Raw genomic sequence first — 140794 nt, forward strand, 5'->3', positions numbered from 1 at the left:
ACTATGGTCGCATCCTCTCTGGGAAGGCCTAATCTAATCTTCAACAAAAGTTTCTAATCATTCGTAAGGCCTTCACTAAGTCTGCGATGAAAAGAACACCCAGGATAACAAACATAGAGAGAGGAATTGTTATGTAAGTTAAGCATCCAAGAAATGTAATTTTTAAATGAATACTTCAATACAAGTTTTTTTAGTCACTAAGGATGGACCAGGATCCTCATAAACATTGGGGATTCGAGAAGAACCAGGTTTTTTTAACTAGTAAAACAACGAATATTTTAACCGAGAAAATAACAAAGATATTATACTGAGTTTAAGGAAGCACTGGCTGGACAGAAAAAAAAGTAGTCAAGTGTTATTTGTTGTTACTTCTCAAGTAGTATACAATGAATAATATATCAAGGGATGACGATTCTTCATATAGTTGTGAGTTAAAGGTATAATTATTTCAAGCACACAGAGTACTTAGCGATACATGTATGTTATAGCCATTCACCACCACTGGGTGGTTCTTCTGGACAATTTGATCGATTATCGCTTGTGCCTCTTTAGACTACTTAACCACTCGTGACTTCTGAAGAAGTATAAAGAACTGATACATCATGTTGTGTAATCCTTTCTGAACGAATCTCTGTCAATGGTGGCACGCGACCAAATCAGTACCACACTGCCAATTGGATAGAGTTTTAAATCCATTCTAAGCTGCATTTACAAAATGACACCCATTTTATTTTCATACATTTTCATACGGGATTTTCTAAACCCCGTCAAGAATCTGCCTGTTCACCGGGTCATACAGAGAATAAGTGGTTCCCTCGAATTCAGATCACTCAGAATCTCGCAAAATGATTATGAATCGGGAAATAATTAATTTCACACTGACTTCAGATTTTTATGAATTATTGCAGAATGTATGCATAAATGAAAATTACATTTTGTTATTACAACAATATCATGAAAGACGCAAGTTTTCACTTACTTAATAATAATATGAGAGGAAAACTTGAAATGACAAAACGACCACTTGCACGGCAACTTGTAATCGTGTGAGTCTTAAATCGTCAGCACTTAACTGAAATGCACCATTCTAAAAATAAAAAAAAAGGGTAGAAATCGGCATTAAAAAAATATTGATAATTTCGAGTATATTTAAAAACTGTTTTATGTTGTTGATAAGCACACTCTTATGATAATAATTTTAATCGTGAAATTGTTTTTTGCATACTGCGCAAAATATAATTTGTTCAATGGTATAAGGAACCACACAAATGCGCTACTGCGCGTTGAATAAATAGTACGTACGGGTAATTCATGACGCGTGCGTATTCCCGTAGTTGAATATAGTATATATAATACACATAGACCAGATAGGTTTTTAGGTGAGTATGACGCGACAAGCGTTATATAACTGTGAAAATAGAAATGTATACTCTTTCCTTTTTACATGCATGCCATGTAAGTTGTATCGTTCATTTTCGAATGTGTCTTCTGCATGGCAACCCCACAACTCAGGGACTCAATCCAAATTCGGTAATATGAGAAATAGAGATGCCATATATTAGACCTTAGATACCATAAAAACTCTCATGTTCAAAACACAGTTAATTATTGTAGTTTAATATCTGCCTTGACCAGGGCGAACATAACAAATTGGAAACGTATGATGATAGTCGGATTGGATTTTAAACTTGACGACTGAACTAAAAATATTAGTCGCTATATGCAGCTTTGCCACAGTGGATCGTGAAATGAAGATCCTAAATTATAAATTATCTGTCATTAATTCAAGTGTAATAGTCATAATAATTTACGAGATATTTCTTGTGACATGTAGATTTTTAGGATCAATATTCTGCGAATGTTGTCAAAATTGCACACTTTCCTCAAATAAAACTGGCATTCTTCAAATTATACGTCGTGCGATGTCTTACATGTGAGATAACATTTTTTGTACAGTGGCCATTATTTTGTGATGAAGATTTTCAAGAATTTCAAGATCATTAATAATTTATTTTATTATTAAGAAATTATAACCCACATCACATCAAAGGGAATACTTCAGCTTCTCTAGGATCTATAAAAACAACGAAATATGAATTTGAATGAAGTACATCCGATATATTATATAGAAAGTGTGTGTGTAATGGGACATATCGGAATAATTAATTGAATAATTAATTAGCATGTTTCATTAAAGCGCACTGTTTTCCTCATATATAAAATAAAAGAACACTATATCAAATATCTGAGAATTGATGTCAATTTCACATCAGGGGACTGTGGCAATAAGCAAAAATCTAAAGCAGTAATTGTGATTATTTGACGTTCTGATTGCTATTAATGCCACATCCTCGAGGTGAAATGCAATGATAATGTAGTTTCTTTAGTGGTTTTGGTAAATTGTAATGGTATCGTTACAGGAGGGCACGTCGCGTCGATATGTCATGACCTTGTTTTCAATTGTACTCACTCACTTCCTGTATATATACACCCAACGGCAACATCTCTTGCCACTGTATGATAACACAAAACCAAATTGAAGGTATCTCTCGTATTAGCAGCGTCAGAGCAGTGGGTTTCAAAAAGAACAAAGGTGATATATGAATGAATGAATGAATGAATGAATGAATGAATGAATGAAAATTGTAATCGTGTATGTAAAGAAACATACAAACATTTTTTAATGACTTGGACCGTTTAAAAGTGACATTAAGCTACCTCTACGAAAATGTTACATTTTCAAATCATCCAAGAGAAATTGGTGTGTTGAATATGACGGCATTATTTTACAGAAAGTTATTTTAATTTATATTACTGGTCATGATTGTATGCACACTTGAAGTGTGTTAGGGTTCGTGATTGGACAGGAATAAATTGATTCACCATTAAATAAAAAAAAAAATCAGACTAACTTTTATCCATTTGGTCGAAATAGAGAGGATAACAACGGTCTTATTTAAAATGAATCAAGTTTTCAATTTATGTAATCTTGACGTTTACAATAATTCAATGTGAAGTAAAACACGGCATTACTTTTAGAATTATTTTTCTGTCTCTGTCTATACGTATATCTTTTGATAATACATTTAAGAGTTCAGTTACCATTCATAACTCATTAATTACGCCATATGGGCAAAATTGAAAATGTAATGATGCTTGTGCATGGTTTCCATGGATTAAGACGCCAGTGGGAGGAAATCGAATAGAATCAGTTTTTAATCAAGTCAATTACTTAAAATTAATGATTCTCATTAATAAAAAACATCTACGCAAACAATTATATAAGCAGTATGTTACTGTGACGGGCAAACAAAATTAGCACGTCGTCGCAGCATAATTATAAATCTATGATTATAAAATAAATTTCAATTGATAATAGTGTCAACATAATATCATGATGAATGCACACCATAACATGATACTCGTTGCCGTAAGACAGATGTGGCTTTTCATAGAGATATCGCAAATCAGAGGAATATATTATGAATATACGTCGTGCATTCATTGTTTCTTAGAATTGCGGCCTTAGTCGTACGTAGTCAGGGCGCAAGTTATTTTTGACCGCATTTCCAGGATGCGTAGATCTGATTCGTGATCATAATAAACACATATTGAATTTGTCTATATTGTCAAAGTATGGGAAGATCAGTGGTTGAGGATGAATTCCATTTTATTCTATTTTGTCCGTTGTATGAGCATTGTAGAGCTGACTAGATTCCTCGCCGTTTCAGAGTCTATCGATCCACAGAACAGTGGCGGATCCAGAGGGGGCCAAAGGGCCCCTCCAAACGCATGAAAATGTATCTGGATTACGCATAGCATCGCCCGAATCGCACGGTCCCGTGTATTCGACCTATAGGCCTGGACCCCCCCAATACATTTTGCTGGATCCGCCCCTGCCACAGAAATGTGTTGCTCTATTAAAATCACAGAAATGTGTTGCTCTATTAAAATAAAAAAAAAAAAAAAAAACTGTTCGATGAGTGTGCAATAAATATTTACACAATGGATGTGAATTCCATATTTAAAAAGATTATGGAGAATAATATAGCTTTAGCAAAATACTTAAAGAGCACAATTTTTAAAACCACAGAAAGTAATTAATTTATTTTTTTCTTTTATTTTACTAACATTTTATTTTTATCTCTTATGTATTGTATGTATTTATGTTCCTTACCATACAAAAACCCTCTGAAGGTTTTTAGTAGTGTAATAAAGTTATTATTAAAATCACTAACCCCGGAAACACAAAATAAACTTTCAGTGTAAGTACATAAGTCTTTCAAAATCCTTGACAACTTTCTGTAAATTTTTAACTTATAGTAATGTATTTTTTTAATTTTGTATTATAATGATAGATGTGATGGGCGGAGGCCCTGACATTTGAATACATTATTATTATAATTATAAACAAATATTGCTAACTACATAGTATAATAAATCTAAATATATATTGTAACTGTTGCGTAATGCGCAATATGTTTACTATACACTTTGTCAAGAAACGAGGTCATTTGAGCAAACAAAATGTTAAGACAATTAGAGAAAATAATATTACCCCTGTACTGACTAATTATCCCATTTCACACTCTCAGTTAATAGCATTAGAGAGGCTATTAGTGTCCTTGATAATAATAAATCTGGGGGGTCATGATGGTATTTCTGCTCGTGTTATTAAGCCGTGTATTGACGTTATTACTATACCCCTTTATATAATATTTCAAAAGTCTTTATATTTGGGTCATTTCCCTTCTCAGTTGCCAATATTGGCCCAATTTTTAAATCTGGCTGCTCACTATCGTCCAATTTCTTTGTTACCGCTTTTTGGCGGAATTTTTGAGACCGTTATTTTTCCTTCATTTGTATAATCATATTAGCCTCAATATTACTGTCAATCAAATGGCTTTATTAAAAACAGATCAGCCTCCACTAATCTGGTTGAATACACTAACTTTTTTATCTGTTGCTATTAACAACAAGCTACAGGTGGATTCTATATATACTGATTTCAGTAAGACTTTCGACACTGTGTGCCACCCACTGCTACTCCACAAGGCCTTTAAACTTGGTATTTGTGGTAGTTTATATTATTGATTATCATCTTACCTAAGTCATAGGCAGCAGAGAGTTGCATTGCCTGGTGTACCACTGTAACAAGGGTCACTCCTGGGGCCTTTGTTATTTGTTATGTATATTAATGACATCACCCACCTTGATATCTCTGCCAATCTTAGTCTTTACGCTGATGATACCAAGCTTTATAGGTCTATCACATCTCCAACTGACAGTCACACTTTGCAAACTGATCTTAATATAGTTTGTAGAGTGGTGCGACCTTTGGAAATAATCACTCAATTTAGAGAAGTGTAAAGTTATTACCTTCACCTTTAAGAACAAACCTATTTCAAGCTATAAATAGTATATCAAAGGTATACTCTTGCAGCAAGTTTCCATCATTAAAGACTTGGGTATCCATTTAACTTCTAAACTGTCATACAATCATCATATCAATTCTATTGTTTCTAGGGCCTTAAAATCTCCGGGTTTTATTAAACGTTCTTGTTATAGCTTTAATGATTATTTCTGCAATTATTTTTTTGTATCTTGTTTATGTCAGATCTATTTTTGAATATGGCTCTGTGGTGTGGTCCCTTCACCAAAACAAAATTGTAAATGTGCAATTTAAATTTGTTAAATATATGTTTAGAAAGTTACGTGTGCACTGTAGCATTTCATGTTATCCTATTTATTGCAAACTTTTTAACATTCCTCTTTTATCCAACAGGAGAACTATTCTTGATCTTCTCTTTTTATATAAAATTGTTAATTCTTCTTATGACTGCCCTGTTATTCTTGCCAATATTGACTTTTATGTTCCAAATCGGTGTTTGAGACGCAAATCATTTTTTAAACCTGACTGTGGACCAGTCAACTGCAGAAAGCATTCATCACTTTTAAGGTGTATCACATTATATAATGACATTTCATTTAATAAATGTAATATTGGTATTTTTTCATCTTTATATAGTTTTAAATCTGTACTGTATAATTTAATTTCAGTTTGTTACTTTGTCATTTTGATGTATATCTGTTTATTCTTGTACTTGTATGTGTTTTCTTTATGTATTTTTTATTTTTGTTTCAGTTCTGTTAATGGGTTTGCCCGTTGAACTGTGTATTGAATAAACAAATAAATTGAATAAATAAATATATTATTATATATGATTGCAGGAACGATGTTTACTAAACAAAGTATACATTCACATGCTCCAACTATATGCAAAACAAACAAGGCAACAAATACAAAACAATTAAATAATAACGTCAAAAACAATACTTTCCTGGTAGAATGTCTATTAAAATAGTACTTCTCTTGTTTCATATGAGGACACATACTTTCCGATGGTCAAATATTTTCGAAGGTTGATACGACTGCCCTCATTCTAAGGATATGCAAATTTCATAGTTATCCATTTGGTATGTTCAAACACAATTTTCTGAGTTAAATTGAGCAGTCAGTTAGAAAAAAACACAATTGTTATTGTATAAATATAACATACATAAAAAAGACACTAGGATTTTAGAGTTAGCAAGTTAAGATGATCACAGTGATAAGTGATTGTTAAATATTATTAAGATAGGGAACCTTTGTCATATTACATAAATATTTAAAGAAGAAAATGCTCAATCCTTGGGGGCGGAGCTACGTCACAAGACGTTCCACGTTGCTAAGACGCGCACCACTGTACCATGCATTTCTATGGGCTCTGTGCGCGCTGCTGTGGAACGCCGGTCGAGCCGGTGAAAATTCGAGAAAACAACACAAACTCATCTTTGAAGTAATCCCCAACAACCAAATTTATATATGTTACACACGCAGGGCTAATCGTGTTACACTGTTCAGGGGAGTTTCAACAACCATCCAAAAGTACCGTTTTCTGCGAGTTTTTGGCCTTTGTTTTCACCGCGATGGTTGCCAGGCGATGAAAATGCCCGGATGTCCACCCCCGAGGATACTTACCTGAAAAGACAGCACATAAATCCAAACATATATCGGAAATGTTAGAGTTGCAGGTTGATAACAAAGAGAAATACTAGTAGTTACAAAGATCATTGACACTTGAAGACGTCGAAGGGGGTTCATGGAAAGTAATTTATTCTTGTTTGTGGAAGATTGCGACCTTTATTCACCAGTGTTCTACTAGTACTTTAAATTACTAAGATTACAGGTTTCACACCACTGGAATGACTGAAAGGGGTGCAGTCTGATACTGGTGTAATTACCACTCTAAAATTTGGCTTCATCGGAATACGTTCAGCAAAACTACTAAAGATAAATTATGTAACATATAGCACAAATACTAAGGGACCAAGAAAGAGAGCTGTGGGGCTCAATGCCGAACTCGGCATGATGGCGATGCGTTGTCAATGATGACGTGACGCTAGAATATGTGACGGAATTATAAACGACATCTGGACAACATGAAACTATGGCAACGAAGCTGATGAATAACACATAAAGGCTTACATATAATTGAACTGGATATGTTCTGATAAGGCTGTGCTGTGAATAATTACATACAATATATATCGTACTTACTGCAAATCAAGCAGGGTTAACCCCGATCGTTTTCTACAGTCTTCATTGTGAAGTTTTTAGTTCATCTTATCCCCTCTGCTAGTTTATAGGATGTATAACAATTTGATACATTTAATAATAACACGAGTGTAGTAGAAAGTGTCCCACTAATATTGTACCAGTGATAATTTAGACCGATCAGCAAAGATATAGAGTATACACTGACTGGGCCATAGCCACGACAAACAGTGCAGCCAGGAAGTTTAGTTTTCAAAACATTGCCAGGCAATCACTAAAACGCTCATTTTGATATTATATTAGGTAATTCGAATATCAAAACGGGGAATGTTGAATTTCATTTTATGACAGTAAGCGAATTGCACCATTACTAATGCCCTGCGATTATTATTGAATTATCGTGCATGTCCATGCTTCATATGATCGGTCAATACATCAAAATTCAACGTTAGAAGCAATTTCATGTGTTTAATTTTGTGCGCGAGTGTAACGCGAGGTTTAATATTTCTATCACTGATATAAAATTAAAGAGAATAATAATGGAAACAAATCAACCGAATTTCACATCACATAGTTGTCTAATAATATACAAGTTTAACTAACATGAACTTGTCCATAGAACGTGAATGATGTACATAATAACCAGTATTTGAAATTTCCAACAAAAATTGCATACAGAACACCAGGGCAGGTAAGTTTCAAATGCCACAAGCCTTGTAAGAATTTCGCCATTCCTGCATTAACTTAATGGTATGTACTTCTGTTCGAATTTCAAGTGAACACGCATAGACAATGTATATAACACAAGGGTCTGAAATAATAAATATATCTCTTTGGTCTTTACTTTCATTTTGATCTTTGAAATCAGATATTTTTATGGCGAATTTAAAACATCAACTACTAATTGAGCATCTTGTGCTTCAAAATCATACCAGACAATTGTACATCGGAGGTGTGTTAAAATGGTCATCATTAGTATGCGTAACTTTGGGAATAGATGTTGATTTGTGCCTGTGTTTGGCGAACCCCCAGAAGAACCAATTGGGTTTAGTAGGTACCTGTCTTCAGTGATGTATATTTCTTTTTTCATAGCTGCTATAACTACACCTATTTTACGCGAGGCACGCAAATCAGTGTCAAACCATATAGAGTATATTTCTAATGATTAAAGGGAGACTGTCGTCACGCAGCGCGTGTTCGAATTCCATGTAAACCAACAATATATTTTACACGCGTTGTGTACGTCGATATGTGTTCCATTTCGATCGGGACGCGGCGTGACGACTACCGCCATTTAATTTGAATTTTATAAACACCTTCGTCTATGGTTGAAAATAGCAAATGGAAGAAATAGTTGACCACATTCATTAGGAATCTAAATGTCGTTCAAGATACACCATGGTAAAACAGAAAGAGACTGCTCAAGTTATTCAAATTCATGCTTCCTATATATATATGTCATGAGTTAGACATCACATGCAACTGATGAGTGAATTGAATACAGACTCGGCGCAGAGAGTCCGCACTGAATAGAATAGAATTGTCCACAAAAATTATGAAAGAGAATGTGCCCATGAATTCACAATTAAGTTGTTTCTACTCATAATACGAAATATCTGTTATTAGATCACAAAAAAAAATACTTGAAAAAACCAACATCACCGAACTTGCGATAACAAAATCCGAGCCAATCCTAACATATAATTTACAAAATGTTTTTAAATCAAATGTATATAAATGATGATATGTCTAGATATTCCTAGACTACACAGTCATTATACGTTGTCCATTAACAAATCGTTTCCGTGGGCATTTACACTTACCTAGCCTGGCAGGAAGTGACGTCATTGAGAAACCCCCCCCCAGCGTAACATTTCGTTAAAACTGCTGCTATCAGTTTGTTTAAAGAATAGTTACCCAATTGCAGCATTTGTCTGGATGATCTTGTGTGAACGATATGTCATTTTACCTCGGGCCTCGCCTTTTCCATGCCTTCTTTCTTTTCTCCAGATTGCACGTTAAATTACGTTATTATTCTTGCCTAAAGAAAATAATGGTTTTCCGTAAATGTATAAATAATTGTGCAAATCTCTACTAATGAGATTCCATGTTCTATTCTATTTACAATCAATCATTGCAAAATGAGGTAACGAGTTTAGTCAATCATCTCTATTGTTTACGTACGTCATCGGTCACAACAAAACTACATTTGTACATCTGGTATTTTTAAAACATTGAAGCAATTTTAATATTTTTTGAAATAATTTATAAGTGGAAATAATATATCTAACCATAAGTCGTATGATGAAATCTAAGAACACACGAACACGACCTGTTTGGCTGATTGGATATAATCATTGATAATGAGGTGATCGTTTCCGACATCGTAAATCGACATTCGTCGACTTTATCACCCGGGAAACTCAAGTTCACAGCAGATAGAACTGAATAAAAGTCACCAGACTTGAGAGTTCTGTTCTGGTCTGCATCAACCTCAGTGATTTGACTGATACACCTTGCAATTGTGTAATTATTGTAAGACCTCTCATTATCGACAGACGGCAATCAAAAGGTAAGCATTCGAGGACGCATCAAGCGCAATGACTGACATGTTCATGTTTATATATGCATACAACTACTTCTATTTCCGGTCGACATGTTTTTAGAACGCACTTTTCCAGTCGATGATTCAAACTGCGGACGATTGCAAGTGAAACAGGTTAATATCACAAAGCAACAGTTACAAGTCAGATAAGTTGCATTTGTTTGGCGTCTTTGCATTTAATCCACGAGACAGAGACCGTGCGTTTAATAACTCAACCTCGAACGAGGCAACAACAAGTTGCTGACGTAACCGGACAGAATGTCACGTGCACCAGACGCCGGCAAGCCGAAAACGCTGGTTAGAAAAGAAAGATGGTGGCACCAAAAATGGTCATGGTGAGCAACAGTAAAAAAAGATACATTTGATTAGATTTGGTGGACTTGTTTAAAACCAAGTATCACGTTTATAAGACTGCGTTGTCCATAATCAGATGGCGTACAAGTGATGATTTAATTCCCGGGCGGATTCAAGATGGCCGCCCTCATATAGTAAATATATTGTAAATTAATCGCATTTATTATCAATTGCACGCTAGTTGACTGTGGCATGGTCATGGCTTCCTCAAAATTTCTTTGTCAACAAAGGTATGATATTGACGAACTGACACAGATTTCCATGATGTAACCACTCCACTATTCTACGCTAGACCATGTTCATACTTTGACAGTGGTTGCTTTCTTAGGTTAACTCCAAATAGTCCGATACGCGCTATCATCATTTCACAAGGCGGATTTGCATACTACCCACTTGCACCCTGTTGGTTAACACAGTTATGTCCAAGTTCAATAACACTATTCACAATGCTGCGAAACTTTAACAGTCTATAGCCAAGACTGTTTGGATAATAAAAAGCCCAAAAAAATCACTCCCAAGTGCCCACGAACCTGCATCTATACCTTAATTATACAAGATTTGCTTTAGAAATGTGCAGACTTCTCAATGTTGTCAAGGCATTATATTATACAATAAATGACTAACTTTATAAACTGGTCTTATCAGCTTTATGTTCGATGGCCGTTAGACGCCGGTGGCAAATCGAATCCGTCCGTTCAAGCCAGAATTAGTATAGCAATATTCACCAGAAAACAAGACTGATAGAGATGTTAAGAAGTTCTTTTGATTTGGTTTGTTTATTACGCACACTGCAGCAGTAACATTACCTCGCACAATGTGGACCCCGATAAAACTGGTCGTATTTAGGTTTCTACAGAAGTTAGATGAATTAATGAGTGGTTAGGTTATCACGTGTATTTTTTTTAAGTTTGTATTACGTTTTCAGATCAAATAAATGCAGACAAATTACTGTGCGTAGTGAGTTGAATGACCACAAAATTGAAGGTTGCCTGTGGTAGGGGTATTATTGCGTAAAGCATAAACAGATTTCTGCTCAGTCACATATAGTACGCCAGTAAAGGGTGCCGTGAAATCAAAGAATAGTTCGATCTGACATGTAATTAATGTCTCTTTCCCAGATGAATTTCCAATGATTCCCATATTTAACATAGTTTTTTTTTATTCGGTCACGGCCTCATCAAGAAATGTTTCAACCGGTTCAGCTCTGTGACACAAGCCACCTCTACCATGAATGGAATGTCAACGTGTTATGCGCGGTAGCTCGCGTAGCGTGTGGGTCATAATGTGGAAATATATATAAAATATTCGGATCTCGCTCGTACGGACTAATTTCTATCAAACTTGGTATATGCATTTCACGTATTATAGGACGTTCATGCACGTCGCTTTGTTTTGCAGAGTTGATTAAAAGATGACCGACTGGTAGCCATTTAGTTTTAATGAATTTAATTGTGAAGCAGCATCTCCGACATACCTTGACCGAAGACGTTCAAACTTCACGCGTACATACCTCTTCGGATAATTTACAAGCGCATCAATTTCATAATTCAATTCAAGGTGGCCGAATGGCGACCATTTTAGTGTGAAAAAAATCAAGCGTTTCTGTCATTCCGAATGCTGTTCCAGGGCTATATCAGGCAGTAACAGTTAAAAATTGGTCTGTGATTCAGTTAATGACCAAAACTGAGTCTTGTCAGTATCTCGTAGATTTTTTTTCATTTCAACTGAACTCATCTAAAGATTACTTTTTGCAATAAATTTCTGGTGAGCGTCATAATATAATTGATTACGTCAGCGACTTGCAGATTCGTTCGCAGTTGACTCGTGGTGACGCACAGAGCCACCGGTTTATCCACGCACAAGTGTTCAACATTTTAAAAGGATTTATCGGCATTTTATTTACCTGTTAAATCGTGGTGTTATAGATAGATATGTTGCAGGACTATTTCACGGATTATTGCACGACTGGCCACGAACGAGGCTGATTAAAATGACAAATCTGATGACGTACTCAGACAAACAAATCACGTGGCGCTGAAATATGTAAATAGTCTAAAACATGCAAGGGTAAGCACGTTGATAGCTCGAATCAGCATCAATGTGCGCCCTACACACAGAGACGCGCACTGTGGCCTCCTAAAGTTTATTCACAGATGCGTGGGAAGCCTTGTACACTGCAATTATTAAAGGGACAGTTAGCGCTGCAATGACGTTACCTCGTGTGCGTAGGTGATTGCATATCTAACGTATAATTGAAGGAAGAAATGATACAACATGATGGCTCTCCCATGATGCACCAGACGTCCTGTTGTGATAGACAACACAATCTTGTACTGTTACGTGACTTTCTTTCTAATCATAGAGATATTCCATCGTGAGAATTCGAGTTCATTTTTATATTTGACGTAATTCATTGAGTCATAGCATCAATTATTGTCGTTGTCGCCTTACTCCACATCTCAAATATCTCATTCCTCAAAATAAGTTTTTTTTTTTTTAGACCCGCTTGTATGCCTTCATATGCAGAGCATGTTATATTATCGGGTGGGTTTGGGGTGACCCTCCAATAAATGTAATGATCAAATATTAGCTAATTTAAAAAATGAACTAAATGTGATTTTTTTCCCGAAGATTTGTAATATTTGTATGATTCATAACAATAACAAAATAAAACGTCTGTATTCAAGTTGATAGAACATATTACCTCCGTATAGAAACCACATATTATTATAAAGAAAGTGTTGCTATTTTCAAAGCGAACTCAGATTTTTGTTTCTTGGTAAAGCAATGTTTTATTTTTTTCAGTATCTCATTTTGTAAAATTGAAATTATAATAAAAATGTAATTTATTTTTAAAATTCAGTGCTAAGCTCCTAAATGTTTTCCTTAAAACGAGTATGTTCGAACAGAACCAGTCAAGTGCATGCTTTAACCGTTGTACAGGTCGCGGGATATACGAAAAAAAAGCGTTTAAATGGAGTGATGGGGATGCGTATATTTACTATTTTTCATATTTGCTGTGTCAAATACAAAAATATTACATTGTTGTGATGTTCATGCTACGACTATGTAAATAGTCGAACAATCAGGGTCGACCAAATATTTAGTCTCATGTTCTTTGCATGCTGTTATCATTAAATAAGTGTTACGTCACATGACATGCCAAAATGAAACTCATCTGGTACATATATTGACGTATATGATTGATAAATTATGATCTTAAATTAATTATGTGTCAGTTTCAAATCGCTATGACTACCGGAATAAAATGTGAACAAATAGAAATGTGTTCATCGACAATTATCAGCCGAGTGTACCAGAGAGGGCGCACCAACTTAGTTATTGGCATGAACTGGTATTTCAACAACTTGCGGACACATTTCGACTAATCTCGTTAAGGCTTGCTTATAGTACGTTATAACTAGATAATATAATTAGGTATTTGCTCCAAACTATGAATTTCAAAGAGAAGTGTGTAAGTTAGAGGTGTAATTATGGTGGGTGTCACATGTAATGTGAATAATATACCTAACGGCATGTTTAATAATCCTCCACGGGGCATACATTATACTAAAATATTATCTCAGTGAGCTGAGGCAATGTGGGATACTTATGAACATGACCTCTATCGGTTCAGTTTCGAATATATGTACTATGCATTGAGGGTCGGCAAGGTGCATTTTCATAAGCTGTAATCTATTGTTTTTATTTTCGTATTAATGTAATTATTAATGTTATTTTTTGGAAGCGTATAAAACATTTTCCACATTAAATGTCGTAATTCGTACACAATTTCCAATTTTGATTCTTAAACACAAATTATCAAATATATTATAAAAATGTAAAATGTAATTAGGAAGTTGCTTTATCTGTGAAGTGTAAAAACCTATTTTGTTTACTGTAAATGGAACTTTCATTTTATTTTCTGTAAAAACGTAAAATGCCTTGTTTATTTCCTGTAACCTCTGCCTTGGCTTGTTCGAACAACGAACGTGTTTTTTTACTTGTCGTTTGAGGCGTCCTACATGCGACCAACTTGTGTGTTCCGTTTACAGCAGTTATATGGTGCCGGGATGGGGTGACAACGGAGAGACGAATTAACTCAGTAGATATTTTTTACCAAATTGAAGGCTTTATTCATAATTTATTGATATTTGTTTCAGGCATGATGATGTGACTGTATTTATTTCGATGTATATTTAAAGTTTGGTGATGTGTAGTCAAGAGACCCGCTCTTTGAGATCTCTTCAAACCAGACCAGGGCGTCGTTGGATACTAGTATTCACGTGTATGTCTTCTCTATATTACCACTGTTACTTCTAGTAACCGTGACATTGCGTTGAATACGCGTTCTGACAAGGCAATATATTTGTTGTACCGACAGGACTGAACAGTGTATTACGATATATTTGGGCATACGATTACATACTATACTCTGTTTGGGTGATTTTATAGGTACACTGTAAATCAGAGTGTTTTTGAAATTAGACAGATTATTCAAGTTGTTTCTGCTTTGTCATCACTTTCTGTATTTTTTGTTAAACACGTAAAATCACAAATGGTTTCACCAGAGTTTAAAAGCGCGGTGGTCGTCGCGCAGCGCGTGTTCGAATTTCATGTAAATAAACAATGTATTTTACACACGTTGTATACGTCGCTATGAGTCCCATATCGAACAGGACGCGGCGCGACGACTGTCGCCCTTTAAAATGAATCCTTTTCTTTCACTGTTTCGCGGTAAAATATTTAAAGTTTCATAAGTTTGTTGGGTCCGTGGCTATACCGGCCAAGTGAATTTCTAATATTTTCTGGAATCTAACATTTTGGTTTTTGACGTAATTTCTGTTGATGAATTGGCGGCACAGTAAATACTCACAATTTAGATTTTAGCTGTGATGCTCGAAGTTATGTCTGTGGTGGCGACATTTAGTTTTCAACAATAGGATTTTAAAATGAACAGAGAAAATCAAAACTCTATTTACATTTTGGGACGTTTCTGTTTATTGAATCCCAGTGTCGATCCAGGCTAGTTTAGTTCGACTCAGATTGTTGGGGTTAGCCGAATTCCCAATACACAAACATAGTGTGAAAGTTACGCAGTAAAACATTTACTAGTATTTAAATTCGAACTTAACTGACCAACTGATAAACACGTGCAAGTACAAGCAGAGAGACTAATTGGCTGCGATATTAAATTGTAGAACTCCCTAACAATGGACATGAAAATACCAAATACAATTCGTAATAAACATCATATGCATTTATGAACACACTTTTATCATTCTTGTCTGTAATCCTACTGTAGCAACGGAACACTTCAAACAACCTTCTCACTATCTCATTGTAAAGTGGAAACTATTATTACGTTTTTACTTTTTTTCATCTACCAGCGAGCTTTTATACTGCTCTATATCAAGGTACCCGTTGGTGATATTATTTTTCAATTTTTCAGTGACGTCTGTTTAAATTCAGCATTCAGTTTGGTTCTATTCTATTACTTTTGTCTGTTTTTCGTCATGTATGTGGAGTTTATGTAACCACTCAAGCTTACAAGAACAATCAATGAAAATTTAGTACATGTATAACTGGAATCTTCTTTTTGCTGAATATTTACTGTGTTTTTACGCTGTTGTGTGCAAATTTCTTTAGCTGTAAATTCAAGTCCATAAAAAGGCGAATGTCTCTGGTCGTCCAAGAAGCTACATGGGTCGTCCCAGTCTCTGTCATCGCGTCACTAACAGCAACAAGGCTAATGAATGGATACATTAATTAATTAGCGAAACAAATAAAATCCGAATGCAAATATAAGTTAAAGTGAGTCTATATTTATAGCCATGGCAACACTTTGAACACGACAAGTTTCCATGCCAGCTGGTAATACGAACTCCGTAACTCGCAGCAGGTAGTTTGATTATACACAGCAGTGGTGGATCACAACTCAGTGTTGGCCTGTTGCTGTCTAGGCAGAATGTTTACCTCCATGGTAGGACAAAGTTTTAAAACAAATCGTGGATTTAAATCGCTAATACTGCTAGCTTGCTACAAAAACCCAAAATAATTTACTGGACCAAACAACACACACCTTCTGAAATATCGATAATGAATAATCAAACAATATTCACAATACAGAAAATAACAAAATGTAAAATCATGGAGATAAAAGACACCACATGGTAAAATCAACTAGAGAATCAGGGATATTTCCTAGGTATAACTTCTTACTGATGAAATGTCTCAGCTAAAATTCAATTTCATTCAACTTTCAACAATAATGTAATGTATTTTAGGTCAGTGTTGCTGTTAAAATAAACATTTTGTTTATGTTTGGGCATCCTCAAAAACAAGTGACAAGACATTTTACATTTATGTTTTTTGGGGGGGGGGATAACTCACTGTTTTATGTGACTTGTTTTTATTTTTATTCTTAAACATACTAGTATCAGCTTGTTCGTATGTGTGTATATTTTATATATAGATAGAAAGTCAGTTTTGATAAACATTTCGTGCATTGCCTCTATTTCACCTACATGCTACGATACGCCCTCATCGGCAATGAATTGAAATTTCACTTGACGTCACTTGCGCCCGGGGTATGCGCAGGGAGTAGGTCCATTAAGTTCAAGATGGCGGCAAACCTGCCATCGGAGTTCAGCAAGTTTGAGCGATATCGGCGGCAGATAGGGGATATATTTGATGAAACCAAGACTGCCTTTGGAGAAATTATAGCGTCGGGACAATTTGAACCAGGTAAAATTGCACGATTCACACCAAGTGTTTTTCTTATTTCTAAATGACTCAATCAGTAACTACCTCACTCTCAATCGATGTGTTGTTTTTAAATTTATAATGTTTATCGAGTTTCACCACAGCGATCGATGGATATGGAATTCGTTTTCCCCTGAAATTCATAAGTATGCGTATACATTGCTCAATTGAGAGTGCGATACGAGCTCAAATACGTTATGAGACACTGAGTCACGCCGCGTTCTTTCACATTGAATACGATGCAACAATGATATTAAACGAGGAGACTGAATGAACCGAAACATAAACTGAACAATAATAACAAACGTTTTGACTAAACTTAAGTGCGATAATATCGGAATCCAACTCACCCATGTTCCATTTCGTATATTGGCTACCTTTATCGTTTTAAAATTGTCATAATAAACAATATATATCATGAAAGTGAAAGTTAGACAACTGCGTTTAAAGTCGTGATACCTTTTGTAGGTATTAAAGTATGACAAGAATAGGGTCTCTGTGAATTCTGTGTAATTAATAATATTGATAATATTGAACATTATAAACTTGTGTTACGTTTACTAATATAATATAGTACAGTACTGGAAATGTAAATATTCATGTGTTAACAATCAGTAAATGTGATTGTCAATCAGACTATGTATCTGAGTATGTCAATAATGACCTTGATGTTGGCATTATCTGAAATGATGATGAAGTTAGTTTCATATTCAGGTTCATTTTTTTTTCGTATTCGTATTTGGTTTGGTTACTACCACTGGTGCACATGCTTGTATTCAGCTGTCACGTGATATTTTGTCTGATGATAAGACTGAATCAAAGTTCATTTGAGGTTCACCAGGCAATCAGAAAGCTGCGTAATATGTTTGTATGACACATAGCATAAACAGTCTGGTTTTATTACTGCGATGATGCAGTATTTTGCTGTTATTATTTTCTGAGCAAACTTTCATGTAGTAGAATAACTGTATTATTGACAAAAACAGTGAACCGATTTAATTTCATGATTCAATTCAGGGATTGCATTAACCCCATATTTTGCTTCCCGAATTATTGAAGAGGACCCTGTTGCTCCAATGTAGTACATATATATATATATAATCCGCAAATGCACACATGAAATTAAAACAAAGTTATCAAGGATTTTAAAAAAAGCGTGGAGGAATTCCCCCATCATCATTCTAAAATAGTTTTTTTTTTTTAAATGAGAGAGAATTTCTACCTTCATTTCTGAAAACCAGAAGGGATTAAATCATGACTCATTCGTAATCGCAATTTCACCTTATTAACCTTTATTTGTTCCGGATAGATAGGAAGGAATAAACTTTATTTTTAAGAATATAGGTAAATAATGATAACAATTCTAAAAAAAAAAAAATCCTTTGTAATTTATGACAAATCTGTAAAATAAATTACTTGTGTCAAATTTTGTTTTTCAGTAAAAATTACTTTCTGCTAAGTTTGCTTTAAGGATGTTTCATTTCTTGTGCATCAACTTTCAATATGTATAATTTTTAAAAATTATCTTACAGTTCACAGGTTCTTTGATAACAAAATCCAGAATAACATGGGTGAAACAAAAACTATTGAAGCCTAATATTTTATCTTGCCATAAAAAAAATGTAATAATGCATGAAGGGTTCTGTTATAGCTTTTTTAATACCAAAAATATATACGACCTGTTTTAATACACATCAAAACATTAATGATGGTCTGAAAGTCATTATATTATTTCATTTATTACACTGTAGCTCCTGTGTGTGTGTGAAGCACACAAGGGGGTAGTGAGTTTGGTTTGTCTGTCTGTCTGTCTGTGTTAGCACAATTTCAAAAACTTCTGAGCAGACTTAGATCAAAATTAGTACGTAGGTACCTTGAGGTAATATGCAACATAATTAGTTTTGGAGCCATGACTGTGCATATTAAGTAGCTAATTTACATATTGTCTCATTTCAACCAGTGTAAGCAACATTTTGATTATATTTGCTATTGCTGCTGAACATCTGTTGGCTGATGATCCTAACCTCTGATGCCATTGCTCCCTCACTGACTGTGGAGAATTTTCATTTCTTAGAATTTTTTTTTTATTAAACAACAATGATTGCATATATTTTGCATTCACATGGGAGCTTTGCAGAGTTTAATTTTGTTTTTGGTTGTAATAAATCTTTGTCTAAAATATGAATATATTACTGTTTTTGTGTTAGTTTAATCAAAAACGCTTTTAATATATTTGAATGTTTTAAGTCCCTGTGACGCACAACTACATGTAAATGCTACTGGTACTGATTCGGATACTGGATATTAGGCTATGACGTACATGGTACGGAGGTTTTGTTGATTGAGTAGTCAGCCAGAGTTATACACAGTGTGTTCCTGTATATGCATGTCAGATTGTCTGATTTATTTTTCCATGGACACCAGTATAAATTAATCTACAATGTTGGTGTATATATAATATTTGTTTCAAAATAGGTAGCATACAAATATCATAGTTGGTGTAGTCTGCTGTCAGATAAATACCCTGTTATGTGTGTTCTATTTATGACCAAATTACTCCCCGTAATAAAACAACTGACGTTGACGACAACATGCTAACCCAAATTACCATATTACTGTGAAATACTTTATTTTCGCTGAAAAAACTTTTTGAGTGTTTTGTATTGATTTTATTTTCACTGATTTTTGAAGAGTTGAATGTAAAATATACGATAAAAAGTATATTTGCTGGATTTTATTTTTCACTGAGTCATTCCTTCAGCGAAAATTATTTCCAAGCGAAAATAAAGTATTTTACAGTGCTCTAATTAGATTTGTATTTACGGTATTCATTTTAATTTTTTTACGGTGGGCGATGTTTCAGATAAATACAGTAGAAGGATTTTGGGCCTCTATGTTTGCCATTTGGTGGATCACAAAACTTCACCTGGTGTGATGAAATAATAAGTGATATCATCTCCATATAATAATAATAATAAAAATTATAATAATCATTTAGAACATAAAAAGAAAAGATGGTTAAAGAGATACATGCATATTACTATGTACATCAGTATTCTGAAGTCACTCAAGGCCAAAATTTCTAAAAATATTTTAGATTAATTGAGAATATGAAGAAAATGTATGGCCATGTATTAATTTTTAATTGCATCTATTCTCAGCATTCTAGTGCAGCATCCAGATCTAAGACCCCCTAACCTTCACGTGAATATCAAACCCTGTTATTTATGTCATTCATTTGTGATTGTGCAATTAGTTCAGCCATTAGAAAGTAAGTTAAAACCATTAGTATCAACTGTACTTCCCATATATTATGCTGTATTGATGTAGTTCAGCTATAGGTATGAATCTCCATAATTCACTTCATGTGCTTGTCCCCTTTTTGTGTCTACTTTCAGACAGGTCATCTGGGGTCATTACAAAAAAAAAGTCGCACAATGATTTTACAGACCTTTACACGTTTGATATGGATCCCATAGCCACATATACACTACATTGTATGTTTACACAAAATAACCACCGCTCTTTAAATTACTGTAGTCTTTACATATGTGTAATTTATTCACAAGTTTGTCATGACTTTCTTGTAAACTATTAGAGAAAGGTAGTTTTATCAGATTGTAATATAGTTTATTTACCACTACAGTAACAATAGGGAAAAATAAATTGCATGCAAATGAAAATGTCGACATCGTTGTAATACCGTAATACCATGAAATTTTATCTTTGCAAGCCCATCTAATTATTAAAAGCATTGTATAATAGACGTTATTATAAGATCCTACTGTACTGTCTATGGTTGTATGTACCATATTTATTCTATTAGAATCACTCAGTACATATACATCTCCAATCGAAGCACCCATTCATTTATTGTATGGTGTGTTGTTTAATAAAGCGATAACTGTTGGTCTTTTTTATTTTTAATAAATCGCTTTTTATGTCATTAGTGCCAATTGGTAATGACCTTCGCCAAAATGTGACCACTGAAACTATAGCATACTGTCAAACACTTTGAAATAGCTACATGCCTTTTTAGCGAATTTGACTCAATGCATGAATTACCTAAATCTTAATTTAGCTAAAATACCAATAATCTCACTGTGAGAATATACTTTATTTTAAATTAGCGACAATGCGGATTAGCTAAATTAGCTAAAATAACGTGCTAGCTAAAAAGACATGTTTTAACAGTATACTCTATATACCGACGTTGTACATTAAATCACTTGCAAGTGAAAACAGATAACAGCAGTGTTGCATCTAGGTCTCCAAAGGATGCCATACATTGAAATCTATTTTTGCCAAGCGAACAACATGATTACAATACTTCCTTTGTCAGAAGGGTTCTCACTGATGATTTTATGTGTTCTGTTTCATACGGTCCCCATCACATGACTGATTTCAACGAAACAGCGACTACCGAGTACTCAACCCTTAGTTTTCACATTGCATTAATGATTTTTTATGTGACATTAGCCTTGTGTATAGTCATTTTTCTCCAGTAATTGTGTCTGAAACAATATTTCAGTAGATCTGGACATCTTTATGTGGTTTATATTTAAAAAAAATTTTGACCTGACTCATCCCTGCTATAAAGCCGATGTATGAGACACTTGTGCGATAAATCTCACACTCACTGCACTCAAAAACATTTATTATGGTAGGTTAAGTAAAAATAGATCTATTAAATGTGTACAAGGAAGTAAACTATTGAATTGAGATACACCCATACTTTAATAAATATAGAGTAGTGGGGGTAGCCTTTGATTGGTCCATGAATCCATTTCCCCTCTATGGGGTATTGTCATGTAACTATGGAGTAGGAATGCAAGGTAGAACATACCAAAAAGTAATAATAAAGCACTCTGTTGACATGAACTGTTTTTGAGACTGACAAAATATATATTCTCAAAAAACAGACCAGAATAGGAAGTAAAGAGAGGATTATTTTAATAGTGTGAAGGGATGCTGGTCAAGCATTAGGGGTGGGGCAGAGTAAAAGTACAAATGCATTGTGTGATCTTGCTCATAATTGGTGCTTGGGAGAAAGAGACATAGCATGGTTTGAGATTGCCATGACTTCTCTTTTGTGTTCTTGTTAATATAATCAGACTGAATGGCTCTGTTGATTAATTCCCAGGTTGTAAAGCGTACCTAGTACCTGTATTTACATCAGTTGTTGTTTACAGTTTATTCTATGACACATGTTACAAGGATGACTAATTTGCATATTCAATTTTCCCCATTGTGTACTGGTATGACAGTGTATTTATAGTAACACAGTTCAACATGTGTTGACTAATTGATTGGTACAAGTAGACGAACTAATTTGTACTTATTGTTATAACGTATGTTTATTAACATTTGTGTTTTAATTGAAGGTCCATGTGTGCATTTCACGCATAATTCCTATTGTCTGCTTTGTGTGTGCATTTATCTTGGGTTATTTCATTGTGAAAGTTGAGTTAAAGAGCTCTGACGCATCATGTTTTATATGCGCCCTTTGTGAAAAATGGCTTTTGTTTACATAAAATTCAACACTGCATGACGACAGCACCATTTGACAGTCTACTTGCTGTATGATACATGTCTTTAACAATTGGTATCCAGTGCTAGAACACATCTGTATATATATTGGATTTATTTAGAAATTCATGTTAGTATTGACATGCCTGGTCTGATTGTTTTTTTGCATTTTAAGCTCTCTATATGTTGCAATGTATACAAAACTTGTAACCTTAACCTTAAAATAATACTCAGTACTAAATCTAATAATTAGATTGTTGTAATAGCAAGCTGTTGGTTACTGCAGTATTAGTGACATACATGATTAGCGTAATGTATGCGAGGGGTCAAAATATTAATACATGTATTTATTATTACATATTACACAAATAGTATTAACATTAAGATTATTATTAATTTATAATTCTATAACTTTATGTTATGCGGAATTAGCAAAATTAAAACCTTGTGAATAATTAATTAGTACCTCTTTATTACTTTGGCAAAGAACAATATTTTTATGAATCCCGCGAGTCAGTGAAATGTTTTTGCTGTCAATGACTTTCACAAAATGTTGTCTTTGCGAATACCATAAAATTGTCGAAGCATGTAAATTTCAAGCAGCGAAAATTAATCAGTGTACAGTAGATAATAATGAAAAGACAAGAACATGATTACCATCCATTGTCTGTCTGTCACATGCACGTTTGTAAGTCAAAGTTTTCATTGGTAGTCAAATGTGCAACATCAGCTGACAGATCTCTGAGGGCATGTGTTTTGTTTGATGTAAGAGACATTCTTCATACACATGTATGGAGATGAGCTGACGTTAAGATAATGTTGGTGACATTGTGTACAAAAATAAACTCTGTAAGGTTATGGCAGTTTATTGTTTATGAAAGACTGTATACCAGACAAAGAGTAAAATCAAATAATATTTATTAATATACATGTACCACTGCAGGTTGGACCTTGTTTTTTGTTTATACCACTTATGGATTTTGAATGTAGAATTTTTTCTCTATGCCTCTAACAGCACAAATACCAAACTGTACTGGCCGTTGTGGGGCATTGCTGACTAATTTATTTCATCATGTCTATAATCTAGATGACTTGCCCTGGCATGGCTTGATATCCATGAAGGCAATTACCTTGATGCCCTACCTGACTGCCTTGGTACCCTTAAGTACACATTTTCAAAGAGACAAAGGCATTTTCAACATGCTTTCCGTCAAAAGTGGGTGCCCTCACAATTCCGAAGGGTATGATATCAGTTTACATTATCAATCCTGAAATAATAGAGATGAAATATATTGTATATACACATTGCCAAGGCTGGAAATTCTTTCTAGAAAAAGTATAACATTACTGGTATTTGGTTTCATCAACCTAAACTTGAGCTGTGTTCTTTGGAAAGTCCCTTCTCCTCTTTCACTCCGTTTCCTGCATAAACAACAAATACATGGTATCGTAGCACTAACATGTTGTAAACTACCTGGGTTATTTTTGTTATCAGAAAGAATAGCAACAAGCCAAACATGTAATAGAAATTTGTCAAAATAGTTTACCAGACAACAGGGCAGGTAACTTTAAAAACTTGCCTGCCCTGCAAAAAATTTACCAGACCTGTTTATGTTTTCAATATTTTATTTATTTTCAATTGTTTCGCTATATATCGCTCTGCATACTTTACAATACACTGCTCTTTGACAGTATCATTGATAATCATCCAACTTGAATTCAGCTTTCCGTGATGAGACAATTTTCCGCATTCTTTTGGTTTTATCATACACCCTATTCGCCCCTTTGGAGGCACATTTTACTTTTTGCTTCTTTGCTAGAGTCTTGATTCCTAAAAACTGTCTCAACATTTTCAAAATACAGTGTAAAAACACCGAGCAGAACAATATGTCAACTCCAGCTCTGATAAGTTTGGATCAACTGGGACTCTCGCATATTGTGAGTATTCAAATCACGCATATTGTGAGAGTTCACTAAATCATGCATCGTTTGTGGATTGTTGTGGTTTTTACCTTTTTTACATGTTGCATGTGTCAAAGCAGTCGCATCAGGTACATGTACATGCCGATAATTCTGACAACAATCGTACATCCATAGACATTTTGTGATTTTTGTAAAAATCCACCTGACCTCAGGGCTAATAACTAGAGATTTTCACCAGCCTGACTGAATAGATACACTATATCCATGTACGGGTGTACGATCAGGCAGTAATTTTAACACTGGTACATGAAAGATGGAACTTATTTAATCTTAAGAACAACTTATGGGAATGGGAATTTTTAATGAATATATTTTGACTAGGTTTAGCTTTGAAGACATATTATACATAATTTTTGGCGAATTGTTTCGTTTCTAAAAATTTACATGGTTGTCCAGGTGGTCTGCACTTTGAGTACAATGCCATCCCTGATTCCCTAGGCTGAGGAAAAGACTAATTGTTAGAAAACCAAAATCGTTTCCATGGCTTTAATGTAGTTTAAAGTGTATAGTAGTATATACTGGCTAGTATCCATGTACAAATTTTGTTCACTAGCAATCAAGTTAGTAAAATTTTTATCTTATTTTTGTCACTATGGTACTATTAACGTTGATTATTATGGATTGTATGTAGTGGATGGATAGTACAAATGTATACTCGCTGGTACTGTATTATTTTATAATAGAAGCGTACCGAAACCAAAATATTCTGTTTGTTGCTTGCTGGATAATTGACATATGACTTGCTTTGACTATAAAACACGTCCTTTAGTCATTTACGCAAGTGCATGCACTACTAATAGAGCAAATATTTGATTTACTTCAGGCGGCAAGTAGAATGTAGGGTTCAGACAAAGTGACATCAAAGATATCTGTTACAGATTTATCTCCTCTATATGTTGAATATTAAGCAAATGATTTGTAATAAATTGGTAATCTTAGAAAAGGAAATGGGGGGGAGGGGGGGTTGTGGTTTTGGGCATGGGGGTTGTGGTTATCGGCATGGGGTTGTGGTTGTGGTTTTGGGCATGGGGGTTGTGGTTTTGGGCATGGGGGTTGTGGTTTTGGGCATGGGGGTTGTGGTTTTGAGCATGGGGGTTGTGTTTCTGTATTCAGTAAGCCCAGTAAGTAATGTCAGATGAGAATAAAAACTACTTGTGTTTGTTTATCTATCATTTGGCTCAATAGTTTGCCACTAGGTAGCATACTTAGTTTGTTGTACTGTTTCTGCTCTATTAGTAGCGCATACATTTGTATGCTTATGTAAATGACAGTGGTGCATGTATGGTTAAAATAAGTTGTACAATGTATTTTAAAGTGCCTGTGAAATGGCTGCTATTTTCACGCCTAAAATTATCCATTGATACATAAATATTAATTTTTATGTTTCTAAGCATAAATAATTTTTTTTAAGTGAAAAAATGTGTTTTAAACTCAGTCTACGGAAACTTTTTTTTGTGTATTTTAAAACGAGGCTCCTCATTAGCTTCTCGTTTGCATACAGAAATTCCTCTTGTGACGTCAGAAGGGGAAGTCGCTGGGCAGCTTGCATTGCCGATACGTGTAAATAAGGCAAATTTCTTGTGCTGTTTTCTCGTCTTTGACTAAATTGCCACTTATGTATTTGTTCTTCGAGGAAGAATGGACCATAATGAACACATAGTATCAAGTTTGTTGCATGGGGTTGAGTCAGATGCGAAATATGTCCGGTCTGGTGTAGCTAGTCACCGTGGTTGTCACCGTCACCGGGGCACGTTTGTACACTGTCGCTGGACTCCGGCATTGAACAAAATCAAATTTGACGGCTGAATGGTCTTGTTATTTAGCAGGTTACTAGACACTATTGATTTATAAAATAGAGAAATAATTAAAAAAAACGACAAAACACAGTTACTAAATAAATGACTGCCGCGTTGTAATGGTTGAACGCGTCGGGTCATGAGGGGGACAAGTGCGTGAATGGCGGCGTTTAATTGGATAACAAAAATAATTGAGAGCGACTCACATACAGACAAATTCAGAGTGGATTTAGCGTGATTTTCATGATTATGGCATCATATTAAAGAAATACATTGACAGCTCAAGCCCGGATTCTTATTCCGTAAATTATTACGCCGATCAAGCTGCAAGTAAAGGCAACAAAGGTGTGAATTCGACATTCAACACCAATAACCGAACAACTCAGACACTTTTAGCCTGCGAGAATGAAAACATCCGGAGGGCTGCGTAATTTCCTGTTTGTCCGACGCTTCGTTTTTGCGTCATTATCAAAATTACTGCTACCTTTTACATAACACGGGTGGTTGGTCTCTATAAAGTGATAATCAGGATCGCAAAAAAATCAAATCATTTGAAACACATACTCGACGTCTCTCTCCCTTCTGAAATCCGTCTCAGTGATCATGGGCTGGTCCGGAATCTATTTTTTCGAAAACGTTTTGTATTTTCGGCGTTTCTCGTTAAAACCTAGTTGTTATGTCATGGACAAGGACAGTTTTTCAAAAACAAAAAAAAGAATCTGAGGTGAAGTGGACACTGCATATGACGCTGTTAGGAGGAAGTCCACCCCAACCTTTTCTCGTTATTTTCACGGTATTTCGTTTAAAAGTACAGTTGTACGTTGAATGACACAGTGATATAAAAGTACGGCCCAGGGGTATGGCTTCCTCTCATATTTTTGCATTTGGTGGCGCACTTTCGGCAAGAGTCGAAAATCCGGAAACAGTCGATCGTTTCAGGATAGGTGGGCGTGGCTACAGCACGGGAAATATCTCAAATTTACTTGGATACGAGTAATCATTTTCAGCAAAAAAATCAATAATTGCCCATTTCAGTGGGGCACAGATCTAAAATGGGAAGCGTGTGGGTGGGCATTGCACAGGCACTTTAAGTATCCAGTATACAATCATTGTGTTTTTTTGGGGGGTTGAGTGTGCTTTTATTAAAAATGTTCTTCTAATAGAGCAAATATGGTATTTAGACTGTAGGTGGTGGTCAGATTTGAAAAAGTATGTTAACAACGCCCTGCGATATATGTTTAGGTCAACTCGTTAGCTATGGAATGCTAAACGTACACCTACGGTGAATGTAATATAATGGGCATGGTGGTTAGATTGTGAGATAGTGCATTGACCTCAGTGTACTGTATAATACATGTAGACAGCCTTTAGTATTTACTATTCTTAGTTTTTTATATTCATGACTTTGTTTATGATGATTAATTGGTTGATTTTTTTGTCTTTAAATATGTCAAAAAATCTCATATTTTATTTTATAGAAATACCACAGTGTAATTTTAAAAGCATAAAGCATTTACTGATACAATGATTTGTTCATGACAAATGGTGTATTGATACACGTGAATAATGTAACAGTTTTTATGTTTGAAAGCCAAAGTCAAGTTTAGTCACGTTTCAAACACCTGCAGTAATTTTTTCCATATTAGGTCATAAATATGGATGAAATTATTTACATACATAGAAGTATACATACAATTTTTTTTTATTATAAAATTTGGAAAATGTTACTATAATATAACGGCATTACAGATTTTATGGATCCTATTCAATTGATGTATGTTAACGTCTTCTCTTTTACAGGTCAGATTTCTTTTATTGAAATCCCTGAAAATGAAGATGAATGCGTGAATAACACCCTAGAGAAGCCTCCTTGTATACTGGTGCTTGGCCAGACGTGTTATGCTAAACTCGTAGTTGTCAATGAACTCCTTGGGGACCAAGTACTGCCGCAGGTTGACAGCGGGTACAAAACAGGCAGTTGTCGTATGGTCCGGATACGCTACGGAATTAAGAATCATTTGAGTTTTATGCTGCCCGATAGTTTTGAACTTGTGGATGAGCATTTACATATATATAAAAGTGAGTGGACTACAGTGCCAAAGGAGGAAATGGAGATACAGGGAGACGTGCAGTTTGACCCGTATCTTCGGAGCGCTGTTTTAGAAGTCTGCATCAGTCACACGTTGTTGCAAGAAGGCGCACAACTAGTAGTATCCCCTTGTAATTGCATCGGACAAAATATCATACAGGTCTATCAGAAATGTTGTGAAGGAGTGCTTCCTATAGTTATTTACGCTCTCGAAAATAACTGTTTAACAGACAAAGAGGTGCAGGAGTTGCGCGAACTTCGAAGCGCCGCTCCCGAAGTACCGATATACTTTGTGTGTACGCACAGCATCGGTGTGACGGAACTTACAGAATCTGCAAAACATTGTCTGAAATATAATCCTGTTCAAGAGAATACACAATGCAATGGCTGCCCCGAAGGCGTTAACAATGAATGCGACTCAAATGACTCTGATGAGCGTCCAATAACAATACGAGAGCAGTTGCATGAACTCGGCTACTTGTCCCACGAAGCAAGTAAAAAACCTTTTTACAAAAATCTTCAAGTTCTCAGTGTCACAGTTGACAGTGAGCTTGTTACAAACTTTGATAACTTCTCCACAGTGTTGCTGTACGTCAGGCACGTACTTCAGTCGCACCTTGTCACAGCGGCTTCAATTTTAAATAACGCTCATCAGCGTTGCCTGAAGATGTTCATCACCACTGCATTTGACATGGCCAGGGATATGATGATCACGCCAAGGAGGGTTCGATATGCCAAGGAGAAAGAAATTTTTCTATACGAATCTTTGTTGGAAATTGCAAGTCAGAAGCAAGAAGAGTTGAAAGATCTGATAATTCACACGGTGTTGAGTATGAAAGAGGACTTACTTGAAGAAGCAAGCAATTTTATATTTGTTGGTAAGTTTACATTGTTATGATATTATTTGTTCTTCTACCAGATTTCAAGAATCATCATATAATCTCTTGAATAGGCGTCACTCAATCTGATTAAAATTCCGCCCTACCTACATCTGATCCGACGCCTATGTAAGTCCCGTTCAAATCTCGCCTAAGTAACAACCAATCACAGCCCCCCTTTTATACAGGCTGTTGGTTGCTTACTTTTCAGTGTATACGGGCAATCTTTCTGTACATTATATTTTGCCCACTTGAATAAACCATTAATAGAAAATTGCTAGTATATTTTTATTTACAAAAGAAATTCCACAGCATTTTACAATTTTTGTCATTACATTGAATATTTTTTTCACTTCCAACAAATGTGTACACTTCCAGATACATCTTCGCCAGCCAAGGTTCGTTCATTCAGTCATCGCTTCAATTTTACATCAAACACTGAGCATAATTATCTAGAATGGAAGCAAAAAAATAAGTAAATCGTAATGATTAGAACACTGTAAACAGCTATAGTAAACAATGCAAACTGATTTTAAATTGTATAACGGTCACTGGCCCACGGCATCGACGCAGAAAATTGGAGCAAAAAAATATTTCCTGATCAATTGCGATGTGTTCCAAATAAAAAATATTTTATTCCAGTCCAAATCAGCTCAGTTACTTTAATAAAGGGTTATTGAATAATGTACAAAATGTTGATACAATTTGATGAATATTTACAGCTACTGCTTCAATACCGTAGAGGATTTTGGCCCGATCGTCAACAAAACATCACCTGTCTCCAGGGCAAGCGACTGGAAAAAGACACCGGTGTTAGGTCGAACCGGTGGAAACAAAATCGTAACTTCCAGAATTACTACGCAAAATAACGATCTAAACTTGAACCATTCGAGCCACAATATTAACATAAAAACGACTTTCGTTGCATTTGACAATGATAAACTTACCGAAAAGCCGTGTTTTTCTCGGTCGCTAACGTCGATATAATCAGCCATTTTATTTGAGTGTGTTTGCCATCTGACTGCCCTGTGACGTCATCATGTGCACTATAGAAGGAGGTCTGTGATTCGTTGACTAAAATCGCCGATAGTGGGTCTCGTTGAAATCTTGTTACATAGGCATCGGGTCAGATGTATGTCGGGCGGAATTAAAAAATAACACAAAATCAAAATCAAAGTAAAGTAATAAAAAATAAAATTAAAATATGTTTATAGCCAAAATAATAGTTGCGTTCACGCACAGCTCCTTAGCACGGGCTAAGAGGTCAAATTCCTTAGCCCGTGCTAAGAAAACGTGCGTGAACGCTTAGCACGGGCTAAAGAATGCCAAGTACGGGTTAAATCTGATCCGAATTTAAGACGCGGTCTAGACCTTACCACGAGCTAATGAAGTATGCGCGAACGCTTAGCCCAGGGCTAAGCACCCTCTGCGGCGACCTTTGGGTGTGAAAATTGTCCCATGTTCGTTTAACGACACTATTCCACCAGTCATTACTCCGCGCTCGCCTCCACACTAATCGGGTCACTGTAGTAGTAGAGCGTACAGCAGCTCCAATCGTAGACAAAATAAATTTGATTCGCTGTCTACGACATGCATTAATAAAACTCTGTATTCTGTTACGCCCGTTGTATACTGTTTATGTGCATCCAAATAAGTGGTCCATCTTCTCTCGCGTTCCTGTGCACGTCGCTTCAAATTTAGAACGAAACATGCCAGCAGCAGAAATAGAACCTCGCACGTGTCATCCATTTTTCGTTCGTAAATAGCGGCTTACCAAAGGTCACCGACTAATGGCACCCCTTAGCCCGTGCTAACGACTGGCCCTCCCTGTGCGTGGACGCAATTGGGTCTAGCCGAAATGCAAATATGCTAGATAAGCCTAAATCAGCTTAAATCTTAGTCCGTACTTTGTGTAACGTGAACACAACTATTTAAAGCCCGTACACTACATCAGATTTTAATCAGATTGAGCGTCACTCTAATCTAGACATTAGGAAAGATTGAAATGTTGGAAAAATGACGTCTACTCAAAAGATTATATGGTATGCAATGTACAAATGTAGCAGTATTGGAATTTTTAGTTTCTCATCAGGTGGCTGGTATCATTGGGTCTCCGCTGGATCAGTTTCCCTCCGTTTCTATCCTTGTTTAAATTTGTTACTGCCTTCCAGTTTGGTATTGACCATATTGATGTGCGTAATGAAATAATCCCTATTAGGCTGATGATCAAAACTGTAGATCACATGTTATTTTGGCAATACATACTATTGTAGTGCCTCGCTAATAGAAGTACATTAAAACCCCAAAATGTATTCATTGTTAGTACATGTATATTGGATAATATAGACACACCCAAGTCATTAAAAGTGTGTGACATCCAAATATGGATCACCTTGAGCCATTCATAAAATGTTTACATTCTTAATGTTTACTATTCCTGCTTGGCAATACTCTTGTACAACATTTATTACATTTTAATGACACCAGTACTTGTCACATTCCATTCCGTGGAGGGGGGGGGGGGGGGTCATCTCTGACAATAGAGCTTATGCTTATCATGCTCTTAATCTGTGTGTTCATGTATTTGCTCCATTACAAGTGCATATGATTACATACATTGCAGAATTTTTATAGGGAAAATAAGTTGCATTTAATTGATTCAGTATACATACAATACATGTACTGTAAAATGACTAATTTTCACTGATTTAGCATTTCAGGCATATTCAGTGGGTTTTAATTTAGCGCATTTTCCAGTCAGCGAAATAAGCAAAATTGAAACCCAGTAAATTAACCTTATACAATAATTGTTGGTTTATATGTACTTCTATTAGAAATATACTTCAAATAGAGCAAATAAGGTGCATATCATTCGGACTCAGGACAAAATATTCTTATTTCTAACATTATAAAGTGTGTGTACGTGTTGGTTGAAATCACAACATTTCATTTGAATTCTTCAGACCGTGTCACAGACAGCAATTGTCAGAAAATGGCATATTTGCTTTAGTAGAAGCACATCTCCAATGCAAGCACAATTAAATCAACAGTTGTATGTATTTTTTAACCGGATCATGAACCCTTATCCTGCCAGCCCCATGTACTTTTAAATTGACATGACCAAGGTTAAAAATGTAAATTATTGCGACCATAGACATACCTCTGTCATTTACGTAAGTACATGTGCTGCTTATAGAGCAAATACTGCAGCCTTATCAACTTACCAGCTTATCAAATCATGAAAGTTATCGGTAATTATGGCAACAAAAAAATTGGTCTGTATTAATTAAAGGCAGATTTCTTACATGGATTATGAAATATCAGTCATAATCTGACACATTGGATAGACATTGCTGCTTATTTCCTAGCATGCCAATCAAAGTTATAGAAAGGAAATAGAACGTGCCTATCAAAATGAAAGATAGCAGTACCTTGTCATAACCCCAGATTTACGATCAATTTTTTGTTGATTGTTTATGATTATTTTGTCATTCACTCGTAATTTTCAATCATAATTGGACAGGTTTGTAGAAATTTAACAGGCCAATGAAATGTTATACCTGTAAGTGCCTGTCTAAAATAACAGGTACACAGGTAGCTAAAAGCATGATGCCAAATGACACTACAGAAAATCGTACATTGTCAGTGTTTGAACTTCACAATTGACTTGATACCCAGAGTGTGTGCCTTAATACTGTTCAAAAAGATAAGAGATCTTTTCTATACATTTTCTGTCTACTAAGGAACTTTTATAGAATTTGGGAAATTGGTGCCATCTCAACTTTGAATTTTTAAGCCCTGCATTGTGATCATCAAAAACACCTTACTGCATGCAATTTGATAAAAATAAAATTAATAAAATGAAATTCATATTTTATGAATAAGTATAAACACGAAGAAAATCAGGTGCTCCAGTCTGTGCCTTTAGGGGCACCCTCCAGCCTCATTCAGAATTTATTTTTTCTCTTAATACCTCTCCCCAATACTCACTAAACTGAATCAACTTGATTTTTTTAAATTCCATTCTCTTCAAGATACCTTCAAAATCAGTCCTAATAAAGAACACACTGATAGGAACAAAAATCTTTAATGTGTCTATAATTCTTTCCTCATAGGAGTTGACATCCCTGAGAGCGGTGAGATTACGCAATCAAAAGACATCAAGCAATGCACCCATCAGATTCAAGACCTAGTGCTTAGCAGGCTGAACAGTGCCGTTGCTGGGAAATTGATCGGCTCTGTCAATTGTCTGAGGGATAGCTACATTGGTACGCTCTCAAGGTGTCTAGAAAGTTTGGAGCGAGGGGAAGTGGAGTTGGAACCTTCAGCCAGCCTGGCACTCCAACAGGTTTGTTTTCTTATCCGTAATAGTTATAATATGTACAGCGGAAGGTCATATAAATATATTTTATATCTTTGTGTATTCATCTTGTGTTCTCTAGTGATGTCATTTGTAGTTTCACTTTAATTTAGTCAAGTTGATTATAGCATATTTATTCACGTGTATGTTTCAGTCGATAAAAGGTATAATGTATTTTTTCATTTATAATTTCATTTATTGTCTACTGGTCCATTGAAACTCATTCCGATCACACTTCTGTCATTTATACAAACACAAGCACTACTATAATAGTTCTAATATAGTACCTGATTATGTTCAGTTTAATACTGTATTTACTCTGTGAGAAAACGCATACGCTTTACCTAAAAGTTAAAAAAAAGCATTAGAAAAATCACTTTGGTATGCATAAAAATGATGATATGCCTTGATTGAGAATGTGCTTCTGATGTAGAAAATATGGAAATGAGAAGTTGAACATTAGAAACTAAGTAGGGGAAGCAGATTTTGGAAAAAAAAAAAATCTGCCAAGAAAACATTTTTATAAAGAAAAGCTGAAACCTCACAAGCAATACATCAGTTGATATGAGTGAAAGTAAAACTGCATTAGCATTTATGTAATATCTAGATCTATGTCGGAAATCCCTGTGAACTTTTGTAGCTGCTTGATTACACAGTGGAAAAGTGGAAGTCTATTTTTAGCACGAGCTGTTTCCGGTGATGGTTTTGTTTTCAACCTGAGTCGTAGCAAATACTTTGCTACCGAATTTTCTCTATTTGAAGAACATGTTTAATTAAAGCACACATACACGAACAAATGCATTTACTGTAGACATGATTTTATAAAATATTACTTATTTTGATTATAGACATACTTCTGTCATTTACATATTAAAGTGCATGAGGTCTTAATAGAGCGAGGGCGGTGTCATCTGTCAGTAAAAAAAAAATGAATGTCTCGTTTCAGCACCACAAGTTTACCACAAATTTGTTTGTATCAATTGCATATATAGAAAATAAAAATGCTATGGCACCCAACAATTGTAAACACATTATCACCAAAACAAGACATTTAATTCATGATATTTCCTCAGCGGCAAAGAAAACAAGATATTTTTGTTTTTGTCAGGGATAACTTATTTTTCATTTGATTTTATCAATGATTTATTATTATGCAACTGGGGTGATACGATCCAAATAGACAATTTTTCGTTTACAGTGAAATCCTGTGTTGTGCGCTGAAACATAAAAACAGGACAAACAAAGTGTTGTAGCAGTGTTCAAAACTATTTTTTAGGTATTAATGCGCCTAAAAATGTGCATGAAAGTCATTTTGATGAAGTAAGGATATCTTAAAGCCATATTCCTCACAGAAAGATTGGTATTTTGAGAGAAATCAAATTATTTAATGAGAAATTAAAAATAAAAATTAAATCATTTTATTTTGATGGCAGACGTTTAATCCGCTTCTTTCACACAGTCAATGGAAAATATCCTATTTAAAATCACATGAATTCTTTGTACTTTTACAAAATGTATTCATATAAATTTACAAATAACAAACTATTTAATAAATGCCGCTGTAATTTCATAAAAGAGTAACAATATTCAGAATCTTCATCTTTCATGTCTTTTTGTTTTCAGATTTTAAATGCTGCGTATCAAGTTGAAGTCAATGTCAACACCAGTTCTTCGATTGTCAGGATTATTTTAGAGAAGATGAAACAGGTATATAAAACTGAATTTCTGTTTTATATTAAAAGTTCTTGACATCCATTATATTACTGTATTTTTCAATTGACGTTGACAGTCAAATCAAGTTGAAAAAAATATTTTTTCTGACTTTCGTTTGTAGACTGGCACACGCTACACAAGATGCCAAAAAAAAAATACCATTTACAGCCATTCATTGTTTTGAAATCCTACACCAGTATGAAACTATGCAAGGTCTTGAGTATTGTTTTCCCAGGGTATTATTTCTCATCTTGGGACATCAACATATAATAATTTGATTAAGTACAGTGACCTCATTGATTAACCTTTGAGGTCATCTAATCTCAAACATGTGTTGACTGACGAAAGAAGCATGTGTTCAAAGTAGCCCCCAGTGTTCAGGCTTGTGAGCCGTCTGCAACCCAACTCTACAAAACTGAGTTCACATGAAATTCTTCCTTGTTAGGAATGAGTACAAAAATTAAAATATTCCTAAATCTAGGAAAAAGGTATTCCCCAGTTTCCCAAGTAGTTGATCAACTTGATTAGCCCTTCAGATTCAGAGTTTTTTTCAGAAAAAATAAACAATAGAGAGCTAGCCCACACAGGCGAGGGAGCGGAGCGACCAAGCGAGGGGGGATAGGTGTGGAAGGGCGGATCACCCTGGAAACGCCATATCGGAAGGTTTCTACGCTATTTAACGGTGTATTTTAGAGTAATTTTAGTGTGTTTGGTGTCCAGATAGCTGGTGTTGCTGGGAAGTTTTCAGAGTATCATGGCACTGAGCCCCTGTTCCTTGGTTTAGAAAATCCCCTGAGTATTACTAAAACAGAAAGAGTTCCAGACATGTAAGATGCAGCATTACATATATAAAGCTCACGTAACCAGTTTTATCTTAAATGCTTTTTGTATGTAAACAAAAAAAAACTTTAAAACGAAATGATCGATTGTGCAGGTACACAAGTGCATTCAAAAACAAGTTTGTGACTGTACTTCATTAACGATATTTATGAAGGTCAAGACACTCTTCTAAGCACAAAATGGTTTTAGAGAAAACTGATGTTGACGACGACGATGATGTTGCACACATTCCTTTATGTACTACGGAGAATAAATTGTGTGATGCAAACTTGTTTATTATGCACAGAAATGTAACACAGTTTTTTGATTGAATGCACAAAGATAGTCATATACATATATGTAGTCAGAATTGCCTCTTGGGTTCATCAAACTTTACAAACAGAGGAGAGTTCGCTAATATTTCATTATGGACGCAACATACTATATTTCAGATAATTATATTTTCAACTTCATTCTAACTTCATAGGTTATTAGGTCAATGCCCTGGAGTAATCCTCCTAAAGTTGATGCTGAATGGAAAAAGAAGGTAGCCTTGGACATGATGAACAGTCTAAGTGAATATAAGTTGGCTAAGAATATATGCTCTCAGGTAAGGCCAGACTTTTATTATCCCTTGTTTCGCGAACCCGACGAATGAACAGGAGCCGAAAATGAAATAAAAATATTATTTTTATCTTCATTTTTTTTTTCGCCCGCCGTCTAACAAATCCAAGTTGCATTTTCATGGGAGTATCATGATCAAAGTACCGAAGTCTCGCGCAGATCTATACTTTATGCGCGTTGGTTGGCAGTGAATCTCGGGTATTGACCTTTCTGCGTGCTGCTTGAGACTACTAAGCGAACCCGGCGGTGTGGTTTGTCGTGACACGCCGTGAAACTCTGTCGTCAAAAACCGAGAAATCCCTCATTAATGCTGAAAATTGTGCCCCAATTGGCGACATTGCCAACCAGGTTATACATGGAATAAAATTTTATTTCATTTCTTCTCTCTGATCAATGATCTCACTTACAATTCTTTGAGAATCACACAAATCTAACGGGGAAAAAAAGAATTAATTTTTTTTTTTTTTCGCTCTCCTCAAAAAAATGTACTTATAAAAACTTGAGAAACAAGGAATAAAAAAAGTCTGGCCTAATAGACTTGATATACTTACAAATGGCAGCGAGGCATTCAAGCTGGACAGCAAAGGCAATGACCATCGTGAACTCTGTGAACTTTAAATCACTGCATGAAGTCTGTCTAGCCTGTGTAAAATAATGAAGCTTTTCATATTCCTATCCTGATTTCACTAATTTTCTTTAGCTTGTTTTTTTTTTATAGTTTTCTTTGTGTGCCAGGCAACAATTCTGGACACTCGGTATCACTCAGTTGTCTCATCTGACTTATTTTCCTGCAAGTGGTGTAACCATATATATAGTGAATTTTTTCCCACACAAGTTCATGTTTAAGACTACATGTCAGGGCTGTGTGGCCATCTTGCTATCAAATTTAATAAGCTATCCTGGCATCAGCTAGGCCAGATCAAACACAAGAACCTGGGGACCCAAAGTCTCATCCCATTAGCTCATTAATGAATCTCACTCATTAGATCTATAGCAATTGTGCCTAAAATAAAGGTTTGGTCAGCCCCTTTTTTGTGTTTAGTCTGAATTAGGGTCTAATAATCAGAATTTCGATACAACAATTATAATGTTATTAATAAATCTAAATGCAAAAACATTTACAAGACGTTTCATTCATATATAATTTATCCAGTGCCATAGATGTGACTAAGGGGTGATCTCATATTCAAACACCTGGGTCAAACCTGGGTTAACCCGGCCTGCCCTTTCCTGCCCTATTCAGACCTACTAGACCTACAATATGCAAATTAGTAGTAGGTTTGAACCTAACCTCCAGATTAACTGCCCATTAACGCCCCCACTGAAAACAAAAAACAGAGAACAAAGAAGACAGACCAAGGGAAACCTAGGTTTTTCTTACAATACTGTTTCAGCCTGGTTTCAGTAGGATAAAAAATAAGATGTATACTATGGAGCTCCATGTTCATACTGAGTGTTATATTTTTGTTCTTTGCAAGTCTTGTACATCTAAATGCTAATAAAAAACAAACATTTACATCATGTCATTTACAAGTGTGATCAAAATTATATTGTTGTTTCCCACAACTTACATTTTGGTACAAGTCAATACAATTGTTATTGTTATTCAATTTATCTGGAATTAATTACAGACGTGATGGTTTGTTAGTCCCCGTTCGGACGCAGTCCGAAAACGGGGACTTATGTTTTGCCCTGTGTGCGTCCGTGCGTCCGTGCGTCCGTGATCACCTGTATCTCGAACATGCATGGACCGATTAAGTTCAAACTTCACTCATACATCACACATTATATGGGACATATGCACATGCATTTTTTTCATGATCCGATTAACGATAGCCGAATAGCGGCCATTTTAAGGCCGAAAATGCATCAAAATCGCACATTTTCACCATTCCGGACCCGGATCTCAGTTATGCATGGACGGATTTTGTTCAAATTTGGTACATACATTAAACATAATAGGACCTTGATGCACGTCATTTTTTTTTTTGGATCGGGTTCGAAATGGCCGACTGGCGGCCATTTTGTTTTAAAGAATTCAGTTCTGGATCCGTATCTGAGACATGCTTGGATTGATCGAGTTCAAACTTCACACACACAAGGTACATCATGTCACAAATATGTATGTGCATTTGTTTCATGATCTCATTAACGATAGCCAAATGGCGGCCACTTTAAGGCCGAAAATGCATTGAAATCGCACATTTTCACGATTCCGGACCCGGATTTCAGTTATGCATGGACGGATTTCATTCAAATGTGGTACATACATTAAACATAATAGGACCTTGATGCACGTCATTTTTTTTTTCGGATCAAGTTCGAAATAGCCGACTGGCGGCCATTTTGTTTTAAAGAATTCAGTTCTGGATCCGTTTCTGAGACATGTCTGGATTGATCAAGTTCAAACTTCACACACACAAGGTACATCATGTCACAAATATGTATGTGCATTTGTTTCATGATCTTATTAACGATAGCCAAATGGGGGCCGCTTTAAGGCCGAAAATGCATTGAAATCGCACATTTTCACCATTCCGGACCCAGATCTCAGTTATGCATGGACGGATTTCATTCAAATTTGGTACATACATTAAACATAATAGGACCTTGATGCACGTCATATTTTTTTTCGGATCAAGTTCGAAATAGCCGACTGGCGGCCATTTTGTTTTAAAGAATTCAGTTCTGGATCCGTATCCGAGACATGTCTGGATTGATCAAGTTCAAACTTCACACACACAAGGTACATCATGTCACAAATATGTATGTGCATTTGTTTCATGATCTCATTAACGATAGCCAAATGGGGGCCGCTTTAAGGCCGAAAATGCATTGAAATCGCACATTTTCACCATTCCGGACCCGTATCTCAGTTATGCATGGATGGATTTTGTTCAAATTTGGTACATACATTAAACATAATAGGACCTTGATGCACGTCTTTTTTTTTCGGATCAAGTTCGAAATGGCCGACTGGCGGCCATTTTGTTAAAGAATTCAGTTCTGGATCCGTATCCAAGACATGTCTGGATTGATCAAGTTCAAACTTCACACACACATGGTACATCATGTCACAAATAGATATGTGCATTTGTTTCATGATCTGCTTAACAATAGCGGAATGATGGCCATTTTAAGGCCGAAAATGCATCAAAATCACGTATTTTCACAATTCCAGAACCGGATCTCAGTCATGCATGGATGGATTTTGTTCAGATTTAGCACAATGTGTTGTACATATGCAGGTGCATTTCGGTCATGATCTGCTTTGAATGTATATGTCACTCAAATATGAACGGAACGGGGACGTGTCATTGACAATGACTTGTTATATTTTGTCATTAAATGTGAATCAATTGATACCATAAACCCAGCTCTATTGTGATATATATGGTAAATTAATGTTTGAAACAGAACAGGGAAAAAATGCACTAGAATTTTAATGAGCAGCTTCTTAGGATAAATTACTTACGTTATATATATATTTGGCATAGTGAGTAAAATATGTTTATCCATGGAGCGAACTGGTACATTTTGTCCGCAACAAGTACGGTCAGTTTTGTGTCCATGTCAGTTCATAAATTCATAGAACACATTTTTTGGTTAAAGTGCCTTTGAAATGGCTGCTATTTTCACGCCTAAAATTATCCATTGATACATAAATATTATTAATTTATATGTTTCTAAGCATGAATTATTTTTTTAAGTGAAAAAATGTGTTTTAAACTCAATCTACGGCAACTTTATTTTTGTGTATTTTAAAACGAGGCTCCTCATTAGCTTCTTATTTGCATACAGAAATTCCCCTTGTGACGTCAGAAGGGGAAGTCGCATGGCAGCTTGCATTGCCGATACGTGTAAATAAGGCAAATTTCTTGTGCAGTTTTCTCGTCTTTGACTAAATTTTCACTTATGTACTTGTTCGTCGAGAAGGAATGAATCATAATGAACACATAGTATCAATTTGTGTTGCATGGGGTTGAGTTAGATGCGAAATATGTCCGTTCTGGTGTAGCTAGTCACCGTGATCGTCACCGGCGCACGTTTGTACACTGTCGCTGGACAAAATAGGTTACTAGGCACGTCACTACACTGTTTTATTTCATCGATCGTCTGAGTAAAACTTTCAAAATTAAAATAAAAGAGAACATATTTTGACATTCTAAACATTAGACTATAGTGATCACTATAAAATAATTAAAAAAATGACAAATCACAGTTACTAAATAAATGACAGCCGCGTGGAAATAAATTGAAATTTTGTTGAAATAGGTGAACGCGTCGGGTCACGACGAGGGCAAGTGCGTTTAAAGCGGTGTTTAATTGGATAACAAAAATAATCGAGATCGACAAACATACAGATAAATTCAGAGTGGATTCGAGTTAGCGTGATCCATGGCGTGATTGTCATAATTATAACATCATATTAAAACTTTATTTAGTGGAAACACATTGACCAAGCCCGGATTCTTATTTCATAAAGTATTATGCAGATCAAGCTGCAAGCATGGAGGTAAAAAAAGAACAGAGGTGTGAATTCGACATTCAACACCAATCACCAAACAATTCAGAAACTTTTAGCCTTCGAAAATGAAAACAATTAGCAGTGTGTAAGGGCTGTGTAATTTCCTGTTCGTCTGACGTTTTGTTTTCATGTCACTGTCAAAATTATTGCTACTCTTTACTTAACAGGGACTAAATGGTCTCTATAAAACGATAATCAGGATTGCAAAAAAAGTCAACTCATTTGAAACACTTGCCGTCTCTCTCTCTCTTCTGAAATCTGCCTCTGTGATCATGTTCCGGATTCTATTTCTTTCAAAAGTGTTGCGCCAGGTTTATGTTGTCGGCGTTTCTCTTTAAACCTAGTTGTTTTTTCGTGGACGAGGACAGTTTTTCCAAAAAAAAGAAGCTGAGGTTAAGTGGCTTTCGTCCACTGATGTCGCACTTTCGAATCGATTAGAAACGTGTGAATACTTACACTATGACTATACGTTTCACTGCAACTGCCCATAACACAACATCTAAAATCTCTCTCTCGAAAAAAATAAATAAAATAGACAAAAAAAAAAAGACAAAAAAACGCCGATCGAAAAATGTATATCGTTTAAAAGTATACTGAATGACCAGTGTTATTACGGCTCAGGGGTATGACTTTTTGGCATTTGGTGGCGCACTTTCGGCGAGAGTCGGAAATCCGGAAACAGTCGACCATTTCAGGATAGGTGGGCGTGGCTACAACACGAGAAATATTCCAAATTAACTTGGATACGAGTAATCATTTTCAGCAAAAAAATCAATAACTGCCCATTTCAGTGGGACACAGATCTAAAATGGGAAACGTAAGGGTGGGCATTGCACAGGCACTTTAAGTTTGTAAAGTCTGTGAGATTGCGAGTTATCAAAATATGAAGGCATCTGAAAACCGTCCATAGTCCCTCTGTCACTGTGTCAAAACTAAAGTCGGGGCTAACGCAATGACTCCGGCGCTACGACCACCGTAACATTGTCAGCTGACGCCATTGCGGGGAAATTACTGGTATTTACCGCTGCCGATATCTTATTTTTCTGTGACAAAATGCACACATTTCGAACCCCTGGTTAATTAAAAATAACATCGAAGCACAGTGCCTTAAGGGACTGTGGGCGGAGTAGGCAGCGAAGTGTTGTTTTTAAACACCGCAGAAAATCTACACTCAACGCAGCCATCTTGGTTACCTCAATCAGAATTTCTCCTTCTCACCCAGCATGCATCGATTGTGATATCGCAACGTGCACTATGTCGCCTTAGGCGACGGTCTTAGGTATAAGGCACTCTATGAATAAGGTATTTTCAGAGGTCAGGGTTCGTTTTTTATAAGCAGTCTCGTCTGCAGATGAATAGCCTTAAATAATCAGCGGGAGTCCATTTAATTTAATTTTCTGTTTTGATACTTCGTGTCACTGGCAATTGAATAAGAAAAACTGCAAATAACCGATGTGCAGCAAATCGAAATAAATTTTCATGGCGTATGCTGCATTTGTTTTCCCGGATTTTGCGATGCCGCACTCCTGAAAGAACTGTTTGAAAATTGAACTCGCAACAGTAGTAAAGGCTTGAACACAGTAGCGTAAGTGTCAAGTGCAACTTTGTATCAACAAATGTTCGTCTTCTGATACTTATTAGATTTCAGAGACACATATCAATTGTCCAGCCCAATGAAAAGTCTGATTCACGTCCTCTGCTCAATTTGCGACTCGAGCATAACAGTTTATTAAAACAAAACAATTTATTCAGCACGCTGTTCACCGATATATAAAAGAGTGTTTTTTTAGGCAAAACACTCGGTAAAATGACTACTGTACACCAATAAACCGACACATTTTAGAGACAACTATCTAGTCTTCAAAAAGCAATGTAAACTCTGTCAATCCTAAAAATAAACAACAGCTTGAATGAGGTGTGAATGAGATCGGTTCGAATCGCAGTTTTTATGCAAATTCGTGCGGTCGTCCTGAACCGCACTGTCTATTGTTTAAACTTCCAAACCGCAAAACTGGGTTTTGTTCGGGCGGTTTAGGGCGGTTTGGGTTTTCGTAGGTTTGACCCGCATGTTTGAATATGTGATCACCCCTAAATGCATGATCCCCAACAACTAATAGGCTTTAGCAATAGTTCAGTTTCAAAAAAATTTGATAAAAATGTTTCAATTTGTTTTTAACCTAGGCCATTGTGATATGACTAATAGATGTGTATATCATTTGTCAATTCATTCTTACAGTTTAAAACCAGACTTTGTAGTTCCCATGAAGCGTTCAACCAGTCTATGAATAACCTAGAAGCAAAGCATTCTGGGAGACTTGAGAAAACTGAAGAACAAAGGATGAGAGTCCGGAAAATTCATGCTCCCAAACTTGCCAGGCTTTCCCTGGAAAGCACTTCTATGCAAGACATTATACTGCACGGTGAGTCAGACATACGATTTTTTTCCTTTATTCAAATCTACCATTAAGAAGTGTACTTTGCCTGAAATGTCTGGTTACATTGATTAATTACCAAGAACTATAATTACCTGCTTTACCTATTGTTTCCAGATGTATCATGATTTGGGGGTGGGGGGTGGGGTGGGGTGGGGTGAAGTGTTTGTCAATGTTCTTTTTGTCTCTTGTTTTGATACTTTACGCTATTGAAACTGTGTTAGTTTCGCTGCTCCATTTGTTTCAAAAATAGTTATTTTTGGATAAAGTGTCAGTAATTGCCGTGTGATGAAAACATGTCTAAACTGAACACCAAACAGAATGAGATAATTGCAATTTGTAGAAGTCTTGTATACAAGTATGTACACGTACACTGAGAAAGTACTGAATATTGGTGTCATTTTTAGACAGGTTTCTGTTTTTTGTATTAGTTGAGCTTGACGAAGGTTATTTTGGAGTACGGTAAAATCTTTTGTGCCAGTATAGTTTCACTTAGCATCAGTAATTGTAGTACAGTAAAAAGAACGTGACTTTAATAATAAGATACAAATGGATTTTTTTTTTTATGTGCACGAATTAGTGAAATCATTTTTGGTTGGTTAATAAATTGTGATTTTTTTTCAAATAAAAAATAGAAACAGACAAGCATATGATATGATCTCTAGCATTGACATGTTTTGTGATAATTTCACAAACACACACAATCACAGTGTTGGTCTGGATGGAGCTATATCGAAAGTACACAAATCTTCGAAGAAATAAAACTGACATTCATATTATGCCAATGATGAATATTCAAAAAAACTAGGTACTGGTACTCTTGTTTTCCCAAAAAAATTTATAATGCAAGCTCAATAATTAAGATGCAATCAGAAATTCAAATTTAGATAACTGACAGCTTTGTCAATCTTGTGAGCTTGTCCTGAAACAGGATCAAGCATCATGAATTCACTAATCAGATCACTCAGTATGTAGAGCGATGAACTTTCAACAACATGGCACTGAAGTCATTCAAGCTGAGACTGATTCAATGGTGGAGGAAATGTCCCACTCCATATATAGTGCTTTAAAGTGTTTTTTTTTTTTTTTGTCACACGCCTGTATTTACGTTTATTTCATGAGTAAAACATTCCCTGTTTTGTTGAAAATCGTTTCTGGTACGATGTCTTTTAAACTGGTTGAAATCACCGGTGATGTTAGGTGATGCTTACATTATTGTTTTTCAGCAAAGATTTTCTTGATAATAATTATTTTCATGCTGTGTTTTGCATAAAAGGTTAAAGTGCAAATTGAAATGATGCAATTTTTTTTTTAACTGGTGATTTAGGTTAGGTTATATTTAATAATTTTTAGCTCCACTGTCGACTTTGTCGAATGGAGCTTATCATATGAGTGATTGTCCGTCGTCGTCCGTGTCAATGTTTTACTTTTTCGACTTCTTCTTGAAAACTACAAGCCTGAATGCTTTGATACTTGGTGTATATGTACCTTGGGTAGACCTCTCTTAGATTTGTTCATTTCATGTTGATATCTTCAATTCTCTAATTTTGGTGAATATTTTTGTCATTTTTGGTAAAAAGTGATATTTTCGACTTCTTGTCTATACATATTGTTCATTTTCTAATGATGTCTTCAGTTCTTTAATTGAAATGTGCATTGCTAACAGCGGAGCTATCTCAGCCGATAGGCTGCTTGTTTCTTTTAAATGAGTTGGGTGCACTTATTAATAGAGTTTTTACTGTATTTTGATCCTATTTATAGCACATATCATGCTGGTAGTGCTTACCATTGGAATGCTGTGATAGTTAATATGGATGTATCCTATAAGGCCAGATACATACAGACCACTTCAAAAGTGTTACTGTTCAGTGACTATGGCATTACATATCTAATATGACCTGCTTGCAAAATAGGGGTTTTGTGTGCTCACTTCACAATATGAAGCCATTAGGTTCAGTCTCTTAGCTTACTGCTCATGTGGCAATATGAAATAGATTATATTCTGCCAAGACCAAATATGTTTGGGAGAATGGCATCCTTATTCGATAGGGGAGGATAAAAACTGTTGTTCCTGCATGCTGTTCTTGTCTTTTGTGCATGTTAAAGAACCTCATCACTAATTTTTTTCACAGAATGATAATTCTTTTCTTTCATGTCAGACTTTGTAGTAATTTGTTAGACCTCTTCGTCTGTTATTCTAAGTAATACTAGATAGTAAATAAAAATATAAATAAAAATGTTGTGTTTGTAGGAATGCCACAAATGGGTCGTGAGATTGGTCGTGGTCAGTATGGTGTCGTCTATGCGTGTGATTCTTGGGGCGGCCATTCGCCATGTGCTTTGAAGTCGGTTGTCCCACCAGATGAAAAGCATTGGAATGACCTGGCATTGGAATTCCATTACACAAGGTAGTCAGATCTTCTCCGATCAATTAAATTATTTTATAATTTATTATAATTCTGATGTTATATGATGCATTGCAAGCAAGATTGGTGTTCATTTGCTATTTTCTGTTTGTTTTAGATCAATTAATGACCATGACAGAATAGTGACACTACGAGGATCAATAATCGACAATTCGTATGGGAACGGTACGTCACCGGCTGTTTTACTGATCATGGACAGATTGCAGCGCGATCTGTACGTTGGGATCAAGATGGGATTGGACACTGTCAGTCGAATGCAGATAGCCATGGACGTCGTGGAAGGAATTCGATATTTGCACAGTCAGGGTCTAGTACACCGAGATATTAAACTCAAGAATGTCTTGGTGAGTACGTCCATGATATGTACAATATCTGTCCAAGAAAATAACCCTGGGTCATCTGGTGTTACAACTAGCATCGACCTTTGTCCACAACAATTAAGGCAAGGTGCTCATGTTAGAACCAAGGTGATCATATTGTACATCCATGTGCTTGCATGGTGGATCTATCTGGCACAGCAGCTCTCATCAAATGTAACATTTACACATTATTTGACACAATGAGATAGGAACTTGTTGAGATTCTGTGTGGATATTAACAGCCTCTGAGGAGAAAGAGTTTCCACCTTCAGAAGAAAACACCTGTCATAATGCTACTACATGTACTAATGTTGGGATTCAAACCCACACACAATGAGTTCAATCACGTTTTGGTACTTAACCCCAGACCACTGGACCACAGTTGTCATTTCCACAAATACATGATGTTCTTCTTTCATTTACAGCTTGATAAACAAAACCGAGGAAAGATCACTGACTTGGGATTCTGCAAACCGGAAGCTATGATGAGTGGTAGTATCGTTGGCACTCCTATACACATGGCACCCGAGTTGTTTACAGGTCGCTATGACAACAGTGTTGATGTGTATGCGTTTGGTATATTGTTCTGGTATATATGCGCTGGCCATATCAGGCTACCTTTGGCATTTGAGCAGTGTGCAAGCAAGGACCATCTTTGGAATTCTGTGAGACGAGGTAATGCAAACCACTTTAATTGTCAATATCATTATTAGTTCGATTATTGCGTCTTTTAGAAATGATCAAACCAAAACATAAAGATTTGTCCTTCTTGTTCCAGGGGAAACTAAAAAGTGGTGGTGTGATTTTAATTTTATTTGTATTGAAATTATTCAATATCACATAAAAATTTATAAGTTCATTTTAATATGCATTTATTATCCATCAACATGTAGTGAAGGTGGGGGGTGTAGTGGTTGCCAGCGTCTCTCCGTCTGTACAAAGTCGTATCAGGAGCATCATTGCAGACATTCACACACTGTTATATTGAAGTTCTTGTCAACATATTTAATAACCATATATGGTCATATGACCTCATAAAAAATGCATAAATGTTGTATCTGAAGCACTATTGCAGATAGGGACATTCAACCAGTGCTTTATTGAAGACACTATTGCACACTAGATCTGATCATATTTGATAATAAACCCAATATTTGACCTCATTAAAAATGTGTTACTATCATCTGGAACACTATTGCATAGACAGGCATTTCATCAGTGTAAAAAGATCATCAATCCTTGATGGCTTTCTTGTTAAATGATGCTTTTTAATTTATCAAGGTTGATTTGGAATGACAAAACACTGTATTCCACTTCACTCATAAAGTAACCCAAAATAATGTGAGGTTTCAAACTGACATGCAAGAAACACAACCTTTAGATTCACACACAATCTTTTTGACAAGCTATGCAACTGAACATCCTTATTGATATTCCCCATGTTCCATATCTTTGTAGGTGTGCGACCCGAACGCTTGATTCATTTTGATGAGGAATGCTGGACTCTGATGAACACGTGTTGGTCTGGTGAACCAGGGCAGCGACCTCTTCTTGGCGAGGTCCATACGGCTTTATCAAAAATCTTTGAGAAAGCTAAAAAGAATCCTTCCAAACCGCTGTATCATGGTCATGCCCAGACTCACACTAGAGTATCTGATAAAAAATACAGACTAACGTAGTATACCAAAGCTTATGATGCTTTTAGATTAAGTTTGGGTTCAACCAAATTTAAAAGTCAATATTTGTTTGCTGTCAAATATGCACATTGAATGTTAATTTTGTTTTATCTTTTAAAACCCAATATATAATACTGCCTTACTTGCTGAATATGACATCTCTGTAGATTATCTTGCCAGAGGGTAGTTGGGAAGCGTCAACCAGTGTCATTTATTTTTAATATCTGAAATGTATTATTATTCAGTGAATAACTTGATATTTACAATGAAATGCACACAAGATATCCATTTCATAACAAAACTGAGGCTGATGTAGCAATGTTACTTTCCAGCTTGTGTATATATATATATTTTAAAATGTAGGGTTAAACATTTTTTCTTTTTTTTTCAATTTTCGAGGCAGAATAACGAACAATGTTGCACTTCAGTATGAGATGCCTGTTAATCGAGTTTTTAAAAATTCATGGATAAAGTAATGTAGCTATTTAGTTAACCCTTGAATGCCAGAGTCCTGTTTTACAATTCACAAAACAGGTTTGCATATTTTGGTCAAAAGTTTTGATGAAGCCCAACGCCAATAGAGATTTATGCTTAGTTGGCTTCAGATTGAAAAAGGAATTACCATATACCGGTACTACATGTATTATAAAAATACTTAAAAAGGTGTTAAATGTTTCACCAAAAATGTTGGCATTTATAGGGTTAAAAAAAAAAAACTTAGAATATTGTAAATAGAATAAGGAAATTCATTTAAGTTGTGGCTACCATAGTGTCCAAAGTAGAATTAGCGAGCCTTCTGATCTTCTAATCCATGAAGAGCTTGCAGTTCCAGTAATATTTTTATTTAAATATACTTTGAGTAAATCACTATATGATTGTAATAATGTAAATAACACCAGGGGTATTTCACACCTCATCTTTATATTTGCTTCATATTAAAAGATTATATGAATTTTTTGTTTAATAAATTATGTACTTGTATTTATGTTTTTCATTTGTATTTTTTTTTTTTTTTTTAAATTAGTGAGGTTTACTGGTAGTACTGTAGCTTATACATTTATTGTGTTGTATCGTTTAGTTCATATAGCGTAACTATGCTTTATGTGTGATTATAACGAATAGAACATTTTTCGTTCACTATGTGATTTCAGATTACGTGAAATTGAACGTAAAACAGGACAAACAAAGGTCATAGCATTGTAGCGAGGTCAAAAAAACATTGTGTGGGACTCAACAACGCTTAATAATGTGCTATACACAATTGATGATGAATTCTTTTTCAAAGATTGGCATTTCAACATTGAGCGTATTAAAAAAAAGGAATTCAAATTCAAAATATAATCATTTATTTTTCGCAGCAGACATGTGGTCTGTGCCGTTCACGCAATACCTGAGATCACAGAGTGAATGAAAAATCAACTACTGTCACTAGAATTCATAAAAATGCTCAGTTTGTATCTTATTCTCAGTCTTATGGATGGTGAAAATTTCTTTCTCTGTTAATTGATGATTTGCCACTTTTATCATTTCATTTTCATTGCATGCATTCTAAATCAAATTTGTCTAGCTGTTTTGATAATGTAGGTCTCAGTTTTGTGTTATCTAATCATAGTTGTCTCATTCATTCCTTCCTTTTTCCTGCATGTGCAGTCATCCCAGTGTTGAATCTCGGCTAAATGAATCACTTCATACTCATATCATCATTACATCAATCTAAATATTGAACTTGACTTGAACAGGGTATTTTCTCAGGTAAAAATTGAATGTCTTCTGATTTTGAAACTGGTAGTTATAGTAACTACTACGGTATAGCATGTCTACCCTAAATCATGTCTTCCACATTGCTGTCTTGAATGTATTTTAATAAACCAAAGTTTTATCAGTTTGTAATTAACTGTATGCATAACCTAAAGGTCACACATCTCGATACTTTATTTTTGGGGGGGGGGGGGGGGGGTTAAAATTCACTATTAAATGAGAATTTCAAAATTATTTGCCAAAGAAAAAATTTCATAAACGGTTAAAACTGGCAATAATCAATGTATTGTACACAAATTATTGCTGTCGTAGAGCAACAGTACCCCCAGAAATACCTGGATGTGTGACCTTTAGGGGGCTTGCATATGGCTCATTGTATTTTACATCAATAATACCGGTACTATCCACATCATGGTTTTGGTTTTCATTTCATACAGTATCATGTGTTTCTTTTTTTGTAATTTTATTTCTTAATTTTTTTTAGAAGTTTATGGCTTTATACAAAAGATCTCTGAGCATTAATAACAAAGCAAGTAGTCTAAAATTCCTACCAAAACATTTTTTTGGCTTTTATACATATGGTTAAACAACAAAAAACTTATTTTAAGAACGTGTAATTCTACATAGTTTTAGTTGAGCTGGAGCAACCTTTCAACAAACAAGCTGCCCTCTGATTGGTGTTAGGGTCTTCATTTTGAGTCTACAATTTCCATGTTTATGAAACCAGTCTCCTTGTTGCTATTAGTAACACGTGCTTACGTAAATAGAATTATATCCATGGTCGAAATACTAGTAAATACTATTGATACAACAGACAATAAATCCACTTTTTGATACTTTAATAAGCAAATTGCTCCTGTACTCAATGATAGCAGATGTTTGAAGTACACAGGTCAGTGGGAGAAACTAGATAGTGGGTATTATTCTTCCCAGTTATGTGACATCTACTTTGTTTACTTGGTCCAAAGACGATCCCATCGTGTAATAATTTTTACTCTTGTGATTAACAATGTCAAGAAACTATCAGCCATAATTTTTTTTGTTTGTGCTTGGGTTTTGAATTAAGATAATCTCTCCATTAGAAGTGCATCTCCAATAGAAACGCACATAAATTTATATTTAGTGTATGTTTTTGGCTCTTTTCGACCATTGACATATACCGTATATGTTATTTACGTAACCGTATGCGCTTCTAAAGGGAAACATACGTCACTCGTGATTAGAGTGACCGTTCAGTTTAGTGTGAGTTTCTTTTGAAATTGCCTCATGATTTGTTTTGGAGTACATACAGTACATTCTGAGCAAAACTTAACTAGCTTTGTCTTTCCAAAAAAAAATTAATAATAATTTTTAAATCAAGTATCGTTGTCTTCAATAATTACAACTTATTGTTTACAGTGTTTACCTTTGTTGCTAGATAATTTTAGTTTCTAAAGCTAGCTGATTAATACTGTACATGAAGACGGTATATGTCACATGTGAATTTGGCTGTAGATTTGAAAATGCCACCTGACAGATTAACCTTTGACTTCCCTGGGTAGAATAGAACACACACATGAATATACCATTCTATGTAATGATACAATTACAAATGTCATGTTTTTAATTATTTGTGATTCCAGTAGGAGTAGATACCCACTAATATAGTGATTTGTATCAGTCACATTGGCATAAATATCTTTAATAGATTACATGTTTTTGATGCCACTGTGACTGTTACCAGGGTAACACATTCAACTTTTTTTCATTTTCTTCTCCGCACACCTCCCATTCCTGTTTGCTATTAAATCAACACATTCAGAAGGCGTCATTTAAATGGTTCGCTTATGTAAATTGCAGTGTGTTCAGAATGAATGTCTATTTCTGGCAAACTGTATTCATTTGCAGTCATGTGACTATATTCTATGCATGTCTAGTGTGAAGTCTCTAAAACATGAATACAGTCACTCTCATAGGAGTTGCAAGGTACAGGCATATAGTTGCTTGCTGTCATGTCGTGAAAAAAAATGTCTTGTTACATTGATAGATTAGTTTTTCTCCTAGAAAACAGCATCTTTCAAAAATGTATTGCAAACTTACCTTACCTTATAGTGATAGTCAATGATGGGTGAAATGTGCTAAGTTTTATAAATTTTTTTTGTCACTTTTGTTTTTGTGCAGATTTTATGTATTTATTGTTATCTGGTAAAAGTACCCTTTATTAGTACATTTACCTAACAAAATCAGGACAAATCCACATGACCAAAATACCTGATAAAGTGAAGTAATTGGTAGTAAAAGTAGATTCTTTAACAATCTTTAAGGGCGCCCTCATGTGGTCATTACTGGGATATCTTTTCTTTTTGTTAGGTCATTAGGTTAAACGTGGATGACTTACTGTCTCTATTAAAACCTGGTTGTTTTAGGAACCCACTGGTAAATGAATATTTACACGAGGGCGAGGAGGGGTGGGGCACAGTTGAACTTGTTACTGGTTGTAGTGTTATAGCATTAAACACAATATTCATTTATCAAATATTAAAAGTAAATCTTCACAAACTTGATGTTTTGTTTCATGTCGTCCTGCATGTGTTTGAGTCTTTTGTGAATGACTTGTGTAGGGTTTCTACGGAAACAAAAATCATACAAGACTGCAGTTAAAGGGCCACATTCAACAACTTGAGATTAAATGATGCCCAGGTCGTTTTCATTTGATGTTATACAAACTCATTGATGACTTGATACATGTTTTAAGCAATGTGAAAAGTGTGCTGAGAGAACTGTTTTCATCAAGTTAGATTCAGTTTTCCTAGAAAATAATTTTAGTAAGTTACTAGTAGTATAAACCCAGAGTTTAGTCGGTCAAGCTCACACACTTCAACAAATGATTGACCAAAATTTATGTCTGTAATATTACTGTTTTTTTCACCTCTATTGTTCTAATATGTTAAAACGTACATAGAAGACAGTTTTTGTTCAGCTACCTTTGTCAGCACTTACTAAGTACAGATGCGATGTCTACAGGTCATATGCCCATTGTCCTCTCATACAAAAGGAGTTAGGTAATGCACATAATGCTGTGACAGCACACAGCCCATGATAAGACTACAGATAAACTACCGGTACCTAAAACCCATTGCATTTGCAGTATTATTTTGTTAAGTATAGCAACTTGGAAGCTAACAGATGCTAATAATCTTTATGGACTTAAATTTGTAATTTGTGCTGTATAGTAATCTAGGAATGGTACTGTAGGTATGGAACTTTAGGAAAATTAACAACACCAAGGTGGATGATGTCAGCTTTGTATCAATCTACCATAAAATGATCTATTTCCACAAACAGTACCATCTAGTACCGGGAGGCACTGCAACCTAGCAGTACACCTGGTTGTTAGCATTAAACTGCCGATAGACCATCACATGTGACGGCAACAAGTCAGGAAATAGACACTTGTTTATTAGTTCAATTAGAACCCTTGACCCCAGAGAAGGTTCATGTTAGAAGCCTAAAGTTCATTCTAAGCACAGCCAGGAAAGCATGCAAGAAACCTCTAAATACTGGAAGTGGAATGAGAAATACACATTTATATAATGGAGTTTTTGTATTTTTTCTATCGTGTCAAGATCGCAGTGTCCAGTTTTGACTGCATTTACATTACAAGTACATTTTTTTCCCTTTTTTCCAAAGATTTTGATCAAGACCTATAGCAAAGGACAATAATGTCCATTTGTTCTAAAATTAACTAAGAAATTATGGCAAAATAAATTGAAATGTTGGACCAAAAATTTGGGATATGGCATTCCAATATAAATAGCATTTTCACTCAACAGTTCTCATCACTGTATACATATGTGGTTATTCATGGGCACTTCATTTAATTAGTACTTGCATATCCATAAATTTCAAGTTGAACAGATCATATACCATCTTATGAGAAGCAACTTAACAACCGAGTGCTATAAACATTTCCTTCATAGAATAATGGGAATTCATAAATTTAAATAAACTGCAGATTTATTATTGAAGTCATATGACCACTGATGGCTCATCTAATATACACAAGTGGGTGCAAGAACAACATTCCAACAGATTGACGCAAAAATAATTTTACAAACCACTACGGGAAATAAAATAATGATCATTCTCTAAGATACATGATAACAGATATATCTCCAAATATGAGATGTCTTTCAGGAAAAAAAACAAGCAAATCTTCATTTATTTCGCTGGTACCGGTGGTTGCCAGGATTCTATTTTGGGTCTAGTAGTAGTGCTCGGTACATATCTCTGCGGAGTACCAGACAAATTTTCCTTATGGTGTGGCCAGATGAACTTGCGTTGCACGGGAGGTACTTCCGTTGGTGGATCATCTGTCATTTGATGTATCCAACGATGCCTAAACATATAAAATAGAAAATACATAAAAACATGCATGATAATGTGCTTATTTACGTAAAGACTCATAAATCACATTACATATTTAATATGGATGAATATTTATAATAAGTAATAATAAATTTATAATAAATTAATGCATGTATGCATTAATTATTATTATAATTAATATTATATTATATTATAATTAATATTATTATTAATATTATAATTAATATTCTTATTTACATAAATAAGCATCACATTACGTATTTAGTATGGATGAATATTTATAATAAGTTAAACTACTTACCATTCTGGAGGAATTTGGCTGCCATCAAAGTCCCAGTATCTAGTTGGGCTGTACTCCACCCACCTATTTCGAGCTACAATTAATTTCAAAAACAGAGTAAGAATGCATGATGTACATGCAAGTCAAAGCTTGTGCATATATGGAGTGGTTTATTGCTATTATAATATATCAACTTCATTTCTGTAGCATTTTCGGCACTCTCGACCTTTTTACAAAATAAAAAAAAGAGTCATTTTCGAACGACGTGTAATGGGCATCTGCTGGTCGACACAGTGATCAGATGAAATGGGCCTTGGAACCAGTATTTAATCTCTTATCACACACTCGCGCTTAGTACACAGAAACGCACAGAACAGCAAGTTTAGATATCATCACAATCAAAGGAAGTTTATTTCTACAACGCAAGAAACTAGCAAATAATTAGAAATTGAATAAAACAATGAAGGTATAAACATGAATAAACTGCACAAGCTCAACGCTTAATTTACATATGAATAGCTGTGAATAAATTATCATCAGCAGAACATTACCAGCAGCGCGCACTGTGCACCATTTTTGAAAACATGTACTATGGACTTATTATCATTGTCGAATTATCTATTTTGTGTCCACTAATTAGTCCACTAAAGGTGCATTTATGAAACAAAGCAGATGCTACATGTGTACTTTGATTGTGGGTATTAAACATAGAAGCGGTGCCAGATTCTGCGGGAGTTGGTCGCTACTATGCCTGTGTTTTCATGGGTACGGATGACGTTGTTGGAAACGCCCGCTTCGATCGCTGCGGTCACTTCTCTATCAGAGGATTTGTTTTTATACCTAAAAACTGCGAGAAAGGATACTGGACATTCCTTGACTCTGATTATTTGTGAGTTTGTTGGTGTAAGACCGAACACTAGCTTTGTTTTTATGTGCCGTGAAATACATAATGTGTCTGGTTTCAACTCCTGCCGAATCTAACACAGAGCATGCAGTTGTCCTTACATAATGATGTGTATGAATTGTCAACAAATTTGCTGCTATCGAAATCTCTTTCATCATAGATCCCAATTTATTTTCATGAATACCAGACTGTGTGCGTGTTACATTTACACGGGGCCTCTGAAACATTTTGGACAAATACATTTTGAAATACTGCAACGAGACAATTTTCGCCGTCGGTAGCATACATTTTAGCCTGTGTTTCGAAATCGTCAAGGTCAATTTTGTTAACATTGGCAAAGCGTTTCTTTCTCTCCATCTGGACGAATTCTTTGGTTTCTGCAAGAAAATCTTGCTCTGACAGCTCCCGAACATGATACTTGGCCATGTCTATGTTGCAGACAACGAAAACATGTCGCAAAGAATAGCATGCAAAAATTGTAGGTTGTACAATTTTATTTTATTTAACCACTGCCAACCAATCACAATGATGCATTGATGGCAGTGATACACTGGTATAATATAATTTAACTCCACACCCTGGTAGAGATAACCCTATCTCCCCCACTTGGTGGCGCGGCTGAATTGCAGTGCTCCCTCTTGCAGTTTTTTTCTAGAAAAACCCTGGATTATGATAGTGATAAATTTATACAAACAACAGAGTTTTTTCATTTTTCAGAGATATAGTTTCCTATCTTGTTTAATGTTTTTTTGTAGAATCATCATTTATCTTGATAAGCATTATATAAATTAGAAAAAAAAATTCTGTTATTTTTGGCGTTGGTTCATACTGATATTAAAAATTGTCTCCTGTGCAGTGTGCCCTTAAACAGGGCTGATTTTGTAGAAATCTGGTGTCAAAATATAATCCCCCAAATCGAATCGAGTCATCAGTGAATAAACACAATTAGTTATGTCACAGCAAATCTCTGTGCGTCAGTGGCATGCCATGTTGGAATAGAGGGCACACTTCTCCTGTGTCATGTATAAAGAAAAAAGTGTGATACGAGATGTATACTAACCTACAAAGTAGTTGTCATTTTTAAAATATTTATTCCCATACTTGTCAATACCAACTAAAGTACCGGCTCTGAGATCAACTCCTCTAGAAAACAAGAGGAAAAATATAAATAATTATTTATAAGATTTTTACCAAAATCAGAGTCCTGCACATATTACTTAATTCACACATGACAAGTGAAAAACAAGGCTCACCTCATCTTCGCAACATGCCTTATATTAAGACCTTAAATTGTCAGTCATAGTGTTGTGGGTTATGGTGTGTTGTGGGTTCCATCATGGCGGCATAAATACATTGTTTCAATTCAAACACAAAATGATAGAGATTCAATGATCAACCCTAACCCTACTAAATGCTCGTTTCTGTCAGATCATACACCTGCACTGCAGGTTTTAAAGTGCTGATGAATATATTTAATTATATATGCTTGCAAATTTTCATCATCAAACTGATTCTCATTATTTTGAGCAAAGACAAGGCTCTGTACTATCAGAATATATTCATTCTGCCCCATAGACATCTATGTATTGACTTCAGCAACCAAGTACAGTATACAATATCGACCGCCTTTGACATAAACAACAACACGTCATCAGAGGACTGCGTGATATTAACCCCCCCCCCCCCCCGATTTTATGATGAGTAAAGGCACCGGGGGCGTGCTTCACATTGAGAAAATAAAATGTTAAACTGCTTAAATTAACAGTTACTCTTGTTTTCTAATCACATTATACTTATGTTTGATATTATAGGAGAAACTGGCCATGAAAGAATCTGTTGCCAGTTGAATACTGTATGTCGACGCCACCATGTTCACAAAACTTCAATGTGGAAATATAATGAATTCAGTATATTTCCGTATCAGTTTACCTCAGAATTTTCCAGCATGAACCACCTATGCCTCCGTTTTGTTGAATAACTCTCCATGCTTTCAAACACTGGCGCATATACGTGATTAGCGGCATTTTGTGAGAGCTGCCTCAACACTTTTAGCACGTAAACCGAGACACAGAGGTCAGACGAATTCAGTTACGTTAGATTCGAATTCGTACAAAAGATTCATTACGGATACTAAAGACACCGTTCTGTGTAAGCTTATACCAGCCCGAAAACTTTACAATGTTAATACATGGTCAGCTATATTATTTGGGTATAATATTTTATACGACACAAATTGAACGCCATTATAATTAGAAAATTTGTTTTAAATATATTTGATTTAAACGATTAAATTACCAATATGTATTAGAATCTAATTATAATGCCATAGTCGTTTAGGTCAAAGGTGAGTCCGACCTCGTTTTCGTTTAGATGAACTACAAATCATAACAAATGGCGGCCATTTCAAGAAGAGAGAAGTTCGTGGCAATTTCCCAGTCTTTCAGATCTCGTCTGGAGGTAAGCTTTCAAATTCTATGTTGAGCAAAATTAAATTGCCACAACCAGGACGAGTAAGAACAGACAATTTATTAAGAACGTCTCTAGATTTGGAGCAAATTGTAAAGCATGTTCAAACACGATACACCGTCCACACCAGGCAATGATCTGAACATTTTTTTAATTTCCTATGATACTGTACAACATATAATATCAGAGGAACATTACTTGGGGTTTGCAACGCGCATAGTACTGTATGGTGACATCATGCCAAGATCCCATTCAAGTCTCATCTCGTAGATGGTGAGACTGTAGCTGCGGTTCCGTAGCTCTTTGGTGCGACCTACAATCGAATTTCGCCCTAACAATTTCATTTGGACGTCTTTTTTTAATTTTGTTGTTATGGGCCGGCCAGAGTCAGTCACGTAAATAATGCGGTCGGCAACATACGGCTATGATTCCACAGCTAGTGAGACTGATGCTACTACCTTCTAACATGACATAGGCGGTTTGTAATAAAACAATAAAACACGTATTACCACATTCATAGTGAAAAAATGTAATACATCAAAAATGTACAGAAAATATAGTTATCGTAATCAGTTATAACAAGAGCAGCTATTTTGATCCACCCAGACATCCCAGTATCCTAGTTACCTTGGGCATGCGCATTCGCATTTTTCTGAGTTGGGCCGCTTATGCGAGAGCGAGATTGAAACAGGATCTTGCTATCATGTCACCGTAGTTGCAAACCCCAAGCATGAAGGTAAAATCTCTTTTTACCTCCATGCCCCAAGTAATGTACCTCTGATAATATATATATTAGATTTGCACAAACGTGAGTTGGAAGTTTAATGGAAAACTTTGTCGTCCAAATGTGCACAGTACGTGTGAAATGGAAATGGCTTCCTGGTCCTGTTATACATGTATAAAGATTTGTTTTCAATTTTTTAAAGCTGCTTTCTTTGATCATTAAAATACCTATATGTTACTAGTATATCAATAACACTAATTTCATAACCCAAATGGAACCGCATGATATTAACAAGCTACTACTGATTGTATATTAAATCAATCTACATGCTGCGTATACCAGTAATAAACTCATCCAACCGAGCTGTGGTTGCAGTGGGTAGGAAACAGTGTTGGCCATGTATATGATTAGGCAACTTTAGGTCCATACATGTAGCTCTTCTTGTGACATCAATTAGTCTTCGTGATAATCAAACAAGGACTATAATTACATGGCCGACTGATGTCACCATACATGTAGCTCTTTCAATATCCAAAAATAACAACTTTAGGTCACCCAAATGTATCAGAAAAAAATAAAAATACCATCACAATAACTGAATACTGTCACAACTCACACAAGAAATTATGAATCAACAGCTAATGATTAGGAAAACAGGAAAAAAAATAATCAATAAAAAATGAAAATATCAGAAGAAATTCCAAGAATTTTGAAAGCATATTAATAAGTGACATCAATACCTAGGGCAGGCTGTCTAGACTCAAAACAGATTCGCAAATATTGGCCTAAAGAAATTGACAGGGATACATTGCTCAAGTGCTCAAGATAAATCTGAACTTGTCATCATGGTTTATTGTATTGAAATTTGTGGATATTTTTCTTGATTACGTAAATAGAATGTTTTTGTGTGCATGCATAGACAGGGCAAGACATCACAATGTGTTGTTCACCTTCTATCTGATTTGTGTTACAGAGAAAGACATGCCCCTTCATTGCTGGCAATTGAGTATAGTGCCCTGTTTCAATTCTCAATGGTTACTTAGATCAAACTTAGTAATTTCCGGTGTTCAATATTTTTATCCTCTAAAATATTTTTTTTTTTTTTTTTGGAAAAAGTCGGTAGGTTCTTACATTTTATTGTTATTATTTATTTCATTTGTAGGAAGTGAATTGTCCATTTGTTGAAGATGTCGATGATTCATGGATTATGGAACATATATTCACACCTGGTGAGCAACGCATCAGATTGCTGCAGTGGCTTTTTAGTAGGTAAGGTATTTTTTAACCACAAACATTGGCTGCTGGGGTCAGTGTTGGTACTATTGGAGTTTGGTTATACTTGAACATGCATGGACAAAAATTAATGATATTATTATGCAGTTAGGAAATGTAGATAGGCAGGAGATATGTGTGCTTAAATGAATAATCCCCCCCCCCTCGTCTTGGAGATCAGTGTAAAAATGGAAATTTGTACCATTTTGCATGACTTTTTAAACTCTTCGATCATGAAAAGTTGTCCACTGACACCACATAATTTTTTTTGTTTCTATTCAGTAATCATAAATATCTAAGTATGACAATCAAGACATATATTCTTCAATTTGACTTGAACTTCTTCAAAAACATAATTCCAGAAAATTGCAATGTGAAATATCATATATATATAGAATTATAACAATTAAACTATATAGACCTGCTGTAAGTAAGTGCAAGTGTTAGTTTTACAAGAATTTTGTAATCATTTTGTTGCAGATTTGATCCACACCTCACTGAACTTTTCGATTCTCAGTGCATACCATCAGATACTAAAATAGATTCCAGATTACAAAGTAAGTCTTTATTTCTTGATCATCCCTGACATCTTTGCTACCGTTGTATTGTTCCACAAAGTACAATATTTGTGAGTATGAAAACAAAGATGGCGAAAGTTATTCTTAGTAACCAGTGTCACAGCTATGCTCCAAGTGTGTTTATTTCTTAGGTGATGTTTCTCTTCTCTTCTCTTTGCCTCTCTCTATTATATGACTTCTGGTCAACAAACATATGTGTGAAAAATTACAAGCATTGTGTAATATCCAGTGAATTGTATTCTGCATATTTTCACAACAAGTCCACAGCACAGAATGTTAAAGCGGGGGCGTACACCTCCCAAGCTTACAACCTTCCACTCTGTTTAATACGTTTTATTCTTCTTTTTAGGATTGCTGTATGTGTCATCAATATTAGGTCTATGTAATCCAAATGATGTTGAACTTGTACGGGTAAGTATTAAGTAGGCACTAGAAAAACAACAAATTTGTGTGTAATGTTTCAATATGGTATAAATTATAATGAAATTCTGATATAGATGTGCAGGAGTTTTGCATACTGATGGCTCTGTTTTTTGTTATCCTGAAGGGTAATACATCCAAGTCCAAACAGATTGACTTCATAGATCAGTTAATAGATATGGTATATATATCAGAGACATCTGAAGATGTGTCCAAGAGGGCAATGAGTAGCCCTGGTCTAATCGAGTAAGATACTGTCATTTCTATAAGTACCGGTACTAATACATGTAACTGACTACTGTAAAATACTTTATTTTCGCTTGGAATTAATTTTCGCTATTTTCGCTGAAGGAATGATTCTGTGAAAATAAAATCCAGCGAATATACATTTTTTTTTCCTATGTTTTATATTAAACTTGTCAAAAATCAGTGAAAATAAATTCCATACAAAACACCCAAAAAGTCTTTTCAGCAAAAATAAAGTATTTCAGAGTAACTAATACACATCAATAGAGGCCTATGTAAACCAAGATGTCTGTTTTGCACACCAGCCTCATTCTTAAATGTTTTAACAGCATTGCATACCATGGAAAGCGATCAAATACATATCAGACTGCTTGGTTGACCTGAACAAAAATATAATTGTATGTGCTTATTTACCGGTAGGCATATTAAATCAATAACAAATGTTTGCCATGCTTGATACTGTCGTTACCAGTAATTTTTGTCTGCATAATCATGTTTTATTCTCAATAACTCAGTGATTCGTAACCCTAATTATATTTCCCTTTTTCCAGTGAATCAGTGAGTTTGCCCGAGCAAGTGAACCATGACTGTAATCTTCTGGAAACCATTGTCAGACAAGAAAATATGAATGCATTGTTTTCCGTTAAAACTTCATTACTGCCTCCAGATCTAACGAAAAACATGAGAACGTCCATGAAGGAACTAGGATATGGACCAGATCAAAGGTTTGTAGTCAGGGAAAATAATTGAGCTTTATTCAGTTCAAATCAGTTATTTAAAGTCCACTGTATTTGCTGCATTATTGACAGAGATGTGTCTATGGTTAAAATAAGTCGTAATGTTCCATATAATGTTCCAGCTTTCAATAAATTCTATTTTTGATTTAAAGTGTGTGCTTCCAATAATTCAAAGCAAATTGTTTTACCCTTTAAAACACTGTTCATCATTTTGATGTTTTCATTTTCTATTGCTTAGATACGAGCTTCCCCAGACATACAAGTTAGAATGTCTTTCAGAAGAGCTGGCTAAACAGTTGATCAGATCAACTGCACATTTAAAAGAACTTGTAAGTTTTAGAAATGAATGGTTTTATTTTATTCTGCTTTTAATCATCAGATTTGCCTACATCGTTAGTATGCCATACAAGTAATTGTTGGCTATACATGTAGCCTGGAATTCTCTTTAAACCATCAGATTTGTCTACATCATTGGTATGCCCCCATACATGTGACCTAAAATTCTCTTGTGATATAAAGTCTTGTTTTCATTCAGAACAAAAATGTAAAACATAGGTTTTTTTTTTAAATTTCACTTTGAAATTAGTCCTATGGTTGTATCCAGGTTTTGGGACTGTAATATATTTACTGGCACTAAATGCAGGCATTACTAATTCAGAAATGAGTCAAATCTTTGGTTATCTACATGTGTCAGATCATTGAATGTTTACACAAACTGAAAATAGCATAATCCTATTAAATACTAATATCAATAAAAACTATGTATATCAGCTTGATTTAGCAAATTAGAAATAAAAAGGTGGAATAAAAAACCTATATACCAGTAGTCTTGACTATATTCTAATGCAAAGATGCACTGTAAATATTCCCAGCGTTTGCAACTTCAGTTCATCATATATTTTTGTAAATGTTGCCAGATGCTAATAAATTTTTAGGAATAATCTCACTGTTTAACTTTATAAAGCCAATAATCCTTTATTCATTGTTCAACACAATACTAGCATTCAGTGTCAAATAAAATGTCAATCTGCTCTACACGCTTAACATAATGGTACCTATAATAGAGTTATTTCTAGAAAAAAACTGCAAGAGGGAGCACTGCGGCGCCACTAAGTGAGGGAGATAGGGTTCTCCCTACCAGGGTGTGGAGTTAAAATGGAGCACTCTATGGCTTCCTTGGGGCCAAAATTACCATCAGACAGGTCACAGTTGAAGACTGCAGCTACATGTGATCCCTGGTTAATCAGAATTTTATGGTTGCCAGAGGATCTGCTCCCCTAGTGAGGGGTGCATGGCCATGGCATGAGGGCGCTGTGCCCCTGTTCCCTTGTTTAAAAAAATCCCTGCTACAATGTATACACATCCTCTAATATAACATTTTTGTGTGTGTTGCAACAGAGACAGGAATTAGAAAATTAAATAGAGAAATTATTAAGATAATTGTGTGAAACAGTCAGGTTTTAGTCTTGAAAAGGTAATGAGAACATCCACCTTAGATGTAGAAAACTACTGTTCTAATGATCTAAGTATTCATTTTTCGTAGTATTAATCTCAAATTATTCTTCACCTTCAGCATGCATGTCCTGAATACGATGAAAGCGTTGTCAAGAAAGTCATAAAAACTACCGAATTGGTGTCATCTGAGCTGGCACAGCTAGTAACTGGATTCACCTTCACATTTGAGAACGAGATGAGACCGTGGTGTGGCCGATCACCGCCCATTTTAAGTGATATTGGGGTCTCATTTAAACGAGTTTATACACTTCTTCAGAACTTTATGCAAGTATGTACAAGTGTTTGTTACTTTTTACCAAATGTTGTTAACTAGTATCAGTACTCATCTTTCACATAGTGAGGTGTATGTGGTGTTCATAGATGCTACTAAGGCACATTTGGATTTTGCAAGGCTATTATTCTCAATGACTGATTTTTTTTTGTACATGTGTATACTGAAAAAAAGTACTGCAGTTTAAGTGAAGATCCTATTTATACAAAAATAATATTTTAGTGGAAATCACAAAGCCTATCATATCGCATCTTCGCTAGCCAAGGTCCAAGTTTATTCGGCCAAGCCTCTAAACAGACCTTGGCAGAACGACCATCAAATATGCTTATTCTAACAGCGCCCCTAGTAGTCAGTTGCGGCTAATCATTGTCCAATCAGTTTGCGTGTTACAAATCCCTCTTTTGCGTTTCATTCTAAACAAAATCGTGATATTTGTGATGATAAAATTGCGAAAGTTTTTGGTGTTGGTGCCCTCAAGCCTCATCAGGTACAGGCAATCGACGCAGTTTTGTGTGGGAAGGATGTCTTCATAGCGACAAAAACAGGAAGTGGAATTTTGTTTTATAATTTAGTACGTCCAAGCTTGTTTCGAGGCGCGCCTAATCAGATCTCACTGCTTAAGATATGCAATTAGCCTATGCGATTCCGCACGGTATCGTGTAGAGGCCTATAGTTCTAAGATACAGGACCGCGCGATTCGGACGATGGTCATACAGTAAGCCTTCTATTAATTAACTATGAGTTGCCTGTAAATATTTTAATTATTGATTTCATGATACTGTTATTTTTAGACCTTACAAAGTTTCTCCATGATAAAGACATCAGTTAACAGTATTTTGAAATCACAGAAGGATGTGGACATCCCACAAGAAGCTGGTAAATATTATTATTCAATATATTTATTAAAACTTGTTCTCACTCAAAACCATAACCCTTGTTTTCTATGGTAGAACAAACCCATATTTTCATAAATGGAGGGAGCTGGTGAAATGGATACAGAGTTTATAATGGTCACTCTAAAATTGTTGAAATTAATAATGGTTTCAGTAAACAACCGAGATTTTATTTTTTTATTTTTCAGAAATGATTGATCGTTTCAAGGAGTGTGTTCAGATTTTAAATGATTTATCCAGCAGTCAACAGGAAAAGAGGTACTGAAGATATAGGAGAGAGTGACCACTGGTACCTACTTACAAGGGTATCCCATAATAAGAATGGCTGCAGAATGTACCCCTCTCTTGCTAGCCAGTGGGATGCCTTAGTCAACTAAGAGCAACATCTCAAACCATCCAATAATTTGACAACCATTCATATTTCAATAAATTTCCCAGATGCTAAATATACAAGAATATTGTGTACTGTTTTCAATTCAGTTAAATGTACCCCCAGAAGCATACTGTTATAATTGTCCATTTATATGCTGGTATAAGCGAAAACATCTTTAGTAAGAGTGTGATTATGGGTAGAAGCTTTTAGCCCACTGGTTTTATTCGCCACACCAAACATGTTGGTAAAAGATGCTATGTTTGTACACCAGGGGTTGTGAAATACTTAAAATTTTTGACAAAACTCAGTTGAAAGCTTTTTTTTAATTTTGTGAAGATTACAGCATTCTTCAGATGATGTATTGCGTAGTTTATCATCTGTCTTCACTACATTAATCCTGTCGTGCATTGCTGTTTAATAGTAGTATACTTTGGGGCCGCACTAAACACAACTACCGTTAACCTAGGAAGTACATAATGATGCTTGCTTGTGCACAGTGGTAATACAAGTAAAATAGTCTTATAAACATAATTAGAAACTGAATTGTCTGGTGTGCATCTCAGATAATTTTAATGGAAATGCTTTACATTGAATATTGACTTTGTAATATACATATAATCCGGATTGTTGAACAGAAAAATCCTGCATTGGATTTAATGGCATGATGGCACACTAAGATGCTGAAAACCCAGTCACAATCGATTCTAAGAAACTTTTCAGTTATGTTCAGCTACTGTGGAATACTTTATTTTCGCTGGAATTAATTTTCGCTGAAAAGGCTTTTTGGGCGTTTTGTATGGAATTTATTTTCACTGATTTTTGATGAGTTTAATGTGAAATATAGGAAAAAAAGTATATTCGCTGGATTTTATTTTCACGGAATCATCCCTTCAGCGAAAATAGCGAAAATAAATTCCAAGTGAAAATAAAGTATTCTACAGTATTTGAATACCGTAGCTGCTGCACTTGCAGTACACATAATTACTTGACGAAGGGTTCAAATAAAATTTTGCTGACAATACAACTTGTATATAACTTAAGATATCAGCAGAGCAGTTCACTTAAGAAATATGGAATTATTAGTCTTATGTTTTGGGTTCTGTCGTTGTGCGTCAGTCGTCATTTCTCAGAAACACCTGGACAGATTTTCTTCAAAGCTGGTACAAAAACAAGTCATGATGGGAGACATGTGCACATCAATTTATTTTTTTGTTTGGGTTGACATTTTTTCCACCCAAAACACCATAAATCAACACTTGGACATGTCATCAACTGTTTCTTGGACGTGCCTTGACCGATTTCATTCAAACTTGGGTTTGACATCAGTCATGGTGGGTTACTGATGCACGTCATTTTTTTCGTGATTCGATTATAAATGGCGGACTGGTGGCCATTTTGTTTTTTACCAGTGTTATGCAATTTTCATGTTGTACTAAGATAGTTTTTTTTATCTCTGCAGTCATAAAAGATGACACCACAGAGCTGTTAATATAGGCGTTTGTCTGTAGTCAATTCTAATTTTGACTTCGTTAAAACTACCAACTCAATTGCAATTTGTTATGTGGGTATGTTGAGTGATTCGTTAGTTTTGTGATTCTCTAATTTTTGCGAATATTTGTATATACTTGGTATACGTGTACCTTGGATGGACCACTACATGTATTAGATTAGTTCTCTTTATGCCATTGGGGGTGGGGGGTTTTGACCTCAAAAAGTTTCCATCCTACAAAAACGATTTTATTTTTTAATGAAGTCCAAAAAAATCTTGGAGTATTTGTAGTTCGTTTTTTTTCTATCCAATCACGGACAGAAATAACCGAAAAGGAAAAAAAAAACAGAAAAATGGGTTGGTTCGAGTGTAAATCTGTGCGTCAAGTGAGGTGCATTTGTAAAATCTTTTTACACCCACCCGACAACCAACTGCTATGCAATACTACTGTCCGATTATCAATTTGTATTTAATGGTGAATGTAGTCTGACGCCATGACCAATATTTATCAATTAAGTTTCAGTGGGGGGGGGGGGGGGTTTGGAAAAAAACTAAACGAATTAAGTTTTTTATCCGACATCGATCATTTGACGTTGTCCCTTATAATTGAATGTAAACAAGGTCATTTGTGTCCCCCCACTATGATATTTATTTGGCTATGCATGCCCTAATTGTTGCAAGGCTCTGCTGAAACAGCTGAGCTATTTCGACCATTGGGTTACTTGTTATGAAAATCAAATAAAAAAAAAACACTTTTGCTCTATATGTACTGTCATACATATTTTGTTAATGAAAAATGCATGGTTTTCACAAGTGTACTGAGTTTCTGTTTACTCATGGTATGCTCTGTAAGTACTTCTTCATTATTATTCATGATTGTCAGGCATAACCTCAACAAGCCCAAGTAGGTGGCTCATATGTTTGTCAAATATAAACACCTGAAAGAGGAAGTCTCCTAAAATCAGCAAAAAGACTGTTCAACAGAAATAATATATCGTATAATTTTTTCATGGCAATTGCTACGTTCACGTTAAGGGATCTCGGCAGATGCCAACATTTTTTATCTTTTGTGTTCGAAGAGGGATTAAAACAGTTGCGTTCATACTAGTTGGAACCCACTGGGCTCGTGCCGAAATCATGCATGTACATTGTTAATCAAAGCATACAAAGTGACCGATTGGTAAAAAAGATAAACAGATTCAAAAAAGTGTTGTTTTCTTCATTTTGGATACTACACTTCAGTTTGCTAAAATCCTAACAGCGACTTGTTGAGTAGCACTACGATGACATTTGGTTTTTCTGGTTGTATTATTATTATTATATAAATATTGGCTTTATATTACCGGTAGTTGTGCTTTTATAAGAATGTACCCCTGTATTTTTAAAAATGCCATGAAGAAAACAGACGTGACCTCAGTGACGTTTAATGGCAGGGAATTAAGACACTTAACAATTTGATGAGATCAAAGTACAAGTCAAACAAGTATGTGTACCAAGTGACTAACATACAATGCATGTTTTAGAAAATACAACCCAGTCAAGCTTACTTACACCAATAGTCTTAATTTGCATCTCAGAAGGAAATCTTGCCATTCATCACTTAATTTGCACATTACACATTTGAAAAGCGATTTTGATACGGCTGTGAAATGAATCATCATAGAAATGCATCTCAACATTGTGTAATGTATGTAATAAATTTGAACAAAAACTGACAAAACTAAGATACCACATTTTCAAAAAACAAGATGGCTGCCAGTCGGCCATATCCCAACCTGTATAATGTTTGTGCAAAATTTGAACGATACCGGTAACAAAGGATTTCCAAGATAACCTATTTTTTTTTTAAAAACATGCTAGCTGCCAATCGTCAAAAGCAGGGTCCATCAGAGGAATAACTAGAGGGTATGCTCTGTTAAATGCTAGGCAATCTTAAATTTAGTTCCATACCAGTATTTCAGCCACTTTGCTGACATGTTAACATTGGTCCAGGTACAAATATTCCTTGATCAGTCCTGCTCGCATTTTTTAATTTTTTTTTTTTTATTATGGCCAAAAAAAAAAATTACTCTACTTTTGACAGCACTGCAAAACTGTTGCTAATTGCGAGACCTTGAGAAGAAGTTGCAGCTTCTTAACTGCATTCATTGCCTCAGTTCACTGATGATAGACTGCTTCAATAATTTCTTTCAAATTATCTTTTGTATATCATTTAAAAGACATTCAAGTAAAGTTTATTTATTGAATTGCCTTAGTGTACAAGTTGATAGTAAGCAACCAGGGGGGTTGTAACTGTCACCGGCATGTTCTCAACACCAAAATAGCAACATTGCTGAATGGTTTACCATGTGCGCAAGGAGATCATTACATGATTAGAACAAGTTGGGTCAAACCAAGCTGAACAGGAGACGTCAAACTTAAAATGTTAAATACAAATAGAAGATCACAATGTAATCACCTTTCCATTTATCTCAATCATGTCGATTGATACTGTATAATACTTTATTTTCACTTGGAATTTATTTTCGCTGAAAGAATGATTCCGTGAAAATAAAATCCAGTGAATATACTTTTTTTTCCTATATTTCACATTAAACTCATCAAAAATCAGTGAAAATAAACTCCATACAAAACGCCCAAAAAGCCTTTTCAGCGAAAATAAAGTACCACTATTCCACAGTATATGATAAATGACAGTCATCCAAACAAATAGTGTACTGCCAGTCTGAAAGGTGAACACATGCATGGCACAATGCTTGTAAATGCACACCCTAACGTTTCAACTAATGTAAGGATCGCAAACCAATCGGCAACATAGCTGGCATTGTTGCTGTTCGGAACAATACCGGTAATACTGATCAACTTCATGGCAGTTTACTTTAAAGCAAAATACAAGTCCCCACAAAATCTGCAGGGATAACGAGCAACACTGCAATATTGCTATGTCCTTCACAGCAAAACAGCTTAGCATTATAGCCATTTTGCATATCCGGTATTAAAATTGTTAATTGCCTCTATTATATTTATAACCAAGCTTTATTCAACCAAAGTGTGGGTACTTACTATACTCTAATGCTGAGCAGCTCTCCAAAAAATGTTGCCAAATACCTGTACTCCTGTTGGTATGGTTACTTAGGCAGAGCCCAGGGTAATCAATCTGGCATTTTATTACACCGTATATATTATCCTGAACATTTCCTGGAAAAGAAGAAATATTTTGCTCCCAGACAATAGGCTCTACACACTCATCACTAACCAAGTTTCATACTTGCAACACCGGCTTAACTTTTAGTGTGTACATCTGAGGATTGGCTGTTGGGTTAGATCAAATCTGAGCACAATTACAAAACGTGTTGTGAACTGGGAGTTGTTAAAGAAAGGTCACAGAATATCATTCAGTGTTTGAGTAATAATTTTATTTAACTGGAGAGACTCGTTTATATACACCTTCACATTTTCAAAACAATTTTCAACCAGTAACTTCTTGCTTACTGGGAATGATTACAAATGTATTCGCACAACGCTGCAAAAAGAGAGCACTTAAAGATTGTGAAATTCAGCAACAATGGTACTTTAAAGTGAGTCAATACTGCAATGGTGTTAGCTTCAAATATAAGTTGACTGCACCCTCAAAATATAACCACCTGTACATGAGCTAAAAATGCACTTTTACTGTGCAGCGACCATTGCCGACTAATATGATTCCCAAGCCTGGCTACCAGGTCCACTGAAATGATGTACACAGATACAGTCCATAAATGCAGAAGTGAGATTTTGAACACAGTCAGCAATAGTCGTTGCATGATAAAAGTGAATTGAATTCCTGTTAGAATAGAAGTCCATTTTTTTTAGATCGTAATCAATAGGATTTTTGTGGTAAGATGCAATACTTTCACTGGAATACAGAAAAACAACAGTCTGAAAATTCACTTTCCTCATTCAGCATTTTACAATGGTTTAGGTGTATAACTTATCTAAATGAAAAGAAGCTGTTTTACAAAACATTGATTGTAAGTCTCTAAATTGTTGGATGTGCAGCATGATCTTCTAACCATATCAACACCATGGTGACAAAACAGGAAGCACTGGCTGCACTAGATGTTGTTGGATGTCTTCACATGACTCATCTTGCCACTTCAGAATATCTGTAATTATTCTGGCAACAGAATAGGAAACAAAATGAAGCTATCGCACTCAACATGAACAGACACTTGTGATCTTGAATGCATGACCAAGTACAAGAACTGGATGCAAAACAAAGAGTTTACTTACTCTTGCTTAACTCTTTAAAACTGCAGATCACTCTGGATAATTCACATTATCTGCAGTGTTTCCCCACTGAAAAAAAGTGACAGAGTGACTGACATGCATATATAAACAGTATTCAGTTACCGGTATATCTCTAATGCAGTCGTACACACACACACACACCAAGTTATAGTCTATACACTGAGTAACCATTTCACAATTACTTGATCAGTTTTCATTTTACTACTAAAATTAGCTTGTAGATCATTTGTCTCAAGTTCCGGTCTTGTCTTGAAGAAAGTCTGTAAGACTCTAATGTCCTAGCAATCCAAACTTTAAGCTCTATTTCATTTGTACACTATTACCACGATTTTCACCAATTTACCAATAATGTACCTTAGTATCATTACCTAGTAGTACATGAATGCACATACCAGTACTGTACATTTGTATTATGGGGGAACCACAATTACTTTACAATTGTAATTTGACCAGATAACATAGCTGGAGCCTTATTAATGGAACAGCTGTTGCCAACAGTTTAATACATGTACAAAGAAAAGGTGCAGGTTTCAGATATACATTTTACTTTTTTTTCTATTTAATGTCATAAAATGAGACACAAAAGTCATTAATAATCTATATTGAGACTAGTATAACATTTGTTAAATGTGGAATAAGAAAAAACAGGTTTTAAAAATTACAAATAGGCTGTGTCAGCTACTGAAACAAATAAAAAAGGCTTTTTTTTTTACAATATGTACATTGTAATAATGTATAAGAACTTACAAGCATAGAGGGGCTTTACTTTTCAGTGTGACAATGGAGTGGGGGACTTTCGGGGTACATCAGCAAGATGTCTTTCTCCATGAAAGCAGCAATGCTGTTCGTAACATGCCCACATTCCACAGAGGTGACGTCAAGTACTGCCCAGAAGATAATTCAGTCATGAAATATCAGCCGGTGCCAATCCTGACGTCTGAAATGAAAAATAAAATGCATCAAACATGTGTACGAAAGAAAAATAATATTGTCAACCACTATCAACGCTTCACCATTCGTCACTGTAAATGTAAATATAAACCGCGAGGCGTGCACCTTCCGTCCGCCATTTTAATAGTAGATTGTTCGGTATTTAAATTAGCACGAAAACGTCTAGTCGTCGTTTTACATCAGCAAATTTGTTCTTCCTGTTGTGCATCTTCGAAAACTCGTTCAAAATCCCTCCTGACAAAATCCTCAGTATCGGCCGTCATGCATGGAAAGGATATTAAGTTTGTTTTCTTCTCTGTGCATGAAGCAACAAGTTCATTTGTACCGTTAGTGTTACAGTTTTCGGCAAATTTATCATTCCACACAAAGTCAAACATACCGTTTCTCAAGAAATAATCGTTCGCTATAAATTCAGTAGTGTTGTGAGGCGCTGGTATATGAATTCCTTTCGTCCGGTCCGATCGGTGTTTAACTACGGGGAAAGTTTGCTTCAGATTACGCATTTTTATGCAATTTGTTCTGTGTCGGTTGCTGCCATATGGAAGTCGGCGACAGTGGTCCGACCTGTCGGCCATTTTTGTCACTGGCGCTCTGGCTGGAAAATATGCGTTAGATCGTGAACAAACACTTTCGTCGGTGGTAGTTATCCGTAACATACTTTTGATATTACCTTTAGTAAACTCTTCCAGGTGATTTTGCTCCAGTAACATGACTTGGGACGATGATTTACTAGTAGTTGTTCAGAGCACCAGATGCGCGTATCCTCTCTTCACGAAACCTACAAGGGAGTGATGAAACGTTGTTTGTACGAACTGAACGTTGTCATGAACACACCAGTGAGACTAACACAGTAAATTCGAAATGGGGGTTGATACATTTAACAACCTCCTTTTGTTGCAATATGTACATAATATCGATTAGAAATAAATTAACATAATATTAACGCAGCGTACATTTCATAAATGCAATTTTACGTAGTAAATTACACACATTAAGAATTAATGAAAATAATTTGCAACAAACCGTATTAATATACAAGTACTAACAAAATCGCGCCACCGCTCGATATTCAGAAATTGCAAACAAACAAACACCCTAGATGTAAATAACTCGATGTTAGCCTATGATTCGGGTTAGGTATTACTCGGATTCGGTTAAAATTTGTGGGCAACACATTTATGACTGGAAGAGGAATCAACTGTTATCAGTTATCTTTTTCTTGGCTTCACATTAAATATTATTTGTTTTGTACAAACAAGAAATTCTCTGGTATAAGGAAATACGATTCTCCCGACTCAGAATCAATAGAGGAATCCGAAAGTCAACTGTAAATTTCATCAGCAGCCAACTGTTCCATCAGTGCAGGGCATCAGTGCAAAGTTACAGTACACGTCTAAGGTATTGATCAGTCCTGTATGCGGCATACTTTTGTGTTAAACGTTACGCACGATTTATGCGTATTTCACTATGATTATACCAGGAAACTTCAAGACATGTGCACATTGTCAGGTTGGTATTTCTATTTACCCCGTCACCAAGTTAGTTATTATTCTATTACACACCAACGCCTATGAATGTCCCATTCAACTTACGTACATGGGTATTAACACTCCAACTTCCGTGACTGGACTGAGTGTACACTGTTTCGCTGTGTACAATATATTGCTATGTGCATTGCATATTGTTATGGCACACGGACCGAGTAATAGACGGCGATACAAGGTAAAGGCATGAAGCTAGAAAGGGAAGGAGAAAGGACACTATTTAAGCCTGTTTTAAGCTGTTGACATAGCTCCATGGTAGAAGGAAAACACCACAAATAGTGCACACTATGCAAATAGTACTGTCCCTTGAATTAACGAAATTACAGACTAGCTAAATACTAGTTTTCGACGTGCTTTCACAGTAATTCTTAGGTTTACATGTTAACTGTAAATTTCATCAGCAGCCAACTGTTCCATCAGTGCAGGGCATCAGTGCAAAGTTACAGTACACGTCTAAGGTATTGATCAGTCCTGTATGCGGCATACTTTTGTGTTAAACGTTACGCACGATTTATGCGTATTTCACTATGATTATACCAGGAAACTTCAAGACATGTGCACATTGTCAGGTTGGTATTTCTATTTACCCCGTCACCAAGTTAGTTATTATTCTATTACACACCAACGCCTATGAATGTCCCATTCAACTTACGTACATGGGTATTAACACTCCAACTTCCGTGACTGGACTGAGTGTACACTGTTTCGCTGTGTACAATATATTGCTATGTGCATTGCATATTGTTATGGCACACGGACCGAGTAATAGACGGCGATACAAGGTAAAGGCATGAAGCTAGAAAGGGAAGGAGAAAGGACACTATTTAAGCCTGTTTTAAGCTGTTGACATAGCTCCATGGTAGAAGGAAAACACCACAAATAGTGCACACTATGCAAATAGTACTGTCCCTTGAATTAACGAAATTACAGACTAGCTAAATACTAGTTTTCGACGTGCTTTCACAGTAATTCTTAGGTTTACATGTTAAGTGTTCCCTCTAAACTCGTGACTATAAATAAATTATTGAAAATAAGAGATGCAGAACATAGAGATACAATATGTTTATGGTCATCTCCAACTATGTGTAAAAAAGTAAACCATTGATATCACACTTTAATGCATTTTTATAACACTGTAAGGTTTTTAAAATAATAGATGCATGAAAACCACAGTGCCATATGGTATTTGCATCAGAGATTTACTTTGATAACTATTAATAACATATTGCAATTGAATCCATTTACCATATGATTGAATTAGCTGACTGTAAAATATTATATTTGCTCTACTGTATTCCCACTTTTAGAACCACATTTTCAATAAAAGCACATATGAACAGAAATTGTCATTTTTGTCTACTGAATTATTAAAATCTTTGCTACAGAAACGCACATGTAATGTATATAAGCGCATATACTACTAATACTATTTGATAAGCTGATTCAACCAATATTAGTTTATGGCAGCAATATCTGGGAAGATGAAAGTAATTACAAATTTGCCATCAAGGATGTACACCTAAGCTACTCCCAAAATGGGCATTTACAGACAACTCGGCAAATAGCCATTGGATATATTCAACAAGAGACAATGATCAAATGTTACGATCACATAATGAATACAAATAACATCCTTCTTGAAAAAACTGCAGATTTAAACAAGAAAATTAACAGTACATGGCACAAGGAAGTGGAAACTGAACTTGCTAATATCAACCAATCAGGAATTATTACCGATAATACTGAATAAATAATTATGGAAACTCAATCAAAAATATTTGACAAATAAATATTTTGAAAATATGTATGATATCCATGATGACAGTAAGAATAATTTCAGAGAAAAAAATAAAGTGAGAACATACAGAGGTTTTAAAAAAATATTCAGATTGGAAGATTGATTAGTTGATAAGAAGAGCATTGAACTGATAGAATGGTTTATTGTAAATTCAGACTCGGCAATCACTGTCTCAAAATTGAAATGGGTAGACACACAAAACCTAAAACACTGACTGACAAAATAATTTGCATCAAAAGTTTTGTACTGCTATGAAAATTGAAGATGAGACGTACTCTGTTACGTCATGTAGAAAATATGAAGAGCAAAGAAATTTCCTTTTCAAAATTTTACTTTTTTGATGAAAAATAACAAATTCTTCGCAATCTTTATTTCAAATAAAACATTTTTTATTATCATGTAGCAAAGAAAAATGTTTATTTGTGAGAGAGAAACTTCCAAGACTGAACCCAATGAACCAAGTCTATATAAACAAAACTAAAATTAATTTTTAAAAATCTTTTCTTGTTGCGTATCATTTCTAGTCATGTTGTATTTTGTATGTTTTAGTTCTTGACAATTCTGTACCTTTCTGTGGCAGTATTGTTTCAATAAAATATTAAATTACTAATATATATTATAATAGAGCAAATACAATATTCCTTTTCTATGTGCTTACTTAAATGATAGGAATGTCCATGGTCAAAATAGGTTCAATTTTAATTGATCCTGCATACACATTGAATACATGTGCTTCCAAAAGAGAAAATACTGGTAATTATAGTACATACAGGTGATGTGTTTTGCCACATGTGTTTTTTTTTTTCTCAACAGAGTCCTGTACATAAATGAAGCTTTCAATATACAGTGATCATTTTTGTATATAGTCATTTTATATAAAACAATATTTACAAGATGATTTTAAAAATGTGTTTGTGTGGGAGACGTAGAAGCAGTGTAACAGGTAAGTAGATTTATTATATTATGAATTGGCCTAACTTGGATGTGTGGATTCTTTTGCCAACTATTTTCATCTTTCACAAAAGAAACATAATTCAATCTTTCTATATTTTTCCACGAATAATTTGATCAAGACATTTAGCTAATGGCCAAATTATGTTAATTTTAAAAACAAATTATTGAAAAATACATAAAAATGTGCAAAATATGGGAGTAAAACTTCAGCAGGAAAAATCATGACATTTTTTAAAGAGTTAACCTGTAATTATAGGCAATCACACCCAATAACAAATATCTCTCACTGAGCAGCACTATCTCGCAATCTGCTGTGACAACTTTTCCCACAGGTTGTATTATTAACAGAAACACATACATCATAACATGTATATTTAATAGCAACAGCATGGCACAACACTGTTATTTTATCGTTGGATGCTGACGACCAGTTCTTGCACTGTGACGTTATTTTTTCACACGAACACCAGGTTTTTGCCAATCAGTCGCTGTGCACATATAGATGCACAAAACATGAATGTCTTTTTATCTTTATCTGTGGCATCATTTAAATTTGTTCTGCAAAATATTATACTATAATAGTACTGATAATAAGTGTCCTTTCTTTGATTAATTCAAGTTATCTATCTGCATCATCTGCAGCATGATTCAGAACAGGGCATCAGTCATCAGTTGTAATTTTAATACATACAACAATGCTGGATGGCATTCAAACATATTTAACACATGAGTTATGTGGGAAAAAACAAAAAAATTGGAAAAATTATAGTGTATTTTGTATTTGAGTTTTAACAGCCAGTAACCCCAGAGTGAGTGGTTGTGTCCAGGGGTGCAGATTTTCAGGATTGAAAATGCTAAAGTCAGAACAAACACTGCTAAGAATAACTGATAGAGTAGACAAATAGCGATTTTCATGATCAGTTTATTTTGGAGCTGCAGAATATGTGATGAAGTCAACTCTGCAGCTGTTGTAATTTTAACATTTGTCTACTCAATCATTATTCAGATAATATTATGATTCATTCTGTGGATAGAAAAATATATATATTCAAAAAGGGGGATTTGTCACCTGCAAATGCGGCAGAAGACCGTATCGTGACGTTGTTTACCAACAAGCGCCGATCCATGAGCTTTTTAGTATGCATTGTTATCATTACTTAGGACTCAATTATCGGGCATGTGCAGGTGATTATTCCATTGCTTTAAATAAAAGCTGATTTGGAGAAATGTAATCGGTACTAAATTTGATTGTATTGTGCGTTTGTTTTATTTCAGTGATTAAGTTACTTGCTCTGCTTTCTGTTTTTGTACTGTTATATTATATTCATGGCAAGAGCAGTACATATCCTGCAGATCAGATATCAGGTTGGTTAATTTTTATTTCATATTTATTGGTTTCTACTGTGCCCGACAGCTGTGACCATCCCGTTTACATGTACAAGATTTATAAATAAAAACATTGTGTAAAAAATAATTATTAACATCTGCAGAGGAATTGAGAGGCAAGACGAGAATTGCTTTGTATATTTTTGTAAGAATTTGGTTGGTAGGGGTAAATGTATGCCAAAAAGAGAATAAATCTAATGGAGTGAGGAGTGTAATTTGTTAAACACTATTTTTTTTTTACTCAATAGAAATTTTTGTGTTTTGTATGGAATTTATTTTTACTGATTTTAGAAAAGTTGAATGTAAAATATAAGAGAACAGATACTGTAAAAAATGTTTAAATAGCTACCCCGTACATGCCATTTTAGCGAATTTGACTTCATGCATGAATTAACTGAATCTTAATTTAGCTAAAGTGCCAACAATCTCATTGTGAGAATATACTATTTAAATTAGTGATATCTTGAATTAGCGAAATTACATATTAGCTAAAATAACATGCTAGCTAAAAAGACATGTTTTACAGTATATTCACTGGATTTTATTTTCACTGAATTATCCAAAAATACATTCAAAGTGAAAATAAATCACTTCAATGATAGTACCGGGGTACTCAAGTTTTTTTGTTTTGAACATGAACTAGATAAAATACATGTGGTGGAAAAGGTCGATAACCCTGCTGATGAGAATGTAGTTGCTGTTGCTGGTGGTGACGAGGATGCGGGGGCGGCACCAGTTAAACTACCTGTTCCACCCGTTGTTAGTGTTCCGAATAATAAATGCGGCATCACCGAGATGTGCAGAAGCACAGAGAAAGTGTTTCATCTGATAAGTGGTGAATCCCAAGAGAGAACGCCCACAATATGTCTTGATGGCAAATTGTAAGTAATATAATTGTTTTTCTATTTGTGCTGATATTTATTTATTGCTTGATTGATTGGTAGTCTATAAGTTACTCAGATTACGTATATATATGGTAGTTTTTGTTATCAATATCACATCCCTTACTTTCAGCAGTCGGGTGGAGTTTGATCAGTGTGAATATTCGACTACCGTACGGATTCTTAGAATTTTTTATTCATACTATTTTTGGAGGATGGATCAAAGGGGTTGTTAATTCTTCATATCCATGCAATTCTACTTTACACACATTCCACATATCGAGACATGAATCATTTAGTGACCAGAAATGTTGCCATTGAGACAGTATCGAGCGAGGCGATCAATACATGTTCAACATTAAAAGTCATTGTTTACTCAGAACTGTTTTTATTCTCGTTTCATTTTTGTTTAGTTTCAATCCCATGGCACTGTGTGTAAATGCACATTTGTTCATTTCATTATTTAGTTTTATAGGTGGGGATAACCCTGAGCTCTATGCTGGCAGAGGAATGAACCTCATAGTTGTTGACAGTAAGTCACATGTTATTGTCTGTTGCCCACCACTTACAATCTCAAAACTGTTTTAGCTAACATCCTAATGCTCAATATCTCACAGCAGTGATGTCATACTTTACCCATAATCCTTTGCTGGAGAATCAAGGTGGTGGTGGTGATAAAAATTTGAATGTCTAGAGATTGAAAAGTGAGATTGCATTTTTCTACATTTGTATAGTTCTTTCACCTGGGAGCATTATGTTGTTTGGCTTGACTTTTCCTTTAATAATCCACCTTCAATACATATTATCAATACTTTCATCTTTTTTATGTGTTCATTCATGGTTGTAAATTTAGTTCTACATCATTAACGTGTATTGCCTGCTAAAAAAAAACCTCCATGGATAGTCAAAACAAATGGGAAAATCAATGTCAGTAGACAATGTGTTGATGTGTCATGTGTTTTGACAATGTTTATGTCTCTAGTTTTTTAATTTCTCTTTTAATTTGAAACTTTTAATTGTAATTCACTATATCATACATACATGGATATGTACAGTACTGATTTTGCACAACCATACATTTGCACAGTGCATTTATCACAATATGATCACGCATACATTGGCATTGTAGATTGATTGCTTGTGGGTCGTTTCTTTATTGCTTTTTTTCCCTATTATGTTTGTATCGCATATTTTAACTTGCTCTGGGGTAAACCCAAACATCTAACTTTTTGGATCCTCCCCTGCCCAGTCTGCAAGAAGTGATCTTATAATAAACATAATTACTATGGATGAGCCAGTCTGTTTGATTCCCAGTGTGGTGCAGTAAAAAAAAAAAAAAAACGTGTTAAAATACTGTAAACCACTTTAATTTTGTGAGAGACAACTTTTTGTGAGCCATGAAAATCTCCAAATTTGGTAGCAGTGACACGGAAGTAAGGGAATTTTGCAAAACTTTATCTTCACTAATATCATAAATACCCCTAATTGTGAAAACAGTTGCAGTGTATGATGCAAGTGCATTTATCAAACACAATAAATGGACAAAGCGAATGCAATAAAAGAGACAGAAATGCAATAAATAGACAAATGCATGTTACAAGTTTGAAAAAGCCATACTGTGCTATGTATATTTAGTTTTAAAAAAATCCAAATTTGTGAATTTCACATACAAATAATTGTTGTCTGACTAAGACAAGTTAGAACCAGCTTCAGTTTATTCAATAAATTACTTATGGGCTTCCGCTAACTGAGAATAAAATAGTTTACCCTTGGTGGTTTTTAGCCTCTGTGATGATTTGAGGCTATGACGTTTAGTTTAGTTATTTGCAATATGATATTGATACATTGTATGGAACATCTCTTGAGTATTTAGACTCAGTTCCAGACCTAGCAGTTGAGTAACAGACATCTTAGTTATAAATGCTTCTCTCCAGTGCGTTATTCTCCTCCTGGATGTGGTGATCAATACTCACTTGGTTCACTCTTCTAGATTGAGAAGTCTGTTCTCAGTTTACAGCCTGTTACCAAATTGTATAGTCACTTTACTTAACAAATACAATACAGAGAAGAAGAATGTCCAATGAAATGTCATGATTCTTTTTATGAGGTTCATGTGCAATTGTTGACATAATAGACAATTTTAGCTAGGAATCAACCTCCATTCTTGCACGAAAACCGTTAAACTCATCTATTGCATGGATTTTGCTTTCTCATGACAATCGGTAATTACTGTCGCTTTCTTTGTAAAACTGACACATTCGTCATTCGTCTTGGAGATACGCACCAGTTATCCCACTATTGAACATTCACAGCATTTTGAATTTTTTAAATTATTAGTTAAAAGTCGTTTTTATGTGATCATTTTTCAGAAGAAGCAAACAAAGTGCTGAAAGCAAGAAATTTTGATTTATACATGTTCGGTTAGTATGTTAATATAATTTCATTTTCATGATTTGATTTTGATTTACAATATTTGTCATATTTGTATTGTTGGTCAGTTCATATCAGCTATATTACAGCAGCAATAGTGGACTTGCATATAGTCTCTTGTTTATTTTTTGATGTATTTTGTATAAAATAAAATATCATGAGAATGTGTTAATGGCGAAAACCAAGTTACTGTGACATAAACAAGGGATTTGTGACTCTTGTAGATGCACTCTTGTGACACCAGTGATTATTGTTACTGATCTGGATTCAGTGCATGACGAACTGACTAACAGGGTCAGTTATTTTCCACCAATCAGCTTTAAGGTCAAAATTGGAGTCTCGTCTTGATTAGAAAGCGTGCCGAAACTGAAATTACGCAAGCTTGCATTCCACATTATTCTTTGAGATTTGTGATTAATGGCATTGCAAGACTACTAGGATACTGGGCTGTATATCACTTCAAGAATACTAACAATAGGTCATTGATGCGTACACTTCTGGTTGCGATGTTTGTGTGAGTGTTGGTCAATCAAATTACCGACTGACAACTCAATTGTTTGACATTCAAGCGTCTTCTGGCCAGCTTTGAACAGTTTTCTAGGAGTGTCTGATTTCTTTATTTTTGACCCAACATACAATACATATGGATTCCAGAGTTCTTGGTAATGGGACAGTTGTGAAGCTTGTTAATATCGACGTGCTTGTGATCACTATTCTCGGCAATCTTAAAAGAATATAAACTCATAAGTATAGTATACATGCTCCGCCCATCAAATATGTGACATCATCAAAATGCTCATTACTATTAATAGCCTTGCAAGGCTCACAGAACCCTTGCAAGGCTCACAAGTCTCTTGTTTATTTCGCAGTAGCCTGCCTTTCGCCATTTATATACTAATTTATTTTATTGAAAAAAAAACACCAAAAATAAACAATTTTCTGATTTCTCCTATTCATAAAGATTGTTTTTTTTAATTTCCTTAATCTTAGATGATGGTGAAATGATTGCGTGGTTGAAATCTCTCGGCAATGGCGATATTTTGATGGTTGCCACTTTTGATGATGCAGCACGTCAACTAACGGCTGAAACAAGAGAAATTTTAAAGAAAGATTTTGGGAGTACAAAAATAGACGATCTCAACTTCAGGGGAAACTGGGTATTTATTGGGCAGAAGGGAATAAGTGGTTCATCTTCCTATGAGAACGTAAGTCTTACAATTTTTTTTTTTAATGTTAGCTTGTATGTTATTTATAAACAGTGATTGTAAGCTGTACAGTATTGATGCGACTGTACGGTGAGTGGCATCACATATTTTTTGTGTGTTATTAAGTAATATCAAATACCGTAAAATCTATATTAGAAGCCGCATCTCTAATAGAAATCGCACCCATCCTTTTTGAATAATTGAGAACCAAAAATTCATCATTTCTCATATGTGTAGATGCTCTAATAGAAGCTGCATCCCATCTATTGCATTGTACCATTTTAATAGAAGCCGCGGTTTCTAATACAGATTTTACAGTATTATTGATTCGGGGAAAGAAGAATGTAATTGAAGAGCATATGCTTAAGAAGTAGATGGTTCATTAGTTTTTTGACTCGCATAATGTGCCTTTATTGAAGATGAGCTTTTTAATAGAGCAAATAAGGCATATACTTACATTGTCACTCAAAATATTTTTTATTTTTTCGATATCTCCAAAGATTGAACTGTTTAACAGTGAAGTCAGTGAATGGGCTCTGCAAACTTCAATCCATGGTTGTTTAACTTTACCAGGTATGTTTCAATATGACTGTGAGATATAATAATTTATTGTTTTTTTTAGTTATGTTTTATTCACACTTGAACTATATCATATGCATATTGTTTGCCATTGTGTATCTTTTGTAAAATGCTAATTTTCACACGTGACCACCAACTTGAAAAAATATTATTTTGTGATTTTTGTCTTTTTACCAGTTGAAAATACCTCATTTTTATCACAAAATTTTTGAGAATAATCGTGGTATGAGAAAAATAAACTAAATTACATGTTTCCATGGAAGTACGTCTGGCTACCTATCAGCATACAAAAATTCATGTAAAATGTTTACTACCATTCATTTTTCAAAAAGAAAAAACTATGGCAGATGTTTATCTATTCTTAGGATGCAAACTGCTTGGACAGTGTGAATGATTTAAAACTGTATTTCTACTTTTCAAATTTCTGAGGTGCCACCCAATGAACAATATATACACCATCAATTTTCATTATGCAGAATATGATTTTAAGAGGTCTTCCTAAAGCTTATTATAACTGAGTTAGGAGGCCTTGTTTGTTTTCACTTGTCAGTAACATTGTAGATAAATTTGTCAAAGAGATACGAGTAAGAACCTGTAGCATTCTCAAATTGAAATGAATGCAAAAATAGGCAGGGTATCTACCATAAAACTTTATTAGAAGTTGCATCCCTAATAGAAACCATTCTTTTTGAACAATTGAGACCCAAAAATTCACCATTCTTCATATGTGTAGATGCTCTAATAGAAGCCATATCCCCTCTCTTGTATTGTATCATTTTAATAGAAGCCGGAGTTTCTAATACAGATTTTACAGTACTTTTAATATATCTTATTTTATTGTGAAAACAACATCATTTTTGCTCATTTTATTTGTGAGAATGCAGGTTTAAATTTTAAAGAAAATAGTTCTTCTCTTTTTGAATCTGAGTAAATTACGAAATAAAATAGCAAATTATGAAAATTTAATTTTTGTGAACTCTAAGCGAATGTTCTCAAACCAACAAATGAAATTATTGGCTTTGCATTTGAACCATTGCTTTTTTTCAAACACTGGTATAGACTAGTAACGCGGCTTTTCCTTTGGTCAGATGCATGCCATGTTTGTTTTGGGCTTAACTTTTTAATCCAATAAACAACTGATCAAAACTAACATAACTAGAACATAATAATGCGATGTCCTTTATTATTTTATCATGATCAAATATACTAGTAGTGCAAGATGAAATAGGGAGTAATGTTATTTGGGTCATAGTTCGTTTTCTTTTTTCTTTTTAATAATCTTCACAAATGCGACAAAATATATGCAAGTTATTTCTATGTTTATTCTCCATGTTTCTGTAATATACAAAAAACAAGAATAGAGATAATTACAATTTTTTCCTCATTAAAATATCGGTTTCCTACTGAATATTAAATCGCTTAGTTCATGAGCATATCAAGTATTCAAATGCATTCTCCACTAAAACTATGAAGCCTTCACACAAAGGAACATTGTCAACACCAACACTGCTATTTGACCTTTATAGAAAAAGTTTTGCAAATTCTGGGAAAAATAATGAGAAATATTACCGGTATTCATAAATATTGTAGATGAAAGTAGGAAATATTAAAAATGCTGTAACTCATCCAAAAATTGACTGATGATGATCGAAAGGTTTAATTTCCGACTAGATATGAAAGTATGAGCCTGTGCATACAGCATTAGAATGATATTACAAAAACACACAAAGCAGGTAAATGAGAGTGCGTTCGGAAATTTAGGGTAAACTTTAGACACAAATATGTGTCGATAAACTACCAGCAAGGTCTGTCCAGCATCCTACAGGTGTAATAACACCTGCAACAATAGGCGTTGCTAGTCTATTCTATATCGCTCTGAGTTTCATGTTACGGTTCTTGACTTTTTATACAGTTGGCAGAGAGCAACACAAAGTTGATGGGTCGATTGATGAGTCTGTTCCAACAAGCAAGTGTGGTTTCTCTGAATCATGTCCTGAAGACACCATTGCTTTCAATGTGATATCTGGATCTCATGTTGGTAACCAGAAAGTACTACCAAGTGTCTGTATAGATGGGGACATGTAAGTTTTCTCAGTGATCAAATAATTCCATAGTAACGATTATCATTATATTTGCTAAAAATAGAATTGACGGAATTTTAGAATGCTGTGCAGCATGTAACACAGATCAAATGAAGACAACATGTCCAAATAATAGGACATTTAAAAAAAATCTTGGGATTACAGGAAAATTATGTCCAATTTGGTCCAAATGAACAAAAATGCAATATTTTATGTCCTCGCTTCATATATGTCACCTTTGCCCTGTAACACGCATAGACACTATTTTGTCAATTATGCTGCATTATTATCTTCTATAGTATTCATGTTGTAACACCAATAGACACTACCGTATTATGTAAATGATGCTGTACCATTGTTACCAAACGGGTATTAAGAGTTTGTTTTCAGGGGTGGGTGATACCAAGGTGGGAAATGGATGCACATATGGGGTTAATTCCTTGAATTGCAATATAGAGGGTTCAGGCTGAAATACAATATATAGTGTTTTCATGTTTCGTCTGATATTTCTGTGGTATTCTGCTGCTGTAAGTAATGCACGATTTGTTCCGAAATTCAGTTTATTGTGTGTATTCCAGGGTTATTCGTTTTTTGCTGAAAACACCCCTATGTTTTAGTGGCAGAGTTTGAATAGTCTCACTCCCACTGGGAAATCTGCATTGTTGCTTGAATGTGAGTTAATTAAACACATTTTCCAGACCGGCGAAAGAGTATGCAACAGCCAATTTTAACAGCCTGTCACGTGATTTTAGTCTGAATGTCAACATGAAGAGGCTAGTCCATTTTACGCAGGAGTAATTGGGAGTAGAATATGTGAGGAATAGTATCAACAGAGATGTGTATAGTGAAAAGTAATATCTATCCTTCATTTACATCTCTGAGCATTTCTGTTTTAGTATATTGGTTTGAAAATGTTGAACTTGCATGATTTGCAATATGTTTTTTTAATGGGACTCCCCTATTGATCGAATCCCGGGTTTGAACGAGAACGGCACACCACGTGATTCGTTTGAATACAATGCTGATGGCAAACATGCCGTGTTACTGCGGTACTCCACTGACGGGATGACTTACTGCATGCTACAACTTCGCTTGTGATGTTGCTTGTTAGCCATGGATTACATGAATCTTGATTACCAGTCAAATGTTGCTCATTTGACGTTGGTAATCTTTATTTGGAACTGAGTAACTTCCTGGTACTTCGTACTATGATAAAAATCAGTCAACATACATCAAGTTCTCTCAATCGTAGTATTCCATGTGATGTACACCTAATATGCCAAAAATGTTGCTGAACGATTTGAACTGAATAAAAATAGCAGACGAAAATTTGTTTACAAAATAAAAATACTTCGGTTGCCAATGAAAACCGGTAAAAAACAAGCAATATGTTTTCGGCTGTTATCATGGAAGGGACATGAACGTGAAGCTAACGTCTGTTTATAACTAAAACCGGGCACCTTATACGAGGTTTGCAAAATAACATGGCAGTCATTAGAAGTCACTTTATTTTATTGTTAGGACGTATTCAGCCGTTAAATGTATAATTTCCAATCGTTTTGCGATAGTATTTTGTAGATTGGAAGCAGCATTTACATTTTATTCAAAGTTCAAAGCTGCGTTGGGATTCCGTTGACAGTGGTAACAATGTCGGCGCCGGTGATCTCTTACCAGTGCGCAACGTAACCAAAATAAAAGGCATGATCATTTGGGCACTGCTATTACAAGACTTTGGCTGTTGCCATGGTAGCGGTGGGTCAGGATTGTTTTTACCATGGAACTAAAAAATTCCATGTTTTTACCAAACGCTTCATTAGCGTGGTATTAAGAGTTTGTTTTCAGAGGTGGGTGATACCAAGGTGGGAAATGGATGCACATAAGGGGTTAATTCCTTGAATTGCAATATAGAGGGTTCAGGCCGAAATACAATATATAGTGTTTTCATGTTTCGTCTGATATTTCTGTGGTATTCTGCTGCTGTAAGTAATGCACGATTTGTTCCGAAATTCAGTATTTTGTGTGCATTCCAGGGTTATTCGATTTTTGCTGAAAACACTCCTATTTTTTAATGGCAGAGTCGAATAGTTTCACTCCCACTGGGAAATCTGCATTGTTGCTTGAATGAGAGCTAATTAAACACATTTCCCATACCGGCGAAAGAGTATGCAACAGCCAATTTTAACAGCCTGTCACATGATTTTAGTCTGAATGTCAACATGAAAAGGCTAGTCCATTATACGCAGGAGTAATTGGGAGTAGAATATGTGAGGGATAGTATTAACAGAGATGTGTATACTGGAAAGTAATAACTATCATACTTTTGCACTCTGAGCATTCCTGTTTTAGTATATTGGTTTGAAAATGTTGAACTTGCATGATTTGCAATGTGTTTTTTTTACTGAAACTCCCCTATTGATCGAATTCCGGGTTTGAACGAGAACGACACACCACGTGATTCATTTGAATACAATGCTGAAGGCAAGCATGCCGTGCTACTGTGGTACTCCACTGACGGGATGACTTACTAGTACTGCATGCTACAACTTCGCTTCTGATGTTGCTTGCTAGCCGTGGATTGAATGAATCTTGATTACCGGTTAAAATGTTGCTCATTTGGCGTTGGTAATCTTTATTTGGAACTGGGTAACGCCGCAACGTCGCCAGCAGAAACCTCCTGGTACTTCGTACTATGATAAAACTCAGTCAACATACACCAAGTTCTGTCAATCGTAGTATTCCATGTGATGTACACCTAATATGCAAAAAATGTTGCTAAACTGGATAAAAATGGCAGACGAACATTTATTTACAAAATAAAAATACTTCGGTTGCCAATGAAAACAAGCCGGTAAAAAACAAGCAATATGTTTTCGGCTGTTACCATGGTAGGACATGAACGTGAAGCTAACGTCGGTTTATAACTAAAACCAGGCACCTTATACGAGGTTCGCAAAATAACATTCAGTCTTTAGAAGTCACTTTATTTTATTGCTAGGACGTATTCAGCCGTTAAATGTATTATTTCCAACCGTTTTGCGATAGTATTTTCTAGATTGGAGGCAGCATTTAGATTTTATTCAAAGTTCAATTGGGATTACGTTGACAGTGTAACAATGTCGGCGCCAGTGATCTTTTACCAGTGCGCAACGTAGCCAGAATAAAAGGCATGATCATTTGGCCACTGCTATTACAAGACTGGTAGGAGGTAATAAATTTGGGGCCAAAGTATTCAAAAAACAGATTTTGGCTGTTGCCATGGTAGCGGTGGGTCAGGATTGTTTTTCCAATTAGTGATGGTACGATCTGCCTATCAAGTTTGAACAAAATCAGCCAAGCCAAAAAAAATCACAGAAGAGTTAAAAAGCCATTCCTGGTAAACAGTTACTCTAACTTTGGGGTCAAATTTCTCATTAATGAAAAAAGATATAAAAAATTCAAATAGTAACTTTGTACCCACACTCAAATCGAGTACAATGAGCTATGTCTGAGGTGTTGTATCACAGGGAATTGGACAAACTTATGTATTTTAATAAATTATTGAATAATAAAATGTTATATAACTTTTCTTTTACCCCCTCCCCTTCCTGGTATCTAAATCAAGTAATCACTATTTTTATTTTGTAAACACATTTCTTTCTGCTATTTTTGTCAGGTTCAAATCGTTCACCAATCGTTCATTTTTGGCATGTTAGATGTACATCACATAGAATATTAGGATTGGGAGAACTTAATGTATGTTGACCACCTGGAAACTGAGTTTTATCAATCTTGAAGGGCTCTCTGAACATCCACCCGCAGCCTGGACCCGCAGTAAAATCAGCCTTTTCACTTTGGCGCGTAGATGTTTTGACTTGACAAGTTGTTTGACAGCTAGCAAAAAGATTGTGCGACGCGCATCGTCGGCGGCGTCTTTTTTATGACGTTTTGAACACTTAGTCAATTTGAGCAGTATTTATTCGGACAATGACTCAAGTTTAGACGTCTGATTATTTTATTTTCACACGTACAGTGACACGCGTTCTACACTGACACGCGTTGCTAGGTCGCAGCACTGTCTTGGAGCATATTAATGGGCAATTGGGTTCCCCGACCTAAATTTCTATCCCGATTTGTTGCACGTTCTTTCTTTAATATGAAATAATCAAATATGGGACATATGTAATAATAACAGAACCCCATACACTCCCAGTGGCTTCGCTCGTGAAAGTACGGCAGCAGGATACACCGCATCACTCGTGAAAATAACTTCCATACGCAATGAAAGCCACGGGGAGGGTATGGGGTTCTGTCATAATACTTCATTATCACTGAAAACATTTTCCCCCTGAAAAAATTTTCCAGTGAAAATGCCATTTCCCTCACACTCTATTGAGACACAGCACAGTGAAAATTGGATTCACATGTAATGCTTGAAAACATGTCAGCAAAAATAAATTAAGTGAAATTCTACGTGACTTCATAAGAGTTGGAAATGAACAAATTACACCCGACCCTACCACTCCATACACAATGTAAACTACACCCCAAAACATCCTTTTGCCCATGGGTACTATCGTGTTTCACCAGTGTATTCTATTTGACTTCAGGAGAAATCGAAATAAACAAATTAATTATAATTTCAGCCTCTAGTTGAGCACTGATTAAATCATAAACTACCTCGTCTTTATGTCAACTTTAAGTTATTCATTGCCTACATCAGTGACTTCAAAATATATGTTTCAATCCCAAGAATTTAACTCGCTGTTAATTGCATGGGAGTGCCAGTCTTTCATGAATTTCTATTGTCATGTCAATTTCTTGCGATTACTGGGAACATGAATCTGTAACTAAATACTGGTATAAGCACCGGTTAGGCAGGCTTGAACTATGCATGTGAAGCCACCTGAGAGGTATATTTAATCCAATAGATTTCTCATTGTTTGGTAACTATTTGCTGCAAATGCAGCAAAAATCAATATAAAAATATTACCCACACAGCATTCTACAGGTTACTTGTCTTCTATAGTATTTACCTTGTAACACCCATAGACACTATTATGTAAATTTGCTGCACTATTGTCTTCTATAGAATTCATCTTGTAATACCCATAGACACTATTATGTTAAATATGCTGCACTATTGTCTTCTATAGTATTTATGTTGTAACACCAATAGACACTATTATGTAAATTTGCTGCACTATTGTCTTCTATAGAATTCATCTTGTAATACCCATAGACACTATTATGTTAAATATGCTGCACTATTGTCTTCTATAGTATTTATGTTGTAACACCAATAGACACTATTATGTAAATTATGCTGCACTATTGTCTTCTATAGCGTTATAGGTGGTAATAAGTACATTCCAGGACGTGGAATAAACATAGTTGTGATGGATCCCCAGTCTAAACAGATCATGAACACCAAGACATTTGATACATATGAGACAGGTATGTACCAATATACATGGAATTTGTAATTCTGTTAAAAGTGCGATTCATTAAATACTTATTTAAATATAGTGGGTACAATATATACTGTTTTATAAAAGTGAAATCTTCAAATCTATTTGATTCATATTTAATCTGGAAAATTACATCATTACTTTTTTGTCAGTGTGATACACACCTTTTGGGACAAGATTATTCTTTGTGCCTCAATAATGATGCAAGATATTTGCTGAAACTTTTGAATATCTACCTGGGAGAAAGCAACAACTTAATAACAAACTGTGAAACATTCCTCGAGACTAAACCAGCTTGTCGATTCCCTGTCTAATATCTGTCTGACCCAATTTGACTATGATCAATATTTCTATTTAATCCATGTACTATATAATATTATTCTTAATTTTTTTTATTTTGATTTTTTCAGAAAAAGAGAGTATCAGACTTGTTGAGTTCATCAAATCTCTTGCTGATGGATTGATTGTGGTTGCAACTACCTATGATGAAGCATCCCATAGGTATATATACGACTGTTAAATGTCATAGTGTTGATTAACCAACTGAATTTAAAGTGATCCACAATCCTTTAGGATTAAACAAATTTGTAATATAGAATGCCCCCCCCCTCCCGACGTTATTGAATGTGTTAGTGTTGGTTTTACAAAATATTTCTTGAATTATTATCAACAATTTTATTAATTTGAATATTTTTTTAGTTTCAGATTTCGGCTAAAAATTACTTACTGTAGAATACTTTATTTTCGCTTGGAATTTATCTTCGCTATTTTCGCTGAAAGGATGATTTCGTGAAAATAAAATCCAGCGAATATACTTTTTTTTCCTATATTTCACATTAAACTCATCAAAAATCAGTGAAAATAAATTCCATACACACCGCCCAAAAAAGCCTTTTCAGCGAAAATTAATTCCAGCGAAAATAAAGTATTCCACAGTATTTCTTAATCAAAATAGAATAAACTTGTGGTAATTGGAACTCATGCACGGCATTGTAAATGCGAACAAATTATATACATTGTCTTGAATACACACTCACAAACTGTGATCTCAGTGTCAGTTTTTAGCCTTTAGAGTCTGCAGGTTATCAAATTCTCCCCAATAGCTCAGAATAAATGAAATTTACCGTACCACACTCATTTAATGAATCTCATGTTGTAGGCTCACTGCATGAGGGTATGCTCACTAACAATTTGGATTTGTACTTTGATTAAAAATTAATTTATGATTGACATTGACAATAACTTTGAAGATTTGTATGCCACTTTAAAACATGCATCCTGGTAAATTTTTAAAATTATTGAACTTAAATCTTAACTACTGTAAAATCGTGAAATTTGTATTAAAAGCCGCGGCTTCTATTAAAATGGTACAATGCAACAGAGGGGATGCGGTTTTTATTTGAGCATCTACACATATAAGAAATGGTGAATCTTTGGGTCTCAATTGTCCAAAAAGAATGTGTGCGGCTTCTATTAGGGATAGGGCTACTAATACAGATTTTACGGTAATTAGTAAATTAATATCAGAACTGTATTGTATAAATATTCATGATTGAATTCAACATAGGAATTTAAGTACTCAATGCGTTTTGATCATCAAAAAGCCATTTCATTGAGCACTCTGGTCAGATACATCTCCATGGAGTGTGATTTGCATACTAAAAGTTCTCATCTAGTATACGTGGTTTGCCCTTGCAACTAGCACAATAGAGGTGTTGCCAGACACAAAACTATTTTTATCAAATAAGTGGAGCATTTAGCTTATTTGCCTGTGTGTGTGTCTGTAGTGGAAATCAAGGATTTCCAAGATCAATGAAATTTTATTTTATATTTAGCTTTTTTTCATGGATTTATTTTATAGCAATTTTTTTTCATTGTAGAATAACTTATGATGCAAGAAATGAGTTAGCAAGTATTGGAAGTTCTCATATACATAGTCTGGATTATCGGGACAGCTGGAGTTTGGTTGGGCAGAAAGGTTTAATGGGTGTTTCACCATATGAAGTAATTCATGACAGGGTTGGACAAGGATGGGGTGCTCATGCTACCATTAAAGAGTGTGTTCCTCTCAAAAGTAAGTCTTGTGATCATTTGCATCAATACTTCATATTTAGCTATCTTGCAGTAAGGACATGGGAACTTATGCTGCAACTATGTCTGTGTGTCTGTTATAGATTGATTGTTTGTTTTTTTTGTTTTGTTTTTTTGCAGTTGAGTCTGTTGGAGGTCAGAATGTAGTTTTGAAAAACGGCAAACGAGGGGATTTTTGTAAACAGTATGAAGGATATGGTGACTTTTGTTCAGGTACGGTGAATATTCACTTTTTGTCGTCATATTTTACATCAGTAGACCATTTTCTGTCCACAGCTAGCTAGATGTTATTTGTGAAATCAAACATAAAAGCAAAGGTCATAGCATAGTGGCATCAAAACATTGTATGGGATTTGACAAATGCGAAAGTATTTTTTTTGTATTTTATGTATATACACATTTAATGATGACCAATTTTGATGCAGTAAGGGTATCTCAAAGCCTCAAAGTTTGACATTGAGGTATAAAAAAAAAATTCAAGTTCAAAATCAAATCATGATTTTTGCTGCAGATTTCAGTTCTCTTTCACACTGTACACAAAATCTCGCAGTGAACAGAAAAACACGTATTCACAATTTATTATATTGTGTGTAGCATGTATATTACAAGGTAAAGAAAATCCCAATAGGAATAAAGAAATGGGAAACGAGAGTGGGGTGAGATGCTAGTGGACTATAATGAATACAGTTCAAATTGATATTCACGATTTGATCAGCATTTGTGATGCCAATTTACGTCATAGATGTGCTTCATCACTAGAGGGCAGCATTTCTAGGAAAGGTGTAATTCAATGCATTTGTGAAAACCAAACTGTTACATCACCCTGTGACTTGCAGTTGTTGTGTTCAATATGGAAATAGTGACATACACAAGGCATGTAAAATGCATTTTCCTCTGATTACAAGTCACGAAATTAACAACTGTTTAAATTAAAGTAATAAATCTCTTTTTATTTATTTTGCAGAAGAGAATATCAACAAACCCTTACAGCCAAAATCTCTAGATGATGAATCATTGAAGAAGAACCCGGCATATTCCACACCGATACTGGTTATCCCAGGTATGTGCTACTCAGTCTGCCTTTAAAGAGCTTGTTGTCTGCAGGGGAAAGAGATCAGATAAGACACACAAAAAATAGAATTGTTTTGGGTCAGTATGTACGTCAGTTTGAAGCGTGTACCTCGCACATTTTTGGGGAGATTTCTGTCAAAATATTGATGCATCACCACACTATTATTTGTGCCAAAACACAAACAGTTTTTTTAGCTTACATGTGATTTAGTGAGATTATATTGTATTTCCTGTATCGTGTATAGATGTGAATGACAGGTGTATATGTATATCCAGTATACAATAAATGACATTTTTGGCTAATGTGTGCTTCTATTGCATCTATTAACCAATAACGTAATTGTTCTGCGTAACCTCGCTAAATTTATCTTTCTTACAATGGAAAAAAGAGCAACCATTTTATCCTAATTGTCTGCATCAGTGGGCGTTTGCGGTTCTACACTACTAACTTAATTATATATTTATTATATTTTCATCTTGACTGCCAGAATTTTCAATGTACATCATGTATTTATTGTATGATGTAATTGTACTTATTTTGGGTCAGTGGCGTGCAGTACTTTAATAAACAAAAAATAATTCTAATAAAGTTGTTTTCAAATGTCATTTTCGTTTTCATGAAATTCACTTTGAAGTATGACAAATATTTAATTTTCAATGCAATGTGAACTTTCTAGATTATAACAGCTGTAATATCCAGTCCGTTCACAATTGTGTCTTCTCCATTTCTATTTCAGGTCTTGATTTATATGCTTTACGTAAAACATTAGATTCCTTGTTGGAAGTGCCTGGATTGAATCCTGATGTGGTCATGGTAAATTGAAATTTTTTTCATGAAACATCTTAGAAGTTATACTACCGGTACCATATAACACATTTTTATTGCGATCAATTCATCAGTGTAATATGAGGTTATTCACAAAATATTGGAATTTATGGCCAAGTGCATTCTGTATTTTCTGGCCAAAACGAAAAAAAAAATGGAGGGTTTCTAGGTTGCATTCGCTCAGTTGCATCGGCATTTGATATTGTTACCAAATCATGACTCAGATTTTGGAGATCTCGCCAGCCCAATGGGAATGCTGGTCGTTCATGAATATTAATGAGCTATATGAATATTGATTAGGCAGTGAATATTAATGAGCTTGGTCACAGTGCAAATATTTTGCAATATAGTGGAGTCAAAATATTTATTATGTTGCACAATTTAAAGTAGAGATGCAGGTTCGTGGGCATTTTTCGTGAATTATCTTTTTTTTTGCTTTTTCTCACCCAGACAGTCTTGGCTAGATAGTGTTAAAATTTCGGAGCATTGTCATTGTTGGAACATACTCAAAAATCAATTTTAAAATATAGGAAACCGAGGCACGCGTATGTGATTAAAAGTCCCGAAAGTTTGTTTGCGTTGCTCTTTGATTGACAAGTCACTGTTGATGTTATATGCAAATGATTGCTGGCCCCAGTTACGGAGCAGCCGGTGTGCGACTTCCTGTCCTGGCTCTCTGTTTACTTACCTCAAGCGCGATCAACTAGCAAACTACAAAAGACAAACAAGACGTAGACGCTTCCAGCATGCAAGCGGAATGAAACAAAACATACACTTGTAACTGATAAGTAAACTTTTTCACCCTTAAATAAATTTGTTTTTCATTTATTTTCATGTAGGAGGTAGCGTCGATAGGGCGATTTAATTTTCGCGCAAAACAAGGCCACAATTTTTTTTGTTTTCTTGATGCATAGATTTTTCAAGCTTTTTCGCATTGTGGGCGAAACTAAATAAAGTTTCCACAAATTTTTACTCCAACGGCATTTTAAAACTGAAGTAAACATTTTTCGTTTGACAAACAACACTGCTGTTGCTGTCATCGATAACTAACTTTTCAGTGCCAAAATACACAAACATAAAATGCTCGGTTAATTAAAAATAAAAAAATACCCTGGAAATTACCGAAAAATCTGCAATGAGATGCTGTTTTTAAACACCGCGGAAAAATCATGCACTCTGCGATGCCATCTTGGTTACCTTAATCGGAAACCCCCTTGTCAGCTAGCATGCACCGGTAGCGATGTCGCAAACTACGTTGTATGGTCGTGATCGGCGGCCTCTGGTACTAAGGAACTCTATGAATGAGGTATTTCTAGAGGTCAGAGTTCGTTTAATTTGCATCGACCTGTCTCGTCTGTAGTTGAATGAAACCTGCATCGATTTACAATAGTTCCCTTTCTAATGTGACTTTATTTCGAATTTGTTTCACCGGCGTTTGCGAATAGCCGTTGTGTAGTAAAATATTAGGGCCCTTTTCAACCTGGTCGTCTAACTTCGCACGGTCCACGGAAACTGCGTCATACAAAGTATTTTTTAAAGGTTTGAGGGAAGGTAAATTTAGACTCAACCCACCCAATGGCGATCGCTATGTTTATATAACTGTATGAATAAGTCATCGGCTTTACATAATCTATTGTGTCCCTCGCTCAGTGGAATTAAAAACACGACGCCATGATAGTTTTCACGCTAGGTTGAGACTTCGCGGACGATTTTTTGTCCGTTTCCCTCGAATTGTAAATGTTTTTATTTTATTTTTTTTTACCTGACGATTTAACTTCGGCAAATTACAGTGTATGGTGTATTTCTAGGAGTTTCTGTTACACATATGAAGCGAATGATTCATTTTAAAACATTTTTTTACAAAATGGTGATTATCTCAGTTTCATGTTTTACTCCAAATTTCAACTTTAAAACTATTTAACTTCAAGACGCTCCATTTGTTTTCGATGAAATTTTCAGGGGTCATTATTCAGGTCTATCCTAAGTAAATGGCTTCGTATGGTTTCACTGTCTTTACTGGAACAGAAACAATAGAGCTGCCAATTAGCAGCTCTGTTAACTGTGAACGATTTATAAAATGTGAATATTTCAAAGAGCACTGTGTAAAAACTTTTCAATGGAAGCACTAATAAATAAGCCATTATGTTCCTAGTAAACAGAAGTTTTAAATAAGTGTTCTTAAATTAAAATCAGGGTATGCATTCAAAAGTTAAATAGTTTTAAGTGCACTTTCACCTAAAATGCATGATTTTAACCCAAAATCAACACCACTTAGCTTAATATGGTATCATAGTACATTATTGTATACCATAAAACTCAAAAGTTTAAATAAAACTCTTTCAAATGATATATAACTTGATTGGCAAAAAGTATATTTTACTCATGTAATTACAGTAATTAGAGGCAATTAGAAATATAGTCTCCCAACCTGCATCTCTACCTTAAAAATCAAACATTCTCTAAATGCAAATGCTGCAGACTAAAAACAGAAACAAATAATTATTGTTCCGATTTATATACAAGGAAATTTCAGCAATAGTTATTAACAAGTTTTGTCAAGGCAGTAATGTTCCGGCCACTGATCTTCAAATTTGATTCCATCTCTACCCACATGTACATGCAATAACACTCATTCAGATGACTGCAAAAATACATGTGCCAGTCTTTATATCTTGGATTAAATCATAAGAGAGTGGTTACTGCCTTACATGGCGTCGAGTATGAAACAAATACACAGAATTTGTGTCAGTGGAGTTGTGGGAATGTGGCATGCTCGATTATGCAGAAATAACACGAAGAGTTTGGTTGAAAAAATTGGTCTGAAATAGTTTTAAATGTTATACTTGCAGGTAGGAAATGATGGTGACTTTTCTGAACCCAAATCATTAGTTGACTTGTATGGCTTCAAGAATATGATATTACAAATTACTACCAAGTATCAGTGTAAGTAGTCATAATTATAATTATAATACAAGTTTATCACAACAAAAAAAACATTTTAACATGTCATAAACCATTTCTCAGGCATGCCTGGATGGATTTCATTTACTCATTGCCAAGAATTTACAGCACTTATGATTGGTTGCTGATGCATGTCGTTTTGTTTGGCGATTTTATTCAAAATGGTGGTGGGCATTTTTTTTCTACTCGTTTCTCAGATACATTTTGACATATTTTGATTAACTTTAGTCCTTTCACTGTCAAAGTATTACATGTTCATTACAAAATTTATGACATTGTTATTTACCGGTACATATGAAATAAGAAATTCATTCACACTTTTTTTCATGACAAAAAAAAATGTCACTAAATATATAAAGGGTATACATTTATATGTCATTGTCAATGTTCTGTAGTGAAATTCATGCTGACAGCCATTTTTAACATAAAACTGGCAAATCTAACACTCAAATTTGTTCAGAACCATTTCCTAGATATGACTTTTCTGATTTCAGTCATACATGATAACAATACATAAATACAATTATACTAGATTTTTCTCACTAAAAATTCATTCAAAAATTCAAGACTTTATATTATTGACAGGGTCATTAACAATTACTTGCAATTTACAAATATGTTATTATGTTATGGGTCTTCATGTGTGAATTAATACTGGGTTTTTCAGAAAATGTTTATACCAAAAGGCACTATAAATTATAGGTAGCTTCCATCCACCTTCCATGGAGTCTTCTACTCATATATATGTGCATACAAGAGAGGATTCTTATATTTTAATGAATTATTGCAAATGTAATGTATGAATGTTGTGTATCCATTCCAGATCACATGCACAAAGGCATGGAGGAAGTGTTTAAAAAATTTCCCAAAAGTGAATATGTTATAGTTGTCGAGGAGCAGCTCCAAGTGAGTCCCGATTTCCTGAATTATTTTGCTCAGACGTTACCATTATTGGAAAAGGACTCCAGTATCCTAGCTATATCTGCATTTAATCAGAATGGTAAGTTTAGATTACACCATCAAATGTAGTATTCTATGGCAAATGATATTGTTCAGTTCTGCTGTGTAAATCTTCATTGTGAAACCATTTTAGTTCTGCTTCAGGTAAAGTTTAAATAAGAATTTTTGAATTTTCTTGTGTGTCTGTAAATATGCAGATGGACTTTCAACATTCTTGACCACTTACATGTAAGTGATCTCTTTAAAGCCTGAAACAAAGACAACACATTAAATATATGTGCATCGATTTGTTTTGAAATACTACCGGTATCAAAGATGGCTGACTGGAGGCCATTTGTATGACTCATTTCTTGTATTAATTTGTTTTTAGGTTTCATGAACACCTCTGGTGATCCTACCCGACTGTATCGCACTGAAGACTTTCCAGGATTAGGGTAGGTTAAAATCTTTGATCTTTCAATTTTCCCCAGCATGCATGGTACTGAACTTTACTCTGGCAGCCATTTTTAATCAAGAATTAGTCTGAAACTAGGGGCCACAAGAAATAACCTACCAAATTTTCAGAAAACTTTTGTGTTAAGTGTTTTAGTCATTTCCACCTTTTAGTCTGAGAACCCAAGTCAAGTCAAGACAATTGGAAATTCTATTCATTTGGTCCAGAATTATTGAAAAATATTTTTAAAAAAAACATAAAAATAGACAAAATATCGCACAAAAATGTTCACAGTAACAAATCTTGAATAAAATAGAAATACCATGTATATCCATATCATTATAAACAAATTTAATTATAACTCGTATATTATGATTGTAACCAGAGGTACATTACTTGGGGTTTGCAACGCGCATAGTACTGTACGGTGACATCATGTCAAGATCCCATTCAAGTCTCATCTTGTAGATAACGAGACTGATGCTACAACCTTCTGAAATGACATAGGCAGTTTGTAATAAAACAATAAAACATGTATTACCACATTCATAGTGAAAATTTAATACATCAAAAATGTACAGAAAATATAGTTATCGTAATCCGTCATATCGTAAGCAGCTATTTTGACCCACCTGGACATCCCAGTGTCCTAGTTACCTCGGGCAGGCGCATTCGCATTTTTCTGAGTTGGAACGCTTATGCGAGAGCGAGATTGAAACTGGATCTTGGTATAATATCACCGTAGTTGTAAACCCCAAGTAATGTACCTCTGTTGTAACTCATCTCCATCTTAGGTGGGTACTGCGGAAGTCTGTATGGAATGAACTACAACCTCAGCTCAAAGATTGCTGTGATTCAAGGTCCTGGGATCAATGGCTGAAGGGAAACCTAAAAGGAAGGGAAATGGTTGTACCTGATGTCTCAAGAGTAGCCTGGTTTAAGAAGGACGGCTTCAGTTCTGATCAAAGTTTTCTAGATACATATTTTAATGACAGACGAACTCTGAGGTATGTTTTAAATGTGTTTCATTGTTTATGAATATTTCATATGTAATTTCATAGATTATGGTATATCATAATGTATACAGTGTTCCGGGGTCTAGGTGCTTTTATACCCGTACTTGTGATCAACCACTTCGAAAAACAACCACCCACAAGTGCTTCAGGGGATAATCATTTATTCCAAGCGGTGAATACTACAAACAGAAAATGACAGTTTGTCAACAACAAATGTAGCGTACAATGTACTACGACGGAATCACTTGTGAAACGATATTTCGAAAAATACATCAAAGATTCACAATTATCACTCAGAATCTCTTAAAACATAGACTCTAAAAGATTAAACAGTTACAATGAAATTAACCTACTTCGTTGGGTCTATAATGTTCTCTCACAGGCGTACTGAACGTCGAAAACCCGAAAAGTCAATCGCTGGTGTGGTCAACTTACTCAACAGCCCATAATAGTCTCCAAGATGTCAATAAAAACGAAAGTACCATAGAGGGCGTCAACACGTAGCTCTATCTACGGGGGATACGAGCGGCACACTCCCCGCCTAAAAATATGTCATGAAATATATTTTTACATGAAATAATGACTACTCAAAATTGTCTCTGTTACACTTTTCAATGAGAATAAGCTCCACAACAGGCCTCTGATAAATTCGGGTTGTGCCATCCTTGTGAACCATCACATCCACTTTACGCACTTGGTTGTCTTCACTTTTGTATGCCTTGATGACACGTGCAAGAGGCCAGTCATTTCGGGACTGATCCTTCTCTCGAAGTAAGACAATATCTCCTTCATTGATATTGGGATTGATCACATTCCATTTTCGTCGAGCTTGACGATGCTGGAGGAACTCTCTTTTCCATCGTACCCAGAACTGGTCGGCCAAGTACTGTACCCGACGCCATCGATTTCTGCTGTAAAGGTCTTTCTGGCTAAACTCACCTGGAGGTGGAGGCACTGGGCCTGTTTTCATAGTCACAATCATGTTTGGAGTCAACGCAACTGGATCTTTACTGTCTGAGGGTACAGTTGTGATGGGTCTACTGTTGACAATGGCAGAAACCTCAGCCATCAGTGTAGTTAGCAGGTCATGACTGAATTGTGGCTTACCTAGCTGCACATACATAGCGTTCAGGATTCGTCTTACAGTGCCGATCTGTCGCTCCCAGATCCCGCCAAAGTGAGAAGCGTGAGGCGGGTTGAAGATCCACTCGCATGCCTGTTCCGCCAAGAATTTTTGAATGTGACCATGGTTAAGTTCTTTCATCGCAGTCTCGAGTTCATTTTTGGCACCCACGAAATTGGTACCGTTGTCACACCTCAGTCTTTTCACAGCTCCCCTTATAGCGATAAATCTACGGAGCGTATTAATAAAGGCAGAGGTGTCCATAGAATCAATGACTTCTATATGAATAGCGGTGGTATATAAGCAAACAAAGATGACTCCCCATCGCTTGGCTCCTACCACTCCACTCCTGGTTTTCCGCACAGCCACGTTCCAAGGTCCAAAAACATCTATGCCGACATTGGTGAATGGTGGAGTTGCTTCTAGTCTGTCTGTTGGCAAGTCGGCCATTATTTGTGTCAGGGGTTTTGCCCTTAATCTCTTGCACACTGTACATTGATTTATGACATTTCTTACCATGTTGTGTAGACCAGGCACCCAATACCCTTTGGATCTGACGGCACCCATTGTAAACTGGCGTCCTTGGTGCTGTACTTGTTGATGAACATGCTCTACTATGAGTCTGGATACATGACTGTCCTTAGGTGACAGTATGGGATATCGTTCACCGAAATCGAAGTTTGCTTGGCCAATTCTGCCACCAACACGAATGAGTCCATCTCTGTCTATAAATGGACTTAGTTGGTAAAGTGAACTCTTTTTCGTCAAAGTTCTGTTATTTGAGGAAGATAATATGCTGTATTCTTCTGGAAAATGTTCTTTCTGAAGGGTACGCAGAATAACGTTTTCAGCTTGAATCAAAATGTCTGAGGTTACCTGATGGGGTGTGTTCTTTTCTCCACGCATATTTCTCTTGTTAGCAATTGCTAAGTTTATAAGATTTGCTACGGCTCTCCTGAGTGAACTCCATTTGGAAAACCTACTAAATCTCTCTGAGCCCAAATGATCTTGTTTGTTTTGTCTTATTAGTTTTGACTGGCTAACCGAAATTGAGAACGCTCCGGGTTGCTTGCGTACTTCAGGATCATCTTCTCGTAGTTCAAATTTGTATTGATCAGCATCGGATAGCTCTCTTTCTGGAGCATAGTCTGGTTGCCAAAGGAAACTTGGTCCCTGTAGCCACATAGTAGAAGTGAGCTTCTGGGCAGGAACTGATCGCGACGCAAGGTCAGCGGGGTTCTGAGTTGAGGGTACATGACGCCACTGAACTGGAGAGGAGCAGCTATGTATTTTCTGGACACGGTTCGCCACGTAAACTTGAAATCGCTTAGAATTGTTCCGGAGGTAACCTAATACTATAGTGCTATCTGTGTGATAAATCACTGTGTCGATTTCATCTTGCATTTCAGTTGTAATCACTTGCACTAGTTGTGTAGCCAATACTGCTGCACAGAGTTCCAAACGGGGCACTGATACGGCATGGGTTGGATTTAATTTTGCTTTCCCGAGAAGAAATGCAACATCTACTTTGTTTTCGTGGTTCATCGAGCGTAAGTAGGCGACGGCACCTATCGCTATGTCGCTGGCGTCAGAAAAGACGTGGCATTCACGTTTTTTAACCAAACCAAAGTCTGGGGAGGTGTAACAGCGATTCAGGTGAACACGCTCGACGCTTGTTAGGCTACTGCACCACCGATCCCAACGGGGAAGGTATTTCTCTGATAAGGGGTTGTCCCAGCCTACGTTTGTCTCGTCCTTCAGGAGTTCTCTGAGAATAAGTTTGCCCTCCAACGTAACTGGTGCCAGGATTCCCAAGGGATCGAATACCGAATTCACAGTCGCTAAGACTCCCCGCCGTGAAAACGGTTTCACTTTCAGGTCTACTTTAAAGGTGAATGTGTCCCCCTGTAAGGACCACTGGATCCCCAGTGAACGCTGTGTAGGTAGCATGTCTCGGTTAAGATTGAAGAGCTGCAAGTCTTTGGCGCGAATGTCGCTGGGCATAGCATGCATGACACGTCTGTCGTTTGATGCGATTTTATGAAAGTTAATATTTCTCGTTGCTAGCATCTCTCGCGTGCGTTGGATAATGCTGATTGCTGTTGCGATGTCAGGCTGAGAGGTGAGGCCATCATCTACGTAAAAATCCTTGTGTATAAATTCACTCACGTCATCTCCGTAGGTCAATCTGTTTTCATGAGCGATCTTTCTTAGGCCATATGTGGCAATGGCCGGGGATGACACATTTCCAAAAATGTGCACGTTCATACGGTACTGGATTACCGGTTTTGTCGGGTTATTATCCTGAAACCACAGGAAGCGCATGTAGTCTCTATGTACTTGGCAGACGTGGAAGTTATGGAACATCTGTTCCACATCTCCCATTATGCCTATTGGGTTGCGTCTGAATCTAAGTAGGACGCCAAGCAAACTGTTCATTTGATCTGGTCCCTGTAACAGGACATCGTTGAGTGATATACCATTAAATTTTGAACTCGAGTCAAAAACCACTCTGATCTGAGATTTCTGAGGGTGTTGCACTGCGAAATGTGGTAAGTACCATGTATTCTTTGCATTCAATTCAGTTGTTAGAACTGGACTTGCATGTTCGCGTTTGATTAATTTCTCCATGTACTGAACATATTGGTTCAACAAGTCTGGATTGCGTCTGAACTGGTTCCGAAGGTTGTTGAAACGATTAAATACCGACTGATAGTTGTTTGGCAGTTGTTCTGGTTCCTGTTTAAAGGGTCGGGGAAGTTCTAAATTGCCTTGAGTATTGACATGAGAATGCTTATCCATGATATCCAAGAACTGTTTGTCCTCTACCGACAGCGATTTATTCTCATCCCTCGCTGTCTCCTCAAAGATGTCAGTATTCCTATCTGGTTTAGGTACAATTATATCTTTTGCATATATGTGATTGTGACACTGAAATCTTTCTCTGGTACACTGGTTCGTGTTGTATGATGTCACATCGCAGCTTGCTGTCGTGCGATGAACAGAAGCACGGATTGTGCCTCTAGCTGTTTCTAAACATAACTCACCCGATACAGTCCATCCTAAATCTGTGCGTTGAGCCCAAGGAGCACCAACAGGGCCATTTCTGTTCTCTCTCACCTTTAATATTTCAGGACAATTTCTGCCAACGAGGAGTTCTATACCTATATCTTCTCTAATTTCTGGAATCTTATTAGTGATCAGTTTGAGGTGATCAAATGCTCTGCATACATCAGGTGTTGGTATTTCACCTTTGTCGCTGCGAAGGTCATTGTTCTCTAGTACTACCGGGAGTGGGTATCGTTTCTGTCCATCACAGGATTCAATGATAATGTCAACACCACGCCGTCCCTTCCTGTTCTCTCCTTTTGTGCTGCAAGTGGAAAGTTCGTATTCTAGGTCAGGGCCGTGGATTCCCAATGAATTGAAGAGACTAGTAGTTCCCATACAAGCGTTAGACTGGTCGTCTAGAACCGCATATGTTTCTATGAATTCAGTCGGCCGACCTTTTCTGTACACTTTTGCTAATATTATCTTGCTGCAGGAACGTCCTGTCGAACACTTAGATAACCTTGTACACCTGGTAGTGACTTCTTGATTTGTATCTGTTTTATTGGTGGTTTGTGGTTTTTCTGCGGGTGATGAATGGAGACAGGTTATGTGTCTCTTACTCTGGCAAGTTGTGCATATTATCTCAGCAGTACAGTCTTTGGCAAGATGTGTTTGTGTGCACCGGAAGCACAAACCCTTTTTTCTACATAGTTCTAGCCGTTCTCCGATTGGTTTTCTCATGAACGCTTTACACTCAGTCAGATCGTGGCCAGGAGACTCGTGGTAGGCACACTGTTTGGTATCATCCTTTGTGTTTGTGGAGAAAACCCGGGTTCTGTGCTGTTGACTTGCTTTACCTTTATCTGGTCTGATCTGTGCATTATTAAAGCGGGGAACATCTGGATCATTCTGTGTTTTTGCTACAGTTGTAAGAAATTCTGTGAAGTATTGAAATGTTGGGAATTTCTTGTTGATCTGCTTGTAAGTCGCCACTCTCTCCCTCCATCTGTTCAGTACATATGATGGCAACTTCTCAACTACTGGATTCATTCCATGTGGAGTATCAAGTATAATCAAATGAGGTAGGTCCTTCATGTGTGCAACTGCGTCTACGCACAAGTCTGCGAGTTCGAGAAGTCGCTGGTTGTCGTCAGCTTTGATTTTGCTGAATGTACTTAACTGTTTTATGATGATGGGGAAATGACAGCTGGGTTGCCAAATCTTGACTCCAGTTCTTCCCAGGCTTCTTTGTATGCTCTTTCTACGTTGTCTACGTTTCTCAGTCGATACCTGTCTACCAGTGTTTTTGTTGTACCTGTGGTGTACTTGCCCAGAAAGGACAACTTCTCTGCAGTTGACACACAAGCCGACTGCACCAGGGAATCAAACGCTCTCTTCCAAGGCCAAAACATGACGGGGTCACCGCAGTAAATCTCAGGCTCCTGCACTGGCAGGCGTTGTCGAGCCAGTATTCGTATGTATTCTTCAGAAACTGGCTTTGTGTTGCAGTTTGTCATTCCAAACTGTCTCTCCGGTGCTGTCATTTGTTTGTCGACTGGTCGCTCAGAAGTTTGTTCAGCTCGTAGTGTGGATGGGAGAATCAATATTCCATTCGACGGCGGGTTAGTAGTATGAATTTCTTGCAATTGTAAACTGCCATCATTGTTTGTTTTTGAATGTTTGTGTGAATTTTTAGCCAAAAATGTTTCCACATGATCATTTGATGACTGTTCTGGGGTTGTAGGGAACAGTCCATTCTCTTCGTCTACAGCCTGTTGTAAAATGGTGGCTGTTGCATGAGCAGCTGCAGCCTTTTTGTCGGCCTCAAGGACTCTAATTTTTGCTTTGCGCTCCGCTAACTCCGTTAATGCTTTCGCTATAGTTCTTTCAAACTCTGCTTCTTTCTTTGATGCCTCAGCCTTCGCCAAAGCATGTGTTTTCGCTACACTAAGTCTGGACGACGTCTTGGATATGTTTGAGCTTGAAACTGATTGTCCATATTTTGACGACTTTGTAGTGTGTATGCTATTTCTGGAAGATGAGCTCGAGACTGAAGGTTCGTATGGCTCCTTGTGATATGCAGTTTTTCTCATTTGTCTCATCTTCGCTTCATTAATCTCTGTGTCAATGATTCGCTTGTTTCGAAGAAATATTTGTTTCATGTATTCTGCATCATCGCAAGAATCACCCCATTTGTCTTTCTCATACAGAGCTTCTAACTCCTCCCATGTCAAGGCATACTGCTGACTGAGCCACTCAGTTTCTGAAATTATTTCACTGGGGTCTGTGACTTCGATACATGATAACTTTTGCTTTGTTTGCTGCCATAGCCCATGTAAAATGTTCTCTGTTTCTATAATTTTGTTAGTAAGAGCTTTGGCTGAGAGAGTTCTCTGCCGTTGAGGGCGCTGTGTGATATCACATTCAAATCTCTCATCTTCCTTATCTTCTAGAGGTTCAGATTTTGTATTACTTGCCATATTTTCTATTTCACTTACGTGCTGTAGTCCTGATAATCAGTGCGGATGTGTGCGTTCAACAACACTGCTGATCACGGGATTGGTTTCTCTCCGTAGTGTGGACTAATTTTCACTGCAGATACAGACTTCGAATATTCACTGTTCCGGGGTCTAGGTGCTTTTATACCCGTACTTGTGATCAACCACTTCGAAAAACAACCACCCACAAGTGCTTCAGGGGATAATCATTTATTCCAAGCGGTGAATACTACAAACAGAAAATGACAGTTTGTCAACAACAAATGTAGCGTACAATGTACTACGACGGAATCACTTGTGAAACGATATTTCGAAAAATACATCAAAGATTCACAATTATCACTCAGAATCTCTTAAAACATAGACTCTAAAAGATTAAACAGTTACAATGAAATTAACCTACTTCGTTGAGTCTATAAGGTTCTCTCACAGGCGTACTGAACGTCGAAAACCCGAAAAGTCAATCGCTGGTGTGGTCAACTTACTCAACAGCCCATAATAGTCTCCAAGATGTCAATAAAAACGAAAGTACCATAGAGGGCGTCAACACGTAGCTCTATCTACGGGGGATACGAGCGGCACATACAGAATTATGATTAATAATCATCAATTAATTTTGGTTTAATATTGCCCACATACTTAAGCACTGCTCTGAACACCCTGCCAATATTTAAACATTGTTCTGAACCCTGTTCAATGCTTAACTACCACTTTGAGCACTTGTTCGATGCTAAACTACCACTCTGAACACCTGTTCAATGCTGAACTACCACTTTGAACACCTGTTCAATGCTAAACTACTACTCTGAACACTTGTTGATGCTAAACTACCACTATGAACACTAGTTCAATGCTGAACTACCACTCTGAACACCTGTTCAATGCTAAACTACTACTCTGAACAACTGATCGATGCTATACTACCACTCTGAACACCTGTTCAATGCTAACATGACACTCTGAACACCTGTTCAATGCTAACATGACACTCTGAACACCTGTTCAATGCTAACATGACACTCTGAACACCTGTTCAATGCTAACATGACACTCTGAACACCTGTTCAATGCTAAACTATAATTTTTGTTTGCAGAGATAATCATGCTGAGTTGTTCAATGTTGATAGCTTGACCAAAGATACGTATGAAACCACAATTAATGGTTTGCTACGTAAGGGCATAGCACTGGATACAACAAATGCAAAACTCTGTTTAGATGGCAAAGGTTTAGGTTTCCAACTGCCTAAAGGCAAAGGGTGAGTATTAATTATAAAGTTATATTTTTGATTATGGGTTGTATTACAATGCTGTAACTTCAAAATTAGGAACCTTGTAATTGGATTGCAATTTTGTTATACCATTATACTATGAGAAATCATGTTGCATTTATACTATGAGAAATCATGTTGCATTTATACTATGAGAAATCATGTTGCATTTATATCATGAGAAATCATATTGCATTTATACTATAAGGAATCATGTTGCATTTATACTATGATAAATCATGTTGCATTTATATCATGATAAATCATGTTGCATTTATACTACCGGTATAAGGAATCATGTTGCATTTATACTATGAGAAATCATGTTGCATTTATACCATGAGAAATCATATTGCATTTATACTATAAGGAATCATGTTGCATTTATACCATGAGAAATCATATTGCATTTATACTATAAGGAATCATGTTGCATTTATACCATGAGAAATCATATTGCATTTATACTATAAGGAATCATGTTGCATTTATACTATGATAAATCATGTTGCATTTATATCATGATAAATCATGTTGCATTTATACTACCGGTATAAGGAATCATGTTGCATTTATACTATGAGAAATCATGTTGCATTTATACTATGAGAAATCATGTTGCATTTATACCATGAGAAATCATGTTGCATTTATACCATGAGAAATCATATTGCATTTATACTATAAGGAATCATGTTGCATTTATACTATGATAAATCATGTTGCATTTATATCATGATAAATCATGTTGCATTTATACTACCGGTATAAGGAATCATGTTGCATTTATATCATGATAAATCATGTTGCATTTATACTATGATAACTCATGTTGCATTTATACTATGATAAATCATGTTGCATTTATACTATGATAAATCATGTTGCATTTATACCATGAGAAATCATGTTGCATTTATACTATGATAAATCATGTTGCATTTATATCATGATAAATCATGTTGCATTTATACTATGATAACTCATGTTGCATTTATACTATGAGAAATAATGAGATGTATTTAGAAAAGAAATTTATACTCATTTGCAACGTTGTTCATATTTTTGTTTATTCATTAATTCTACCTAGATTATGTTGAGAAGTAGTATTACCACATGTTATATTATGAGTATATATCTTTTTTTTACATTTTCCAGGGATCTCTACACTATTTTTTATGAACAGACAGACGAGTCTGATCAAGAGTTATTAAAGAAGTTGTGTAAATGTTTTGGTCTATTTGCAATGGATGATTACACAGTCAGAGGATTGCATAAAGGAATGCTTAGGTACGTCCCGTCTGAACATATTATCCTATTTGCTATTATACGTCTTGTTTGAATCAAAACCCATTGTGAGACTGGTTTTTGTGAATCATATATCGCCGAGACCACTTCTCATGATTTGATATATTGAGACCCATACAAGGGAACGTCATGCACCTGGTAACGAACAGTAGGAACGCAGCTTTCAAATATTAAACAATGCACAGTTTTATAACATCTGTCCAATAAGCTTTGTGTTTTTTTTTCATCTGCAGGTTTTTCTACAAAGACAACAATTATATGTTAATTGGCTCGTCATCTCCATATATGGCTGAAAAACCACCTTACATTGATGTTGTCAGTAAAAAGCTTTTAAAATCTTAACACTCATTGTTATTTATTTTATTTTTTTTAATTTATTATATTCAGAACTAATTTTTATTTTTCAAATACTTATTTAATGAAATTTAAACATGGGCAATAGTTCTTAATTGTTTGGTGTTTCTTTTATTCAAAATTAATTATTAATTAAATTATTACTTACATTAGGGTGACAGAAGTGTTGCTGCAATGTTTTTTTTTTTAGGTTGCATGTGGAGGTGATTGGACATAACCATTCCTGTTCTAGTACTAGAGTTTGTACTATTTTAATTCAGAAGCCTGAATTTCAGCCTAGCTAGTTGCCATTAGTAAATATTCATTAATATTAGCATTTATGTACACAAGTGAACATTTATAAATCGACTTTGTACTCAAAACATTCTGAGTACCTTTCAGATCAATAAATAACATATAGAGTAATTGTCATAACAAATGAAAATTACTACTAATACGGTAATCTGATATTGTGGGATCTCCTCTACGTGTAAACCTAAAACAGGTTGAGTAGAATTTTGCTCAATTTTTTTAAAAAATAAATAGCAATTTAGTTTTCAACTAGAATTACTAGGCTGGATTAGTGTCATAGTACAACAATACCCCCCCCCCCCCCAATGAAACTACCAGGATGTATGACCTTTGACCCGTTTCGTTTGTTTTTTGAATTATAAATTCCAAAGTTCAACCACCCCTGCACTCAACATTAAAACAATTCATATTCCCATTTAATTGTATGATTTTATAAATTAATTAATTGGTATATTTATGTGAATATTTAATTTTTTTTTATAAACTGTCTTAAAAATTAACTATGCAAATATACATCTTCCATAAATGTTTCTAAACTAGTTTATTAATTATCACGTTATTTATTGTTGTAATTGGGGTCATATTAAATTCTGTGTGCGGACAAAGATGAAGTCCATTGAGATCCAATAATTCTTTCAAGAAAATTAATTAAAGTCATGTACCGCATTTGTTCTATTGGAAGCACATGTGCTACATAAGAGAAGTAAATCTGTGATAAAATTAAGTCCGACTTTAATGATGCAATTTTTTGGATAATGTGCAATTATATTAAAAATGCAATTCTAATTGTACACATGCCTATATTTACAAATATTCCTTGTGGGAAATACAGATAGCATTTTATAAATACTGCTACATTTATATTATAAATAGATGAACCTGATTGATGTCTTGAAAAGTATGATATAGTAAATTTTGTAAATATTTTTTTTGCTAATTAACATTAGACTTTGACCTTGTTTGCATGTTTTTCACATTCAGTATAATACCAGATTTTCTCGGATTATTCATTTTATGTTTTATCATGTTCTGAAATGGACAAAATATATTCTACATTTTTGTTGAATAAATCATGTATTTTTTTTGATATTGCAAACATATAATAAGCATGATTACAATGTTGAAATATGTAGAACTAAAACAAAATATTACTCAACAACATTTTTCAAACTTTTGTTTGAATAGGCAACTGGCTATCATAATTGTATAAACATCTCAGTTTCCAGAGCTTAAATTATTCAGTTATAATTTGAGGGAAAAAAAAGCTTTTGGGATTTAACTAATAGATTAAATAGATTAAAAGGCAGTAGTCGTTGCGCTGCACATGTGCGACATTAAAAACATTAATTTTCCCATAATCCAATGCGCTTTTCTAATTAAATCACAAGTACAAGTTTTGCCTGGTGGCAACCTTGCACTAGTTACCGCCTACTTCAATACTTTCCAAACACTAAAAAAATACCTAATAAAAGCTTGGTCACCTCTCAGTGTGTACTAGTTGGTGTGTGCAGAAGTCAAGGTTGCCATCTTTGTTTATACAAGACCCATATCTCGTGCATGCGTGGCGCGACGACTACCGCCCGTGATAACGTTCTGAAATCTTTTTTTTTTTTTCAATAGATTCACTTTGAGTTATAGCACTTTCTCAATATTTTATTAATGATTTTTTAAGTGAAACTGTGGAACATTGATTTTATGCAATTGTGGTACAACATGTAATGGTCAGAATCACTATACAACTGTGTAAAGAGGTTTGAAACCAGATGTTGAAATTATATCAATATTTGGTTATAAATCACTGATTTGGTTGAGATTATATTTTTATAAAAATAATTTTACAATACAGGTGTTGTGTCTAGCTCTGAGCTTTGACTAACATCACAGCTTTACACACATTATTTAATTTCTAAGAAAATCAATTAGAATTTGTTTTATGTAGTCAGTTTTCATCTGATGTAGGTAAACAACAGTGAATTTTAAAGAACCCAATAAATATATACTAACTTTGGTGTTTGGGGTCAGTACATACATAATTGCATGCGGGCAAGTAAGGTTTCTCAGGAAAATTTGTTTGAATAAAGGTTTAAAAGAATTAACTACCAGTAGAATTTATTATTGAGTTTCTTCTCTCTTATAAATGTTTTTCCTTGCGTTTCTGTAAAAAGTGCATATAATATATGCAAAAAATATGTATTTTATATTGTGGTTTGCGCCCTCTATAGTTGAGATAATTTTTTTATTTTTGACGCGGAGGACGTTATTACGAAACTCGTGTATCATACTGAACTGTACTGTATTCGTAAACTTCAAAAATTGGGTTGCTGGACTGAAAGAAGTTTAACTTGAATAGTGTTATGCGTCATTTTTATCAGTGTCGCCATCTTGAATCAGCTAAACTTGTGCGGACCTTTTTCGTATAAATATGGCTATATAACGAAATGCATGGTTACTGATGTATTAAAATGAGAACTATTAACAGCTGTCTGATGTATTATGCAGCACTACATAGTCCCATGATTTGTTTTTAAAAAAAACACTTGTGTGGCTCAAACTACCTGGTACTGTAAAATACATTTCGCTTGGAATTAAAGCGGGTCGTCACCTGCGCACGCGCGCAATTGAGTCCCAAGCGATGATAACATACGCTAAAAACGCAAAGGCTCGTGGTTAGACGCTTGTTTGTAAACATTGACACGCTATGGCCACCTGACGCATGCGCAGGTGACGACACCCGCTTTAATCTTTGCTGAAGGAATGATTCTGTGATGGTGTGATGTACACTATATGCTACAACCTGTTGATAAGCGACAATATAACGTAGAACCAGAACTTGTTTGCACACTATCTGAAAATACTACGCAATGTGTCGTGCAAAAATGATATCAGGCACTCACCAACCACAGTACGATGTTTTATTATTAGACTACAACAAATCGCACAGAATCAGCGACTACATACAAGAAGCCATTTTGTATCGCGTCAATACGACCAACCCATTTTGATCATAGGGATGTCAGTTACAGTCACTTCAAATCGTTGCCATAAGCATAACAAAAAACGCATTTTTTCGAGAATATACTTATTAATAATTGAAATTCCCACAACTCAAAAATTACAAATCAGATACTTTACTGCATATGCTTCTCCCAAGATTAGCTTAAAGCGCGGTAGTCGTCGCGCCGCGCATGTGCGACATTTGTATTGATAAGCATTGAAATCACAAGTATGAGGTTTGACCTGGGCGCGACTTTCACTGATTACCGACGGTGACTCCTTCGATACCTTCCAATCACATGAAAATTGCCTTAAAGCTTGGAAACGTCTCAGTTCGTACTCATTGATCTGCGCAACAGTCGAAGTCGCTATATTTGTTTATACGAGACCTATATATCTCGCACATGCGCAGCGCGACGACTACCGCGCTTTAACCTTATTTCAAGAGATTTACTTTTCTCAAATCATGTACAGCGATTCCGCCACAACTACCACGTAATACTTGTCACAAATTGTCGATAGAGGGCGCATGTCAAAACTTACACAGGACCTGTTCCACTTTCCAGTGTTCAGTATGATTATTTTTTTTTTGTCAACATTGGCTGGTATTAAATTTACGAAACATTGATCTCAAACAATTTTAAAAAGGTATAAACTTTGTGGCAGAATCTGGGTATGTCTGGACTTCTACATATTCTAATTCGAATAAAAAACTGAGAACACCAGGGGTACAAGGTCGAAACAGTGTTCTTAATCAGAGAAAAATAGGTTTCTGAAGGGTATATAATCCCCAAAAACGCACAATGCTGTTCCTGCAATTGACAAGGAGTGTCAGAGCTCTGCATACACGTACAAAGTTTTTTTTGGAGGGGGTACCAAGATTTTTTTTTGTGAGAGAAAACTATGACATTTTGTAGTTGTGGTCAAAGCTTAAAACATTCTCAGTATATTGACTAGAAGGCGAAATACGAGCCAATTTATAGAATGTTTAAATAGCACATTTATAACATGCAGGAAGCCTTTTCAGTCGATACAAATTAGGTTCACTGCAACGAACTAGATAATTTACGACATCGATGCAAATTAGGTTCACTGCAACGAACTAGATAATTTACGACATCGATGCAAATTTGGCTACAACTGCTAGCTTGTCGCACGTGAATTAATAAAACTTTATTTTATTGGCATAGTGAAGCTATCTTTAAATTTCAAAAATTGCACTAATATCAATTTACAATTAATACATATATTATTTATGAATATATTGATTAACAGTCAATAACCAGATCTTACAATCAAAACAAATCCAGTACTCGCAATTAACTGGTCACTTGTAAAATGAACAGTTAACTCGTCAGTATTCCAAGTGGTTTCTTCGTTGACATAGTTGTATTGTGTCTGTTCCACGTCATTGATATAGACATGATCAAATCCCCATTCCAGTGCAAAAACGACGAACGTGAAATGCAAGAGGGCGCCATCTTCTTCACTGCGTATAACTGAAGAGCAGTCCAGCAGGTTGTCATACACTGAAGGATTCAATGGGGAAGCTGGTGGCTTAATCCCTATCACTTCATCCAGCGATAAAGTTGCATCTTCGCCACATAATACGTGAGTCACCAGTGGTTCTGAAACAGTTAAATTTATTTTAGGACATACTTTAAGATGATACAATAGAACATTAACGTACTCCATAAACATTGCGATATTTATAACGGTGGGGGAAATATTCACATTTTAAAAAAGTGATAAATTTAAGTAGTACCCGATTTAATGATTATTTGAAATCCTTCCATCTCAAGTTTGCTATTAGTTGTGAAGTGAAGAACAAGTTCGCTGCTATTGGACGTCGCTTCTTCTCGCAGCGGTTCACCAGTGAGCCATTCCACGCCATCTACGTACACGTGGTCGTGAATAGACTCCATTTGAAAAGAGACAAACATGAAGTATAGTCGAGCACTACTATATGTCGTCACCACTGAAGTGCAGTCCTCGTTGGATTTATAAACTGGAGTTCCAGGAGACTTTATGCCAATCATTTGTTTGTATACTAGAAATACGACATCGCCACATTCTATGAACGTCGTCGGTTTCATCTCTGAAAGCAATGCGAGAAATGAGCCGTTGGTAATCAGTTCAAATAGCAATTATAATTAACAGATTTCATTAGGCAGCCGTATTTAAGGTAGAGATGCAGGTTTGTGGGCATTTTTCGTGATTTTTTTTTTTTTGCTTTTTCTCACCCAGACAGTCTTGGCTAGATAGTGTTAAAATTTCGGAGCATTGTCATTGTTGGAACATACTCAAAAATCAATTTTAAAATATAGGAAACCGAGGCACGCGTATGTGATTAAAAGTCCCGAAAGTTTGTTTGCGTTGCTCTTTGATTGACAAGTCACTGTTGATGTTGTATGCAAATGATTGCTGGCCCTAGTTACGGAGCAGCCGATGTGCGACTTCCTATCCTGGCTCTCTGTTTACTTACCTCAAGCGCGATCAACTAGCAAACTACAAAAAACAGACAAGACGTAGACGCTTCCAGCATGCAAGCGGAATGAAACAAAACATACACTTGTAACTGATAAGTAAACTTTTTCACCCTTAAATAAATTGGTTTTTCATTTATTTTCATGTAGGAGGGAGCGTTGATAGGGCGATTTAATTTTCGCGCAAAACAAGGCCACAATTTGTTTTGTTTTTTTGGTGCATAGATTTCAAGCTTTTTCGTATTGTGGGCGAAACTAAAAAATGTTTCCACAAATTTGTACTCCAACGGCATTTTAAAACTGAAGTAAACATTTTTCGTTTCGATGTAATGATTATCGTGCTGATAGAATTGTGATGCAATTGACAAACAACACTGCTGTTGCTGTCATCGATAACTAACTTTTCAGTGCCAAAATACACAAACATAAAATGCTCGGTTAATTAAAAATAAATAAAAAAACCTGTAAATTAGCGAAAAATCGGCAATGAGATGCTGTTTTTAAAGACCGCGGACAAATCATGCACTCTGCGATGCCATCTTGGTTACCTTAATCGGAAACCCCCTTGTCAGCTAGCTAGCGATGTCGCAAACTACGTTGTATGGTCGTGATCGGCGACCTCTGGTACTAAGGAACTCTATGAATGAGGTATTTCTAGAGGTCAGAGTTCGTTTAATTTGCATCGACCTGTCTCGTCTGTAGTTGAATGAAACCTGCATCGATTTACAATAGTTCCCTTTCCAATGTGACTTTATTTCGAATAGTCGTTGTGTAGTAAAATATTAGGGCCCATTTCAACCTGGTCGTCTAACTTCGCACGGTCCACGGAAACGGCGTCATACAAAGTATTTTTTAAAGGTTTGAGGGAAGGTAAATTTAGACTCAACCCACCCAATGGCGATCTCTATGTTTATATAACTGTATGAATAAGTCCCCCAGCGGAATTGATAACATGACGCCATGACAGTTTTCACGCTAGGTTGAGACTTCGCGGACGATTTTTTTGTCCGTTTCCCTCGAATTGTAAATGTGTTTATTTTATTTTTTTACCTGACGATTTAACATCGGCAAATTACGGTATATGGTGTATTTCTAGGAGTTTCTGTTACACATATGAAGCGAATAATTCGTTTTAAATCTTTTTTTTACAAAATGGCGATTATCTCAGTTTCATTTTTTACTTCAAATTTCAACTTTAAAACTATTTAACTTCAAGACGGTTCATTTGTTTTCGATGAAATTTTCGGGGGTCATTATTCAGGCCTATCCTAAGTAAATGGCATCGTATGGTTTCACTGTCTTTACTGGAACAGAAACAATAGAGCTGCCAATTAGCGGCTCTGTTAACTGTGAACGATTTATAAAATGTGAATGTTTCAAAGAGCACTGTGTAAAAACTTTTCAATGGAAGCACTAATAAATAAGCCATTATGTTCCTAGTAAACAGAAGTTTTAAATAAGTGTTCTTAAATTAAAATCAGGGTATGCATTCAAAAGTTAAATAGTTTTAAGTGCACTTTCACCTAAAATGCATGATTTTAACCCAAAATCAACACCACTTAATATGGTATCAATGTACATTATTGTAAACCATAAAACTCAAAAGTTTAAATAAAACTCTTTCAAATGATATATAACTTGATTGGTAAAAAGTATATTTTACTCATGTAATTACAGTAATTAGAGACAATTAGAAATATAGTCTCCCAACCTGCATCTCTACCTTAAGGCGCGGTAGTCGTCGCGCTGCGCATGTGCGAGATATATGGGTCTCATATCAACAAAAATGGCGACTTTGACTGTTGTGCAGATCAACGAGTACGAACTGAGACGTTTCCAAGTAATTTTCATGCTATTGGAAGGTATCGAAGGAGTCACCGGCGGTAATCAGTGCAAGTCGCGCCCAGGTCAAACCTCATACTTGTGATTTTCTTTTGAAGAGCGCATTGGATTATGGGAAATTCAATGTTTATCAACACAAATGTCGCACATGCGCAGCGCGACGACTACCGCACTTTAACAGAACATGGAGTTAGTTTTCACAAAGATCATAAATACCAATTTTCACATATTTGAAAAATCCATGACCACATCTGACCACTACATGAAAAAAAATGTCACAATACCTGCTCTGACAATAAGTTTGAATCCTAAATTCGGCATAAAGTCATAGTAGGCCAGAAAGTCTACCACCAGTTCACTTCTATTGAATGTGGTGTCTTCTGTGATGTGATTGTGAGAAAACTGCTCTATACCATCTATTGCAGCGTAATTACTCGAGTTCACGTCAAATAAGACATACTTGAAGAAGAGTATGGATCCCCAGCCACTCCTTACAATGGTAGTGCACGTTTCCTTTTTCTCATCTCCTTCACGTGACAAAACCATGACCGAGTCACCAAAGTCGATGAAATCATCTTCTCCACATATCAAAAGTCGACTGGCGATACGTTCTATTAATATGCAAATGTAATTACAACTTTTGATGTTTCTTTTGTTTACTGGGTTAAATCTAACATGTTGTCTTTTTGAAATGCTAAATATGGCATCGCAGCACAGCTCCTGTATAGTCCATTGATGGACTGTGGGCGCAGTAAGACACGCCGTGGCCTTGGGTTTGAATCTCGTGTTACGGGTTTACATGTTCATACGATGCAACATTTACAATGATTTAAAGTTAAACAGAAGTATTCTCGTCTGACAGTTATATTAGAACATTATACGTATTTAGATTGATGTAGTTTTATGGCAAACTGCAGCTTTCAAATTAGTTGATTGATACTTTTTTATTCATAGATATGGTCTATCGCATACTTCATACAATTCAGACTATCTTAAAGTAATAGGGAAACCAGAATGGCATTTTGAAATTAAATATAACATTTCGAACGTACATGTCAGTATTATAGTAAGGTGTCGGGAACATACTCTTGATTCGAATTATTGATATTCTCATTTATAATGAATACACAGTGATTTAAATGTTTTACCAATGGCTAAGTCAAAACTTCATGTTTAACTCATTTGATCCAAGTAGAAGTGTATTGCAGATATGCGTGTTCATTACTATGCCAAATCAGTCACTTTTAAAATATACCAAACATAATATATTCATCAACTTACCCGCTCGGATGATCATTATGAACCCGGTACTAACAAGAGAAACATCACTCGTGAAACGAAGATGTAGCTCGTTCTTGTAGAATGTGGTTTCCTCTTTCACATAATTATCGTTTGTCATCTCACGTTTATCAACGAACAAGTGATCGTATTCTGGTTCTACGTCGAACGAAGCGAAGCTATAGTGAAGGATAATTCCATCTGCGGTATTTACAATAGTGCTGCAATTCTCGTGATTGTTGTACGATAACGCACTGTAATCTGAACGTCGTGGTTGGATACTTAGTATATCACCGTCTGACAAGTGCATATCGACGTCACCACATATTACCTTGCTCGTTTCTCTCTCTTCTGAAAGATAAAGTTGTTATTATTTGCATATATGTACCGCATGGGTCGTTAATCGGTTCAGTATTTTGCTGTACATATTTTGTTTTTCGTGATTGGGAAGTGCGGTGCCTGGTGAAACTGTTTATTGTAAAAATGCACATACCATAGTTTCAAGTCGGTAAAACTAAATCATGGGTGACATATGGTGTAACGATATGTTGTTGTGAAAACTTGTGGCCAAAAACATCCAAATGATTTTCAAATCTTTCCAAGCCGGTAATTATCGTTCTTTTTCGGGTAAAAGGCGTGACGGGCGACGTTAATCAACACACGTACCAAATGGGGGAAAACCGCCCGCACTTCATTCAGGCTAGAAGGTTGTTAATTTACGTCAATGAGAAGTGCTCCTTTTATGATGAGATGTTTTTATACAAAGTTGCATATTTATCTAACTAATGTATTAACATAGGGCAGAAGTTTTGACTGCGTTGTGCGAGTACTGTCAAACACATTGTAATAGCTACATGCCATTTTAGCGAATTTGACTCAATACATGAATTAACAAAATCTCAATTTAGCTAAAATACCAATAATCTCATTGTGAGAATATACTTTAATCTAAATTAGCGACATCTTGAGTTAGCGAAATTACAGGTTAGCTAAATTAGCTAAAATGACATGCTAGCTAAAAAGACGTGTTTTACAGTATTCGTTATGTATTATGTTAAGATTACAATCTGTTTGTTAATTTGCCACCTATCATAGGATTGATGGGGGTCTTAAAACAGACTTGATAACTTGATAGATTATTATGTTTTTAAAAATATACGTGGCTTGTGGCTTTCCCACAATTCTCATATAAAATCAAAATATAAAAAAATGGATGTTTGTATTTTGTCTCTGCTTATTACTACGACTTTTCTAAAGAATGCTTACTGACCATATGCCATTGATATATGTATTATCAAATCAAATTAACTTCCATGTATATTTCTTTTACAATGTGATAACATATATCACCAATGGATTTGAACTAGATTCGAGTGTAATAATAAATATGATTATAGATATGTCTATTTCCAATACGAAATTGATAGGTTGAGATAAGGAAAAGGATGTTTATTCAAAGACTGACCTGCGCTCACCACCATTTTAAATCGTGATGTTGCACTATGATCACCACGGATGAAGTGGAGAACCAACTCGCTTGAATTAAAAGTTGATTTTTCTCGCGGAAAGTCATAAATATGCGCCAGTTTGCCATCGCCTACAATTACTTGGTCGTGATCTGCTTGTACGTCGGCTAATTCAAACATAAAATAGAGAACAGCAGCCCCGTGTGTTCGGATTACTGTAGTGCAATCAACAGAACTGCCAGACGTACTTGATGATACAACTTCGATGACGTCATTTCCTGCTATATAGCCATCTTTGCCGCAATTTATAAGAGCTGGTTCGACCTCCGCTGAAACATTTAATTAAAAGCAGTTTTGGTTGAGAATGTGTGTGTGTGCGCCTGAACAGATCACAGTCACTCTCGACACTTACTGACCGAGAAGTGTTTAGTTGTACGAGTGATTGACGACAATGATTGACTGATACAACATTTATGTATAGGTGCACTCGTGGACACTCGCAGTACTAAAATTCCTTTTTTTTCTTTTTTTTTAAATATCTGAAATATCTTAAATTTATGAAGACAATTTTAAGTGAAATTCAAATATCAAATTCAATATCTTGAAATATATGCATAGTTCACATGTAAAAATCGAATTTAGTCGAGATTCCAAACTGGTTACTATAATATCCAAAGTTGAAAAAATAGATAAAAAAACTAGTTGGAAGAACGATGCGGGCATTTACGACATCACGAACAAGGTAGCAATCATTTACATTATATGTATATATGGTACAAATGTGAGACAGTAGGCAACGGTGTAGCTTATCGAATGTATTACACGAAAAACATCCCACATTATATGAATATACATATATATCTCACCTGCTACTATAACCATTTCGAAGCCTTGATATGCAATCTGAGTATCGCTTAAAAAGTGAATAAGCAAACTATTTTCTCTGAACGTAGTTTCCTCTGACGCATACCTGTCCTTTGATTGTTCTCTCCCACTGACAAAAACGCGATCAACGAGATATTCCAAAATAAAAGTTTGAAACCAAAAGTGCAAGATGCCATCGTCTACTGTGGTGACGAAGCTTCTACAGTTCTCGTTGTGGTTGTATGGATATGGGTAATTGGGCGATACAACTGAAATTGTATCGCCAACACCCAAGGTAATGTTTTCACCACATACATGAAGGTTGTATGACGGCACAGTGCTTTCTGAAAATAAACGGTATTAAAATAACTATTCAATATACACATTATATCTGCTGCTTTTAAAATCAATTTATAGTTCGATGTAGGTATATTAGGGAAATACTAGTAAGAAGCCATCATATCTTTTAAAAAAAAAATAAGGAAAGTGAACATGTACCTAACTCAGGTCGTGTTAAGGGTGGTGATACCTTTTCAACACTTTTATCTGGAATGTTTTTTCACCTAATTTCAGGAATTTTCTGAACATATATTACTGATTAGAATTTAAAATAATGTATAATATGTAATATGCACTCGACTTAAATGTTTTTTTTTATTTATTGACTCCTTAATTTTTCCTGATAAAAATGCTCAAGCAGCATTTTGTATAGTTTTATGTACTTTATTGTTTTTGAATATATTAGACCAAATATACATAAGTACCTATTAACCAAATGTCCTGATCAAACTTTTGGAAGAAATATACCAAGATATGCTAGACCATGTTGAACATATATCTCTTAGTATCTTGAGCGATATGTATTGTTTTTTTACAATTTAGTTTTATAACATTTTGAAATGTAGTGATGGCTTTTCGTTATTAGACAAAAACATTTTGTTAAATATGAGTTATTGGCCCAAATTATATAAAATATTCTTTTATCGCAGGACTTTATCGCAGGATTCTGATAAACAGTGAAACCTGGACACATACACACGAAGGCACGCACGCACACGCACGCGTCCGGTGTGGTTTGTTCAGAAACAATTGCATCGATCGAGTTGCAGAATTAATCTCAAATGTAAGAAGTATTATAATTCCTTGAATATACAACACATTATGAATTAATTCGTAGTTGAATATATATGAATGGTTTATTGAATTAACCATCGTTAACATCATTTGGTAATTTAGTCTCCCCCACTATCGCTGATTCCACTGTTCTTGGTGGTGTGACCTTTCTTTCCATTTCTACGGTTAATTCATAGCAAGAAAACAGGGGTCGACAAACACGTTATAATAAGCAGAACTAGATATACTAGAAAATGATCCCAACCGAACAATTAATATACAGCAATTTCTGCCTTATTATTGGTCGTGCAACTTCTTGGATTAATTCAAAACTAATGATACACCATCATTCAAACCATTAGACAATTGCATAGCATTTTGCCACACCTCGATTTGATTCTAATTTCAGTTTTATTTTTGTCAACTTACCAATTGACGCCGTTGACGGTCTTTCTGGTGAAGTAGTCTTCAACACAGATGGTGCCAGCTTGTCTTGAGGTGTATTTATTGTTAGATCTAGATTTAGGTGCATTCATTCGTTATTAAACAGTTGTAGTATAGAGGTTATTAAATGGTACTTTATACATTTATTCAAAACTGTGATTCAAACAAGTCGACCAAATATACAAATGATAGGATGAAATTAGTGATAGTGTAAAATACAAAAACTATATGCATGTACCAAATTTTAACTCAGTTGAGCATATGGCTGGGATTTAAACAAAAGATGCTTAAAGTAGTTAATTTTATGCAAATTGGTCAATTACAAATTTTTATTATGCAGATTACCTATTAAATGTGCACGATTTGCATCAAACTTCATTCAAGACTGAAGTTCAATACAAAAATATTATAATATTATATTTTACTAAATTTGACTTAAATGTCGAGGAGAATTAGCTATTCAATTCCTTTTAATATAAGACCAATAGTTTTCTGAATGTTAGTCTTGCTCAATGTTCAGACAGACTTACACATGTAAGTGTGATCAGTGCAATGTCGCTGCATTCAACACTACTCTGAATCCAGAAAATAAAATCGAACCACTTTTTAATTAACAGAAATATATTCATTAACTCATTTTATCCTATTGTATTAATTCACGTACTTGTACAAACAATTACTTGTAGTGTCGCTCGCTTGAGCCATATACCGACAATGTAGTTTTTTTCCAAGTCCGATGTTTAGTGGGACAGTCTAATTTCGGTAGACATAGTCCGACCAGAAATAGTCGAATCGGTCGAATGCTCCAGGAATGGTTGGCATTTCATACAAATACCCATTTCTGGAAAACTAAACGTTGTGTAACTAACCCACAGCGGCAAAGAGTGTTGACGATGTTGCCAATTTGGTTGACATCGGGGATGTCAGTTAATATTGGACGTGGAGAAGAAAGTTAGAAAATCAGCAAAATCAAATGCAAGCACTAAACACTACGCAAAATAATAAAGGAAAAGATGCATCGATGACTGAACATATAAAATATGTATTTTTTCAACTTTCTTTCATTTTAACTCACCTATTATCGCTGGTGACAGTGTTTTTGATTTGGGTGTGGTCGCATGTGTTGATAAAGTGGTCATCAAAACAGATGGTAACAGCATATCGGTAGATGTATTTGTTGATCGATCTAGAGTACAATGTAGAGCAACGAATTAATGTAAATTGAATTATAGATGCAATTAAATTAGACCCGATTAATGTACAGCTAGTCATACGGCTAGTATGAATGTAGAACTATTTAAAATTCTCCATTAGGAAACATGTATTTAAAACAGTAATGTGAACAACGGATATAGCATAGTAGAGAGGGATAAAATACTTCAGTTAAAAGTGTTTTAAATCGTAAACATGGTTGCTGTTCAGTGATTCATAAAATGCATACTGTATAAAACCCATGGCTATAATTGCCATGTCAATGTGCGAATTTGTTACCCACCTGACATAATATGTGTGTGTACTATCAGTGCAGTCAATGCTAAACTTGTCACACAAAAACAAGTAAGTAGAATGGATAATGCCTTCGATATTGCTTGTCTGTTGCAGTCACACTGCAATTCTATTTCTTCATCGTCCATTTCATCCATTGTAACTGTAACTTACATGCAGTGTGATGTAAGCAAGTAATCTGATTATTTTAATAAACACACACACTCTCTCTCTCGCTCTAAAAAAACAAGAACTGCTCCAGGGGTTTACATTGAGAAAGCCGATGAACAGCTGTCGATGTTCGAGCATGCGAATCAATTTATTCAAGCACAGTCCCTCTATCTATAGGGGGACTGTGATTCAAGTCAGGGATTTATTTGTATTTATAAATTTTTAGGGGTTGGCACTGAAATTAACATCTTTTACGCTTGTACATTACAAATTTAATCTGCATATTGCAACACCCTCCCAAATCCCCATTTCTTATTATAAAAAATCAAGCAGTGCGAGGTTTCTAGATTTCCAGAAATTGAGACACTTGCTCAAATTGTCCGTTACATTTACCAGATTTAATTTCAATGAAGCAATGAAGAGTTGTTTGAGAATAACACACCGATGATTTTAATCATGTCATTTGGTCATACAATACTCAACGATTTAGATTTGTTATGCTTACATTTACCTAAACTGTCGACATTCGGTCGTACCTAATATTAAACTGTTATTATTAATAAATATTGTGTATAAACGTAATAAGCGTGAAAATATTGCAAACGCCGGGACAGGAAGTATGGAGTGCCGTTAGGCACGACCGAATGTCCTGTGCTGCAATTCACTGGTAAGAGTTTTTACCAGAACCGGGTACTTTCATATGTAAATGAATAGTCGCGCAGTTGTCTAAAATTTTATCGTGGCCAATCGTGAAAAGGGTCAGGGGTCGCCAACGACTTACGCGGAGTTTGTTTTGACTGTACTATACGCGATCGCGACACTTTCCACGGCAGTTTTTGATATCATTACACAAACAAATCTTGACGAATACATTATAAAAGTGCTGAAACGTTTAGACTACTTTGCAAAGAATACACTATCACAAACTACACAGAGAGGTGATCGTCAGCGTGCCGCGTTGATATTCGCCTTGTAAAAAAGAACTCGTTTTGAAACCAGAGATCCCCAACTTTTAGTTGCCATTCTTCTAGAGTAAAATGCCTGCGACCTTTCCAATGACTCTCGCTTAGTTTGCTGAAATTTCTTCCTGAACTCATCCATGTTTTTATGCAGAGTCGACGCTCTCAGTCCACATTTTCTGCACGCATACGAACTGGCAAAATGTAGATCGATCGTCTCTGCCACAACAAATTCAATTTCTTCGCATGTCTTAGTTCTGTTGATACCGCGAAACAGTCTCTTCCAGTTTTCTATATTTGACTGCCACAAACAATGCACGTTGTTTTCTTGGTTCTCGGGACTAATGTCCCTCGCGTGAAATGGTCCGCATTTCCCACCAAACTCCTTTGGCGTTAGAATGTTTAGGAAACACAATCACATTAGGCCCGAGGACTGTCGACAGTCTAGTGAAATGCCTTATCTCACCTTAATGCAAAGCAAAGTATCCAGTACTAAAGCCTTTATTCATAACGCAGTTGGTAATATTTGTGTAAAGTGTTTCGATCCAATTTATAAAGTTCTTCTCAAATTGCCTCCAGTGCCCCGAATAAGAAATCCACTCCAAGGAGTCAAAGCCATTTTCAAAGCCGAGTGCCGGGAAGCACTAGAGTTGATTGACGTCTGGCGGGTTATGAATTTAGATAACCGGGACCTCACATGGAAGCGTTTTCGACCTGAAATTATCCAAAGTATTGCTGCATTGTGCTAATAGTACATGTGAACAAATGTAATCTCATTTAAAGTATTTCAAGACAATGCTTTTCATGATGATCAGAATGGAGTTAGTCAAAAATCCACCAAGATTAATTTTATTATTTGACACATGTTGAATTAGTTTTGAGCAGAACAAGTGACGGGAAACTAGGTAAATTATTTAATACTTTTCATCCAGGTTAATTGTGATGGCAAAGTAAAAATTAAAACTCTTGAGGATCAGGCGATGGCAACAGTGTGAACTGAGCGATTTGTCACCACTCCCAAAACTCAGTGCGTTATGAGTGAATGTCCAACAGATTGGCAAATTGACTGAATATGGCAGGTGGGGGCAAAAACGAGACAGAGTTTTAAAAAAAACACAAGAATATTCTAAGCTTCACCACAGACAACGGACCAAGGGATCATGGAGATTCCAACCATGACGATGGTGCATTGTTAGAAAGTAATGTGCGATCCATCTGATCCATAGAAAATCTGACAAAGATTGTCAAAGATGTGGCCAAATTAGTACAGAGAAATTTCGCGGGAAGTTGATTCACTGAAGGACGAGCTACAACTGCTTCATAAAAATACAAAATTAAAATATCAAGATGGCAAGATATTCACATGGGTACAACCCCAGCTTTTAAGGGCAGAGAAGGTTTTTTCTTCTTCAATATGTCTGCTCTGGGGGGTATTAAATTTACATTGCGTCTACAATAGGGGGCATGGTTTGCTAATGTGCTGCCAGCCCTAGGGGGCCTATTATTTTTTAGCAAGAATGCACATATAGAGTGCCACCCCGGGGTTTTATGGTATTGCGTACTGCTTGTAAACTTTTAAAGTGAACGATGTATGTTTGTATTACAGTGATTTATTCATCAAAGCTGCTACCAGTATAGTGGAAAAACGGCATATGGCGATTTTTGCTTTTCAGAGAGGGGCGGCGTTTTTCACTGCGCTCGGTGTTTTGTTTGGGACAATAATAATAACAATAACAATAATTATATTATTATTATTATTATTATTGTTATTGCGTTCGTATTCCTATTAGGATTTTGACTAAAATGCAATACAGATGTGAATGAAAAACAATTAAAGTGAGAATAAAAATACACAGTAAAAAAAAGTAGCAAATAAAAGTAGAAAAAATAATAATGGTAATGTAAATTAGATTGTGTTGGTGAATGTTTAGAATACTGATGCATGTACATGACCTTATCCTGAGATAGCTGAATATATTGTTTTCAGTTTTTTCTCTTGTTGTGAAACAGTTCTCTATGTATTTGATAACAGCTGATAAAGTTTTTTTCTATATATATATCTAACCTAAAAATCTGGTGGATGAGTATTCACAAAGAAGAAACGCCTTCAGATGGCCAGCTAACATTAATATCATTGTGATCCAGGAAACTCATAGTAGCCAAAAATAGTAAATATTGGGAGAGGAAAATTAAATAGAACATGATTCTTACAATTTTTAGAAATGTTGACTTTACTTAGATGAATAAAACTTGTACTACAGGCTGAAAGCAGAATTGCATACAACAAAGCAGTCATCCACCAGCCTAACACTACCACAATGAATCACTGGTACTGAACCATTAAAGCAGGTGATCTGTGATATGTGTCTGAACAAAACGTCCATACCTGCCTAAATACCCCCCCCCCTTCCATCAGTCTCAACTGGCATGCAGCAGACACGAGCAGTTAGCAGAAACAGATGAAGAAAGCTTCGAGAAAAAAATGAGGAATATCTCAGTTCTTCTCAGATTCTTCACAACAAACATATATGCCATTTACTCTTATGCTTTTCTACCATGCTGAAGTATGTATATATCCTTTTTCATAATATCTGCAATTACATATGATTTTGTATAGCTTGGATCCCTACACTGTCAGCTGCCGATATACCACGTAATTGCTAAAAGCGACACTGGTATTGTTTTAGAAACCACCCTTGTTGATAGCAATGTGAAGATACGCTTGATATTGTTTCAATACAAGCTTCACCCATGGGAATCCTGACAACGCCCATGATGGGTGTCCGTATGAGTGATATGGCACGACTACTGCAGTCGGCACATTGTCTCAGAGCATGATTGATTCGAGTACATTGAAACCCAATGACCTAAAGGTTATTATAGGAATACCACAGTGTACATGTACAGCCAACATCTGATGTCACCCACACATACTCCCAGCTGATAAAACCATTGCCATTACCCATTCCCATTACACTACTGAGCTGAGGGAGGCCACACAATAATTATTTGGTCTGTTTTTGATATTTTACCATTCATCAATCGTAAAGTTATTGGGTTGGTGGTCCTCCCTCAGTGAGGTATGTGAATTGGAATGTCCGCGCTTTGGCTATACTCTGGAAGTGTACATGTAATGTCGTTTCAGTAACTAAACACTAGAATATTCTTTCAACATATTTACAGTAATTTCATATTATTTAATTTATTAAAAAATGATATGGACCATGTCCGGGTTATATCCCCCCCCCCACAAATATATGAGCGTCCCCACTCAAATGCAGTCAAGAATTCTTGTTTTCGTGATCCTGTGTCTTGTCTAATGGTCCTCTTCGGCTCACCATGATTTGGTGCCATTGTCCCCCAAATTTCCATCGAATGCTCTTGAATTTTAACCCCTCTATACCTTGATCTCTATCTCTATTGAATCTCAGCCCCCGATAACCTAGTCTCTCCATTGAGTACCCTTGAATCTTGGCCCCTCAATCACCCTGTGTCTTCAGGTCACTCCTCTACTACCAGCTAAATTACACACTTGAATCTACTAATTAATACTAACATGAATGCAACTGTACATATGTATATAGTATATATCTCATCACATACAATCACCACTTACACACATACTGGTAATTCGTAAAAGCAACAAAGTGTACTTTCACACTAAATAAAGTCTCATTACAATATTACACAATGTTATAACCCACATCTCTAGGACCTAATTGCTTCCCTTCAAACCATCCTTTAGTCAATGAAATCAGATCATGCAATATCTTCCCTGCAAACCTTTTCTGCTGAGACCATTCATAGTGCTCAGGTGATTTCCGTTTCCGCTTGATCTCCTCACAGCTGGTACATCATCTCCAGTTATCACAGTCTCAGTTACAGTTACAACTTCAGCCCCAGAAATTGTCACATCCTCGTGTTAGGGGATTCTTTCTAGCTTAGTATTGGCCATGGTATCTCTAGAATTATCATCGGATGCCATTCCTTTGCTCTGCTCTTGCCCGATGATGATGTCACTTTCTCACTACCTTCACCACCTGAAGAACATGGCAAAGGAGTTTCAGTACCTCTTGACATGTCATTGGGGTTACTAATGTTCGTTTCTTTCCTCTGTATCAAATCATCACTCACTGTGACAGGCACTGCTATACTCTGACTCTACTTCCATATGCTCTGGTGCCTTCGTTTGCCACCAGTAAACAAGTTCTTCTTCACTCAAGGTGCCACTACTTGAACTTGTTCTGACATGTCGCTGTCTAGTTTTCATACAAGCGTTCCTGTCATTCTTTGTGTACGTCTTTCTCATGGGACGCTCAGGGTATAGTATCGTTAGTGCACTGCATGGTAAAAGTAAGTTCCAATGCAGCAATCGGGTAGCTCCCTCTCCTCTCTATGGCTTGACCTTGTACACAGGTAAATCAGGATTAACTCTCCATCACTAAATATGCCTCTTTCCACGTATCTGCTATTTAATGTCTACCTTGTATTCCAACATTTCGCATTTCGCTACTCCCTCCACTAGTAGAACCTTTTTAGCTTTCTTGTCATACCTCTAATTATTAGCCAGCCTCCTTGGTGGCCACTTAAAATGCCTCCTTCAGCCGAGCTTGCCACTTATTCACATAGTCATCAGATACCTCATCCTCACTCTCTCTCTCTCTTGGTTCTAGACCAAGGTATCTACGGGTATACATGGATGGTGCCCATACATCAAATAATATGGGAATTTGTCGGTGACATAATTCCTTGTGCAGTTATACGCATACACCATAGAACTCACATGTTACTTCCAATTTTCCTTCTCCTTATTTTCCAGTGTGTCGATCATATCCGTAAGTGTACGGTTGAATTGTTCACACTGATTTGATTGCGGATGATACATGGTAGTCCTAGTCTTTCTTACTCTCAGCTTCCTTCATAATTCAGCAATAACACATGATCTAAAGTTCCTGCCATGATCAGAGTGTATTCGTGCCGGGAACCCATAATGAAGTAGGAAATACTCAATCAGAGCATCAGCTGTTGTTCTTGCCTTCTGATCCTTGGTAGGTATATCGATAGCATACTGCATAAAGTGGTCGGTTATTATCACCACCCCTGGAGGATTCAAGTGTCAAATAATCTATACATACAAGGTCAAATGGCTGGGTAGACATAAGATGTCCTAGAGGTGCTCTAACTCTGCCCTCGTCTCGTACAATGTTCACAGCTTGTAACCTTTTGTTGGATATCAACCATCATTTTGGGCCAGTAAAACCTTGTGCGTAATAAGTCAGTATGCTCAATCCCAGGATGACCCATATCATTATGCAATGCTTCCATGGCTGTGCCACGATAAACAGCAGGCAATTTCAGTTGAAAGTATTCATCACCATGGGGTCAACTCGTTGTCGATGCAGAACACCATTCCGATAGCACAAGTTGTCCCATTCTCGTAGGGCTGAGTCATCCTGTCCTCATTACCTCGTTCTCGCTGAGTAGGTTTTCTCTCTCTGTTCAGATACCAACAGTCTCTCCCTATCACTGGGTCTCCTCTTTGCGCAGTCTTCCATTCCTCTGCTACTTTGGCAGGTGCGGATGCTTGATCAGATCACTTGTTTATGTCTTCACAAGCCTGTGCCATGGGGCTTGGTGGCATTCCCAACACTTCGGCTACAGACAAAGCAGTCACCCGCTGACTATGACTGATAGCACTGACAGTCTGCTGATTCATTTCCTTCCTCTCACTGGTGGCAACCTATTCGATCAGTGGGGTTGTCCTTCATTGTCCATGGAATATCCTTGATTTGGTCTTCGCGATATTTCGTCAGCATCACTGTTAAATTTCCTCGGTTTGTATCACAGTCCTACAATTGTAAGTTTTTGGAGTAAAAATTAGAAAATTGGGCATAGCTCACGCACTAGGCCTGTCATGTTAAATACATATTAACACAGCAATAATCAATGTAAACAACAACAACAACAATAACAACCTAACATGGCTGCCCCCAGTTATTTACACACTGAATGCAGGACAAGTGAATTTCCATGAGCAAATCTGTATGAATCTACTGCCAAAAACAATTATTTTTAAATCCACCACAGGCCATCACGTTGGGCGCCAGTTTTATATCCCCCACGTAAACGCCAGTGCACGAATAACAGTGACAATCCCCTGATTAAATCCACTTTTAAAATGCATAAACAACCTGTTTTATACCACACCTCGGCCAGATTTGGATACGAATCAGGACAAATAATTTTAGTGTAATAATTCCAGGATGGATCTTGGCAATTTTACATTGACTGATACAAATTCACTCACCATCAATATAAAATGCACAAATCTGCGCATGTTGAAAGTATCAGCAATAAACAAGACAAATCTGTACTCTTCACAAAAAAACACTACACAACACTATAGAACAACTCATAAAACACAATTTAAATACATCAAATGTTAACCAGTGTCAGCCCAACTCACTTTTATAGAGCTCTGAAACAACGATCACTATCGATTCAGTCACTCGTCACGTGTGTACTCACGGCAAAGTACTCAACGCAGGTAGTTTCCAGCACCAAGCTAGTCAACGACAAAATCGGCGATTTCTCAGCGTACCATCGATGGAGAGGCCCTTAGCAAGTCTTCTGCTGGATTCAGGTCGGCCTCCTTCCTCAATTTTCGTCACTTGAATTTAGCCACAACTATGAAATCGCCACTAACACGTTCAAAATGTCGTTCGCGCGAAGAGAGTTTCTTGACAGCCTCGTTCACAGACCACACTTTCCAGCTTCTCTCCTTCACTTTTCCATACTTCATAAACAGCCCACATTTTAGTCGGTCTCCCAAATACATTACATTCATGACATTAAAAAAGCATTCAAATCATCAAAGTAAAGTAAAGATATATAATCAACTAAGTTAAAAAACAAAGACTTCTTGTCTCAGTGGACGAAATAATTAACAAAACACACACAGTGCGATTGTAATGTTAAACACAGTTATCAGCTGACTAACTAATGAATAACCATTTAGCACAAACATATACGATTGCCACCACACGTTGCGTGGCCACTATAAAATCCTTCATCGCAAAATCAATGCAACGACTAATGCGGCAATGAAAGCATTACCGTAAAACATGTAATGTCGTTTCAGTAACCAAACACTAGAACACTCTTTCAACATATTTACAGTAATTTTATATTATTTATTTAGTGACCATGTCCGGGTTATATTGGCATTTTAAAGGCTTTTCATGACCAAAATTGAGTTGGGACAAGTTTGTATTGACCATCGGTCAACAATCAACCAAGATTTATTGTGCTGTTCTGTTGGTGGTTTAACAAATTTTGCCATTGTTTTTAGGGGGATGATGATAAACCACAGGGAGCCCAGAAACTGTAATCAACTATAATGTTGGTTGCTCTGTCAAAGACTGGTTACGAACCAGTTGAGCGTGGCTAACCGAGTCGTAAACTCGGTGTGGTTCGTAACCAGACTTATGATTGGTTGTTGACACATTCTGAATAGGCCACGCCTTCAACTGTAACGTGCTTTCGGGCCAACCGTTAATAATTCACAAATGGAGTCAATTTATGTAGTTTTCTTGATTTATTCTGCAGATATCGGTAAAATATAGGTATGGCTTTGGCGAAATTTGAAAAAAAGCAACCAATATTCTTCAAGCTGGTATTTTTTTTAGATTTTATTTTCCATTTTTTCGTCTGTTTTTTCCAGTTTAAAAAATCTAGGCTCGCTCGAAAACTCCCCAACTTGAATAAATTGATTCATATGCTCGAACATCGACAGCTGTACATCGGCCTCTAACTGTAAACCCCTGGAGAAGTTCTGTTTTTTGTAGATTGAAAGTAACTGAGATACAGACAGAGAGTTTATAACCGGAATCAGACTACTTGCTTACATCACGCTGCATGTAAGTTACAGTTACAATGGATGAAATGGATGATGAAGAAATGGAATTGCAGTGTGACTGCAATAGTGAATCAACATCAAAGGCATTATCCATACTACTTACTTGTTTTGTGTGACAAGTCTAGCATTGACTGCACTGATAATACACACACTTATTATGTCAGGTGGGTAACAAATTTGCATATTGAAAAAAATGGATATTTTTCAATTATAGCCATGGGTTTTTATACAATATGCATAATATAAATCACTGAACAGCAACCATGTTTACGATTTAAAACACTCTACTTATCTCTCTCTACTATGCTATATTCGTTGTTTACAACACTGTTTTAAATATTCTTCGCTAATGGAGAACTATAAATAGTTGTACCGTAATCGTGGCTTTTTTAGTTGCATCTATATTCGTTGTTGTACATTGTATTCTAGATCGATCAACAAATACGTCTAAAGATATGTTGTTACCATCTGTTTTGAAGACCACCTTATCAGAACAAACAATTGCGACCACATCCAAATCAAAAACATTACCACCAGCGGCCATAGGTGAGTTAAAGTGAAAGAAAAAAATAATTCGTACCAAATTGAGTGGGCTAAAAACATTTAGTGAAATTTCAAAAAATATATACTTTATATATTCGATCATCGATTTGTAATATGCATACGTTGTTTTTATTTGTTATAATTTATACTTAGTTTACATTGCTTCGAATTTGATTTTACCGACTTTCACAACTTCTTCACGTCCAGTATTATCTGAAGAAAATTGCAACATCGTCAACAACCTTTTCTTTTGTGGGTTAGTTGCGTAACATTCGGCTATTCATATTAAACATATTTATGCTTTTGGTTACTGTTGCCCTGAAATGGGTATTTGTAAGGGAACTAATAAAGCATAATGGAGCATTCAACTATTTCTGACTGTACCAAACTACTAGTAAATTAAACTGTCCCACGATGGTACAATCTTAGAACGAATGTATTTCTTTCAAGTAAACATGTGGTTCGGCCTTGTAGTTGATCGTCTGCATTTAATAATTTGCAATTTTAATTGACTAATTTTTATACAAATTATCTGCTTCAAGCATGCATTTTTTATATCCTAATAGTATGTTTTACTGGGCCAAAACTTGGTATATGCATACTGTTTTTGTATTTTACACGACCAGTAATTTCCATGTTGTTTTATTTTGTATATCCCAACAATTGGATCAACTGGTTTGAATCACAGTATATCATTAGTTTTGAATTAATCTATGAAGTAGCATTTAATCGCATCTATACTATACTATATAATCTAAACTGTTTAACAATGAATGATTGTACCTAACTCTAGATCTAACAACAAATATATCTCAAGGTAAGCTTACGCCATCTGTGTTGAAGACCATTTTATCAACACAGGAAACTGCGACCACACCCACACAGAAAAGACCGCCAACGGCGTCGATAGGTAAAAATAATGTAACTGAAATTAAAATCAAATCGAGGTATGGCAAAATATCTTACGCAATTGTAAATGATATCAATTTTTAATGGCATGCTTATTTACTTTACTTTGTATATATTCATTTTGGTGCCGCGTTATTTGTGCAGGAGTTGGGTCGACAAACCGCGGCCACCAAGTATGAACCACGCCCTTTGAGCGTATTGATGTCCAACAATCGCATACGTCGTTATTTATTCTATCAGATTGACCGTTGAAACTCGGGGTAGATTTTTGCAAAAATAACACAGGAAAAAAATTTCAAATATTTCAAATATCATCCTGAAAAGAAATCCAATTCAAAACTGAGGAACAAAGTAATTTACACCTTTACCTCCCAAATATTCTTTTGGTCAAACCCATATTTTCCATTTAAGATCATCGTCCTTCAAATAGAGTATTTTTTATATGTAGTATGTTTAGACATCACTGGTATAAAACAAACTGCACAAGATGGTCACTGGTCTGTTTTCTCCTTATAACACAAATCTTGACTTCTATTTTTGATTTGTTATGTCTTACGTTTGTATGAAACAGGATATGTTTCGACAACTGAACATATTTGCTATCTCAGATATGTGCTACGACCAAGATAAACGTGATTCGATGTCCACAAATATTGTCTTCGAAATTATAATGTATATGTCTACTTTGGCAACATAATATTGAAACATAAATGACAACAACAATCTTCCTCTTGTTATGTTAAAATAGTATTGAATTTCAACGAGTCAATTTAATGAACGTTCGTATAATTCATACTAATGCTTTGCAGTTATTATATTTGTGTGGCGTCACTTTGCTATCTCAGATATGTGCTACGACCAAGATTAACGTGATTCGATGTACACAAATATTGTCTTCGAAATTATAATGTATATACTTTGGCAACATAACATTGAGACATAAATGACAACAACAATCTTCCTCTTGTTATGTTAAAATAGTATTGAATTTGCTGAAGATTATTGATGGCGAAGTTGCTAGCTAAAGTTCTATCGATTCTATTGGTTACCCTGAATACGCTATTGATGGAGATGACAACCGAAATTATTTTATTGGAAGCCTTTGTACCCATACAAATAAGATTGACCAGCAACCATGGTGGAAGGTTGATTTACTAAGCACATACACAGTTACTAAAGTTGTCATAACAAACAGAAACGACTGCTGCAGTAAGTATTCACAAATAGTGTTTGCAGATTTTGAGAATATTTATTTGGAAATGTGATTTTAGTCTGTCTGGTCCGCATGAGAACCAACATATGAAATAAGGAGATAATTCCCGATTAGCTCAAAGAATTGTGTTTGGAAAAAATGAACATGACCAACCAAATGTATATAACTAAATACCCTATTAGAAGAGAATGCAAGATATATGATACAACAATCCGTTTGTATAAAATAAAATATAATATATTGACATTATGTGTTAAAGTGAGATTGTGCATCTCTTTCGGACATGTGCATGATATGTGCAAACCATTAATGATATAAAATGTTTGCATTAGACAAGAGTAAGCCTCTTTTAAGCCTTTTTTGTGTATGCGTAATGAACTGATGCTGCGCGGCGGTCGTTACCCCAGCTGTACTGTCTTCGTGCATACTTTGAGGTATCCTCGTAATAACCTCATATTAACATTATTAAAATACTGCCTATATCCACACGTTTATATTGCAGGTGAACGCATAGACGGCGCTATAGTATTTTTTTAAATATTTATTTACATTTATGTATATAACATACATGGACAAACAAAACATATACATTACATTACAGAAGGCTTAATCTCAAGATATGATTTCAAAAGAAACTGTGTGTGGTAAGATTTAGCTCGCTGGAAAATGAATACATAAATAAATATAGACTATTTTAATTTCAATTTTAATAAGCCCTAGTTTGAGTCTATCCTGTATGATTGACCACTTTTTGTTATGTACCTCGAGTTTCCTATTTTCGTTGCAATATATTCCTCAATCTCTTTTATATCTTTGACCATGGTTACTAGTATGTAAATATTAAAAATTGGATTGATTAGTTGCAGTTTGCATTTATACAAGCGTATTTTACCAAGAATGAGAAGATGATTTATGAGTTGGGACAATTCCGTTGAACCAAGTATTATATCCTGAACACTCGGAAAACCATCTGTTGGAATGCATTCTGGGAACCACCTCGAGAATGTTGTCCAGAAATTACAGGCGAAGATACAATGATAAAATAAATGATACATTGTTTCATTTTCAGCTTTACAAAAAGTACATAAAGGGTTGTCAACCAGTGGAAATTAAATTTAAAGAGATCTGAATTAAAGTACAATATATTGTGTATAATTTTAAATCAAAACTCTCGTGATTTAGTGTCTATCGTGACATAAAATGGTAAAATATACAACTTTCTCAAACTCAAAATTGGAATATCAAAATCATTCATAAATTTGTTAGCACTTGTCGGCCTTTGGTATTTCGATTTTCCCAGTTGTCGTTTAATTGTATATTTAGAAACAACACTGATTCAAACAAACTTGTTGTCAATATAAATACATGGTGAATGTTACCTATTGGCTGTACGTGTATCGTTGATATATGTGATGCCACCGTTGCTAATATTAGAATAATATACTGACTTGGTTCCAATCAATATGTGGCGATTGTTCCAAATTATAAATCTAGATGGGTTATTTACAGTCAGGTGTAGAAGTTTGCTCCATGCCGTGAAAGCTTCTTTGTGAAAATTAGATAAATTTATAGGAAGAGATTCGATACTGAAGTCACAGTTAAATAGAAATGAGCCGCCTACGTATTGTAGTCTATGTGTGAATAAATCTTTCCACGGGTGATGGAATGTGGGGTCCAAATATTTCTTAATTGTTTGGATTCGAAATGAATACGTCTGGGATGTTTAGACCTCCATCCTTTATATCCTTCACTTGAGAAAGAATTGTATCAGGTATGTTGGTCATGCGCTTAAGATATATTATTTTGGAGATTGCTAGTGATTTAATAATTTGAGATTTTCCAATGAGAGTAAGATTTCTTTGTCTCCAGAATTTAAAAGTGCATGCCAAATTTGTCCAATGGTTTTGCATAATTTAATCTTCTTCCAATGATGTATTATAAGAAAAGTATACCCTAACAATTTTAATTAGCTCTCTGGGCCACTTCAATCCAAATGGCGTATCCTTCCGATTTTTCCAGCGAGCCAACCACATGCATTCTGTTTTTCCCCAGTTAGTTTTTAGTCCAGAGAGCCTTTCAAAGTCGTTCAGTAAAGTTAACACTTACGTGGAATCCATATTACGCAAGAAACACGTAAGATCGTCGGCGAACGCAACCCCTTTCACATCTATATTTGTATCTAACCGTATTCCTTCAACATCTGGATCTGATCTTATCGACAAAAGAAATATTTCAAGTGCAAGTATAAATAGTGCCGGTGAAAGGGGATCCCCCTGTCTGACGTCTCGTTCGATTGTAAACTATCCTATTGTGAGTCTATTGTTTATAACTGTACATTCAATGTTACAATATAAAGCATCAAACTACCTTATTAAAGACGGTCCAAAATTGTAAATTTTAAGGCAGTGTAGAATGTAATCCCACTCCAGAGAATCGAAGGCTTTTTAGAAATCTATCGCCATCAAAATTCCTGATAGCTTTTCTTCCTTAGTTGTCATGAGAATTTCCTCAATTAAACGAAATATCTCTCCCTTTAACAAACGCTGACTGGGTGTTGTGAATTAAAGAAGGTATTACTTTATCAAGGCACTTCGAAATACATTTAGATCTTAGCATCCACATTAATTAGTGAAATTGGTCTCCATTTTTTGTCCTTTCCCTTTTTGTCTATTTATGTTATCATACTTTGGCGTTGAGACGCTGAAAGAGTTCCATTGACATATGCATAATTCTTTAACAAGCGTGTTACCCAGGGACTGCCAAAAATAAAGATAAAATTCGGACGGTAAACCGTCTTTCCCAAGCCTGGTATGCCTCATCAACTGTAATCAGACCTTCACACAACTCTTGCTCAGCCTGTGAGAGTTTGGGTATTGTCTGATTGGAAAATAAATCACAGTTTTCGAAATTAACATAGCGCGATTTATGCTTGGACTAGTACAACGCCTCGTAAAATTGTCTTATTTCAGACAGAATTGTAGAGGGAGTTTCTTGAACAGTATTGTCAGGACCAACTATTCTCTGTATGTGAGATTTTTGATAATTACGTTTCTCTAGCCCTAGGAAATACTTAGTACTTTTTTCTCCACTTCCGGTCCACTGGAAGCGAGAGCGGATAATTGCTCCCCGTGTAATATAATCATTACAAGAGTCAAGTTCATTTTTAACTTGGTTATATTGTTCAAGGTTTACATTTGAAGGGTCAGATGAACACAATAGATCTAACTCTTTTCAAATTTATTTTCGAGTGAAATTCGTTTATCCTTTCGTTGTCTGGCACTAGTTTTACTAAAATTTACAGTGAATTTGCGAATTCTGTATTTTAAATAATCCCAAGATAGAGTTGAAGTAGAATAATTATTAATTTCAGATAGTCAATCGTGTAATAATGTTTGCATCTCACTTACATAATTGATATCATCCAGTAGACTGATATCAAACTTCCAAAACGACGGTCCATGAATTGAATCTTGTGATGATAACTTGATAAATACACATGAATGGTCACTGAAAGAAACTGGTACAATGTTCACCATACTAACAATATGTTGCATATAATCAGAAATAAGAAAATAATCCAATCCACTTTGAACAGGTGTCGAGACACCCCTTCACCAAGTAAAACGTTGACCTGTAAGATTGCGTATTCTCCAAATGTCAACTAAACCATACTTTTCTATAACATTACTAAAACTAGCATTGGAACGGTTCCAGGCGCGAGGATTACCTCCGTGGCGATCCAAGGCAATGTCTGGGGTATAGTTAAAATCTCCTCCACAGATAATCTGTGTGTCCACGTCTTGGCTGTAGTTTTGAACAGTGGTGTTTATATAATCTAAAAACTGGTAATGAGAGTTTTGGTCGTTTGGGGCGTAAATGTTTAATACAATAAACGGTTTATTATCTATTAATATACGGATTAAAACAAAACGCCCACTCGGGTCGGAAACAACATCTGTAATATCATATTTGAAATTGTGAATAATAGTAAGTACACCCTTACTGCTACTAGTACCATGGGAATAAACACAGTGACTATTTGTTTGACTAGACCATTGCCTTGGATCTCCAGCCGTGCTATGGGTTTCCTGAAGAAATGTGATAGGTATTTTTGATGTTTAAAAACCTTTCACTTAGGTAACCGGGATTCGGTCGTTTTCCACGCTAGACTCACAAGAAACACACACAAGCTCCATTCATGTTCCAACTGATTCTCTGCCAAGTCCCTGGTTTTCACCCGAGACAGCATTAAATCACTCTTTATTTCTTGTCACTCCTTAACCAATTACAATCAGTATAAGAGACTCCAAGGCCTTGCCTTCAAACAAACAACCAATCACATGAAAGTTTTACACATCATAATCAATTGATTAATCGTCAAGCTATTTAGAAAACCACTACTATATTGTCAACACTAACTAATATTTATGGGGTAATAGTCTTGCAATAACATTCCACAAAGATACCACATTAGTTAGAATCGCAAACAAGATTGGTTTAGGATTACAGCTACTGTACTGTAATCTTTTAAAACTGCAGACTCATAAGATGTCTTTGGCTGATTTCGACTAGCTCGCCATCTGGCCTTGTCATTAACCTTTATCAGTAGATGTCATGGCAACCACTGTCAAACTGACTGACCTCGTCATTTAACCCCTATCAGTAGATGCCATGGCAACCACCGTTGCTGAAATATAAATCATGACAGAAACACAATATTAGCATTTTTACTTTTAATCCAGTTAAATATTTTTGCTCTTTTAGAATAACTTCTCAGGCCATTTACATTAGGTGTCAATATTTTCAACTCAGTCGCCATAATTAAATTGTCTAAATTGACTACATGTAAATGTACCTTGAGATGTGGCCCAAATAACATAAATACAAACGAAAGCACGCATACACAATACAGGAAAACATTCAAAAACGTAGCAGTAACAAATACACTCAATTACAAACTGCATAACGTAAGAGAACAGTGAAACAATCAATACTGCTCCGAAAGACCCATTTCCAATATATATATATATATATATATATATATATATAATAAATCGAAAAGAAGTAGACCAATTATTCATAGTCATCAACAAAATGAAAACCAGAAAAAAAATAAGAAGAAGAAAAAAATGTGGTAAACTGTATCAAGTGACAAACATCTTGTCTGTAGTTAATCACAAAGGTTCAAAATACAAGGTAAATACCAGCGTGGCTAATTACCATCATTAAACATGCAACAGGTGTGTATTCCATACAATGTATCCTAATTAGCACATGGATATAGCAATGTTCATCTACAAATCACACAAAACATGGAATAAAGCTAAATTAAACAAATTATATCAATACATAAATGATTTACCCTCTATAAAGTGTCCCTTCAATATAAAGTTTACCATCGCGAAAAGTTTGTTTTTTGCCTTCTTCGTAGGCCCTTGCAATTACATCCTTCAACGACCGTTTTACTTTATAGTCGTCCGAAATG

At 35.6% G+C, this 140794-nt stretch overlaps 6 protein-coding genes and 2 long non-coding RNA genes across 9 annotated transcripts; 3 read left to right on the forward strand and 5 right to left on the reverse strand.

Annotated features, from left to right (window-relative positions):
• Window positions 1-17155: 17155 nt before the first annotated feature.
• LOC100375914 (dual serine/threonine and tyrosine protein kinase-like) lies at window positions 17156-52829 on the forward strand. Its single transcript, XM_078009154.2, has 10 exons — window positions 17156-17303; window positions 28430-29596; window positions 33712-33944; window positions 35580-35663; window positions 36976-37098; window positions 43877-44060; window positions 46324-46480; window positions 46596-46842; window positions 47283-47532; window positions 48316-52829. Exons 1-10 carry the CDS (start codon window positions 17180-17182, stop codon window positions 48534-48536), a joined length of 2790 nt encoding a protein of 929 aa, XP_077865280.2. The 5' UTR covers window positions 17156-17179; the 3' UTR covers window positions 48537-52829.
• Window positions 52830-54269: 1440 nt separating this feature from the next.
• Window positions 54270-57934, reverse strand: LOC100376669 (NADH dehydrogenase [ubiquinone] 1 alpha subcomplex subunit 12-like). The gene is made up of 4 exons (XM_002734603.4): window positions 57773-57934; window positions 56904-56986; window positions 54961-55033; window positions 54270-54669 (listed from the first exon to the last, which is right to left on the reverse strand). Exons 1-4 carry the CDS (start codon window positions 57865-57867, stop codon window positions 54492-54494), a joined length of 429 nt encoding a protein of 142 aa, XP_002734649.1. The 5' UTR covers window positions 57868-57934; the 3' UTR covers window positions 54270-54491.
• Window positions 57935-58211: 277 nt separating this feature from the next.
• On the forward strand, window positions 58212-65421 carry LOC100376061 (HAUS augmin-like complex subunit 7). Its single transcript, XM_002734599.2, has 10 exons — window positions 58212-58300; window positions 60196-60302; window positions 60786-60862; window positions 61233-61294; window positions 61431-61549; window positions 62101-62274; window positions 62525-62615; window positions 63860-64069; window positions 64864-64948; window positions 65154-65421. Exons 1-10 carry the CDS (start codon window positions 58235-58237, stop codon window positions 65228-65230), a joined length of 1068 nt encoding a protein of 355 aa, XP_002734645.1. The 5' UTR covers window positions 58212-58234; the 3' UTR covers window positions 65231-65421.
• Window positions 65422-70692: 5271 nt separating this feature from the next.
• LOC144351889 (uncharacterized) lies at window positions 70693-72847 on the reverse strand. 2 transcript variants are annotated; one of them, XR_013420476.2, is made up of 4 exons: window positions 72739-72847; window positions 71865-72054; window positions 71100-71165; window positions 70693-70983 (listed from the first exon to the last, which is right to left on the reverse strand). It is a non-coding gene; the product is annotated as an uncharacterized LOC144351889 (long non-coding RNA). The 2 variants fall into 2 exon arrangements; XR_014928874.1 differs by having other exon boundaries at window positions 72448-72827.
• A 1198-nt stretch (window positions 72848-74045) lies between these two features.
• Window positions 74046-111720, forward strand: LOC102809486 (protein O-linked-mannose beta-1,2-N-acetylglucosaminyltransferase 1-like). The gene is made up of 22 exons (XM_085496941.1): window positions 74046-74181; window positions 76224-76353; window positions 77640-77729; window positions 78394-78631; window positions 79099-79163; window positions 81001-81051; window positions 82052-82266; window positions 82767-82839; window positions 84758-84926; window positions 90250-90359; window positions 90784-90874; window positions 92254-92447; window positions 92585-92677; window positions 93429-93524; window positions 94273-94349; window positions 97211-97304; window positions 98146-98322; window positions 98653-98716; window positions 99510-99722; window positions 107498-107659; window positions 108830-108961; window positions 109213-111720. Exons 2-22 carry the CDS (start codon window positions 76305-76307, stop codon window positions 109319-109321), a joined length of 2562 nt encoding a protein of 853 aa, XP_085353067.1. The 5' UTR covers window positions 74046-74181; window positions 76224-76304; the 3' UTR covers window positions 109322-111720.
• LOC146747573 (uncharacterized) lies at window positions 99876-100114 on the reverse strand. Its single transcript, XR_014928966.1, has 2 exons — window positions 100085-100114; window positions 99876-99910 (listed from the first exon to the last, which is right to left on the reverse strand). It is a non-coding gene; the product is annotated as an uncharacterized LOC146747573 (long non-coding RNA).
• On the reverse strand, window positions 100315-101118 carry LOC146747574 (uncharacterized). The gene has a single exon (XM_085496620.1). The coding sequence runs from the start codon at window positions 101116-101118 to the stop codon at window positions 100315-100317; it is 804 nt and encodes a 267-aa protein (XP_085352746.1).
• Window positions 111721-112522: 802 nt separating the features above from the next.
• On the reverse strand, window positions 112523-120864 carry LOC146747575 (uncharacterized). The gene is made up of 6 exons (XM_085496526.1): window positions 120557-120864; window positions 119690-120019; window positions 118228-118575; window positions 117231-117557; window positions 114384-114716; window positions 112523-114246 (listed from the first exon to the last, which is right to left on the reverse strand). The coding sequence occupies exons 1-6, from the start codon at window positions 120570-120572 to the stop codon at window positions 113894-113896; spliced, it is 1707 nt and encodes a 568-aa protein (XP_085352652.1). The 5' UTR covers window positions 120573-120864; the 3' UTR covers window positions 112523-113893.
• Between the last annotated feature and the right edge of the window lie 19930 nt (window positions 120865-140794).

The sequence above is a fragment of the Saccoglossus kowalevskii genome, chromosome 3 (assembly GCF_978046115.1).
Source record: "Saccoglossus kowalevskii chromosome 3, keSacKowa6.1, whole genome shotgun sequence".
Classification (NCBI taxonomy): Eukaryota; Metazoa; Hemichordata; class Enteropneusta; family Harrimaniidae; genus Saccoglossus; species Saccoglossus kowalevskii.

What these genes read in the sequence shown, in the direction of transcription:
- LOC100375914 (XM_078009154.2), top strand. Translation starts at nt 17,180, where the DNA reads ATGGCGGCAAACCTGCCATCGGAGTTCAGCAAGTTTGAGCGATATCGG. An exon ending in GTCGGGACAATTTGAACCAG is followed by an intron (nt 17,304 to 28,429) that starts GTAAAATTGCAC and finishes TCTCTTTTACAG; the next exon opens with GTCAGATTTCTTTTATTGAA. An exon ending in CCAGCCTGGCACTCCAACAG is followed by an intron (nt 33,945 to 35,579) that starts GTTTGTTTTCTT and finishes TTTTGTTTTCAG; the next exon opens with ATTTTAAATGCTGCGTATCA.
- LOC100376669 (XM_002734603.4), bottom strand. Translation starts at nt 57,867, where the DNA reads ATGCCGCTAATCACGTATATGCGCCAGTGTTTGAAAGCATGGAGAGTT. An exon ending in TCATGCTGGAAAATTCTGAG is followed by an intron (nt 56,987 to 57,772) that starts GTAAACTGATAC and finishes CTTGTTTTCTAG; the next exon opens with AGGAGTTGATCTCAGAGCCG. An exon ending in AGCCAAATTCCTCCAGAATG is followed by an intron (nt 54,670 to 54,960) that starts GTAAGTAGTTTA and finishes TTATATGTTTAG; the next exon opens with GCATCGTTGGATACATCAAA.
- LOC100376061 (XM_002734599.2), top strand. Translation starts at nt 58,235, where the DNA reads ATGGCGGCCATTTCAAGAAGAGAGAAGTTCGTGGCAATTTCCCAGTCT. An exon ending in AGTAGCCCTGGTCTAATCGA is followed by an intron (nt 61,550 to 62,100) that starts GTAAGATACTGT and finishes CCCTTTTTCCAG; the next exon opens with TGAATCAGTGAGTTTGCCCG. An exon ending in GGACATCCCACAAGAAGCTG is followed by an intron (nt 64,949 to 65,153) that starts GTAAATATTATT and finishes TTTATTTTTCAG; the next exon opens with AAATGATTGATCGTTTCAAG.
- LOC102809486 (XM_085496941.1), top strand. Translation starts at nt 76,305, where the DNA reads ATGATTTTAAAAATGTGTTTGTGTGGGAGACGTAGAAGCAGTGTAACA. An exon ending in ACGTAGAAGCAGTGTAACAG is followed by an intron (nt 76,354 to 77,639) that starts GTAAGTAGATTT and finishes GTTTTATTTCAG; the next exon opens with TGATTAAGTTACTTGCTCTG. An exon ending in ATCTGCATTTAATCAGAATG is followed by an intron (nt 98,323 to 98,652) that starts GTAAGTTTAGAT and finishes ATTTGTTTTTAG; the next exon opens with GTTTCATGAACACCTCTGGT.
- LOC146747574 (XM_085496620.1), bottom strand. Translation starts at nt 101,118, where the DNA reads ATGGACACCTCTGCCTTTATTAATACGCTCCGTAGATTTATCGCTATA.
- LOC146747575 (XM_085496526.1), bottom strand. An exon ending in CAAACTTATTGTCAGAGCAG is followed by an intron (nt 114,717 to 117,230) that starts GTATTGTGACAT and finishes CATTGCTTTCAG; the next exon opens with AGATGAAACCGACGACGTTC. An exon ending in TCAAATAATCATTAAATCGG is followed by an intron (nt 114,247 to 114,383) that starts GTACTACTTAAA and finishes TAACTGTTTCAG; the next exon opens with AACCACTGGTGACTCACGTA.